The sequence below is a fragment of the Diadema antillarum genome, unplaced genomic scaffold (assembly GCF_040938485.1).
Source record: "Diadema antillarum isolate AM-2024a unplaced genomic scaffold, OU_Dant_1.0 scf00000045, whole genome shotgun sequence".
In the NCBI taxonomy this organism is placed as follows: Eukaryota; Metazoa; Echinodermata; class Echinoidea; order Diadematoida; family Diadematidae; genus Diadema; species Diadema antillarum.
Window position 1 is genome coordinate 3,120,853 of NW_027270934.1, and position 144,179 is coordinate 3,265,031.

At 37.2% G+C, this 144,179-nt stretch overlaps 2 protein-coding genes and 1 pseudogene across 2 annotated transcripts; 1 reads left to right on the forward strand and 2 right to left on the reverse strand.

Annotated features, from left to right (window-relative positions):
• The first annotated feature begins 24,701 nt into the window (after positions 1-24,701).
• Positions 24,702-36,628, forward strand: LOC139714282 (monocarboxylate transporter 13-like; annotated as a pseudogene).
• A 15,829-nt stretch (positions 36,629-52,457) lies between these two features.
• LOC139714292 (O-acyltransferase like protein-like) lies at positions 52,458-73,894 on the reverse strand. Its single transcript, XM_071626012.1, has 16 exons — positions 73,783-73,894; positions 70,492-70,640; positions 67,297-67,516; positions 65,572-65,732; positions 64,841-64,913; positions 63,896-63,989; positions 63,023-63,288; positions 61,518-61,685; positions 60,911-61,004; positions 59,998-60,271; positions 58,930-59,009; positions 58,137-58,244; positions 56,497-56,641; positions 54,830-55,016; positions 53,392-53,534; positions 52,458-52,583 (listed from the first exon to the last, which is right to left on the reverse strand). Exons 1-16 carry the CDS (start codon positions 73,892-73,894, stop codon positions 52,470-52,472), a joined length of 2,388 nt encoding a protein of 795 aa, XP_071482113.1. The 3' UTR covers positions 52,458-52,469.
• A 4,567-nt stretch (positions 73,895-78,461) lies between these two features.
• Positions 78,462-104,685, reverse strand: LOC139714303 (O-acyltransferase like protein-like). Its single transcript, XM_071626021.1, has 16 exons — positions 104,580-104,685; positions 90,573-90,682; positions 89,884-90,091; positions 89,299-89,459; positions 88,034-88,106; positions 87,125-87,221; positions 86,198-86,472; positions 85,293-85,460; positions 84,793-84,886; positions 84,011-84,284; positions 83,110-83,189; positions 81,715-81,822; positions 80,955-81,099; positions 79,859-80,045; positions 79,204-79,346; positions 78,462-78,612 (listed from the first exon to the last, which is right to left on the reverse strand). Exons 1-16 carry the CDS (start codon positions 104,683-104,685, stop codon positions 78,493-78,495), a joined length of 2,349 nt encoding a protein of 782 aa, XP_071482122.1. The 3' UTR covers positions 78,462-78,492.
• Positions 104,686-144,179: the final 39,494 nt, after the last annotated feature.

Consider the following 144,179-nt stretch of genomic DNA (forward strand, 5'->3'; position numbering starts at 1 on the left):
TGACACTGTCATCAGCACAACGCAAACGGACCAGGGTACCATGGCGAAGCGGTTCCAGAGGGTGAGACAGGAGCGGCGGAAGGCTCTCTTCTTCTGCTTCCTCATGATCTTCTTCTTCTTCACCTGGTGCCCCATCTTTACCATGGATACGCTGGTGGCCTTTGGCGTCTTTTCATCGATCAATCAGCACGTCCTTAACCTGGCCGTGCTGCTCAGTCACTTCAACAGCGCCTTTAACCCCGTCATCTACTCTCGCAAGAGGGAATTCCGTCGGGTCTTCAGACGATGGTTGGCCAAGCTTCCCGGCGTAAATAACAGTGTCCACCCGGAGAACAGTCGCATGCGTTCCTTACTGACCGTCAGCGATTCTTATTATGCCAGATGAACTGAACTGTGGATTGCAGATGATCCCGCGCGTGCAATGTAAAACGCTACTATAGTATTCGCCTGTAATCCAATGAGCTGGCTGTAAATTAGCTGGTGCTTCATGAACCAAGGGATGTACCCTGACCATATTTTCGAGCAATGCAAAAAATCATGAGCTTGCGATATTTTTGTACATACTTTTTTAACCTGCCTTTCCCATTCTCTGCATGTATCATTACATTTGTCTTGAAATTATCATCCTCTTGGTGTTCGTTGATACGTAAGCTAGAAATATGTTTCTATATTTCTGTGGAAATGTCTGAAATTGTGAATCCTCACTTGGGAATGACTCGACTTTCTAGTTCTACTATCTAATCACGCAATCATCTTGGGAACATGGCGAATTTTGTGTAACAAATTGCCGAAATGTTCATTGGCAGCAGTTCATTTTCTTACTTGTAGCTCGTGAAATATGACAAACTTTCTTACACAACTGATCGAAGACTTTAATTTGGACAAAACAGAGGTAATGTGACTCATTTCTGGATACTAATTGTAAATCTTTATATGATATGATTTTTTTATTTCACTTTAATTTCTTTAATCAATTAAACACTTGTAAATTGTAAAAAAAGCATATCTTACTTTTTCTCTCTGCGCTTTGTCAAATACTCATGGAAGCGAAATGAAGTTTGAACATTTTCATATTGAAAGAATAAATTAATCAATAAAAGGCATTATTGATGCATTCACGTATTACTTCACTACTTTGTGAAAGATTCAATTTCTATGTAATACTCATTTCTCTTTCCCGTTGGTTTTTACACTGCAAAAAGTCCGGCGTTAAATAGTGAACACCGAGCTGGTGTTAAATTTTCGGTGCTCATTTATGGTGTTAAATTAACACCTACGGGTGTCATTTCCAAATTTTAAACTGTTCTTTGAAGAGTTTCTTAGTAACTGCACTTCTTGTTGATTTTTAATTTAAATCAAGAATTTTACATTAAAATACTAGATTTTTGAAAAAATGTGAAAATGAATTTACACCAAAGTAACACCAGGTGGTGTGGTCCCTTATTGAAGCTGGACGGGTGTTAAACTATTGATATTAACACCAGCAAATATCAAATCAACACCATGTGGTGTCATTTTTGAATTAACACCAGTACAGTGTCAAAATAACACCAGGTACAGTGTCAAATTAACACCACGAAGTGTCAGGTGAACACTTTTCAACACCATCACAGTGCATTCTTAACACCTGTGGGTGTGGTCCTTTATTGAAGTTTGATCGGTGTTAGATTTAATACCCGTGGTGTTAAATCTAACACCGATGTTTTTACAGTGTACATGTTCCTACTGACATAAAAGGGATGGTATTGTACTGGTGGAGAAGAGGATTGGGCGTTTAACTTTTTGCGAGATACCAAGAAACCAATTATGAAATAGTACAGAGCATACCATTCTAAGGGAAATTCAAAGTTTATTTGGTGAAAATCGGTTTTGGAATGGCTGTGGCCTCCAAAAACAAAAGTAAAACTACGCGATCATAATAATAGGTGGGTCCCGCCTTTTATTAGGATCGCTCTGTTTTGGATATCTCCGCCATTTCAAAACCATTTTTTATCAAATAAATGTTGAATTCCTCTTGGAATTACATAAAAAATGTTCTTTCATATTTCATAAGAGGTTTCTCATTATCTTACCCAAAAATGTTAGAAACCTGAAGTTAGGTCTCAACCAAAACTATACGATCCTTTTAAAGGTATCCGGCGTCGTTGACACTGGCTCTTCAATGAATCTTGAATGGACGGCTCTTCGTGAATGCATGACATTCTGTGTCGTTGAGAGCAGGTGACTTGTTTTAGTTGACAAAGTCTGCCATCTTCATGACACGTATAGGACCATCTTTACCCCTTTCTGTGTCAATGAAGCAAAGGCGCATAGATTCACACACGTGTATTATGGACAGAAAATTGATGTGGTATACGCAAAGGGTATGTGTTCCTGATGACGCTGTATACTTACAGGACTTAGCAGCCAAATATCTCTGAAGGGGTAGGCATGAAGGTCGGTGACATCTTCCAGTGCCTCGTGTGATGGTGAGAGAGGTCTAGTTTTGTTTTGTTTTGTTTTGTTTTGTTTTGTTTGTTGTTTTTTTTTTTTGGGGGGGGGAATGTCAAATTAAAGGGTTGGTACAGTTTCCGTTGAGATTCTGAGATGGGTCATCGGGCTTCCAACGTTTGTTTATTTGTTTGTTTTTCTTTATTTATGATTTTTTTTGGAGATAGTATCTAAGAAACATGAAAGAGTATAAATTCTAAGAGGAATTCAAAGTTTATTTGATGAAAATTGGTTTTGAAATGGCTGAGATATCCCAAACAAAACTATCCTAATAAAAGATTGGACCCACCTTCCAATTTATAGGATCACTTTATTGTCCCCGCCGAACGAGTTCGAGCAGGGGACTATGAAACGGGCTCCGTACGTGTGTGTGTCCGTGTGTCCGTGTGTCCGTGTGTCCGTGTGTCCGTGTGTGTGTCCGTCCGTCCGTGAGTGCGTCCGTGTGTGATCAAAATGTTTAATTTGCTACTTCTCTGTCATTTAGGAGCCAATTTTGATTCTGTTTGCTTTATATGATAGCACTACATTGAGCTTTGAAACTTCTACACAGAATTTCAGTTGTGACCTTTGACCTTGACCTTTGACCTATATTGTACATTTTGCTTCAAAATGCTACTCCTTCGCCATTTCTAACCCGATTTCGATTCCGTTTGCTTTATGTGATGGCACTAGGTGAGGGCTTCAAAACTTCTACACAGAATTTTGACCTTTGACTTCTTTGACCTTTGACCTTCATTTTTGACCTATATTGTACATTGGCTACAAATTGCTACTCCTTCGCCATTTCTAACCCGATTTCGATTCCGTTTGCTTTATGTGATGGCATTAGGTGAGGGCTTCAAAACTTCTGCACAGAATTTTGACCTTTGACTTCTTTGACCTTTGTCCTTGATTTTTTACCTATATTGTACATTTTGCTACAAAATGCTACTTCCGGCGGGGACATATATTACGCACCGCGTAATTTCTATTTTTCCTTGTATTACTTTGATTTTGGATATCTCGGTCATTTCAACACCGATTTTTATCAAATAAACTTTGAATCCCTCTTAGAATTGTACGCTCTTTAGCATTTCATAAAGGGATTTCTAAGTATCATAAAAAGTTAAAAGCTGGATCCTCACCTCAACCAATACTATACCCTCCCTTTAAGAGACTGGAATGAGAATAATCAAGAAAGAAAATGTACTCTCGTCATAACGAACACGGTTAAAACGTAATTATCGTATACTAACGATGTAAAAATTAGATTACAAAATTCATCGGTAATTTACACTTAGTGTACTTTACTGTTTGGCTGTATCGAAATATCGATGTAACAAAAAACAAACAAACAAACAAACAAATAAACAAACAAACAAACAAACCCGCCGGTTCTGAGGATTTCGTTATAACGGGAGTGCGCTGTATCTCTGTAGGGATCTATTTATAAATGACACTGTAGAATATGACGGTATAGATGAGGGAACGAACTGGCCAGTATATTTCAGCATTGCAAGTCTTCTAAAAAGATTGACACAGCAGTTTAACATACATGTACCAGCTACTTTCCAAAGTTTATGTATGGTATGTACGCTGAGATAAATGTAATTCGTACTGCAATAAAATGAGCCTCACATTATTGCGTGCCAGAACTGACTACTCGCCGGGCGTTTGCTAGACCTATCGGTTATATAGGCGGCGTGGATTACTAACATCGTTTGAGTGAGTGAACCAATATTCAAGTTGATTTCTTTTGAATATGTACAAGCACGCTCACAAAACACCCTTCCCAAGCGCTGGAAATAATGCAAATATACAAACCTTTTTACACACATTGGACGAAGCCGCTATTTGGTGCACGGAGAGAACACCGCCACATTTCAAAAATACCATTTACAAAGTATTCCTTTTATTTTCCTTTCAGGGAGGATAAATTATCGTAATTCTTTCAGATATAAAAAAAAGACGTCAGTCAGCAAAATTGCAATTGTAGAATGTCAAAGCTCTATAGCAACTGTAAAGATGACGTCGTAGTGTTTATTTGAATGGTGTGTGTAAGTCATTGGTGGCTGTCATTATTATCGCCAAATTCATCGTGATTGTCATTACATAATTTAGATGTGTGAGCGAAGGGAACATAGAACGAAATGATAACAATTGAATTGTTTTGTAATCATCACCCATGTTTCAATTAACAAACTGTGTACTGTTTTGTGGGTACTACCATTATGCATATAGTCCATGATATTATTCTTTTGTCCTATAGCTAAATATTTCGTCATTTGTTATCTTTATTTTTGTCACATTACATACATAACGTTTATTTCTTTATTTTCACCTGTCTGTACAGACAAATAAATCAGAAGACGTTAATGACGACAGCTCATTCCAAAAACCCTTACCTCATTCAACATCTTCTGTCATCACCTATTACACCTATTGTATAATACCTACCAAAAAAAGACAAGAGCTAACGGTAAACTATTTTTATTTTTCAATTTCAATTTCAATTTTAATTTCATTTACTTTCCATACTTTCAACTAAAGTACATAAAAACAATACAAAGTATGCAATACAATAACAATGAATAACAATAAAGATTTCAACTAATCAATCAATCAATCAATTATGCAAATGAATAATACATACTGTGGTAATAAAGAACTGAAGTAATGCACAGTGCATCTATTTGAATGTACGTTAAAATCAAAACGGATAACAGGCATAAATCATCTTCATTCGGTCTTTTATTCTATATATTTACGACAAACTCTAGAAAACAAAGTGAAGATATGGAGGAACTTAATAAAAAGTGAAACTTGTAGTTTGTAGCTCCCAGGATCACAACACTATATTAAGATATGTTTTTTTTTAATCCACTGTATTATAGTCACTATCGCTCAGTGGTATATTGTCAATGACAGCATCTCGCCCCCGCCATTTTATTTGTCAGGAATACGGAAGGTAGAAAGTGAGTAAATGCTAGCAGCATTGCCTTCTAGACAACTTATAATGAGGTATCGATTTTCATGCTTTGCTCTCCGATCGAGACTCCAAATAAAATGCAGCTGAACAAACTCAACAATGTGACCTACCGGCAAGATGAACTGCAAATCTGCTAAATGGAAATATTGCGTTCTAAACACTCAAAAGATTATTATTACTGCCACTCAGCAGGCATCTTTCAATGGAAGCAAAATGATGTGACTTGAAGCACATGGATTGTAATCTCTGCATCTTCCAACACATAATATTATGTTCATGTTCTAAAGGCAAGAACAAACCAAGTCAAACACGAGGAAGCAAACAAACAATGATAGTTTGGTGATGTCCATTTCCAATTCAAACCTTTTTCTTCAATTCTATCGTTATGAATATAATTTTACAACGCATTAGTGAATGACACCCCCCTCCACACACACGCACACACACACACACACACACACACACACACACACACAAACACAGAGGGCATAATGGAAACTCCCACCGCGAAAATAGGACTTGATACGCCTGAGAGGTCCGTGCATGTGCATTTACTGGAATTTGTACATCTCTTATCTAATCTCCCCTCTACGTTTTCAATTGCGATCATACTCCCTAATTTCACCCTAGTGAAAATAGCGAAGATCATGACCAATAATTATTGATGATAATACGCTAGAATCCACCTACAATAATATAGGTCTATCATGAAGAACAGTGTAAGATGAATGGTGCTATCATAAGGCATTAGACGGAGAAGGAGATGGAAACGGAGATAACAAAACAACAAAAAAACAAAACAAAATAGAATGATTACAAAGATATTGAAATAGACAAAATAATATACAGAAATTCAAATTCTTATGAAAGAAAGAAAAGGATGACGAAGAGAGAGAGAGAGAGAGAACGAAAGAAATATAAACACAAACACTCACACGCACACGCACAGCCCACACACACACACACACAAACAAAAAGAAAAACAAGTAAACAAACGTGGATCAGCCTGCACTTTGCGGCTAATGATTATACACCCCCTGCCAGGAGTCAGGCATGCTAAATGAATATTTTTGCACTTTTTTTTTGTTTTGGTCTGTGTGTAGCCGTACCGTTGTATAGGATTTATTCTTCAAATGGTGTTTTACAGGGTAGTACAGTGCTTTAAGCTGAGAAACCCATAGCCTGACATGTTCTCTCCTCTGAACGTATTTATACTTCAGGAGAATGGCTGTTATTGCTTAGCAACAGAGATATTTGCACGCTCAATAGTGAACCTCACGAATTATCTTTGCTTGCATGCGTACATGGTTTGTAACGCAAGATAATTAGGCTTCTCTTTATTTTTCTCGAAATGCTGTTATCTCGTAATTTTTAAATGGGACCCTAACCTGTGATAACTGGAATTATTGTTGCTGCTACTTTTGCCAAGATTCTAAGATATTTATGCTGTTCTTGTTCATTGTTTTTCTTCCCCATTCATTTCTCTTTCTTCTGTTCTATCTGTGTGCTATCACTCTATGACTGATTCTAAAATTGGTATCCATTCATCCAGGAATCTTGTACCTGAACTTATCAATTATTAACCGATATGTTGATCTCCAGTGAATCGTACGTCTTCGTCGTACATGGCACATTATTTTGCTTCACTCACCCGACATGAAGTTACCCAACCACCCTCCTACAAACAACTAAATGAAAAATCTACAAAAAACCAAAAACAAAACAAAACAACACCAAGGAATCATCTGCCGATGTATAAATCCCACCAAGCCTCTTCATTATGACCGTATTCAAAATAACTATGGTAATGATCAATGATTACATTTGCACTTCGGATCAAAATTTTATCCTTTTTCGATCGGTCGTTTTGTTTGTTTATTTTGTTTTTATCTCCATCTGAGTAGATTGCTGGATATTCAGCTGCAATAGCTGATCTTCTATATGGGGCCCAATTGGATGTAGTTAAGGCGATGAGTTGGCTCAGTCGGTAGCGCGTCTGCCTCACGATCCTAATGCCCCAGTCACACAGTGCTTTACGATGGCCTACGTCCGCCGCGGATAGATACGGATGAGTGGACGTAGGGGGACGCAGCGTGGACGCAGGCATCCGCAGGGACGTATGTAGACGTAACTGTCCGTAACTCATTCGTTAAAAAAGCCCCGAAAAACCACGGCGCCAATCCTGCGAAATTTTGATGGTCTGCGCAGAAAATTTCGCAGAGGGACTCCACGGATGCAACTTACGCAAGTAACCGTAACCAAACGTAACTATCCGTAACTGAACGTAACTACCAGTAGCTTAGACGCAGACCATCCGCAAAAAATTACCTGCCGTCCGTTTGCGTTCGTTTACGTCCACCGTAAGTATCCCAAATTAATCGCAAGTTAACGTATCACAACATTTTCGTCCGCTTACGGATATTTGCCAACAGTTACGGATGCTGCGGACGATTACGTCCTTCGACGTTTTCCGTTTTACACTCGCATGGGAACACAGACACTCAAGGGAAGCCACACAACTCGTGTATAAATTGCCAAGCTGCAGCGCATTTACCTGATGGAATGCAACAACACAGTCGGAGCGGTGGAGAGGCAGAACCGCATGGTCAAATTATGAAATTTCTCCCACAAATGGTCACTTTAGGTGACACCCATATACTCATGACATCGGTTGATCCTTTGTGTTGAACTTTTTTTCTTGCACTGTTTGAATGTATATTTTTCGAAAGAGGCAATATTTTGGGTAGGGGATGGGGTGACAGCATTTTATTCACTCGGGGAGAGGTCTGGGACAGCGATAACTATATAATAATGAGAACGAATTTAGTATTTTTCTATAGTCTTACCCACTTTACGCTCCATGGAATGTGTATTACATTATATATATATATATATATATATATATATATATATATATATATAATACTTGGGTGTGGGAGGGGTGTTTGAAAGTCTTGATGTCTTTTTTTTTCTGGAGATTTAAAAAGCATTGCTTTATTATAAAAATTTCCTTAACATAACCCAATAAGTCATGCGTGGATCGCTGCACAACGACAGCGTAACCACAGTTTGTCTATTCCATGACTGTAATATTTTCTTACTCCAATGTTTAACTTATCTATTTATATTGTATTTTATTTGTGGTATAATTATGTTATGTATTCTTTACATTTAGGACGTTTATTCATATTTGAGTTGCACAAATAAAATATAAACTTCAAGTTCAAAATTTCATATATCTTTTATTACTGTAAAGCAAATTAAAGGATTACGAAATATGTTCACAACTTGTACGTAATTAAATTTCAGTTTTCCCCAGTGCATAATGTAAGACAGTCCAATATGTGATAACCTTGCTGTCATAATATACTGACTTAGCAGGGATCGTCACAGAAAACCATATTGTCCACAATTATTTATAACAGTCTGTAACTATCCGTAACTATCCGAAAATATCCGCAAATCTCTGCAAGTGTTCAGAACTATCATGTGCCAATTCGTAAGAATATCCGCAAGTGGGCGTAAGTATTTGCATCTGGTCGTATTTGTCCGTGTCGCCCGCATTTTTTCCCCGTATGTTTTGTACAAATTTTCTGGTGACGGCAAAGGATCCGCGGGAGTCCGCAGAAAAAAAAAAATACTTTTTTGGACGTAACGCCGGACGCAGAGCATTATGTGACTGGGGCCTAAGGACCCGGGTTCAAACCTGAGTCTGGACTGAGCAATGTTGTGTGTAATCAGGGAGGAGGCAAGAGTCTCTTCCCATCTCCCTGAGTTCCCACCTGGTCCCCTCTAGCAAAGAGGCAAAACACTCTGTCCCTCGGATAGGACATAAATGGAGATCCCGTGTATGAGAGAGTCACAACTCATGCACGTAAAGATCCCTCTTCATTTATTCATCGCAAAGAGCAGGGTATTTAACCCGGTGAAGTGGTCCCACCTCAAAATCCAAGTGAACCTTATGGAAGACCAGCTTGGAGTAGCTGAATATGGGCTATCAAGCCATCTTCTCAGATGGAAATGAACAAACAAATAAAGCACTTCACAGGGTTAAACACCCTGCTCTTTGCGATGCATAAATGAAGCGGGATCTTTAACGTGTAGGAGTTGTGACTCTTCATTTTATGATAGTGTTTTACCTCTTACTAGAGGGGACGGTATGATTACACACAACTTTGTTCAGTGGGACCCGGGAAACGAACCGGGGTCCTTTGGATCGTGAGGCAGACGCGCTACCAACTGAGATAAGTCACCGTTAACGATCTTTACGTGATCATGCGTATCTTTAATTGTTTCAGTTTGTTGGTATGATTGACACTCCATGGTTTGCTGTGTTGAGAGCGACGTCAGTATCTAGAATACTTTTTCCCATTTAGTACAATATTAGTGAAATAATGTCACAAAGCAGTTAAGATGTCATCGCACACTGCTTTGTACACGGTCACTGTAGGCCTACAGGATCCCGCCACAACAACACATCCACCACATCACGACTTCTCCCTTTCTTCACTGAAAATTTTGATTCAAACAAAAACAAATAGTACCCTGCCTATTTCGAACTTCTAGTCAAAATTCTCAGCCAAAGAGATTGTGCAATAAAGACAATAAAAGTTTTAAAAAACGTATAAAATGGGAGGAAGTAATAAAAAACAAGAAAATAATCCTGTTGATTAAACCCCATATCCCTTCAGTAAAAGCCTATATCTCTGAAACACACACACACACACACACACACACACACACACACACACACACACACACACATCGATTATAATGACGAGTTTGTAGATAGTGAACTTTACATTCAAGAATATGTGCTTTTCAAAAACAAGTTATGAAAGTAAATATGTATGTATACACACAGACACAACTTATATAAACAGAGAGTTAAAGAAAAAACGGCAGATGTTCATTACTTCAAATTCTATTTCAATATATCACAAACAAATACAAAGATTTTTAAATCATAACATATCTTTTCAAAACGCGAGTTGTTTTAAATTGTTATCTTCTGTCTTGGCCGTTGTAGTGACGTTTGTAGCTTACTCAAGGAAAAAAGTTATATTTACTATTATAAAGTATCAAACTGTTCGAATAAATAAATCGAAAATGTAGACTTGGCAAAACAAGGAAATGCAGCCGCTTCACAAACTAATTTGTAAATGTCTGAAATGGGTTTTTTCAACATCCAGAATTGTTGCAGTATTCTCTGCGGCAAATTAAGCATTCCACCACCCGCTGTTTGCGGTATCATTTCCTCCTAATTGCACTCTTAGGTTCAACACCAAGTCGGTTAAGTCTGATAACATTCCTTCTGATTTGTTTGTATTGATTGCCAATACATTTCGTCTTGCCTCAATTGCAAGATCCTCCCCTTGGGGCGAATTCGAACCACAACAGCATTACTGTCAATCACGAGACGTTCCCGCATCTGCCATCAGTCTTTCTATAAAGACTTAATGTTGGCCAACAACATCAGTCATTACGCAGCATTACATGGACGCTTCAAAAGACACTTTGAATAATTGATTCGACGGAAAAGAAAGCTACGTCTACAAGGACATGACTTGGGGCTGCAGAAACATGGTTCTTAAAGGGTACCTCCGGATGATTTTCAGACTTTTACATTTGAACAACTATAAATTACTTATACTGAGTACAGAGTTTCAGAATTCATAGCGATTGGGGTGAGCAATAAGAATGTTTTCAAAATTTATAACAAATTGTAGTGAACGAGGATGAATAACATGGTAGCCTTACCATAAGAATAAGGAAACACAACAAGAGAAGAAGGCATGCAACCTACACAGCTAAACTTGTTTCAGAATAATGCACAAGTCAATACAAACATAAAACAATTGCAATTATAGTTAAATTTACATCAAATGAAAATTCTGTTTGTAACGGATGTTATCGATAACACGAATACCTCTTTTTTTTTTGGCAATATCATCACAATACAACAGGAACTCATATTTGAATGATTTTACAATAAATGTTGCAGTTGATGAAACGCTGATTTCTGTGTTCTTCCATGTGATATACCTTATAATTTGGGTATTCCATGCAATTTACTATTGAGTTAATAAACAAATAATCCTTACAAATTTTAAACCCGATTACTGTAATTTTCTCACCTATGATAATTCTTTTTCTTGAACATTCAAAAATAAGGTCACTTACTCTTTCCCAGATGTTTCTTATTTTCGGACATTACAACAAATTATGTATTGTGCATTTGTTGTTATTTTCCATTTCAGTAAATCATCTTTAAAAGGTAAAATATTATTTATCACTAACTGTCTTTTTTTTCTTGTTGAATTTCAGGTTCGACAGTTCAAAATTAAATATTGACACCCAATCCAATGATGATCATATGATTATTCGGTTTTGAAACCTTCATTTCTGTTAAAAAAGTATAGTACATTTTGTTTTGTTTTGTTTTGTCTTTTGCCGAGCATCTGTTGACTATTCATTTCATTTTCACTTTTTTATTTCGTAATTCATGCAGCCAAAAACGAGGGAAAGCGTGTTTCAATTTCTGATACTGGAAACAACGAAGCATATCATCAGACTGCAGCTATTATTAACTTGGGTTTGATCAAGCCAAGATCCATTTACTATTACATCAGACACTATATTATGTGACCATGCATCACAAAACGAACAAAAAGTCGCACCCCTTGATTTTATGAGAGGACTCAAAAAAGGTGAAAATTGTCAGCCAAGTCAATCTTGAGTTTTTCATATTATCTGAAAGAGCTATTCTTCTTCTACATTATCTTTAAGTTTGGGATCATAAAATGAATGGGAAAGTGTGTTTATAGCGGTTTTTCTACAGTCCTTTTTTGTAAAGTAATAGTGTGATCAGTTATGTCTAATAGAGGTTGCTGTTCATATCCTTTGCTTACTCTTCACTTTCTACTCTAATAACTTTTGAAAGAATAAATGCTATTGCTTTGAAAGTTGGTATTAATCATGGACAGAATGTGTTAATACAGCATGCTCAATTTCAGTTTAATCTGATAATCCCTTCATTGTTGCTGCTCCAGGGGTTTACATCCCGTTTTTGTTCCATTCATTCCGCAACTAGCACAGCTTGGATAGACCCTGTACTTCAGAGCCTCTATTCTCGGTTAACACTTTTCAGAGTGTGTGCTTTCTTCCCATCATTTAGATGGGTTAGGAGAGTCCATTTGAATTAACCCTATAAAGCCCAAGCTATTTTGACCCCTTCCAGGCCCAAGGGGGGGGGGGGGGCACATTGTGCTCCCCCCATAGATCTTCTTTATTTTATGATGCATGACCGTCATATTTGGCGCATGGGTAGAGCAGCTCGTGCTCTACATGACCCAACACTTGAAATTTCTCATGGTCATCCACTGAGGGCGCTATTTACGAAAATATAAACAAATACATAGGAAATACGCTAAAGTCATGTTTTTTTCTGTTTATTTCTTTATCCCCAGTATATATCTTTTTATCTTATATCAATCATTTTCATATTTACCACAAAGGAAAAGCATGCAAGTCAACCTTCACTATTTGTTATGGTTCAACTTTTTCAAGGTCAACACACGGGAGCGCTTTACATTACAATATAAAGAAATATATAAAACCTATGATGTATTGCTTGGAATGGATACATATATTGGTATCGCATTTCGTATTTCCAAAATATTGTCATTTTGACTTTACAGATTGATGATATTGTAAACAAATGATATAACAGGCAAAGCTTGCGTGAAGATAACACAAAAATAAAAGGGTAGTCTTTGGAAAATGCTGTATTTTCGATTATTTTTATTATATCTATTGTTTGATGCCTATATCATATAGAAAATAAAGAAAATAATAAGAAAACCATTTCAGGGTAATTCACAACCATAATTCCTTCACCCTTTGGTCCTTCAGCAAATTACAGCAAAGAAAACCCCCATATCATCCATTATTATACTGTTAACTGAAATTGGAACAGAAAATCATGCAAAATCTGACGAACATGGTTGGCAGTTTATTGTTGCCATGGCAAACAGCAATATTGGACAGAGCTAAATTATACATCAAAATGTGCGCAACAAGATTTCAGGAAAAGTCACCAAATTTGGTTGAAATCGGGTAAAGGGTGTAGGAGCGGCAAACAAAGATATGGTGTGGGCTTTATAGGGTTAAGCTACACATCATTTTAAAGCTAAGAATCTGTTCTTTCAGAATCTGCCCTTAACTAAAAATTCTTAAACGTAAAATACATTTTCGGAATTATGATGTATAATCGAGGAAAACCTGGAATGAATGAATATACATATGTCATGTAACCACCATCTTGGTAAAAGACTGATACCATTCTTTTCAAAGCACACTTTCACTGTTTTGATATACTGCAAGCACTAATGTATAGTCAAGTTTGCATTAAGGCTAAGGTTATAAATCTTAGCTCCCATAAACTTACACTTTCATGCTGATGCCTTTACATCCGATCTTTTTTTTTTCTGAAACGCCGACGCCACAGTTCGTTCTGCCGCGAAATGGAACGATCCCATCCCCTACCATCCAACCTTGAACTTATCCGGAGTTCTCTCGAAAGTGCTTGTCATATCTGATGTTTTCTGGGGTATCATATTTCGTGACGACCAGTTACCATAATTTATCCTGTGCATACCCCAAACTCATTACCGGTTTGAAGATGTCATTGGAAGTTCATTCTACACAGATAATATTTTTCATTTCTGTAGTTTTTTCTTTTTTTGAGCTTTGAACTCATTACAGATTTTTACGTTCCGATGTCGTACTTCGCTTATACAGTACTGTAATTGTTTTCCTACTTAAATTTTCAGATACGTATCATGGTAAATGAATGAATGAAAGAATGAATGAACGAGGGAATGATAATTTTGACCGGATCAATATCACCGCAGCCCTGCGAGCATCGGACATGTTTTTTTTTTTTTTTTTTTTTTTTTGGGGGGGGGGGGAAGGGTTGGCTTTAATGCTTAAAGGAAGTCTTTGGTTCATATTTAATAAATTGGCTTATCGAAATCATTGCAAGTTGATTAGAGAATTATTGTAGGCTTATGTAGCTAAGATACCTTTGTAGTAAGTGTTCGTTTCGATGGCTTTCGGACTGTAACTTTGACTATAAAACAGTGAAGTGCACTGACAGAAAATTACAAAACATTACAGCATCGATATGGATGAATGGGAGGGTTTAATTAGAAAGGGTGATAGGTTGTATATACAATGTACTACTCACTTTGAGTTTATGCGAAAGGTGCATCTCATTTGTATTGATTGTAAAACAAACCCCCCTAAAACAACAACAACAACAACAACAACAACAAACAAAAACAGGAAATTCCCACTGTATGTCTGTGTACCAATTCAGCAGGAAACGGGGATAACGACTTGATCACCTCCGACACGTACATGTATAGGTCCATGTTGTACGTAATTAACAGTTTCAACTTGAGTTACTGATTCATGAAAACATAACATAAAAATGTACAAACCCCAACTGTCGTGTATCAATGTTCCGCATTTCATGACGCCCCACATTTATAACATATCTGCCTATACTATTACAGATTTTATTTGTCCAACATAAACACTGTGTAGAATTGCAAATTCAATGATATGATCTAATCTTGGAGGTTCGCTTAATCTCTTTCCTCGTTCATCTCTCCACACTTTTATAATTATTATTGGGAGTAGACAATTCAACAGCATTGAGACCACTGCTCTGTGGTCACACAAGAGATTAGTTTGTATGGGGAAAATGCCGTATACAATTGTAAGGGCGTGAACGTGGCGTGCAATCGTGTTCTATTTTTTGTTTGTTGTTTGTTTTGTAAGGGGCCTGATTTGCATGACAATCAGAAACATTGGCGGTTTCCATGAGGAAATGGGAAGTATTGATAATCGAACGCCCAGGTTAAGCGAGTCCCCTGACATATAAAAGATAAAAACACTCGCACTCGCTATTGTGTTCATATTATTATGTTAACACACCGCGTATTTTATGCCTATATAAGCATGTATTACAATAGGGAGTACTATAGTAGTTTATTTACGGGTCAAGGTACTATAAGTCGCATCGATGGCATTGTGCTTGTGAGAGTTGCATTAACTCTGAGAACTTCATTAATCACCTTCCACGTACTCTTGGTATCATTTTTTGTAAAGGTCAAACTGCCTCGTGAAATAACTCCTCTTAGCAAGTCTCAAATTAGTAGTAAGAATATTACGATAACGAGCATACAGTGTATTTGCCTTTAGTATTTTCATTCGGATTCCGTTTGTATTTACAAAACAATGATTGATAATCTTAAGAAGGGATTTGGTTATCCAAGGAACGTTGATTTTTGGTGCTTTTTTATAGGTAGAACAAGTAGATTGTCGTTTAAGGAATAATTTCATCATAAAGCATAGAAAATATTTCAAAAAAATATCAAATGCAGTTTCTACATCATCACCAATAGCAAAAACTTCTTCCCAGTTAGCAGTCGACAATCTCTCCCTGAGTCCATCGATGTTGCGTTCAGAAAAATCACAAAAAATACATCTTCATAAGTCTTAAGACAACAGCTTTTCACGAGAGGAACCTTGGCGTATATCGGGAAATGATCAGATATATCAGATACTATGACACCAGATGATACACACGAAATATTGTTAGAAAGGATTATAATATTGTCTATCAACGTGGATGATGTATCAGTCACACGGATAGGTTTTCTGATTAGCGGTATAGGATATTTGGATAACATCAAATCTAAAAAAATTCTTGGCAGTGGACATTTTCGTTGTAACGAAGCAAATTCAAATTAAAGTCCCCATAATAAAGATATTCTTTTGATTTAGAGAAGGCGCTAACAACAAATCGGAAAACGTTTAAAAAAACATTCTGGAAATTGGAAGACGGTGGCTTATAAACTTCACCAACTACAGTATTCTTTTGTTTTGATATTTCAATTTCAATCAAAATACATTCGAAACTATCACACATTATATTCAAATCCTTCAATATATTTATTTTCAAATTATTCGTAACAAAAAAACCTACACCACCCCCTCTCCTATTAAGCATATTATTTGAATGAAAGGTATACCCGAGAATAGAAAAAAAAAGAAGAAGAGGACGGCAAGTTTTTTTTTTTTTATCCAAGTCTCTGAGACACTAGTGACCATTGATGACGGAACAATCAGATTTCACCTGATTCTTTCTTTGCCAAGTCGTCAAAGTGATCTTGATAATAAAATTAAGAACATTTTTGTTTCTAATTTTAATCTTACTTTCTTTATTATTCTATAGTCTTCACAGGGATGGCTCCGCCAGTGAGTTGAACACCGTGGAAGGGATTGTTCGTGTCAGAAAAAGTATTGTATTGAGAATATTCTTACCTCAGCCTTATCAATTGCATTTGAGCGTCGTAAATGCTTTTCTTATTGAAGAAACCTCACATACCTGCAACCCTTAAACGAGATTAGAATCGCAGTTATAAGACGGAAAATGAGTGATTTTATTTTATTGGTGATAGTTAATTGGCTTTAAATGGTATAACTACAAATCTATGATAAATTATGGTTCAAAGTAAAGTTCTCATTTACGTGATCAACAATTAATTGCAAGTAGCAATTGCAAGTTGTAAGTGTCAGAAAACAACAAAAACAACTCGGTGTCTGCTCGCGTTAGATACTAAAGGGGAAATCCAGTCCAAAAATAAGTAAGTCTGATAAAAAAAGACTAAAATCTTACGAGTTCAAAGGTAAACATTTGACTGGAACCGGATGAAAAATAAGGAAGTTATGAGGAAGTTTTGCTAATTTCTGCAAAACAGTTCTTGTAGAGTGGATATGGATATTCAAATGAGTGAGCTTATCATTTCCTCTCAATTTCCATTGATCGTGTACAAAAAATGACGAAAATTCAATGTTTCTGTCATTGAAGTCTGAAACATGATGTTATTCCTTGTTGAATAACTTCAGAATAGTGATCAGTTAGATACCTGTATATCAGGATTTGAGCCTCGGGCATAATTGCATTTGAATGAAAAACTGGAAATTCATACACCTTAACCCTAAAGCCCCCTTCCCACATACAGGTATAGTACGGCGTATCGACGGCGGATGCCCATCCCTGCTCATCCGGGAGACATCGTATCCCCAGTACACCCCTGGGCATCTCTAGTAGCTGTGGCGGATACGGCGAAGCCGTGGCCACGCCGCGAAAATTTCAAACATGTTTGAAATTTCCGGGAGTCTGCTCCCGGTAAGACACACCCGTAGAACAGCCGGCGGACATCCGACGGACATACGCCTACACCCGGCGGCTAATCCGGCGCATACGTGAACAGCCGTGGCAGACACGTGACGTGTGAAGTCGTCGGATCCACCACGGCTCCATGCCGGGTGTGCACGGATGCGTCACGGATGGGTTCACGGCTGTGACGGGTGTACCAGATATGAGGTACGTATGCGACGGATAGCGCCGGCTGATTGTCGGATACCACGTATGATCCGACGAGTATCACCCGCCTGACAGCCGCCGGGCAGTCGGCGGACATCCTGCACACCCGGCGACTCACCCGTGCACTGTATTTTTCCCGTCGCATCCGCCAGCAATCCGCTAAATTACGTTCCACCCCGCATCCGCCGTATTATACCTGTATGTGGGAAGGCCGCTTAAAGGCCCTCAATCGTGGCGAGTGGTTTGTGCGGCACGGAGACGAACGCAACACGCTGCCTCCCCCATTCTGTATCAAATGTGGTGACCCCGAATGAGAATAGCGCTGGCTCAATGGGTCAGCGAACAACACGCTAACCTACAAGACCGCTATGCTACAAATCTCCTAACCCAAAATGGCTGTTCGAGCGAGCCACGAGAGCTTCCGCATGGACGCACACTCTCAGTGCACATGCGCATGAAGAGAAGTCAAAAGAGCCACGCGTCTTCTGGCCTCTCTCCTCCAATCACCGCAGCTCGCGGTGACAATGTTTGTGTATGATGCGTACACAGACACGCACACACACACACATGTCTCAGTGGCAGCATTGTCACACACGTTTATGGATATAGCACCGAGTCTGGCATTGCGCAATTGCATGCACAAACTTCGGTCGTTCGGAGTTTTCGTACCATAAGGGGTGGCGATCGGCTGCCTTTAAACGTAATAACAACCTTAAATGTAATACATTTTAACACGAAATGTAATAACCGGAGACAACCCTACATGTAACACGTGTCAGCCCTAAATGTAATAACAACCCTAAATGTAATATCGACCCTAAATGTAATACTTTTTAACCCTAAATGTAACATCGACCCTAAATGTAATACATCTTAACCCTTACTGTAATAACGACCCTAAATGTAATACATTTTAATGCTAAATGTAATAACGACGCTAAATGTAATACCCCTTAATCCTGAATGTAATAACAACCCTCAATGTAATACATTTTAACGCTAAATGTAATAACCTCAAACAACCCTTAATGTAATACATTTTAACCCTAAATGTAATACATGTCAACCCTAAATGTAATGATTTTTAACCCTAAATGTAATATCGACTCTAAATGAAATACATCTTAACGCTAAATGTAATAACGTCCCGAAATGTAATGTACCTTAACCCTAAATGTAATAACAACCCTACATGTAATACATTTCAACCCTAAATGTAATATCGACCCTAAATATAGTACATCTTAACGCTAAATGTAATAACAATCCTAAATGTACTACATTCTAACGCTAAATGTAATAACAATCCTAAATGTTATTCATGTCAACCCGATTTAATGTAATACATTTTAACGCTAATGTAATTACTGCCCCAAATTTAATACACCTCATTATAGAGAGTGTAACCAACGCAGAATATCGGGCAAAAGGTCAGGGGGTACGGGATATGACGCAACCTTCTATAGCATTCAAGACCAGCAATAGTTGCTTAGATTTGTTTTGTTCTTTACCCAGATAAAAATCACACAGTCTTATTAGTTCCTTCTTCACTGCAAAGTTAATTAGGTCCATGTGACATAGTTTTTGAATCTATTGCCTTACCGATAACACAAACATTTTTTATTCCAATCTTCATTCAGTTCAATGTTCTTTCTCGGGAGACAGTGGGAGAGGGGACTGAAAAGTTTGTATGATATCGCTTTTAGATATTACTGTAGAACAGGACAGGTAATTGGGAATTTCATTTGTGTCATCATCTAGGATTCAGCCTTTTAATTCAGTAAATCAGCGTGAACATTATGATGTTGAACATCTCAAGGCAAGCAAGTATCAAATTGTTTATGACTAATAATTCCTTATAAACGATCTTGATGTTGGCGTCAATTCAAGCTTTGGTGGGTTTATCCAAATTTCTTGGGAAAAATTCAGATTGAAATGAGTAGCAAATTTGGATGTTTGCATCAAAGAATAAAACAGCTTATTTTGTTAGTAACAATCCTCTGATTTATAATCAGCACACAAATTGATAAACAGTGTACCTGGGTGACAGAAAAAAAAAATGTTTTTTTTTCCATGTGCACTTTGCCGTTCATATTGTACAGGGGTATATGAGTGGCATCCATTTTGTAGTTTTGTATTAAGAAGAATAATATAATAAGCCTAAAAACAATACATTTCCTGTTTGTTTGCTTGTTTTTTTGTTTGTTTTGCTAGTGACACTCATCGGATTTGCATGGCACATGCAAAATTTGATAAAAGCGTAGGTATGTGACTGAAAATTCGTCTTCTATTTCTATGCATATTGTTTGCCATTCATATAGTACATGAGTATAGGAGTGGCGGCCATTTTGAATTGAAAATAAGCTTAAAATACAAAATGTACCTCTTCAAATGACAAATGTCTTGCATGTGCAAGTAGAATTACTCAAGGAACAATATTTAAAAAAAAACTTTGATGGAATAATTGGTCATAAAATTGACATAACTGGGATTATCATGGCCAAATTAGCATATCTGGCGGCCATTTTGGATTTTTGCATTTTGCCGAAAATGCTCAAGGTTACGCGAGTGGCATCAATCGGATTTGGAATCAGCACCCTCGAATTGACAAGACACCATCAAAAAACATTGTATATATGAAAAAACAAGGTTAGGTGCACTTTCTATGGAGCCTAGCCTGGACTAACAGTGCTCATTGTACAGTGCTTGTTTCTGTCTGTGTGTGCGTTTTGTGTGCGTACTCGTTTTATGTTCTGTTTCCCAAGGACTATATCAAATTGTCTTGTTGCTATCATTTTATTTATTTATTACTATCATTTTCACGACTCACGAGGGGACTGCATTCTACAAGCATGGCTTTTTAGCAGTCCCCTCCATTTCCGACCTTTTCTTTCTTATGATTCAGTCACATTTTGCACATGTATTTCTTCAACTATCATGTTTATTGATTCATGCAAACAAATGACGTGTATCTAAATTTCATTTAGAAATGTGATAGTTAGATTGTACTAATTTGTTTATATGAAATTTTCATATTATATGCTTTGGCCGGAAATGAAATAAAAATGAAATGAAATGAAATAAAATGAAAAGGGGTGGATATTAAATTGAGGGCGTCAAGAAGTATTACATTTAGGGTTGACATGCTTTACATTTTGATAAGGTTGTCTCCGGTTATTACAGTTTGGGTTCACTCGATTATTACACTTAGTGTTAAAGTGTATTACATTTAGGGGGTGTTACATTTTAAAAGGGTTAAGGTGTATTAAATTTAGCGTCGTAATTACATTTAAATAGCGTTAAAATTCACTACATTTAATAGGGTTAACATGAATTACATTAGGATGGCTATTACATTTCGCGGTAAATTGTATTTCATTCAGGGTTGTTATTGCATTTAGGGTTAAGGTATATTACATTTAGGGTCGTTATCACATTTAGCATTAGGATGTATTATATTCAGGGTTGATATTACATTTAGGGTTAAAACTTATTACATTTAGGTTGTTATTGCATGTAGGGTTGACGTGTATCACATTTAGGGGTTGTCTCCGGTTATTACATTTAGGGTTAAGATGTAATAAATTTAGGGTTGTTTCAGGTTATTACATTTAGCGTTAAAGTGTATTACATTTAGAGTTAAAGTGTATTACATTTAGGGTTGTTATTACATCTAATGTTGACATTTATTACATTTAGGGTCATTACATACGGACAATTAAAAAAGAATTGAATTGAGTTATTACATTTAGGGTTAAAATTACATTTAGGTCGATATTACATTTAGGGTTAAAAAGTATTACATTTAGGATCGATATTACATTTAGGGTAAACATGTATTGCATTTACGGTTGTTATTGCATTTAGGGCTGACATGTATTACATTTAGGGTTGTTATTACATTTAGGGTTAAAATGTATTTAGGGTCGATATTACATTTAGGGTTAAAAAGTATTACATTTAGGGTCGATATTACATTTAGGGTTAAAAAGTATTACATTTAGGGTCGATATTACATTTAGGGTTAAAAAGTATTACATTTAGGGTCGATATTACATTCTAGGTTAAAAAGTATTGCATTTAGGGTCAATATTACATTTAGGGTTGACATAGATTACTTTTGGGGTTGTTATTACATTTAGGGTAAAGGTGTATTACATTGAGGGTCGTTATCACATTTACCGTTAAGATGTATAACATTTAGGGTTGATATTACATTTATTGTTTGAAGTTATTACATTTAGGTTGTTATTGCATTTAGGTTGTTATTGCATTTAGGGTTGACATGTATCACATTTAGAGTTGTCTCCGGTTGTTACATTTTGGGTTGAAATGTATTAAATTTAGGGTTGTTTCAGGTTATTACATTTACCTTTAAAATGTATTACATTTAGGGTTGTTATTACATGTAGGGTTACAGTGTATCACATTTAGGGTCGTTATTACATTTAGGGTTACAGTGTATTACATTTAGGGTTAAAATGTATTACATTTAGGGTTGTTATTACATTTAGTGTTGACATTTATTACATTTAGGGTCGTTGTTACAGTAAGGGTTAAAATGTATTACATTTAGGGTCGATATTACATTTAGGGTTAAAAAGTATTACATTTAGGGTCGATACAAAAAGTCATAACTTCCTTATTTTTCACCCGAATTCGATCAAAATTTTACCGTTGAACTCGTAATATTATACTCTTTTGTTTGATATCAGACAAACTTATATTTGGACTGGATTTTCCCCTTTATAATGTGTATCTGTATGGAGGAATATATGTGACCCGCTACAACAAAAAGGTCCTAAAGTCGCGCACGGTCGAAGCCGTGAAAATTGAGTTTGAAGTCAGAGCATTAAAATTGGTCAAAACTTACGATTTTCTGATTTTGATATATTATTGGAGTCTAACATGTCTTCTAACATCTGTCGAAACTTTGAAGCAAAATAATCAAAGAAAAGACCAAAAAATAGCGTTTTTCTGAGCCATGTTTTTTGGCGTTTCAACGAAGCAGAAACTGGTTCGAAAATTTGGATTGAGCGCCACAGATAGGTTCCGCCCCTAACAACAACCAGAGTGATCTCATTGGTCAGTTTGCTGCTTGCTGCTAACCGAAGCGTGAAGCTCACACACTGCCCAGTCGACTGGTGCGTGCGGGCGGGGTGCGCTATGCTCAGCCGCTTCTCACATCCTGGTCACTGATTGGTTGGTGAGGAGACCGCCGACGCTGATGTGCTTGAATGAACTCTTCGGGGGTTGCTAGGGCTTACCTTCTATTGTCCAGAGGTAAAAACTGACTTGCGTGTCCCTTGATTGCGATTGCGTCGTAAGGAAGACTTTTAGGGTACTTTTCTCGAAACAGTGATTTTCCAGATGTCTCGACATGCTCTCTTTTAAACATCGATATCTCCGCAGCCGATTATTTTTATAAAATGTGTTATATATCAATTTAAAGCAGAAAGATTAGGGGATTATATCATACAATTTTCAAATAATCGACCTCGCCCGACTTTAGGATCATTTTGTTGTAGCGGGTCACATATTGTGCGCATGTTACAGAATGATAAATAGCATAACGGGAGAGGTATAAAAAGAAACACACAAAACAAACCAAGAAAAGAACTGCTGGGACTATAGCCATATGGAAAATGAACACACACACACACACAAACACACACATACACACACACACACACACACACATAAACACACACACACCCACACACACACACACACACACACAACAAACAAACAAACAAACAAACTTTGAGTCCGAAATCATGGAAGCTTCTTGAATTCGGATGGTTAACTTTTGCGTTGCTTGCATACATAAACATTGAAAGAATTTGACTCACTGAAATTTTACAAAAATCGCACAAATTCATCCAAACTTTAAAAAGTCTGTATGATATAGATTTACTTAGAAAAATGTATGAGTAAATTTATGGGTTATAAGAAGGTTAAGATAATTTGAGATGACACAACAGTGGAATGACTCAAAGGGAACGAAATGATTATTCTACATAATTGTGCTTTTTTCAGCAAAACGAAGAGGATCCGAATTACATCCCAGAAAGCAGTTGTATGAGCATATTCGGACACGAGCCTACAAGTGTATATACAATGATCATGTGCGGGTCTACGTTTCACTACAGAAGAAAAAAAAATTGTGAGTTCAATAGTTCGTGTCAGAGCAATCTGTTTCCCATTGACCATACTGTAACAATTGTAATATTGTCACAAAGCTGTACTTCAGACTGTTTCTTCAACCCAAACATTGAACCCGCACATGTCCGCACATTTACAGAAAGACAGAGAGGGAGAGAGAGAGAGAGAGAGAGGGGGGGGGGGGTGCAGAAGCTCGTTGTAGTTAACTCTCCCAGGGCCGGCGCAGCCGTGGGGGCCGTGGGGGCTCGGGCCCCCACACTTTTTGTGCACCATAAAAAGGAATACATAAGGTGTCATCACTTTGTTAGCTCATGAAACCCGGAAGTGGGCCCCCACACTTTTGAAAACACTGCGCCGTTCCTGTCTCCATTGCTAATCGCATCGTCACAGGCATGGTGCCTGTGACCTTGCGATTTATTTCGTTTTTGCTTTGTGGTTTAGGGGTAGTAGATAAGTTGGTCAAATATTATAGAGATCGTAATCTACAGCATGCATTCGAGATGCATCCGAGCAGGGTGGCTATGCGTACAGGCATCGAGGTACCTGGCTCTACCTATAGCTTTGTAGGGTATTGGTAAGTCGGCCCACACAATGGTATTCAAGTTGCAAGCAATCATGACCTGCAAGGAGGGCTGTAGGGCTGGTCTGAGAGAGCGGCTCGACCGGTTCTGGGGCTGGCTCGTTGTCCTTGCGACATGGTCCAGTTTATTTGTCTCGTTCGGTTTTTCGTACGCCTTCGGGCTCTTCTTCATAGAGTTCCAGAGGGAGTTCAAGAGCAGCGCAACCGTGACAGGTAAGGAAAGCGCTAGGGATTACAATCTATTATTTTTTTAAACAAAATACGATGAGGAGATCAACGCATAATACAGGTGGGAAATCAACGGGAGCTTGAAATTTGAGCCTGAAAGTCATACAGGTCGTGTAAGATAAAATGTTGGACACATTCGGTTCGGCAGGTGATTCTAATTGGAATTCAATGGACCTGAGAAGTAAGTTGCTGTCTTCTCTTGTGGTTGAGTATAGGGATGAAGATTCCACTCGCAAGACGTATAAAAAATCAAGCTAGAGCAAACTAGAATCCAAGGAATGGTGATCATTCAAAATACACAATTAATGCCTTCTTTTACAGAAAAAGAAAAAGAATTATTACATAGCTTTACATTGGCCAAGAGCATTAGGTCAATTAAAATACAGGCTTAAACCTTGAATTTTGGCAAGAAGTTGTTTTTTATTTTTTTTCTTTCTCGTTTTCGGGATAGATTCGGAAATGTGTCTCGAAGGACATACTGATCAAGTGCTAATAAATCCTCCTTGGTCTAAAATGACGTCCAAAATGGCCTTCATTTCTTGTTTTATTCATGTCTAGCTTTGCAAGTCGCTATCACCAACACACACTTTCAATACTTATTCAGATACAGTGTATTTTGAAATACAAAATTACCAATAAAACACTTGGGATCTTCCTGAATTCCAAAATGACCACCATGTCAGAATTTCTCATTTTTTTTTTTCAACTAGGACCCCTAATACATAAGTGTATATATATGGGCAATTCCGCAGTTAGTAACGTTACATTTGAACAAATTCAGATATTTGTTTTTACTACTAAATTACCATTTATTCATTTCAAGTCAAAATTATGTCAAAAACATGTTCATCCTTCCCAGGTTTATGATACAGAAAAGAATTAATACAATCCATGAAATATTAGAATTGCTATGGCAGCTTAAAGGGCAGGTTAGTAACGTTACGAAAAAAGTACATGACAAAAAAATCAATGTCTTGTAACAAAAAGTGTGCAAAAATTCAAGTTACTTCAAACAAAGTGTTGCATTAATTTTAATTATTGCATCATGACAAATGTTCACACAAAGTTTTTGAGCAGTTCGACCAATTATTTTTTAGCTAGACCCCCAAAAGCATGGTTAGTAACGTTACGGTTAGTAACGTTACATTTGTCCGGAGTAATTCCGCAGGTCATTTCACCCTTTTGTAATTGACAAAATGTCACATGACTTCTGGAGTATTTAAATGTATTCATCTTTTACCCATTAGCAAAACTTTGAGGAAAAAATTTCAAAGAAACCCACTGTAATTTGCATTTAAGTGAATTTCAGCATCCCCAGTCCCACATGTACATTTTAAATGATGGTTTTAGATCTCGCGAAATCAATAAATACGAAAAATAAAATCTACTGAATTTGAAAGACCTTAATGATTGGTGAACATCCATGGCATTAGTTGGTACCTAAATTAAAGAGTAAGATAAAGAGGCACATTTCTTTTATCCATGTTATGTCCACCTAACTGCGGAATTGCCCATATGTATGTAGATACACCATATGTTTTTAGACACCAGGCAGCTATTTAAAAACGAATAAGAGATTTTAAAACATAGTATCAGTGAAACGCTCGAGGTTTTTCCTATAAAAAATGGTGCCCAAATTTCCCATTATTTTCTGTTTTCACATCATTTTGCAACTATAAAGCATCACAAACACAGTTTTCCTGTTGATATGTTTTGAGATACGAGGGTATGATATGTTTTGAGATACGAGGGTACCCAATAAAAGACACTTTGAAACACATAAGGACCAGTAATACACTTCAGCTCTTCCTAAAATCCAAAATGGTGAGCAAAATGACCGCCATTTCTTGTGTTTCTCGTAACATTGCAAGTAGGCAGCCCCTGTATCTGAATGTCTAAATGTTTTTTGAAGCACATATAATATAGTCAACAAAATGTGTATTGACATTTCGAAAAACATAAGTAATAAAAACCCTTTTGACAACTCCACACCATGTGTGTAATGTATCTAGAGGCATTTTGTTAAACAAGTATCAAAATGAAACATTTTTGATAAATCAGTATAAAATGAATCTTTCATCCATAGAATATTCCACAAACTTTTCATTGCAAAAAAAAAAAAAAAAATCTTCATACATGAAGTACACAAGATATCACATCTAAATGCGTAAATCCAGGGGGTGTTTCATAAAGCTGTTCGTAAAGTTACGAACGACTTACGAGCGACTGGTGATCAGTTCTTGTGCTGAATTATGGAAATTCTGGTAAGTATATCACATAAAACTGATCACCAGTCGCTCGTAAGTTGTTCGTAACTTTACGAACAGCTTTATGAAACACCCCCTGGAGTAGACTTTACCATGGAATCATTTCACCATTATTGGATTGGCTAAATAGAGAAGACGGCGTTTTGTACCACATTGTCGATTTTAATTCTTTACCTCAAAGAATTGAGATAAAATTCAGCACTATCCTCGTTTTTGACCGACAAGATGTAGTTGATACTGTCAAGTGAGTTTTATTTCCACTTTTATTTAATTTCTGCATATTGGAGGCACAACAATTATTTTTGGTATCCATAATACACCTGGTCGATTTTTTTTTTCTGCGCAATCTTTTTTTAAAGGTAAATATTCAGTTGGTATACATACTTAAAAATATTTAAGCATTTAATTTGTGTTTTTTTAAATGTCATTGTATCGCTAAGAATGCTTAAAATTTAATTTGCATAACTATTGATTTCAAACATAATCGTGTTGATAGTGTATAATCTCATTTGGTACACCATTTTGATTTTGAGAAGAACTTGGGGAAGGGCCGGGGCACGTGCCCCTGGCGCCACTCCTTGGGGGAGCCAAAAATGAAAAAAAAAATGTTAATAATTAGTTGAATTACCAACCACATATTGAAGAGAATCCCGTAAAGCAGGTTACCCACTTTTCGACCGCCTAAATTGCGGAAGCAAAATAACGTGCATGATTCGAACGCCTGTACTGGGATCATCGTTCGAACGCCTGTGCTCATTGTTCGACCCCATATGTCCGTGCTTCGACATTCGACGTGCCGCGCCGTGCGCTCGCATGGATTAGCGCGCGCGCTACGCGCGGGCGAAACTGTATACATCGCACTATAAGTGCGCGGTACTCCATGTACTCCAAGCTGTGCGAGAGATTCAACGCATTCTTAACACGTTGCGATCGAACCATGGCGATACCGCAAATACTGGTACGGGTGGTATGCAAAATATCAATATCGCGTAAACGCTCGAGTTATCTAAGAAACTGCTGCCATCGTGGCTGTAGGTGTAACACGCTGTACAGATTCAATGCAGATAAACGGACTTGTAACTTCATTGTTCGAAACTTGGAATGAAACAAGTCTATATGTGTTGCTATGGTGTTGCTATGCAACTTTACTTTCCCGTTACTTACCCGTTAAACTGCTTATGAGAGCTGACCCGGGAGGGTCGCGACAATGATTTCGGGGGTCCGGCGACGCGGCCCACTGTTGTGCTCTTCGGAACACGTGTGGAAGTAGTTGCATAGTTTGATACTTTTCTCACTTGATTTGCGCCATTTTTTATTCATGAATTTCAGGGAATTTTTATTCGTAAGAGTGGTCTATTCATGGAAACGGCCGAATAATTTGCTTTACTTCCTATATACGAACATGTTCAGAAAATGCTTTTGGATTCAATTGTCGCATGATGTGTTATTATAACAGTGTGCCAGCTTTGTATGATTTACAAGTACAACGAACTATGAGATAAGTGCAATGTTTCCTACACAGAAATATACAAATTTCGATTCACTCGCTCGTACTAACACGACTAATTCAGAATATCATTTCAAGTCCTCAGTTTGTTGGTATAAATCCTTATCTGTAAGGCCGTCACTATATCTTGATTAGAATTGTAAGATTTGATAACCAAAATATGACAAGAATTCCATGTTTTGTAAGCTGATATACAAATATTTTCTAAATCACCCTCAAAAGACCCCTTTTAAGTGCTTGAAAAAGCATATCATGTGGACTTTTTTTTAAAGTCCCTACCGGGATGGGGTTGGGGTTGAACACTTTTTCAGAAATTAGGGGCGCAATTTTCGCGCTTGCCCCGGGCGCCGTTTTCCCTAGATACGCCACTGATCTCTTGATAAGTGTTTGATTTGGTTCCTTGTGTCTCAAAACATAATTATTTAAACATATAAAGTGTATATCGGGGTCACCTACAATGTATATACTCGCAAAGTTATGAGGAAAATACTAAATGGAGGCCAATTTTTCGGCAATTTTGCATTTCATCAGTAGCCCAAGTGTTTTTTTCGGTACTCGTGTGGTATAGGTAAATGGACATTCCAGATGAGATTCTTGACCATCCTTCTTCTAGGTTGGGTTGGTAGTGCCTCGCTCTCCCTCTCCCTGCTCGCCGCTCTCCCCGTGAAACTCGTCATCGAACGCGTCGGCTACCGGCTCGTAGGCGTGGTCAGCGTCATCTTGATGACCTCTGGCCTCCTGCTCACCTCCTTCATGCCCGGCATCGCCCCGATGTTCGTCAGCTATAGCCTTCTCTTTGGTCTCGGTCAAGGGGCTTTCCACGTGGCCTCGCTTTCGCTCACCAGCAGGTATTTCCCCACGAAAAACTGCGTTCGGGCGACAAGTCTAGGTCTCTCTGGTTCAAATGTGGGTAAGTCGTTTATAGTGTCATACTTGACGGTGCGAACTATCAGTATCGGACATAGAGTATTCAGACAGCTAATAGTATTTTGATACATCAGACCAATAATTGTCATAATTATGTACACTTTAAGAGGGAAAGGATTCTTATACTCGCCCTATCCCTATACAGATCATAACAGGAATGTGGTTTTTCTACTTAATTTGTCTGCAGATTCTTCAAATATGAATTGTATCAAGATTCTTTTCAGGAGAAACATTGTTTAGATACACAATGTTTTATTTACACCATGTTATCATTTTTCTTCCAACACAATTTAGTGTATGCTACCTAGAGATCCCAAACGATTTTGATAAAATGATGCTCTCCCATAGCGCGCCCAAGCATTTATTATTGGAAAATAGGAAATGTCTGTAACCAGACTTTTCTCGTACATTTACTTTGCATCTACGCGTAATAACAAATAAGATTTTTTTAGAGAGACAAAAGATGTACTTACTTGATAACATGTGTCTGGTATAGATGAAGAATTCAGTACGTAAGTTGAAAAAAAATATATAATTATGGACAATTATATGTTCATCATTCATAGATAATGTCATTGTAACAATGTTTAACGTAAGACTATAATATTATACATCTTTGTAATCTCTTTGCAAACAGCTGCAAATTAAATGAATATGTAAACGTATTTTCTATCTTTATCAAGTAATTGTCCTGCTGTTAGATCAGTCATGAAGGAATCATACTCATGTGGATTGATCGAGTGAATGCAGCAATAGTGGTACAATGCATCAGTGGGAGTTTGAGGAAAATCGGACAATCCGTTCAAAAGTTATGATATTTTGAAGTTTCTGCTCAGTCACTGCTGGATGAGAAGACTACTACAGCTTGTGATGTCACATGGATTGTGTAGAACGATATAAAAAAAATATAAAGAAATTTCAAAATATTCTTACTTTTTTTTGGGGGGGGGGGGGGCAGGGGAGATAATAATATCCTGAACATACGTCAGTAACAAGTCGAGGAAATGTAAATTTTTTTTTTAGAATACATTTTTGTTAGATTCTCTTTGTAATTTCCTTGTATCGTTCTACGCATGTGGCATAAATTTAGTAGTCTTCTCTTCCAGCAGTGGCTGCGCAGATGCTTTAAAAATCCATAACTATTGAACAGATTGTCCGATTTTCCCCAAACTTTCACTGATGCGTTCTACTAATATTATCGTATTCACTTAATTCACATATAAGTATGTTAAGGTGCTCATGTCCCAGCCTTGCAGTGACACTATCTCATGCGCAGACGTCCATTTTTGAGAATTACAAATGAAACACAAAGTGCGAGAAACAAGCTGCAGTGTTTTATTCGTTTAATAAATGGATGGTATAGTATTGGTGGAGATGTGGATCGGGCTTTTAACTTTTTGCGAGATACCAAGAAACAGAGCTACCATGTCTCACGCATTCTGAGTGAAACTCAAGCATTAAGGGGTCGTCTCACGATCTTACGCATGGCACCCATTTTTCTCACGCATCGGGCAAAGTCTGCAATTTGGGCCCATAATAAGGAGCATAGCTCAAAGGATTGAAGTGATAGTTACAATTGAATGTATATTTTCCTTTTGTCTTTCAAAATAAGTAAAAAAATAATATAGTCACTTTAAGTATGCACCTGATCGCACCATTAAGAGCTAAAAATTTAAAAAGCTCCCTACTGTGGGAGGCCACAGGGGGAAAAACCCCTCCCACACCATCGCTCGCGCGCACATTTGTATGCCGAGATGCCGAGTCATGAATTTCTCACTCATAATTTTTTTTTTTTTTTAACTTGGCATCCCTGAAGAAACCGCTTATGAAATAAATACAGAGTATTCCATTCTATGGTGAATTCAAAGTTTATGAGATGAGAATCGGTTTTGGATAGTTCTGTTTTGGATATCTAAGCCATTTCAAAACTAATTTCCATCAAGTAAACGTTAAATCCCTCTGGAAATGCTCTTTCATATTTCATCAAATGTTTTTCATTATCTCATCAAGAAATGTTAGAAACCTAAAGTTAGGTCTCAACCAATACTATACGATCTCTGTAACATCGGTAGGTAGCTGCTCTCTCTCTGTGAACGTAAGTTTGCAAAACATCGTGATCTCATTTCAACTGCTGGCTGATGTCAGCGCAAAAAACAAAACAAAAACACGATTCTCACCTTCATTGTATCAAAAGTTTGATCCTGTTAAAAAAGAAAAAGAAAAAAAAAACACACACCAAAAAAAAAAAAAAAGAAAAGAAAAAAATCGCCAGACGAGGATATTTAGTTAAGGATAGATTATCAAAGAGCAGACTATTAGCTTTGGAATGACACACATAACCAACACAAATGGACCCTCCGATAAGAAAGTACATTCTCTCGAAAGTGTCTACCGAGGAAGAAGGTTTTGAAGGTTAGACTCTATTTAAAAACAAACAAACAAACAAACAAACAAACAAACAAACAAACAAATCTCACCCAGGGCTCTGTGCATTGAATAAAAAACAAAACAAAAACCAACACACACACACACACACACACACACACACCAACCTGTCGAAATATTATTGTAAGAAAGTACATTCTCTCGAAATTGTCTACCGAGGAAGGAGATTTTGAAGGTTAGGCTCTATTAAAAAAAAATCAAATCTCAACCTGTGCATTCATAAAGAAGAAAAAAACACACACACATACACACCCACACACACCATATAAATCTTCTCAGATGGAGTGGATACTTTCTGTAATCATTACGCATTTTATATTCATGATGACTATCATCAACTGTGAAAATATTAATACTTAAAAGGTTATTTAAGGTTACAAGAAAAGCGGCTTTAAAAAGGGAGAAGGGACTTCTATGATATTTGTAATCATGCTATTCAAGAAAAAAAAAATTCTATAGCCAAACAGAAAAAAAGAATTATGTTTCAAATATTTTTCCAAACTGAAGAATTATATAAAAGAGTTGTTCTTACAAAAAATAGGAAATTAAAATTAAAGATTGACTACTATGACTAATTTAACCTATTTTGAATCTCGTCGTAAAATCGGATTGTGCCATTGTCCTCTTTTGATATGAGACCTTCTATAGCTCATCATAATCGTATATATACAGCAAACATCGTGTAAAAACTCCTAATGAGTCATATTTCAGGGGACTGTGTTGACTTTCCATGTGTGTAGTTACAAGTGTGTGTGCACACAGATATGATAAATTTATACCTTGGTGGACTCTACCATATTATTCTTCAACTTTGCAGGAATGCTTACCAATGCCCCTCTTGTAGCTTATCTCATTGGTCGGTTTAGGGTGGCGTTGGACAATGCGCATCTTCTCTTGTGTGGCGTTCGTCGTATGTAGTCTTTGCGTGCTGACCTTTGTCACGCCTTCTTCATCAGGAGATGCGGAGCCACCAGGTGAGGAGACAAAGAATTATAAGGTGTTCGAAGGCAAAAACGACTGAAAGACAAGACTACAAATCATATCATCAAGTTTACTTCTACCGTCCATGAAGATTCCTGTAAGCGTCACCACGCTAAACAGCAGGAAAAAAGGCTGAAGAAAGTGGTCTAACTTACTTAGAATCTGATGTGAAAACATAGTATAATCTACGAAAGCTTCAAATAGCAAGGAGGCTTTCATCCCGGACATGCCGAATGTATGCGACAACAATGATGCAGTTGATTCAGGACTGAGGAGTGGAAAAAGCAGCGGAGGACATTAAACGACGACAGGCCGAAACTATGGCGACAAAATCCTGCAGGCCCTCAGGTATCCAGAGCTGTGGACGATCGGCCTGGCTGTAACGATTAATGGACTGGGAGATTGTTTTTTTACTACATTAACCTGGTAGGTATCTATAGCCCGTTTTTACACTTGTGTTTTCTTAGCCCCGTACTTTTCTCTGACCCAGGGACTATCGTTAATCCCCGTACCAACTTTCTCAGCTTTTTTACACTCTCCAAAAAAATCCCGTACTAAGCTCTTCTCCTGGGCTAAAGAGAATACTGACCTTTTTACACTCGTATTTCTTAGTCCCCGTACATTCCAAACCACATAAATATTCATGATTACACTGTGCGCTGTACAAGTACACGCACGCACCGGCAGCACTTGATTATCTCGTTTCTGATTGGTCAGTGGGGGTCGGACTTCGTCTCCGTCGCGTAGCCTCGGATTATTTCTTCGTTCTGTTAACACTCGCTTGCTTGGCACCGCAATTGCTGTGCTAACCCTGCTTTTTTGCAGGGCCAGATACTGCGGGATTATTGGTGGGGCTAGCCCACTTTGGCAAAAACAAGTGTAAACAGAAAGTGGGCAAAGGAAAGTCCTGTACCAACGGTGGAGCTAAGGCCCCCCTTAGCCCGACCGTTGGTGCGGGACTTAGCAAAAATTTGCATGTGTAAAAAGCCCTAAAGACGCAGCTTGGGGAAAGAAAGACGCAGACAGGACAACCTACAAGACACAATGGGTAGGGACTGTCAGACTGAAGGAAAAGGAATTCAAGGAGGGAGAACACAGAAGGACTATTGATATTACCTTGAAGATTGTCAATATCAGGAAAGTACTTTAGGCGTCAGGTTCTCCATTTATCTTCAGTTAAGTTTTTTTTTTTAGTTCATTTTCTTCTCCATTACAACATAATAACATAAATATGCACAGTGTACGTGAAAGTAAAGAATTTCAACATTTCAACAGTAATCAATGAAAAAGGAGGTACATTTTACTCTAAGCAGAAGATGATCATAATTATGAATGAGCACTAAAGTGATAGATCATCAGAGGATGGAGATAGGGGAACCAACTGAAAAGCGAAGTAAAAAAACAACAAAGTAAAACAAGGCGATAGATAAGATAAATAAAGAAATAAAGAAATAAAGAAATAAAAGATGGGTCCCACCTTTTATCATAATCGCTTTGCTTTGGATATCTCAACCATTCCAAAACCTATTTTCATCAAATAAACTTTGAATTCCTCTTACAGTGATATGCTCTTTCATAATTATTTCATAAGAGGTTTCTAATTGTCTAAAGGAGATTGAAGTCGAATGAATTATGCAAATTAGCTAATCACCTTGCACTCGTCAGGTTAGCTACATGGTATCCGTCGGCTTCACGGAGACACAGGGCTCAAGTGTGATCTCCGTCATGGGCGTGACGTGTTTCGTGGGGAAAATCCTTCTCGTGATAGGGGGTGAGTGGGTCCCTTTCCCGACTCTCTACCTGCTGGTCATCAATATCGCGATCAGTGCCGGTGTCATGGCCGCACTCCTCGTGGTCGAGACGATGGTACCGATGCTCATCATAGGTGGAGGTGAGCTTTTCGTTATATTTCTGTTCGCTCATCGTGACGAGTACCCTGCAACTAGTACATGGAATGGAGGCAAGGGGGTGATACCCATAGGTTCTGTTCCATTGCTTTTTTCATTGATTAATTGATTGATTGATTGATTGATTGATTGATTGATTGATTCATTCATTCATTCATTTATTCAGAATGTGATTTGTTTTGTTGCTTTGTTGTTTTTAGAAGGATGAGTTGCTTTAGAAGACAAGATATAAACAATATGAAAGATTTCATGTGCTAACCAAGGGAAAGAAAAAAAGTTTTTATTACATTCATGTAGACAATTATCATTGTTTTATTATTACATAGATGAACCGTGTTGTTGAGTCATTATATCAATAAATCATTTTTCTGGCAAAAATACATGCATAATGAATGAACCTGCTGCTTCTCTGTCAGGCTAATAAATTTTATTATAAATGTCTTCTTCATAAAAAAAAGGTGCATTAATCATGGTTGCGATAATTGTTGCATGACAGTTGTTGGTTGCACTCTTGGAATGTCTTCGACACTGGTTTACACACTACCTCAAAAATTCTTCGGGCCAGCCAAAGCGGATTCGACATGGGCCATCATCATTTGGTGCAACGGTCTCGGCTACCTACTCAGCTCCGTCATTGGTAAGTATTCAAATTCCTTGCCATATTTTTTTTTCTCTCTCTCTATAGCTGAAACTCTTGAGAACATTCATTGTTCATTGGCCGAACTCCCTTCCTACTGCCTATTATAGACGAACTGTCGCAGTCCAATGGTACTATGGTGTTAATCAGGGGCCCGTTTCAAAAAACTTGTCATCAGTGTCAAGTTGTCATAGTTGTGATAAGCTACAGAAATCCTTGCATCTGACTGGCTGAGAGCAAATTTGTCATAGAAATGTGGCAGTTGTCACTGATAACAAGTTTTATGAAACGGGCTCCTGGTCTTTCAAAATACCGTGTACAGTAGCCTCCAACATTTACAAGGAAAATTTGTAACCTTTGATTTGGTAGATGGCACACTTCACTGGTTACAAGCGGCCCACTATGAGTGTCGTCTAGGCCTATGTAGGTACAATTGTACAAGACAAATTGTATGTTCTCCTGATAAATAGCTATCCTACATTCAGCGTTTAGTCACCGACCTTTGCCGAATTACTATAATTCGTTGATATAATGATATACTGGTGTCCGTGTGTTAACTTGGGTAGGCCATGCTTCAGCTTCAAGCCACGCACAGACCGCCACTTATCTGCTTTTCGAAGCCATGTGTGCTCGTTTCCATAGTATTCTGAAACCAGAAAAGACCAAGGTTCTGAAGCTCACACTATAGACTCGTAGGAATTTATGATTACATAAAGACAGATTTTCTAAAAAAATACATTCGCAACAAAATATCTTTTACTGTGTATTTCCTCCGTATGTGTTATTATAAAGACTCTTTTCTTTGGCAGGACAAAGCATCGACCGCCATGGTTCTTACGTCAGCGGAATCTGGGGCTTTATTGGAATGTATGTCGTCGCAGGCGCTCTGTATGTGATTAGTCCTGTCTATCAAAAGATCTCGGCCCCAGAACGATATATCTTGATGGAGCTACATCGACAGAGAAATGAGGATAAACCGTCCCAAAGCTCGAGAAATGAGCCGCTTCTTGCCAAGGATCCAGATGCGCGCAATGTCATAGTTGAACGATTGTCTTCAGTCTAGCCTTGTATATGTCAAAGTCTATGTTTTATGTGACAAAATGAATGACCTTGTTGGCAGGTACATCGATGTAGGCTAAAAATGCAAATTCATGTCATAAGCATTTTTTTTTGTTTGTTTGTGTATTTTCATTTTCCATCTAACATGATGGCTGGAAAGCCCATATTCACCAGCATTAGCTAGTCCTCCATGGGTCAAATCATATGTGTGTGTGTGGGGGGGGGGGGGGGGAACCACTTCATGCGTTATGTTTGATATGCGTCCGGCTCTTCGCGATGAATGAATAAATTGGGATTTTTACTTCTGCAGGTTGTGACTCTCTCACACACAAAACCTCTAGTTTGTGTCCTATTTGAGGGACAGAGTGTTTTGACTCAAAAGTATATTACCAGTGAGAGGACGGCATGATAACACACAACATTGTTCGGCAACACTCAGGATTCGACCACGTGCCCGAACCCTCTATTGCAAGGCTGTACGCTACCGATTAAATCACCCTCGCCGTCCTATTGGACATTAATTGTTGAATACAGATTTATCTTTTGGATAAGAAAGACAGATGTCCAATTGGAGTCAGACATAAACTAGAAGTTGTGTTTAAATGTTACTAATGTAGAACTGCAATGGCATTGGTGGGAACCGCAGAGAAGCAGCACAAATTTTGATGATGCCATCACCGTCCAGCCATACCAGCATTTGTGTGTGTGTGTGTGTGTGTGTGTGTGTGTGTGTGTGTTTGTGTGTGTGTGCACCAAAAAAAAAACACGCATTGTAAGAATCATGTTGCTGTAGTCAATGATTGTTACTCTAACAGTGTCTGACGGAAATGTGGTTGTTTGCTTGATCCTACAAAACTACAATAATGATATTATATACACTCTTAAAACATCCGAGTCAGAACTGACCCGGAACTGGGTCCGTTGGGGTCACACACCGTTCCGGGTCAGAAATGACAAGGAATGGGGTCAGATATGACCCATTCAGAGTCATGAATTGGGTCAGGGTGACCCCATTCGGGGTCTTCATGACCAAATTCCAAGTCATTTCTGACCCGGAACGGTGTGTGACCCCAACGGACCCAGTTCTGGGTCAGTTCTGAGTCGGTTTTTTTTTTTAAGAGTGTATTATATATATATATAGACACTGGCAACTTCCAACCGTACAGGAAACCAAACGACACCCCCCTCTACGTCAACAGGGACTCCAACCACCCGCCCTCTACACTAACACAAATACCCTTAGCAGTTGAAAAACGCATATCGACATTATCTTCAAACGAAGACATATTCCACAACGCAGCGCCACTGTACGACGAAGCCCTGAAAAAAAGCGGTTACGAGGAAAATATCAAGTACTCCAAACCGAGTGAAGAGGGAAAGAGAAGAAAAAGGAAAAACAGGAGCAGGAATATCACGTGGTTCAACCCACCCTACAATGCAGCGACTAAGACAAATGTGGGGGGTAGATTTCTAAAGCTCATCAACAAACACTTTCCCAAAGGGCACAAGCTGAACCCAATATTCAATAAGAACACGGTAAAAGTGAGCTACAGCTGCATGAAAAACATGGATGCAGTCATAAAATCCCACAACCAAAGAGTTATCGGAAAATCCAAGTCACATGACACCGATCCCAAACCCAAATGCAACTGCCGCCAAAAAGATCAATGCCCGTTGAGAGGAAGATGCATGGAAACGGCTCTTGTGTATAAAGCAACCGTCAAGCATGACAATGAGGAAAAGTGCTACTACGGACTGGCGGGGGGTACCTTCAAGGACAGATATAGGAACCATGTGAAATCCATCAAGAACGAGAAATACAAAAACGAAACCCAACTCTCAAAATACATCTGGAGCCTGAAAGACAAACGCGCAAACTTCACACTGACATGGGACATCCAAAAAAAGTCAAACTTAACTCTAAGAAGGAGTGGCATATGCAACCTCTGCCTCGATGAGAAGGCCATCATCATCCGAAACAAAAATGCACTCAACAAAAGGTCCGAACTTATATCCAAATGCAGACACCGGAAAAGAAAAACCATCCATGCGTCAAACCGATCCACCGCGCCACATGAGCACAGAAACACACCACTTTGTCAGTCTGCCTGAAGATCGCGACAGCGTGAAACCGCCGGTAGCAGACAAGGCACCAAAACACAGGTACGCCTATATATATATATATATATATATATATATATATATACATACATGTAGTTATTATTATTATTATCATATGAAACTTTAAACTACAAGAGTGAATGATCAAGGCTCCTTAATGGGTTTTCTCTTCCAACTTTATTGACGAAATGATATGCATTTTCAATTCATTTTTTCAATTCATTTTATTTTCATACTTCTCATTTATGAACATTACAACAGAAACCAGACAAGTTCTTTTACCTTGTGAACAATGTGCAGAAAACAAAAAATATACATGGTGATTACACAGTAATTACATGTAATGATAACTGGTCAAAATCGAAATCGAAATGGGGTTGATCAAAGAGAAGTATGACGGGACCTACATGAAAGCTAGCTTGTTTGGCTGTAAGCCCCGAGTAATCAGTGTTTGTGAAAAAGAAACGGAGAACGGATAGAAGATAAGACCAGAATGATGATGTAAGGTTGCCAAATTTTATGTAATAAAGAAGAAGAAGAAGAAGAAGAAGAAGAAGAAGAAGAAGAAGAAAAACAAACAAACTATACATTGATATGAACTTACTGTGACCGAGCCATCATTATTATACAGCCTACTTTGGTATATATACTATAAACTATTGTTGCATTAAAACTTTCACCAGGATATGATCAGTAAGACACAAAAAGTAACATGTACAACTATTAAGCCATTTGGTGCCTGCCGTCAAGCTCTGCATAGAAGGTTAGAGAGGGGTAGAGGGAAAGAGGAAGAGAGGGAAACGAAGTAGAATGTGGAATTGCTAATGATGAATTCAGAGAGCCCGATGGCAAGACCCTAAATGGAATCTGCAACGTGTTGACAAAATGTTTGATTGGACAATAACATACCACAGTATTACATAAGACATTACGACTGTTCAGTGTCTGCAAAATATGCACTCAATAAAACTCTTTTAATTTACGTTTAAAGGAATATAAAGACGAGCAGCTTGTTATTTCGGGGGAGAGGTCATTCCAGTATCTAGGGCCCGTATACATTATCGTTTTTTTAGCGAAAATTGTTCGAGTACGTGGAAGGTGAAATGCGTCACTTTGGCGGGTAGGATAATTATGAATCAAATAGTTTTTTCTGAACATGCTAGTAAAAACATCCGGTAACTCGTTGGCAGAAAATTTATACATAAATATGCCGACGTTGTAACTGAACAGATCTGATATTTTCAGTATTTTATTTTTCAAAAATAAATCATTCGTGTGGGACAAATATCCGACATGGTTGATATTTCTGATGGCACGTTTTTGAATACGGAACAGTATATCAAGAAGATTTCTAGTTGCATTCCCCCACACAAGAATACCATAATTAAGGTACGGAGTAATCAAAGTAGAATAAAGATTAAGCAGAATTTGACTTGGAAAAACACTCTTAAGTTTATTAAGAACACCCGTATTTTTAGAAAGAATATTACTTAAATAACTAACGTGGGATTTCCAAGATAAATCACTATCAATAAAAAGCCCTAAAAATTTTATACTACTGACTTGATTTAATTCAGTTTCATTAAACTTAATATGAAAAGGAAGGGTTTTAAGACTATTGCTAAAAAGCATACAATGAGTTTTATCAATATTAAGTGACAATTTGTTGGCGTATATCCAAGATTGCACAGATTTAAGTTCTTTATTCACTGTGTTAACAAGAGTATAAGGATCTCTGTGTGTAAAAAACAGATTGGAGTCGTCAGCAAAACATATAAAGGAAAGAACTGGCGAGGAACTAGGAAGATCGTTAATGTACAAAATGAACAATAGTGGGCCTAGTAAGGAGCCCTGTGGAACACCACATGAAATTAACTTTAACTGAGAATCACGGCCATTTATACTCACAAATTGTTTTCTGTTTGATAAATAATCTCGAAACCAGTCCAAAGCCTTCCCACGTATACCATAATGTCGTAGCTTGTAAATCAAAATATCGTGGTCAATTGTGTCGAAGGCCTTCGAAAAATCAAGAAAAACTCCAATAGTGTGGGAGACATCATCTATAGCATGAGCAACTTTATGGATAAAAGTGAGTAAGGCATGGGTCGTACTGTGGTTTTTCCTAAAACCAAACTTGGAGTTACAAAAAACTTCACACTTTTCGAGAAATTTGTGTGTGCGCGTATATACCAACCTTTCAAGAAGTTTTGAAAATGAAGTTAACAAAGATATAGGGCGATAATTTGTCACAGATTCTCTTTGTCCTTTTTTAAAAATTGGTACTACTTTAGCTATTTTCATTTTTTGTGGAACTATGCCAGTAGATAACGATAAATTAAAAATGTGTGTTAATGGTATAACTATTTCATTAATGATGTTTTTAAGGAGAAAATTGGTGATTCCATCACATCCAGAGCTTTTCTTTCTTAGTGTTCAAGTTTTGCGCGATATCTTTGATTTCTTCTTCAATGACAGGTTCAAAAAAAAGAGACTGCTGATTCTGGTCTTTTAGAAAGTAATAAAAATCAGTATTTGAATGCGGAATACTGCTGGCAAGATTAGGTCCTATGCTTACAAAGTATTCATTGAATACTTCTGCCACATCGCGATATGCGATACAACCATTGCTCAATCGCTCTCTTAGTGAAAAAGCAATTATTGTTGAAATGAATATACCCTTCTACTAGAACAATTCAGTCGCTCCTCCATATTGAGACAGTATACAGATTAGTGATACACGCATAGTCTTGTTTGTAACAGTGTGCAACGTGTGCCATCAAAGTCATTCTTAAGTTTTATCATCAATCAAGGTATACCTCTGCACAATATCATTGTGCACTTTTTGTTTTCAGATGATACAATGTATTATCTTTTTGCCTGTAAGTAGGTCCTATGTGAACATTGACAAAATTTTAAACAGCAGAAGAAAAGGACCATCAAAGAATGGAACGCATTGTCATCAGAAATCAAAGACATTACAAAATGCGATACGTGTACTTTCAAAACAGCAGTCGTCCACTATACATTCAAGAGCACAACAAGTAGCTTCTAACTTCTCTCTCCGCGCCACCTGTTAGCGCACTGCCTGCCATGGTTGTTCCCGCTTAGGGGTGTTGGACAGTAGGCTTATCCCTGATGAAGATGGAGAAGAAAAGAGAAGGTCATTTCTTTTTTATATATTCCACGCATATCTTTATAAGACATGCTACCTCTGTACCCTGATGAAATTGTAACTTGATAATCTGTCTCATCTAGCTCAAGAAACTTTAGAATCAGGTGATTCTGCAGAGAAATAAATCATTTGATATTTTGTTGCAAAATGTCATGTTTCCTCTATACTTTTTCCTCGGATTTCATCGCAGGAATAGTTCAATAGTTTTCAGTTTTCTCAGAGCACGATGTTCTATGGTCTTCTGATTTCTATACTGCTTGTGAACTGGTATGATTATGAAATCCTCATCTCGCATCACCTTTCCGCTTCGATTTGCCCTTTTCTACATTTTGTGATGAGGCTCTCTGCTTTCATGCAGAGAGCATGCATGAAGAAAAGGACATACCAGACTACAATTTTCGACAGCTAAAAGAATGAAATAACGCCGAAAGCTGCATGTCAGGTGTATTCGCAAATGCCTCCACACCGAAATAATGCCACCACCACTGTGTAATATCCCTATGATATTCATACTGTGTTGGCTCTCATATCGATTTTTAAAGAGGCTCTATCGAACTCGGGCAGCGCATTCCCCAGTAGGGCTTGAATTAATTCACGAACGTGATCAAAATGTCTCCTCGCGAATGACCGTGACTGCTGTGCGTTTCAAATTTGGATGTGCGGTGATTTTGTTCCGTTTTGTCTTTTTTGTCTTCTTTTTTTTTTAATTCGTAAGAAACAATCCTGAGAGAGTTAACGCAACACGATACTTGAAAACAATATTTACGACAGAATGTTCCACCCAATTCATTTCGATGGTGGCTAAAGGATTTTTTTTTAAAGGGGGAAAAGGATAAAGGAAAAGAGCGAGCATTACTATATATTCCATCTTCCTATCTTCCCCTTGACCCCTCTATTTCTCCCCACTTTTCCCTTCCTTCTTTTCAATCTATACCGATTTCTCTCTCCCTCCCTCCATCACCTTGTCTCCTTCTATAATTATATCTCCTTCTCTTTCTGCCTCTCTTTCTCTTCAATTTCCTCTAATTCTCACCGAGCCATGACCCGTGCATCATTAATATACTGAAAAGCATAATAACGTTTCTTAGAGGAATTAAAACTTGCTTTGATGACAATCAATTATGAAATGGCATAGATATCCAAAAACAAACAGGTCCTAATAAAACGTGGGACCTGCATTTTTATTAGGACTACTTTGTTTTTGTTTGTTTTGATATCTCGGCCATTTTAAAGCCGATTTACCTCAAATAAACTTTTGCCCCCTGAATCGTATGCTCTTTATTAAAAGGACAAGTCCATCTTCATAGACATGTGGATTCAGTGAATGCAGCAATATTTGTAGAACACATCAGTGAAAGTTTGGGGGAAATCGGACTCAATCCACATGTCTACGAAGGTGGACTTGTCCTTTTATTTCATGTTACAAGCGGTTTCTAATTATCATGCAAAAATGTTTAAAACTGAATCCTCGTCTTAACAAGAACACCCTCCCTTTAAAGATCAATTACTTAGATTATTTCACGAGAACAGGTTTAACGAAAAATGCTCTCTGTAGAAAAATTAATATTTGTAAATTTCTGTGTACAAACTGTTTGTTTGTTTGTTTGTTTGTTTGTTTTATTTATTAGTACGTATATATCAATATACATGGTATAAAACAACAAAAGTAAAATACAAAACAAAAATAGCATTCACAAACACGACAAAAAACATATTGACAAAACAAAAATACAGTAACAAAGTTTGATAAGGGTGTAAAAAAAATATAGATACAAAAAAGGGAAAAAAGTAATCTAGACAACAAAAAAAAAAAAAAAAAATGAATGGAGAGCCTGCTCAAGACCTAGATAGATTACAAAGAATTTGTCACTTTGTCTTACTCTCTAAAAGTTCACAGTCGATATACATTTTTCTGTGTTTGACTTCTTTTTGCATTATCTTTACTCATCTACTTCTCTGAAATTTCTGTTTTTCATACATCAGACATAATATTGGGAAGGAATTTTCTTTTACAGTAGAGTTGAAAATCACAACACAAACATAGTAACAAACACACACGGAAACACACATACAAACAAACAAACAATAATTACAGTGGACTACTGTTATAACGAAGTCCTTGGGACTGACAGTTTTCTTCGTTAATGGACATTTCTTTGTAACCGAACATATAGACATAGCTTATAGCATACATTTTGAATATTCAACAATACTTTACATTACTTATGTACACTGATTTACGTTTTTTTTTGTTTTTTTTTACGTTGGTTGTTTTTACCCCAAACTCATATTTCCGAACTTTTTTGAAGCACTTAAGCTATTTTATTTTTTCATCTGCAAACAATATAGGTAGTGGGTTTAAGACATTTTTTATACATTTTGACATGAGTTGTAAATGGAAATATCCATCCAAGTTATGAGATGAAGAGGGACTTGTCATTTTTTAAATCTATGAAAGTCAATCATAGACGCTAATATAGAAGCTCAACAATATGCAACAAGTATCTCGATATACTAACTGCTTGACTCCTCAACTTTTCATGGCGATACGGATTTACACATAACAAGATCTTTCTTTTTCCTTTTCTTGTCTGTTCAGTCTTGTTCAATCCTGATAATGGATTGTCACCCCTTCCTTTTCTTTTTTAAGCAATCTTTTCTTTTATAGTTTAATCGGAAATAACTATAAAGTCCCGCTCTGCTCTGTACAGTAAGGGTGCAGTAACTTCGTATGAATGTGTAAAGATTCTGCGTCCATAAACATGTGTTTATAGTGACTGAAACTATTTTGACTATATATCGGTCATTTTACAGGAGTTGACAAAGCGATAGAAGACACAAAACAAGGCAAATTAGAATCAGATGTGGGGGTAAAAGCCTTCATTATTATTTTGGACTGTGATTCTCTATACGAAAAAAAAAAACCCGAAACACAATTCATGCTCGTTGAGGCAGTAATTTTTATAACTGATATATTCAAACTCTGGATGCGTGTTATTATACCTTTCAGGCAATTTTCCCGCTTCCTTCAGACTAACAATGTGTAACTGTAATCTTGAAACTTCTTTATGTGCGTATTTTCGATCATGTCTATATGTGTATGCTGCATATAGGCATCTTAAAAGATTACACGAAATCCTTTACAGTCAGACCGCAGCACCCAGGGTGGGATTTCACGGAGCACGCGAACGATTTGCGAAGGACGCGAAGGACAAAATCCAACATTCGGAAAAGTTTTTCTCCGAATGTTTTCCGACAATGAACCCGAAAACTATTCTTGCGCAATTTGTGCGAAGTTTCCACGACGTATGTGCGAATGTCGTGTGTATCATTGCTAAAGTACAGCATGTTACGAACACGAAGAACACTCGACGGAAATGCGAACAACGAAAATTTTTCAATAATCATGGGAGAAAATGTACCCAAGGAGAGGTGGAAGCTGTCTTGAGTAGAATTTTTTTCTTTCCTCTCTTTCTCCTTTCTTTTTCTCTCATTTCTCTATCGTGTGCTTGCCTACATTTTTTTTCCTAGGACGTATCTCCACTAGTAAAGCATTTGATCGTTTTTTTTTTTTGCAGTTCCTCCAACACATAATCTCTATAGTTCAAATGAAATTTTACATACTTTAGATTAATTTCAAGTGTATTCTGCGATTTTTTTTTTTTGGTATATCAAACATTTATTTCTCTTTGCTAGTCTTTAATTTCTTTTGTTACTATTGCTTGATGTTTAGATGTATGCTACGATTTTTATTTGTAGAAAACGTATAGGTCATACATCCCCCAACGTGCGCTAAACGTTCGCGAGAATGTCTCAAAAGGCACGCGAACAGTTTGCGATTACGTCGTAAAATGATCGGAAAAACTTCGCAGATTTCGCGTAACATACGCGAGACATTCTCAAAAGTTTCGGAGTCTGTTTGGGGTTTCACGAACATTTTGAGAACATCGCGCGTGTCTTGCGAAGGTCTTGCGCATAGACCGAGGCTTTAAAGACACTTTCGAGAACAATTCACGAGCAAATCACGACCAAGTGTGCGGAAAAGGTTCGCAACAAATTTCAAACTTTCTTGAAATTCTCGCCGAAGTAAAAACGACATTCGCGAACAATTGACGACGCTTCCGAACCCTCACGTTTGTTTGGCGATCGTTTGCAGACTAAAATGCGAATGCTGGATCTTGCCATTCGCGTCCTTCGCAAATCGTTCGCGTGCCCCGTGAAATCCTACCCTAATGCGCTCGTATTTATTCAACTCGTATGCAAGCCCGCTCGAGGCTTGCATACGTAATGAGCTGCGTAAGGGGATTTTGTCCTTGGGCTTTCGGCAACAAAAATACACCTTATTCACAAATTTGGTATCAAATTCAAGGAAAATATGTAAGCTATCGTCACATGTTACTCAAATTATTTTAAATGAAAAATACCATAGCGTAATTTGAGCCTGAAAAATGATGAAGAAAGTAATTCGTGTAGTACACGTTCAAGACGTCAAAAGAATACCAAATTCACCTTGCGTCTCAGTGAAAATGCGATACTTGGTAGTCCATCTCTTAATCTTTGTATCTGTGAAAATATCTTGACAATTTGTTGCTTAATCCGGTCAAGAACCAGTAAAATATACATATAAATTGTGTGGAGCATACTTCCGGCTTAAGAGTGAATTTTACAGACATTTCAAAACGGAAAAACTAGTATAAATCATGCTTGCGTCTCCTTGACTCCAATATATGATGAGCATCTAAGTTTCCTTTCTACGAAAAATCCAAAATCAGAAACAACAACAATTTCTTAATCCGGTCAGGAACCAAAAACGAACTTTAGACGACAAAATCTTCCGTGAAAAGCAGGTAGAATTTACACATATTCAACTGATTATATCGTCATGAAAAGAAACGATATTATACGCAAATTGGGTATCAACATAAAGATCAAAGATTGGAGAACAATTTACCGTGCCTTGTAGCCATGATAAATGTATGTACAAGTCGCTACACTGTGACAACCATAGCCCTGTCAAACTCTCGCAAAATCTCGCACGTACTAGACACCTTTCGAACGCAAAGATCGTCAACGAGAGTGCTGAAAGGATGTGTACAATTCTGATCGAGGTGAAGATTTAGCTTTTAACGTTTTGTGAGATATTCAGAAACCACTCTATGAGATGTCAAAGAGCATGCAGTTCTAAGGGGTATCAAAAGTTTATTCGATGAAAATCGGTTTTGAAATGGCTGAGATATCCCAAAAAACAAGGTGAAACAAAGAGATACTAATAAAGTTGGGGCTTGTCGCCTTTTATTATTAGCACTTTTTTGAATATCTCAGTCATTTGAAAACCAATTTTCATCAAGTAAACGTTGAATCCTTCTTAAAATTACATGCTCTTTTATATTTCATAAGAGGCTTTTCATTATCTCACTTAGGAATGTTCAAAACATGAATCCCTACCTCACCCAGTACTGTACAGTCCCTTAAATAAATCTTGCCGGATCGGCTCATTAGCATACGTGCTGCGGACTGACTGTTTACATGAATTCGTACGAGAATCATTAATTGTGAATGCCAAGTACATGGCGTGCATTGACGTACTATATCTCATTCGGAGGAAAAATGCCCTCCCCCACGAAATAAAATAAAAAAGATAAAAATCCGCAAATTGTCGTGATTTATGAATCTCGGCTAGCGATTATACATGTACGTTTATTTCTCTTTTGGGATGTGACCCTTTTTTATCATTAAACCCTAGCACCTTAAATGTGTAACGTAAAATTGTTGTTTTTGTTGTTGTTTTTTTTGCACATGATTATCTTCGGCATTGGGCGATGTGTTTTTTTCAAGAAATGCGATGTTATTCAAATGTGTGTAGTTTCATCTTTTAGATTCGATGCCATGATTTTTTTTTTCGTGTCTTATAGAACGTAGAATCTCAGAAATCAGTATATTCAGAATACATTTTCTAATGAAACGGAGCCTACAACCTTGTAATTCACGTGTCTCGATGTTTTGAGAAGCGTTTTAAATACTCGCTTCGTCGGTAAAGGTCAATGACAAAGCAATAATGTCCATGAAAACGCTCGCAGGAGGCAGCGTGTGTAAAGTAGGGCCCAATATACAAAATGCATGATTTCACTGCGCCTATAAAGTGTGTTTTCTGTGTCAGTACTTGTTCACATCAAATTGCATGACGGATATGCCCTTGTAATTATTCTGTATGATTATCTAAACTATCGTGACAATCTTGAATTTGAACTTTCAAGATGCATCGGCCATTTGTCTGTCTTCTCTGGAGCTTCCCAAGAAACTTCTTAGAACTACATTTTCCCCTCAGTAATAGTCAACATTAATAGCTACATATCATTTACCTTTCACACTCATAATAATGTGTGCGTTTTCGGTATCAACATTTCCTATTAAAAGCAGCATATAAAAGTGGGCAAAAATTCGCCTCTGACACTGGAAGACTAATCATCAGAAGAGGCAACACACTCTACCATCTCTCCCTCTCTCTCTCTCTCTCTCTTTCTCTATCTCTCTGTCTGTCTGTCTGTCTGTCTGTCTGTCTGTCTCTCTCTGTCTCTCTCTCTCTCTCTCTCTCTGGTAGTCTCTTTCCTTTCCTGGTCCCTTCTCCATCTTCACAATCTTCAGCTTTTGATTTTGCAATGTCATTTTGGCTCAGGAAACTCGAGGCGAGTTGAAGGCAGTAAGATATGACGTCCGAAATCAATATTAACGAAGTGAATATATTATTCCTGGCTTTCGAGCGGCAGAAATTTCATAGGTTAAGCTATAAAACGATGAATAATGATCGATTTGAATTCTCGTTTCTGCGTCACATTCCGTACGGCAAGAATTTTGCGCGTGGTGTTTTGGAGAGTTTCATTCAACAGTTACTCCCTGCCTCCAAACATCAGGATCAATATTTTGCACGACATAAATTAATGTACCCTTACATGCATGACGTCACGATGACTCGTTGAATAGTATCTAGTGATTGCACTGATACTAGTAATAAGATTTCGAAGTGTTCTCGTTTCAGACTTTAGCTATAGCTATTATGACGTTTGTGTCGAACCTGGCTAAGTGTTGTGTGAGCGTGGCCAATGAATCAGTCAAGAGTTATGCGATTATGAAGCAACCTGCGGAAACATGGAATCACTCTTACATCACATATCACAGGACTGGTTACATCACACGTTAAATATTTATGGTATGAGGTTGAAAAACATGGTAGTTGTGATCACGTTTACTTCCATGACTGGTGATAGATAGATGAGAAAATCATTCATCTCTCTCTCTCTCTCTATTTGTATATATATATATTATACACACACACACACACACACATATATATATATATATATATATATATACAAATATAATGTATGTGTTTGTGTGTGTGTGTGCATGTGTGTGTGCGCGCGCGTCAGCATCTTCTGACAGTCTGTGTGTGCTTATGTGTATAAACACACATACCTGATAAAGCAACAATTCTAATGGTACAAAAATACATAAAAAGAGACATTAGACACCTGAATCTTTATAGCACCTATCCAATATTGATTTACAGCGCAGACAACACTTTTAACATGTTTACGAACTAGGAAAATACAAGTAGTTAACCCCCTTTGACGAGCGCAATGTCGAGGGCCAAACATGAATAAAAGACGTTACGTACATTTCTGAACCTCTAATCTCATTATTCTCGGAGGAAAACAGACTAATTAAACAACTATCATGATCAAAAATAGTCAGCCTTGTCACTGATTCTAATTTCTGCTAGGCAGTATCTGTCATTCATGTAACTGCTGAAGCACAACTGTTTAAATACAAGTGTGTATTTTATGACCTCACTAGGAGCAGGATGCATGGTGACAAAGGTATCAGAAATAGAGAGAAAGTGATAAATTCAAAGACTGATGTAAAATCTTAAATGTTCTTTTGGCAGAAACTTAAATCTCAGAATGTCCCTTATTACATATGACATAAATGATAGCTTTATGGTTGATGGACTAGAGACAACATATAATGAAGACGTATTTGATGTCTTTAGTTATTTTGGTTATACATATTTGTTCATTTATTTTTTTCTTACAGACATCAGCCATCATTTTCATCAAGTACGCATTATCAAGAAAAATATGAAGAATGCATAGTGTTGCTGGAAAGACTAGACAGGAGATACCGAGAGTCGCAATCCAGTAAATTAATTTACAAGCTTAAAGGTCATGTTTACCCTTTGTAGCAGTGATTTACATAATGTTCCAGATATCGCTTTTGATGCATATGTGTAGGTCAGTTGTATCACATAACATCCTACCATATAACATATTTGCAATGATGCCTAAAATATAAGGAGATATATCATTTTTCTCATTAAACCGAAACATTTTTATTATAACTATTGTTCACATTTTGTATATCTATATTTGATGATACTGGTTCAAATTTTTACCTTGGCTGTTTCTATCCTCTCATATTTTCATCTTGCACAAAAAAGATGTCAAAAATTTTATTTTCTGCAAGAAAAGTGAAAGACACGTATTGTTATTCCAGTCCGAACTCTCCTATCCGGACATGTCGAGACCGGCGCTCAACCAGATAAGCAATTAATTTTAGCCGGATATGGGAGGCTCAATTTTTAATACACGCAGCTGTCTGGAGCTACAAATGTTCCTGATTACATGTATAGCGTAAATTGAAACTCTTTCTTTGCTAGGATGTCTGAATGCATGCTATTTTAAATGAAAATTTTATATGAATGTATGTATTTTGATTATGTTGGAACTAAGACATTGATAATACATTACGTAATTCATGGGGGTTTGTGCAGGAGTTTTATTTGAGTTTGAAACCCCCCTTTTCTCCGTAAATAATAGATTAAACAAACAAATATGATAATCAGGGAGAGATCGCGTCTGGATAATAGAGAGATGTGGATGTAGGGAGGCCGGATAGGAGAGGTCGGACTGTAATTTTGTACAAGAACTACCTACATTGAAGTTGCGAGTGATGACATCAACTCACTCATTTGCATATTCCAGTAGACTTTGTGAGATTAGCGAAAATTCATAATTTCCTATAACTTCCCTAATTCCTATCTGATTAAATCTCCACTGTATAGTGCTAATAAAGTGTTGCTCTTTCTTTTTAACGTAACTTTTAACTGTACCGGAATCGTTCTTTGACGCATTTTTTTTTTCTGCACTAAAATGGAAAAAAATGATTGTGTAATGTTTGCACAATGAAAAGTTTCGCTTGTGCCACAATTGCAAGGGCATCTAAACTATCTATTATTCATAGTACGTGTTAAACAAACTTATTCCTGGCTATTATCACTTCATATTGGAAGACATCAAAAAGACACTTTAAATCGAAACACGCAACATTACATTCAGAATTTATTGATATACAGAGTATCAGCATGAGAACTGTATCAACAGCGTATTCTTTCGGAAATCTATAACAAAAAATACCTAATAATAGTGATAACGGCAATTATTAACATGTTGCTTCTGCTGAAAATGGTGGTTACAATGAAAATAATAACAATGAGAACGTTTACTGAAAGGAATAATGATAATGATAAGAATACGAATTATTCGTCTTCATGTCAGCCCATGCTTTAGCATTGAATATCATAAACATTTTGAAACAAACTCGAAATAGTGCGCTCGCTATCATGTTATGCTTATAACAGAGTTTAAAGGAGAAGAAACGGTATAAATTTGATCGAAATCGGATCGAATTATGACATTTTGAAGTTTTGCTATTTTGAGGGGAAACAGTCCTTGAGCAGTCAGTATGAATAATGATGCAAATGGCAAAGTGAGCATGTCATTCAATCACAACTTACCATATAGTTTGTACATAAAATTTTGAAATTTCCAGTTTGTCAGTCAAACGCAATAATGCCCGAGGCTCAAATCCTCGTATATCTAACTGATCACTATTCTGAAGATATTCAACCCGGAATAACGTCATGTTTCAGACTTCAATGACAGAAACATTGAGTTTTCGTCATTTCTTTTTTCTTTTCTTTTTTTTTTTTTGTACACGATCAATGGAAAATTGTGAGGGTATTACATGGTTAGCTCATTCATTTGCATATTCAGATCCACTGTACACGAACTGCATAGCAGAAATGAGCAAAATTTCATTAACTTCCTTATTTTTCATCCGATTTCAATCAAATTTTTACCATTGATCGCGTAAGATTTCACTCTTTTTTTTTTAGACTAACGTTTATTCGGACTGGACTTCCTCTTAAATATAATGGTTATTATGTGTTATCAATCGATTCCATTATCGTAGTACAGTCATGGAAATGATCCTAAGAATGATAAAAACATGGTAATCACTATAAAAACATGGTAACCCGTATAAAATCATGGTAATCAATGTAAAAAAGATGATAATTAGGATACAAATGTTATAAAAAGGTATAAAATAGTGTGTTTAAAGTACAAATAGTCATTCATGTTCGTTGTTTTATACTGAGTTTCTTACGCTGCATGCCTTGGGTGACCGAGATGGTAAGGGGCGGACTCTATTTCTACTTTTGCCGCAAGAGGGCCTTCTCCAGCCCCATCAATGGCCCCTCCACCAGCAAAGACAGTATCAGCGCTGCCGTGTACGACAAGACGAGGTTCCCGAGGAAGAAATACGCCTATAATGGATGAGACGAAATACAACCGATAACGAATATATTGAAACAGGTAAATAACAAAACGAAGAAGAAGAAGAAAAAGAAGAAGAAGAAGAAGAAGAAGAAGAAGAAGAAGAAGAAAAAGACGTATATGTCTTACATCATATTAAACAGATATGTTTTAAGAGTTGTTTTAAGTGATTCCACTGATGACTGATGAACAGTGACAGCGATATCTATCCCAATTTTTGGGAGAATTCCAGGAAAATCGGACAATCCGTTAAAACTTAATGAATTTTTGAAGTTTCAGCTCAGTCACTGCTGGATAATAAGACTACTGCAGCTTTAATTGTGATGTCACATGTGTACAACGACATAATGCATAAAGAAAATTTAACATATTTTGCACTTCCTCACATAATTAATGGATACTTGACTTGCCTTTTTCAGAAGGCAGGGAGAGTAATATTATTCTTATACAATAAACGTCATCAGTGACAAGTCGAAGAAATGTGCACTTTTTTAAAACAAAAAAAATCAAACTTTGCGAAATTCTCTTTATATTTTCCTTCTTATTGTTCTACCTATCAATATGTGCCATCATACACTGTAGTGGTCTTCTTTTTCAGCAGTGACTGCACAGATACTTGAAAAAATCGTAACTTTTGAACTATTGTCCGATGTTCCGCAAACATTCACCGATGTGTTCTACTAATGTTGCTGCATTCACTCAATCCACACGTAAATGATGGTGTATAAAATATTTGTCCTATAATGAAACTATATGCCTTCTGAGAGCAAACGGAAGTAGATTCAGCCCTTGTCTTACTATGAACTCGTCGCTGAGGTGGAAAAGAGTGTCAGCATTCAGCACGGCATTGAAGATGACGATGGGGTGAACGAGATAGGCACAGTAGGTCAGTCGGCCGAGCGGGATCCAGAAACTCCACCCCAAGAGGACGTTAAAAAAGCCTAAACGGAGAAAGATCGGCGGGAAAAGAGCCAAGGGCCCTGTTTCATAAAGCTGTTCATAAAGTTACGAACAACTTACGAACGACTGGTGATCAGTTCTGATGTGCTATACCTATCAGATATTGTATTTTAAAGATAATCAACTCTCACACGCTCTAAGACCAAACTGGGGGGGGGGGACCATATTTGATTATAACATTCAGCTAGAAAATAAAAATAATGATAAAGCAAGCGGACAGTCGTTATAGACCCTCCTCCTACAGTATCCTTGTTTTAACCCCCAAAAGACTGGGCTATTTTGGTAGCTCGAAGGACTGGGGGGGGGGGGGGGGGGCCCCCCCCCCCCCCCCCCAGGATCTCGGCCGTGGATCGCGCGATCGCCGCGGAAATTTGCACACTGGTAGTGTGCGATGTAATCTGCAACATTGTATATTTAAATTTTCCAAAATAGTCTTCTTTTATTCTATTTTGATTAATTGTGCTAATTTATGCAAGAAATCAGACTCTTTGATCTAAATCAGTAAATAAAGCTCCAAAAGTGCTCATTTTTGGTCTAATTATTCTTTGTGGCATTCTTAGCAAATGTACTTGAAAAAAAAAATTTGGTATCAAAATCAATTTCCTATTTATTTTATGTTTTATGAAATTCTCATGTATTTCCTTGTTTTTTGACCTTCTGTTTTTGTTGTTTTTTAAACAAAATTTGTGGCAGACAATTTTTTTAAGCATAATACTCCTAAAACATTGAGAGTAAAAATAATCATATTTATATGAACCATGTGAAAAAACTCAATTTGCATTGACTTTGTACACAATATCACATTTTTGAGCCATTTTCGGTCTCACGTGCATGTACACAAAGCTATGTAACTTCAGAACCGTACCCCCGGGCGTCACAAATTTGGTGTCAAAATGTGCGGGAAACTTGAAAGAAAAAAGTCATAGAGCATCGCAGCGAGAGCATTGCGTGTTGCAGAGTAATCGCGCGAAACGTCGAGGGGGGGGGGCCTTTTAGCCCCCCCCCCCAGTCTTCTGAGGGTTAAGAATTCAAAAAAGTATGCAACAGTGTTATTGTAATCAAGCGTAAAAGCGTGAGGTTGTAGATACCGTTTTTCATAAATTTCAAGATTATTTTGTTATTCTGCATCAAAATCATTCAGATTATCATACACTTCCTTTTTTCAAAGAAAATAAATCCCCTCTTATCTGACGCCGCACTATACACGTATAGCTTCATGTCACACAAGTCTAATTCTCAAGTCTCAGGAAAATGCTCTGTCTCTCCCAGACATTACCTCCGTATCCCCTGATGCAAGCGAAGATGATCCAGGCCACAGCAATGCTCCACGCCAATCGATGGAAGGAGAGGTAGAGAACGGACTCGATCTGCGGGACGTACCGCTCATATCCGTTGGCCCACGTCCCGTAGACCACTGCGAAGAGAGTGAACAGGGCGACCATCCAGCCGGTTATCACCGCAAACTAATCAAACAAAAGACAAAATAAAACAGGCAATCAAAAGATACACACGAATGATAAAAGAACCATGCGGATACAATCAAGGGATTCTTGATTTATTCATGTATTTTGCCTCAGCGGCAAAGCGCGCTGTATAGGTCTACATCAGTAGAGTACGTCGTTCAAAACCATTCATTCCTCATGTAAAATAGCAATGGACCTGGTTGCAATAGAGTCTTACTTCTAGTAGGATCCTATACTAGCATGGGATGCTTTGAAACGTTAGCATTAATTAGCACACTTTGCGGCATCGTACAGTTTTCATGGTAATCGACTGTTTTTGCTAGTTTCCATTGCATAGTGTGTACAACAATAAACACATTATGCAACAACATTGCTTTCCTCTGTTCTTGACAGGTATTCGTTCATCTTATCACAGCCACACCGTTACAAAATAAAATACAGAATCAAAACATCTCCTCTCCTTCCCTCCCAAAGGTTTGAAAGCTTTCATACAGCTACTCACGGAATTTTATAAACTCGTATGTCATGTATGTTCTTCCGATCTATTAGTCTTTAAATATATTACGCATAAGAGCTTTGTGAACGTTGGTCAATCATCTACGTCTAGAAATGATTAGAAAAAGAAGTTCGAAGAGTTACACTCCACAATCACATCTGGGCACCGTTTCATGAAACTTGGCAGCCCTGACAAGTTGTCAGTTTCTGATAATCACCATGGTAACAGTCAGACACCAGAGCTTCTCCGCCAATCAAAACTGAGCATTTTACTGATGTTGTCAGAGACTGACATGTCAGAGACTGACAACTTGTCAGGGCTGACAAATTCATGAAACGGTGCCCAGCTCCCTGACAGTCTGATCGCAATTAAATGTTTCAACCGCTTCTATTTCGCCTTCCAATTACTAGTACACCTTACCCGCCCTTCAATTTCCCACTTTCCTCTTTTTACTCAACTCACACATAACAACTTTCCGCCGATTTTGCGCCATTTTCATCGAAATGACCAAAGATCCTATAAGCAAACAGCAAAGTAAGCTTGATAAAACACACAACTCCATCCATTTCGCGAGACGTAGTGTTTGACTCAAAGACTCGTTACTTCACTAATAGTTGACCTTGCCCCCATTTCATAAAAAGTTGATATGATAGCAACTCTTCTTAAAGTGGCAATTGTCATGGTAACAACAAGAAGAATCCAGCTTCCTGATTGGCTGTTGCCATTTGAAGTTACAATTCCAGCAAAAGTTGCTATCCTAACATCTTTTATGAAATGCGGCCCTGGTGACTAAACAAGTCAAGCTGTATAAGAATACTTCGCGGTAGGAACTTCATCGCCGATACTTTCTCACTGAGTAGACTCTATACCCCAGCCTCTGATTAGGGCGGACAAAGCCCCCCCCCCCCCCCCCCCCCCCCAAAAAAAAAAAAAAAAAAAAAATTGCGTTGAATTATGGTACACATGATCTTAATGTATACTCACGAGTGGCAACTTGATTTCCTTGTCCTTCGTTTGAAACATGAAGTAGCCAAGCAGCATGCCAACCAAGTAGGTGTGGATCCTGCTGTACGGCTTGGTGTAGTAGTAGTCGGCACCCGGATCGGCGGCCGTCCGGTTGTTATAAGGCCTGAAAGGCAGGAATATCATGTAGCTCTCCTTATATCTGATTTCGTTCGTCTGGTCTTATCAAACCATTATAGTCTATCGCCTTACTGATAGCCGCCAGGTCGACATACGTGAGTAAGATTGTGCAACTCTATGCTACGTTTACACCATGTTCCCGGCGGTCTCGGCAATTATGTTCAATGTCAAGTTCAAGTTCATATTTATTCGTTTTTTCCACAATATAAAAACATACATCTCATTTTCTTAAGTGACAAAAACAATGCGTACAATTGTACAGAGAAAACAACAATAATAGGGGAACAAAACTAACAGTATAGCGATACATTGCAATAGTTGCTAAGATAACGAAAGTGAAATAGTTTTCAATACAGGGCATATGCACTGTGTGAAAAAAATATTTCAGGCCACCGTGGACAAAACAAGATGGACGCGAGACAACGTGGGGGAACGGGATGGGCAAATGTGATAGGCCGTGATTGCCGTGGATGCCGTGTCAGATTTTGAAGCTGTCAAAAAAATTAGTCACAGCAGTCACGAAGCTGATGAGGAAAACTACATAGATAATAGGCCGGAATAAAACAGGGTGAACGCAACAAAACGTGCCAACACGTAAACATTATGTCATAAAAAGAAAAGAAAGAAACTGAAGCAAACAAACAAACACGCAAACAAACTTGGATGAGCGGGAAAGGGCGTAGTGGGTCGCGGCAAAAAAGAAAGGAAAACCAAAAAGAATGTGTATCGTCTAGCCTGACCAGACGCCCCGAGAACGTTATCTGGTAGGTACATTTTTCACTGGCCGAGGGCTGGAGCAAACAAGACTAAAGAAAATAATACACAAGAGAGAGAGAGAGAGAGAGAGAGAGAGAGAGAGAGAGAGAGAAAAAAGGGGGGAGGGGATATCCCATCTACCCATGGCGTACTACTTTTTAATAGTTTAAACGGGACTAGCTGCCGTGACCGCCGGGAACATGCATAAACGTAGCATATGTATACTTGTACCCAACAAGATGTTTCGATGTTATTCCTTTCTGTATATCCACATTGAATAAAAATAAACTGTACACTTACTGATATAATACGAGACATGATCACATTCTGATTTACCGTGAAATGTAATATATGAGTACTACCTAAGGTAGTCCAAAATAACACAATCATGTTAGGATTATTCATGAATAACATTCAGCTTTAAACATGATTGCCGTGTGAATTCACATAAGGTAGGAGACGTAAAAAATACTTCAGCCTTGATTATCATTATTTCAATTTAAATAAAATTTTTATCAGAAATCATTAAAAACAACACCTTTTTTTTGGGGGGGGGGGGCGGACGCATATTATTGTTCAAAACTCTTTTCCAAGAGAACTCTTTTCCAAGAGTTCCATTTTCAGAGTTTGCAGATTGCAGAATTAGTTTGGACTGGAAAATTCTGTCCCGTCTAATAGATGGTAAGACGCAGCACATAACAGTCACGAATGTTCACAAAACTTACCCGTACACGGTGTTAATAGTGAGACCGAAATATGCCACGACGATTATCAAAGAAATGACCGACAAGATAATTCCAACAATCAGACTGCAGATACCGAGTCGGCTGCGTCTGATGGATGAAGGAAGAAAACAAAAACAAAAACAAACAAACAAACATGTACAATGTAATATCTGTTTTGGGATTTCCAGATATTCCATTTATCAGCTATGATTCCATTTATGTTGTGATCATTCCCTGTAATTTCTGTATCCTTTTTAAAATTGTACTCAATCTTTTTTTTTTTACATTCTCAGAATTGACTCATGTTATTTGCTTATGTGTGTCTTTCTTCAATTTGACTACTAGGATATTATCATGCGCAATTAAGAACATTCCTATAGAAACTTCGTAATAAATAGGTTAACGATTATCATTGCTATTATTACTATTATAATTATTATTATTATCATCATCACCATCATCATTACCATTATCATAATTATCACGTCATCATCATTATTACTATTATTGTTACCATCATCATCATCATCTTCATCAAAATTATTACTATCAATAATCTTATAATTAGAATCATAAATGTCGGTATCATTTTTGCGAGATATCAACTGTTCCTATAGTATAGATGTAACAATTATTACCTATACAGTAACTTTGTAAGAGGAAGAAGATGGAATATTAATGTGGAAAAAAAAAGGGGGAGGATGGGACGGGTCAGGGAAAGGAAGGGGATTTTAAAAAAAAAGGGAATCGGACATTTATATGGAGACATAGGGAGATTTTTGCGTGAACATACTTGTAGAGCATGACAATGAAGATTGGACTTAGGAGGTAGAACTGCATGTCGCACGCCAGATACCATCCCCAGCCGAAGCACTGCAAATAAAACAATAACAATAACACTGCAGGTAATAGGGATCGATTTCAAAGGATCTCATAAAGATTTCGCTATTTTTCCCATGTCAGAGCGTCAATCAAACAAATTCATCATGTTTGTTACTCACCTAACATAGCCGCTTTAAGGTGACTGTTGATTCTGTTTATTTCGAATGTTTTGAACTAACAGAATATAACTGCTAGTGGAAAAATGAGTAAAGGAAATGGGATTCCATTGGGATTCGAACCCGAGACCTACGGGTTGCTAGCCCGGTGCTCTACCGACTGAGCTATGGAAAGCCCTAGTTCAGTGTTTGTCCCAGAAACCCTAAATTCTCAATGCTCAGATGGTCAGAAGCTATAGCTGTGTGTTTGTGTGTGACACACACGCACACATTTAAACCTGACATTAACGCGAAGGATAATTCACTTGGGGATAAATGCAAGAGATCACCGAAGTGATGCAGCTTTTTGAGTATGTAACAAACGCACACAGAAGAAAACTGACCAGAAATGAATATAATTCATAAGTGGAAAAATGAGCAAAGAAAAAGGCATTCCATCGGAACATAATTACACTACATCTTGTTTATAGTCAGCATATAAGCGCATATTCATAAATCTAGAAATTAAAGGCAATCACATCGAAAAAAAAGAATAACCCCACTGACTTGTAAATAATCAACAAATTAACTTCTCTAATAGAATATAGCATTACGTTGACTCTATTGGCTCGGCACTATTGGATAAGCAGTTTTCAGCAGCTTTTCTTGTTTGCTACACTTAGAATACAGCATTGATAGACGGAAAGTTTCATACACCCATTTTATAGGTTGAGATAGATATCGTGTGAATTCATTAACGACCAAAAAAGTGCAAACCAACGCAAGCAGATCGGGAGTGAATAGATAGATAGGAGAGATAAAATCTATAGGTAAGGCTAAAATTCGTACAGGGTGAGAGGGGGGAACAAAATACATGTACTCACAGTGGTAGTCAAAGTGTGCTTGAACGGGTGCACGTTGTTGACGTAGAAGAGATGAGTCCACCACAGTGAATTACACGTGTCTCTGACTCCGTTGAAAAACCCCGTCTTGCCGATCCCTGTTCCAAAGTGAACGGCGAGGGCAGCCCATATCCCCATGGCAACCATGTACACGGGAGTGAGACGCAAGTAGCGGTGGAGGTAGAACATTCCCCAGCTCAGTTTTCCGTTGCTTTTGGCCAATGCCTTCAGCGTCAGAAATGTAACCAGGAATCCACTGCAAGAAAAGACGAATATCACAAAGGAGAGCTATTGTAAAAAGTCATAGAACACTGTTAAAGATCTATATACCTCCCAATCTATCTGTCTCTGTATGCATATAAGTCTATGTATATGTGTGTGTGTGTATGTGTGTGTGCGTGTGTGTGTGTGTGTGTATGTGTATGTGCGTATGCATGTATGCATGCATGTATGTCTCTACCATTTATCGATCTATCTGTGTTTCTATTTATTCATTTATTCATGTATCTATTTATTCATTTATTTATCTGTCTATCTATCTGTATTTCTCTATCTATCTATTTATTTATCAATCTTTCTGTTTATCTATCAGTCTATCTATCTATCTATTCAATCCAGCTACAATGTATCTGTCTTGAGTCTCTATTATACGTATACTACATGAGAAAAAAAGAAAGAAAAGAAAAGAAGCTGTCGTAACGGTGCAAAAACAAAAATTCCACACTGAAATTCACTCTCCAAAAACATGAAAAAAGTGTACAAATTATTTCCTTTTGATAAGCAAACACGGGCTGAGCTAAGCTGCATTTTGACTGGAGGAGGTAAAAACAAACAAACAAACAAAAGCAACAACAACAAACTCTATAATCTTATGCGGGGAGGGAAAACTCTTTACCTCATTACAAAGAACGTGTCGACCGAGACCGTTGCGTTGATAATGGCAAGAGCCGAGAACGCGCCTGCCTTCTCCAGAGATTCTAACGGGTTGGCTGTTTCAATACGAGGAAGAAGAGGATACCTTAAAAGGCATACCATTTACCATTTGCAGATGAAACAAAACCCAGCTTTAGTGCTTCAAAATAGTTCTAAAGTGTGATGTACACATGGAATCTTTCGAGAGATGAGCTGAGCGATTTGAACTAAATGTCATCGCAGCTTTATAATAGTGTCTTTTATTGGTGACAACATAATCTATTTTATTTTCTATAAATTGGTGAAGTTTCTTTGTTCTTACTTGCCATGTAAGTTGATGTCTACAGTCGTGCATTGGATATGACATATCATCGTATTAGTTATCATTGCCATTCACAGACTGTATATTGATATAGCAGCTAGACAGTCTGTGGACAGTGCATTCATACAGGCTCAAACGAAACGAAAAATCTTTAACGAACAATTTGCGTCACATCAAGTCCAGAGCAAAAAGGCAATTGTGGAAAGAAAGACAGAGTCATGAAGACTCAAGTCACACGTATCAGTAAGCGCGTTATAGAACAACTTACCGATATTGCCCAGCATAAACTGGATGGAATGACCAAGAATAATCCAAAACATACTAATCACGCGAAGTCCGTTCAACACATCCATCGTAGAGGGCGTTTTCTTTGCGCTGAGAATCTTCCTGCAGTTGTTGACAGCGGAGAATGCCATCAACACGGCATCTAATTTCTCTGTATTATAGGAAAACGAATCCGACAAGAATAATCCATGAAATACCAGTAATAATAATAATAATAATAATGATAATAATGATAGTAAAATAATACGAATAATGATAAGTTAATGAAAGTATACGTAAAAATGATAAATGAATGAGGAAAAGGTCATGGTTATTATCCAGAAAGTTTCACTTGGTATGACATTGGTGTTGAGTAATGAAAAGTTCTAAACTTAGATATCTACACTGTGTGTGTTTGTATTTTCCTACAAATAAGGGCCTTGGTCCATCATACATGAATTATCTTAACCCTAGTCAGGCTGGGGGGGGGGGGGGGGATTCCGCCCCCCCCCCCCTCGACGTTTCGCGCAATATTTTCGCAGCGCGATAAGCTCTCGCCGCGATGTTTCATGACTTTTTTCTTTCAAGTATCGCGCAACTTTTGAGACCAAAATTGTTGCCCCCGCGCGTACCGTTTTGACGCGACGCCCGTTCGAAAAAAATTTGTCAACCCCAAAATTGCTCCAAAACATGATTTTGTGTACAAATCCAATGCAAATTGTGTTTTTTTCAGTTAATTCACATAAAAATTCATATCTTGACTTAGAAAGGACGAAATTAATTTATTTCAGCATAATAAAGCTTCGAAAAATGTCTGTGACAAATTTTGGCCAAAAAACAAACAAAAACAAAAGGTCGAAAAACAGGGAAATACATAAGAAATTCAAAAAACAATCAAATACATAAGAATTTAATTTCGATACAGATTTTTTTTATCCTATGTCTCAGGAGAATGATACAAGAAACATTTTAAAAAAGAAATTAGCTTAATTAGAGCATTAATAAGTGATTTAGAGCCCAAAACTGATTTTATGCATAAATTACAATGATTAATTAATATAAAATATAAGAAAAATTTTTCGGAGAAAGCAACCATACATTTTGATAGTATACGTCGCAGGCGTCGCGTGTGCTGATTTTCGGCGCGATCACGCGTTCCATAGGCGAGATCTGAAGGGGGGGGGGGGGGCAGAATCCGCCCCCCCCCCCCCAAGATATAGCATAGCCAAAAAACCCCAGCCTGATTAGGGTCAAGGGTTTTTCAAGCCGATTCTGATTTATAGTGCATGGACTAAAGTTCAACTGTAAAATAATAGTTGTTGTGTTTGAATTAATTTTTCGAATCTATGACAATGTTGAAGCATATTTTGATACAATTACACACTGACAAATATAAGCCCAACTTTTTCTGCCTCGCACAATAAAACAGTGTTGCTGATTATCACAATGCGTTGATAAACTTATATAAAAAAGAGAATTTGAATGTGTACGTCACTCCGTAGACCTCACCTAAGGTGGTGGGGCTCTGAGACTCCTTCTGGGGATCAGCTATTTCCAATTTCTGACCATCCATTTCGCCGTTCTTTACGTTTTCGTCGGCGGCCTCGGCAGCTTTCGTCTTGCCGCCATCAACGTCCGGGTCACCCTCCTTCGCACTAGTCTTGTCTGCAGCCATTGTCGAGTGCACAGTGAGAACGTCAGTGATGCGTTGGTGGTAGATGACATCGTAGACGCTTCCCACGACGACCAAGACCCCAAAGATGCAGAGCAAGAAACTACAAGAGTTTGGAAGAAGCAAGAACTTTGCCGATGCGAGACCGTAAGGACGAGAAACTATCTTTTACATACACTGTACTGACTCATCGCGGTAGAATCTGTCCGTTTGCCTGTTCGTCTGTCTAGTGGAGGTTTAGTCACGTCCTGTGAATAAGTGTCTGTCTTGTCTTTTTGTCTGTCTCTCCTATTTTCTCTTACTCAGCCCCTTTTAATTCATAACAACAAAAATAATCGCTAAAGGAATTAAAATACAAAAAGTACAGGGAAGCGAAGAAAAAAATAAAATAAAAATGGTGTCCATTTCAATGACATTTTTTAAAGCGCATCTCGTCATAAGAGCATACTATGAAAAGCATAAATTGGTAGATAATGATATGCAATAGATATAGATAGATTGACAGAGAGAAAGAGAGATAGAGATAGAGAGAGAGAAAAAAAAGAGGGATACAGATATACGCAGATGGATAGATGAATAGAGGGGAGAAAATGAATATGCGATATGAGACATAGATTGAAAAGAAAAGAAATATTCTGGCTCAATGTTCATCAAAGCAGAAACCTACAGGACGATGCAGTTTGAGAATGTTGAAGACATCATGAACTTACACCATGAAAATATCGGGAGCTCTCCATGGCGCCGGGTGCAGGCATTCGAAGTTGAGGGGAGGATATTCGAGGGGTATTCCCATGACCGTCAATACTAGACGAACAAATAGAAAATAAATACATAAGTTAATAAATTCATAAACGAAGGAACACATCACACATTGACCTCTCTAATGTGCTACTCTTTAAAATCGTACATACCATCCTGGAGGTTAACCCATTCCCTACAAGAACCTGGTGGCTATTGTATTAAGTTTATGGGGATTTCAGAATTTAGTATGGAACAGGTCAATCTGCACTTCTGGATATTTGCTGCAATATGCTGTAGCCGGAAATGTAAACTTGGCCTTAATTTCAATATGTCCTCCTTCAGTCATCCTCCTATACACTCTTTACATTTTTCCGTTTTCTATTCTTTTCTTAGTCTTCTTCTTCTCCTCCTCCTACTCATCCTCCACATCCACTTCCTTCCTTGTATTCTTCCTCTGTTTCACTTTTCTCCTTTAGTTTCATTCTTCTTCTTCATCCCCTCCTTTCGTTTTATTCCTCTACAAATTTCATATCGTTGTCATTTTCATGTCACTTCAAGTGGTGTTAGCAATTCTATGCTCTAATTATGCTAACTAAAAGAGATCAATGGATGTATTCCTAACTAGCTCCATATTCTTTACCAGCAAGGGCTATGATTTCAATTCAACATGACTTCACGAAGTTTAAATCATGTATATTCCGTGTATACATAATACGTGCTTGTAGGTGCAACTGTTCATAGTATACAATGCACTTTTGTTATACAATTGTTTTGTATTATCTTATATTTGTTTTGTGGTATTTTCATCTTATTGTTCAAATCGTTCATGCCTCTTTGCATTTTTTTTTTGCATATGGAAACAAATAAATGAAATTAGATGAAATGACGGAAGAATTAAAAGCGAGGTCAGATACCTTGGTTTGCCATCGTCGTGAGTTCTTCTTGACTACACGTATTTGGGAAGCATGTACCCATCTCAAAATTGATCTGAGAGTAGAAAAAATAAATCAGCAATGATAATCATAACATTATAACAATAGCAGCAGCAACAACAACAACAGCAACAAAATAATTGCAACTGATTAACAAACTGCCCTATATCAACGCAAATAAGCAGTGACTTGGTCAGAGCTCCAGTAGTAGCCATGACAAGAGAAATTATGGACATGCATACTCAGTGCAGGATTCGAACCTACGACCTCCAGATCACCGCACAATCGTCTCACCCACTATTGGGATTCCACCCGACAGTCAGCGCTGTTCAAATCCTGACAGCATGCAGTGAGTACTGCCTAATTATTCAAATCGATGGATATCTTGCTTGGAGTTGTTTGACGCAACAGATTTGCAAATTCTCCCATATATTTGGACGTTATTTTGTTTTTTCATTCTTGAAATTCTCTCTCGTGGACTTTTGTCTTTAATTTTGCCATACTATGTTCATCTGCAAAGAACACTGAATTATAATGTTATGTCAGGGCAGAAACAGAAGCAAATGCTTTTGAAATTTCATGCTTATAACATAAAAATAATTTTTTGAAGAGTGAACGGTGTCTGTGCATTATTATTATCGTTATCAATATTATTATTGCCATTATCACTATCATTATTATAATCACTAGGCTTAAGATATTATTATTATTACCTCCTCGGAGAAATGTGCCCTCAACAGGCAGTACTGACTGTCGAAAGAGGGCGTTCCATTTGTTTTGATCAAGCTCTGGCACTGCCACACGTTGCCAAAGTCTTTGTTGAGGCCGGTGTATATTGCATTAGAGGAAGGAAGACCTCCGAAGGATCCCATCACTGCGTGGAAAAGAGGACCGAATAAAAATTAATGATAGTGAAGGTACCTTTGATTGGAATTTGTCTTTGAACTAATGTGGCCACTAGGGAAGAGCGCCTATTTTAGCACACTCTTGGTGTGAGTGCAAATGGAGCAAAATGTCACGGATCCAAGATTGAACGGTAAAAGGAACCGCAACTGCCTGAATGATGACGTAATAGTAAAATGGGACAACAGTATCGAGCAAGCAATCAAATGACAAGGATCTATTCAGGTGTTATATAATACGATAAAGGATACAATACGATACATTAGGATGAAAAGACGGCAATATACAATAACTAGACACGCTCTGTGAACGCAGTCTCTATAATAACCTAGTGTGAGAAAGTATGAGCAGTAACTATTGCTGATCAAACTTTGGTTTGAAAGTGAAGTCCTGTAGGACCAATTACCAGTGATAAGAACTGTTCAGCTCGCCGCCCCCCCCCCCCCCATCCATCACCGTGAATTCAATGCTTCTTTTTGGTTCCTACTGCGACTTGCTTGAACACACTTAGGGTATGCTTATTACAGTATGTATGTATGTATGTATGTATGTACAGTGTATGTTATACTATGTATGTATGTACGTATAATTATGTATATCATATAATGTATATAAAAAAATCGGAGGCATAGTCACGAAGGCAAAGTATAGAAGTATACCCAATTAATGTAGATACCTATAAGTTTTAAGGGATGATACAGTTTTGGTTGAGATGGGGCTGTAAGTTTCCAGTATTCTAATGATTTTTTAGATATTGCGAAACATCTTTTTAATATGAAAAGCATGTAATTCTAAGAGGAATTTACATTTTATCTGATGAAAATTGATTTTGAAATGGCTGAGATATCCACGACAAAGCAATCCTGATAGGCCTACGATGTAAAGGTGTGACCCATATTTTATCAGGATTACTTTATTTTGCTTGGTTTTTGGATATATCAGCCATTTAAAAAAAATCATCTAATAAAATTTGAATTCCTCTTCAAATTGCATGCTCTTAAACATTTAATAAAGTAGTTTCTAAGTATCTTGCAAAAAAAGTTTAAAGCTGAATCCTCACTTCAACCAATAAAATACCATCCCTTTAAAAAGTTACAGAGAAATTCTTCAACGGTATTGTTTTTCAACAAGGTAAGTCTAAAATAGAAAGAAAAAAAATCATATCGTTCAAACCGACTTTTGGCAGTTTAGTATCTCCCTGGCCCACTGGTACGGAGGTTGCTTACAGCAACTTCCGTCGAAAACAAACCCACAACAACAACAAAACTAGAATGTCCAAAAAACCTACATTTTTTTTTTTTTTTTTTTTGGTGGCGGTGTATACATAATTGTAATGCTCCCAATACCAACCTACTGCTACAACACGTAGACTGATGTAAGCGATTTTGAAGTTGGTGGTAATGATAACGGAGTTTATGTACCACCATATTTGGTTCCCCCCTCCCCCCCCCCCCCCAATTCTCCATCCCTCTCTCACTGCCTTGCTCTTCTTTGCGTGGTTAGCCTCCCTTCAATGAAGCAGCAGAGTCTCTTACTCTTTGTTGCGTACGGAATGCCTTCGCTCATGTCGTTCATGTAGGTGAAAAAATCCCGCAGACAGCCTTCGCTCACGGCAACATCAGCAAACAGCGAGTACAAGACTTGATCGAAATCAAAGTCGTCCGGTATAAAGCCTGCAGCCGAGTTGTTGCCGAATCCGGGAAAGAAATCCGTGCCGTTGCCTTGGGGAAGAGCTGACAGTATTTGTTGCAGAATCTGTGAGATGACAAAGGGAAGGTAAAGAAGATAAACAAACGCAAGAACATCTGTGTAATCTGCCATCTTTCTTTTGTGTCAGAGACTTTGTACAGTGTGAACATTTCTATGGGGTTTGCGGTGCAAATTGGTACTGTAGGCACACAATAGAAACGTTTAAGAAAAATAACAGGGGATGAATTCAAAGCCTATGTGTTAATTCGTGCTCAAGCGCTAATGTATGATTGTTCATTTTTCGATTGTTGTGTGACAGACGTTTACTTAATTAGGTGGTTTTGAGAATTATCATTTTCACTGTGAAGCATAATGCATGGTACACTTTTTTCTATTTTATTTTTGGTTCACAAAAACAGAATTCAAAAGCATAAATGGAGGATCAAGGGATGGAAGAGAATCGAAGGACGTTAAGTGACTGGCTACGAAATGGAGTATAGGAAAAGTGAAAAGACTAGCATGATTATGGTGTTGTAGCTTTCAATTATATGTAAAACTCTTGTACGTCACATATACCATGTATGAGCAAAAAAAGAAAGAAAAATAAATAAATAAATAGATAAATAAACAACACCATGAACCAGGTTCATGTAAAAGTGCATATACCAATTCGCATTTAGATGGTTTGATAAATATCGGCCATAAGATGTTTCAATCTTTACAGAAAACCGTAAATTTTGACTTATTTTCACGAAATTTGGGAAGAACTACTTGCAGCATTGGGGTGGTGTGATGATGGTGTAATCACCTCATAATTCTCCCATCGATCTGCTCGTATATCTCCACTAACTTGCTTTTGACAAATTAAATATCGTACAAATATTCTACCACTTAAGCTTTAGTAATAGCTTTGAAAAGAAAATATTAGGGGGAGAGAGGTTGCTGCTTGTGAGACCAAACCCTGTCTATTGATAATTATTTCGTGTTAACCCCAATGGCAGAGCTGTAGGGCGATGATGAAACTTTACCGACTTTAACTCTGGCTGAAAGTGGAAAGTGCATCACGGCTATAATGAGCAGTATACCCGTCAACGTCAGGACAACCATGTTTTATCATCGCGATAAAGAGCAACACTTTTAGCCTAAGTGCAGTCCTACCTCTCCTATCCGGCCTCTCTTAATCCGGATCTGTCTATTATCCGAAGGCGATCTTGAGGTGATTTTTTCCCCCTTCAATCTGATAATTACAGTTAGAATGGGGACTTTAAACTCCAACGAAATTCCTGTACACAAACTCATATTAATTACATATTATTCCCAACATTATTTAACATACATTCACATCAAATGTTCATCTAAATAACACGTATTCAGACATTATACCCACAAATTTGGGCTAATTGCGAAGAGTTTCAGCATACGCTACCTGCCAGTGGCGGATCCAGAGGGGCCCCTTCTCTATTTCGTGTAAAAAAAAAAAAAGAGATAAAAAGAAAAATGGGGGGGGGGGGTGCGTGTGCGCCCCTTTAATTTTGCAAAGGCGCCTCCCCTTCACGGTATTTCGGGATCCGCCCCTGTCTGTAATAGGTTACATGTACAGAGTACAATTAGGTAGTCAGCTGCTTGTAACATTGAGTCTCCCGTATCATCCGGCCAAATCCCTTATCCGGATGAGCGACGGTCCTGCGACATGTCCGGATAGGAGAGGTGGGACTGTATCATGGAGTCACATAATGTTTGATCGCAAAAACAAGTTAACTCCATTCTTGGTAATTTGAGATATTTGCGCGATTAGAGCTTCGAAAGGAAGACAACGAAAAAAATATGAAAGAAAATTTTGATGTGAAATATTTTTTCATCATAACTTGAAGGGCATTCCTTGTTTTATGAAAATTGAACGAGAAAATCTCTCCTACCCACAGCGCACTACGTTTCGGACAAACGGGCGGGCTGCCGTGGCCGCCGGGAACATTGTGTAAATCTAGCATTAACGATCGTATTCAAATTTTTGTTTGCTTTGGTCGTATATTTACCCATGGTTCTGCCCCATGAATGCGATATCACAATATGACCATCCTTGGAGAATTCTCTCATCAAACACTTGTCATTGTATAGGGCAGTGAGAGAGTTCCCACACCATCCTGACTACACCTGCTTGGGGAGGGGGGCGATCTTTTGTATGACATGGCATTTTTTCCTGCGGACAATTGCTCCCATGTAATATCTGCACGCTAAGTCAAACATAAATTCTACCCGCACACATAACTCTAACCCTAATCCTGATCCTTACATTAAACTAAACCTAAAACCCTAGCACAATCCTAATCCTATAACTCAAAGTCCTTGGAGAAAATAAGACCCTAGCAATTGTCGCAGTAGCCGAGCAAATGCTGTGTCACCCTTTTGCACATATACATACGGGACAACACTACATGCATGCATACTCCCTGTACACATGACAAAGGGTCAATCACTGGTCACTTTCAATTAGATGTAAAGTCAGTTGTTCAAATCCTCACTTGAATAGATAACTCTGTTGTTGTTGTTTTTTGTTTACTTTCGATTACTTCCTTCGTTGAAAGTTTGCTTTTGTGATCAGAGACCTCTATCAGGTATTGTGACTCGTCATCTGTTACACATAAGCGTTATTGTATTAACAAGCACAACGACAGAACATATACAGTTATCAGTCATAAAATGCTCAACTGTCAAAAGATAAATCAGGACATAATAATATGATTTTGGTTGGTTTTTTTTTTCGAGTAATCTGCATTTTACAAGCTCCGCTTTTTAATAAATTATCTAGGTTTTCCATCGCGATATACTTGAGTTATCATTGCAAAGCGTGTATTGTTTCTATTCATTCAGGTCATTAATTATTATATCTCGTAAAAAAAAAATATATGATTTTTTTATTGTTTTCAAATTGCTGACAATACGATTTATCAAATATATACTTTGTGTTAATTTGTACTACTAATAATGTTAATTTGTTCTGTTATGGAAATATGATGGTTATTTCGACACTTTGTGTATCTTACCGAATTGAAATCCCCACCGCCTTGCAGGAGGCCTAGGATATCAGAGAAGTCCCCACCGCCTTGCAACAGACCTAGGATATCAGTGAAGTTTCCAAGGCCGAGGGATCCCAGAATACCCGCGAGACCATCGAAAGCGTCCATCTGCACATCTAGGTTACACGTTTACATGATTTAAAAAATGATTTCGATAATAAGAATGACAATCTATTGCAAACTAGAATGACGGTTATCATAAACACTGATAAAAAATGTTGATAACAGCAATGATCAAAATAATGATAAGAATAGTATTAACAATGACAACAAAAATAATCATACCCATAATCATTTAATCATAATCATGATAATTGTAATGTGACATTTGCAGTACGAGGAATGATAAAGAAAATAGTATCGCTCTTACAACTGAGTATCATCATATTTTCGCCATCTATTTTGTGCAAAATAATCATGAAATAGTGAGACATGTAATCTGGCATAATATCTATAGGACATCATACATTATTCTTTCAAATTGAGAAACTTCCGGACATCAGTGTTTTGTGCATATAAACAATGACGATTTTTAACGTGATACTCGCAAAGCACGATGGAGCTCTACTTACAGTGCCGTAAATATCCCAGCGTAACAAAAAAACACACGACAAAAAAACAAAAACAAAAAACAAAACAAAACCAAAATAACAAGAACAAAACACACACACAACGAAACAAAACATGATTAAAAAAGAACGCATTGTAATGTAAGGAATATTGTTTAGGGCTTAACTATCAGGGCTATATCACTAGTATTTTCTGGTTTTATTTGTTTATTAATTAATTTATTTATCTTTAGCTATTTGAGATCAGAGCTGAAAAGTTTGAAATCATACCCGGTAACTACCTTTTCCCACGAGATATTGCCATTATGTTAATTCTAAAAAGGAATACAGTGGACATTGATGTTTATTCTCATGAAAACTGAGATTGTAACGAAATCGAACGTTCAGGGTTGTGACTACAACCTTTTCCGAAATCTAACACACGCGTGACTGCATCCCGAAGTGCAAAAAAAGAAAGAAAAAAAAAGAAGAAAAAAAAAGGAGTTTGTAATGTGATTGTCCGAGTTATGGAAGATTGGTTCCGGTAATCAAAAAAAGAAAAACACACACACACACACACACACAAAAAACCGTGTCATTCTTTCACCTTCTGCTGCTGTTCCTGCGTTAAAGCTGGAATCTGATGTTTATTGTTCTGCATGCATCATTAGCTTTTGTCCGGTAGAGGACAAGGTCTATCATGGTTGCTCGTTGTCAAGGAAATGTCTTTTCAAAGTGTCAGATTGTGCACATCCTTAGGTCAGTGATATAGTTGAAACTCCCGTACGCTTATGAAATCCACCTTGTCTAAGTTGACAATTCTTTGCAAACAGAATGGTAGATTTTCATCAAAAGGCTTTTTAAATCGTTTCCAAGAATGTTCGATGTCTTTGTATAAAATACTTCTCCTCTTTTGTTTTCGGTGGGGGTGGGAGTATAATATTCAATTACTTGACAGCCAAGTTTGGAACAAATAATACTATAGTACTGGAGGACTGAAGTTTGATATCAGAATCAGGATAACATGTAGAAACAAAAAAACTGTCTGCATTTCTCTCTGTATGTGCCCTTTCATGTGTTTTATCTCTTACTAGATGCCTGTGCATTCGCAGCAGAGGTGCAGCATTTTTTTTTTTGTTCAAACATACCGCTACTGTTTTGGCGGCAATCTCGCGAACTCCTTGCAGTCTGGTTTATACTTCTCCCTTCGCTCCCCCTCCCCCATCAAACAAACGAAAAAAGAATAAAAGAACAAAGAACGAACAAACAAACACGTTAACAAACAAATAGAAAAATAGATATACTTTGAGTGCATCAGATTGTGTAGGCCCTACTACCTTAATTTTTTTTTTCAATAATTAACATATAGCGTTATCTCTTACGCGCGCTTGTAAAGTCATGTAATGAGTGAACATTTTCTCCAACCAATGAAAAGTCTTATCTCATACAAATGGAAATTGGAATACCAATACTTTTAAACGTCAGTTATATCTTGTGGGCCACAAAAACGCGAACAAACATAATGCTGAACAATCTCGCTGATATAGTAGAGGATTTTCTGTCCTTGAGTGAGGAAACCGGATGATCACATTTCAGTAATCAGGTCGCACTGCCAATATCGTTAGCAGCGTTTTGTCGTAGTCTAATTAGTGGTAGTGTGATTAGTGCCCACGCTCAGGAAGACCGCAAACTTTTTCACACAAATAAACATCCGCAAAAGCGGCAGTTCGCCTATAGTTGCACTTCTAGTATGAGCACAAAAAAAAAACAGTTTGTAAATACGTTTAATGAATGAAACTATCAGACTTCAATAAGTGTTACTTGACGGGTCATTCTGGTCAACTAGTTCCCGCAAGTTGATTCTTCTTTTTTTTCTTTTTTTAAAACCGAAGTTCATAAATTGTCGGGCAAACGTATGATTACACTTAACATTTTAAAGTGAGAGAAGCGCTTAATCATCTCATTGAAAAAAAAAAAACGTAAAAAATATCGAAACAGGTAATTTTGGAAATGTGCACATCTGGACCGTTCCTGATGTATTAATGCACTGAAATTCAGCCATGATTTTCCTACACCCATATCCATGAACTATAGGCCTACCTCCTGAGTCCAGTTATAATAGCAACACTGAAGAGCCTTATATTCACTTACATTGTAGTTTCTTAATTTGCAACACAACTTCTTTGGAACGAGTTCAAGTACAGATTGTGGATATCCTCAATATAGTTAGGCCGATTAATCAATTATTTTGAAGTATACAAAAGTTCGTCAGAAAAACAAACAAATAAAAGTAAAAACAAAAACAAAACTAAAACCAAAACAAAGCAAAACAAAACAGACATATTGATTTGACTGCATGACAGAAGCACACTGAGCAGTTCCGTACGAAGTGGATGAATGTCTATAGAGAGCTGTGGTCAATTATGATGAATAAAGTTGATCGCTGTAAAGCCCTTGCATTCAATTCCGTATCATTGTACAGCATAATCCAAGATGTAAAACTCAACTATTGATGTTCATAGTGAATATACAATTCTAGCTCCCAATGAAATCTGTGCATACATACATGTATTCCCTTTTCTTACTAACGCCCTGGGATGTGTGGGAACACCCTCCCCCCCCCCCCCCCCCCTCCCCTGCCTCCGCCCCCGACGCGTCGGCCATTCACGGACTATCCTCGGGACTATACGCCCACCCACCCATAGCTTACCATCCGCGATCATGCCCTGGTAGTCGGCCTGCCCAGATACACCGTGCAGCAGGAGTAAGAGTGTACTCAGCAGGACCAAGCCCACGCCCGAGGTCCCCGAGCCCACGGCCATGTCGTTGCTGTAGAAAGTGGGTCACTACAAATTCCCCGAAGCCAGCAGCTGCTGTTGATGAGCAGTGCGTGTCGCAGGTGACGTTTTTTGGTACTTCTGAAGATTTCGAAGACCAACGCGGAATATGAAGAGTTTTATGTCGTTGACTGGCAGGGAAAAATCTGACCTTACCGACGTTGAGGCGCAGTACTCGGTTCCGTTACCGCGCAGCATTAGGAGTAGGCCTACTACACGTATCGTCCAATCATTCAAAACAAACAAGGCGAGAAATTACTTTGCATAGAGAGAGAGAGTGGCAGCGATTATCATGAAGCTTTTGACTGTTGGCACGGAAGCTACTCAAGCGCGAATCCGATAGTCTTTGTCGCAGACATCGAGGTTTCGTTAATCCGTCAAAAGTGATCGTGTTTTATGAAACAAAAAACGACATAAAAAAAAACCCAACAAAGCTAAAGGATCATCCTACAGTACATGTATTGTTGATGATAGTTAGTGAAAAATTGAGCAAAGAAAATGGGATACCGTCGGGATTCCTAGGGAATCCCATTTTCTTTGCTCAATTTTCCACTAATGAATAATATTAGTTCTGGTCAGTTTTTCTCCTTACGTTTGATGATAATAACTATGAGCTCCCATGACAGGATACTGGATTAACCGTTTTCCACTGTGATAGATCAGTGAGGTGGGAGCCCACCTCCCTTGATAGATCATACCGGAAGGTTCTAGTAGCTATACCTCCTTGGTGACACCATCGATTAAGGATTTCCTCTAAAGTATGTTCCCCCACCCCCTGCCCCCCCCCCCAAAAAAAAATACAATCAGATTTACGAATTGAGAACTTTCACTATGATCTAATATTGTCTAAATGGTATACTTCAGGGTCTTGTTAACATCTATTATTTTGCAGAAAACTCCATTTGATTTAGTGGTCACAGAGAAATGTGGATCTTGTTATTGTTATAGCATGTCATGGGAATGATTCTTTCATGTTTTGCACTTGGATGCTCTTGGAACTGCATAATGTGTGAACAGAATGGACAAAACTTGGAGGGAAGGGATTCCTGACATGCTCTACAAATCTCCACATTTCTCTTTGACCACTAAAACAAATCAAATGGAATTTTGTGTAAGATGTGGGTAATGAGTTATAGTTTCATAATATACCCTGAAATTGTATTTGGATTGATTCACATAATTATAATTATTGATATTGCTGAGGGTCCCGTTGTGATTCTTTTTTTTTTTCTTTTTTGCACATACGGTATATACCCATTGTAGTATACTACTTAGAGGGCAGTGTATATACCTTAGTTAGTGTTATAAATAGAGCGCTCCTCAGGACTAATAGAGAGGGCGGAGGTCATGTTTGTGGAGGGCGGGGGGGGGGGGCATTGGGGGAGTGGACATCCGTGTGTTATTTACATGTAGCATACACTTGTACTGGTATAGATATTAATTAACATGTCTGTTGGGTAGTCACAGTGTTAAACTAGATTGATAAACATAAGCAGAGATACATCACGGTCTTCTTATTCCCACCTCCTTCAGGTGAGGACCTCATGAATATCAGATCTGCTGAAAACCCCAGCCATCCCCTCCGTTGTGTTAAGGCTTTTATGATACAGTATATGGGTTATACTGCACTTCCCACCTCCCTGTTCATAATGTAAATTTGCCTACATGCTAGAAACGTGTTATACTAAATAAATCGGCTGTTGAACTTCAAATGAATGTGTAATGCTTTATTACTGAAATTCTGCTGTTAACATGCTACATGTACCACCTCCAAATTATTGAGTGTTAGACATGTATAATATTTAACAATGCAGCATCTATCTAAAGTTTGGCTTCGAACATGTAGGCTTTTTACGTGTATGAGTGAATAGCGAGTTCAGCGACCTAGGGAACATACTTGCCCTTTATTTCATCGTTTACAAATGCTATAGATGTTTACAGACTATACCAATTTGTAATTGGAACTGTAATGTTTGACCTAATCCATCATACTTTACCGCACGATATCTCTGATTATTGTTTTGAAATTGACCATAGTTATGATACAAGGTTTAAAAATAATATGAATTATAAATCAATAAGAATCAGATCTGAAACAAGTAAACACGCCTTGTCATAATACATGCAGGCAGTATAATTTGGAGAGGATTTCCTCATTATGTCAAAAAGATAAACACCCGTAATGTTTTTCGGATATCATTGCGAAAGTATCTGTTACAAATATAATAATGATCCCCTATATGAGAGCATGTAAATACAAATGTAATTATGTACATATAACAATTCTTCTGTGAATATTGTAAATACGTTATATTGTAATCTATATCATTGAAAGGACTGGCCTCGACTAGCCTGCACGCTATTGCCAGTTCTCTTTTGCCAAACTATATCTTAACTATTAATTGTTGTGACTTTGTTGACGATGTTTGTTTGTTTGGTAAATAAAAATCTCATTTCATTTTTATACAAAGAAATCTTGGCAACGCATTTTTTCGCATTTCACTCTCTCCAAACGGTTCCAGCTCGTTATTCCGAAGGTTCGTTATTCCGAAGGCTCTTTAGTCCGAAGATTCGTTATTCCGAAGGTTCGTAATTCCGAATTTCATTTTTCGAATTAACGAATCTCCGGAATAACGAACCTTCGGAATAACGCCACGAATGTTCGGATTAACGAACCCTTTTTCATTTTCGGATTAACGAACCTCTATAGGTATAGGAAATTTGTGTGTTTCGGATTGACGAACCTTCGGAATAACGAACAGCACCCCTCCCAACACGCGAGGCAATGAAGGAAGGAAAACCTATTGGATGTCTTCGTTTGTTTCTAGTTGTATTTATTTTTACAAAGATCAGCCATCATTTTCACCAAGTGCACCTTTACAAGTTCAATATGAATTATGAAGAGTTGCTATAGTAAGAGCAGACAAAAAAAAAGATGTCTATGAAATTGATATTATTCATATCAAAATAATTAACTGGCATAAAATATAACAAAATTCAAATGGGATGAAAAGTTATTGGATTATGCGACACGTTAAAGATTAACTATTTCTTTTCTTTCCACAATTGGTAATATGATTATGCAAATAAGTGAGCTGATGCTGTCATTTTCTTATCTCGATTTTCCATTAATGGTCTAAACAACAACATTACAACAACAACAACAACAACAACAAACAAACAAACAACTCTAATTTCTATTATGTTCAGGGAAAAAATGAACCAGACGACTTGATTTCTATCAATATAAGAATATAATGTATAGTGTTATGTACGTACAGTGGAAACTCGATATAAAGAGATCTGATTTAACATAGTACCTGATACAGTACAACAAACTATTTTCCTTCGTTTTACATTGTTTATTGACTATTGATATAACAAATATCTAATATTGTCTTGGTCACACACTTTAAGGACCTCGTTTTTGATACTAAGCTTCCACTGAACAATTGCTTGTAATTTTGTTTGGTTTTTATTCATACAGACATTGGTGATCTAATTAACATGTACACATTATGAAGCTGCAAAGGAAAACGAATATTTAGAGCTGCTTGAAAGAGAAGATACGTAGAAGGCACCAAGAACCCCAATAACGGTAAGTAACATTACTTTTAGCCGATGAAAGACTTAAAATTATTACAAAACATTTTACCTTTAAATCATACAATGCTACATGTACAAATCTTGACAAGATTTTTCGCATGAACAGTGTTGCAGCATGTGTATAGTACCAACAGTGTCTTCTTTCGGAAACGCAGAACAATATAAGATGAAGTGACAATAATTCACGGTCATAACCACTTTGCTACAACCGCTGAAGAGTTGATTTGATGATAATAATGAGAAGATTTATTGCGAAGAATGATAACAATGATAACGAGATGAATTGCTGGTCTTGATATCATGATGTTCAAAGTCAGCAAACGCTTTAGCTTTGAAAAAATAATGTACATTTAAAACAGAAGTCAAATATAATGCACCTGCTTTCCTGTTAAAGGGATTGTACAGTTCTGATTGAGACCTAATTTCAGGTTTCTAACATTTTTAGGTGAGATAATGACAAACCTCTTATGAAATATGAAAGAGCATGTAATTCCACGGAGAATTCAACGTTTATTTGACGAAAATTGGTTTTGAAATGGCCGAGATATCCAAAAAAGAGCGATTCTAATAAAGTGTGGGACCCACACTTTGTAACGATCACTTTGTCTTACCTTGTTTTTGGATGTTTCAGTTATTCCAAACCCGATTTTCATCTTTGTAATAAACTTTGAATTCCTCTTAAAATGGTATGCCCGGTACTATATCATAGGTGTTTTCTTGGTATCTCGCAAAAAGTTGAAGGCCAATTCTCATCTCCATCAATACTGTACCATCCTTTTAAGCTCATATAATTTCTCATTGGTATCAATTTATTCCATTCTAGTAGTGTAAGCAATGATAATGATCATAACGATGATACAAAGATGGTACAAAAATGGTAAGAAAATGTGTGTTTAGTATACACCGTTTAGCAGAAATCGCTTTGGTGTTCGTTTTTATTTCAGTTTTCTACACTGGGTGACCAAGATGGGGACACCCTATTTCGACTTTCGCCGCAAGAGGGCTTTCTCCAGCCCCATGGTTGGCCCTTCTACCAGCACAGACAGTATCAGCGCTGCTGCGTATGACAAGACGAGGTTTCCCAGAAAGAAATACGCCTGTGATGGATGAAACGGAATACAACCGATTTATTATAACGAATATGTGGAAACAGGAAAAAACAACAACAAAACCAAGCACAGGACATGAGTACACAGATGAGTGGGCAACAGGATACACGTGGATTTGTACAGTCTGGCCTGTTTATTTGACCACTTTCATCGACAGATCTCATCCATGCAGTGAGACATTCATTGTGTTCCTTCACGATAACACTCAAACTTGGAAAAAAGTACAATTTGTCATTGTTGTCTTTATAGTTCATGTGCTCAGTCATGCATCACAATCGTCAGCATAATCAGATATCAACGGAAAGAGGAAGAGTTTCTCTTTCCTCACAATAAACATTAGTACGCTCTCCATAGCTGGCACCTATGAAATAGTACCCCTCCAAATTTGTATTACCTCCTTTTTTCTTCTTTTTAAACGCACTGTTATAAATTGGGTGTAAAGCCTGAGTAACTGCAGCAGATTTCGGTAAATGAACGTTCGTAATGCCCTTCAAAAATAAGGGGCTTGACAAAACTTTGTATTTTGAAAAAAAAAACAAACAAACAAACACTAATTTAAATGAAGTGAGAATTTCTTACAATGGATTCGTTACTGAGGTAGACAAGAGTGTTGGAATTCAGCACGGTAGTGATGATCACGATGGGGTGGACGAGATAGGCGCCGTAGGTCAGTCGGCCGAGCGGGATCCAGAAACTCCAACCCAGGAGGACGTTAAAAAAGCCTATACGGAGAAAGATCGGAGGGGAAATGAGTCCAGACAGTCTTTTACAATACGGAACCTGTAGATAAAAACTCTGAAAATATTATTCAGCTTTAGAGAATCTAATACATTGTACAGGTAGGTTATCAGTGTTTTCAGATTTGAGTACAATTATGTAACAGCATTGGTGTGAAACAAGGGGAAAACACGAAAAGTCAATTTTACAATTTCCCCCTCAGTCGTTCAGTTACATATCAAAATTGTTGATATTGTTGCCGTGTTTTTGTTTTTCTTAATCCCCCTCCTTATCTGGACGTACCTTCAATTCACACGAGTCCCGATGATAATCATGCAATAAGTGCTAATGACACTACTGTCCAAGTCAGATTAATAATCATTTAGGGATAACATCTCTACCTCTCTTTCTTTCTATCTATCTCTCTGTCTTGCTGTCTTTCTTCTTCAAACTCCCTTCTTCTGATTCTCCGTTTGTCCTTTTCTCAGTTAAGTAGTCTTCTCCTCCCAGACCTTACCTCCGTATCCCCTGACGCAAGCGAAGATGATCCAGGCCACAGCAATGCTCCACGCCAATCGATGGAAGGAGAGGTAGAGAACGGACTCGATCTGCGGGACGTACCGCTCATATCCGTTGGCCCACGTCCCGTAGACCACTGCGAAGAGAGTGAGCAGGGCGACCACCCAGCCGATTATCACCGCAAACTAATGAAAAAAAAAAAACCCCACAAAACAGAGAACAAAATAAGGAAACGAAAGACATAAAAAGTGTGTTAACTAACTAGGCTAAAAGATAAATCATGAAACACTTCTGGACACGCCAACTATGAATTTCTGTAATGACTTCATGTATTTCACCTCAGTCACTGTAAGGCGCAGGTAATGTATGATACATGACTGTACTTTAATACACTCTCTTCTTCCTGTTTTAAAGAAAGCACTCCTTCGCTCGACATCAATATAGCGTTAGATCAATAATTGTAGATAGTAGCATGGGCTGCTGTGAAACTTAAGCAGCTATCATCGATCATATCTAATGTTTCAAGGTTTCATACGGTAGGACAAGAACGGCGATTTTGATACCATAACAACTGTTGTTACGGTATCAAAATCGCCGTTCTTTGTCTAGAAAATTGCGATTACATAGTGTACACTAACACGCACGTTATACAAATTGTCTCTTAATCTCACCTTACCCGGTCTAAATTTCCCACTTTCTTCTTTAACTCAACTTAAATTCTCTGTAAGCACGAGCGCCAACCTCCTCGTCGCCCATAATATTATGATATTAGGCCTTGCACTTTTACGCAAACTTTATTCATTGAAATAATCAATAATCATAAAAGCAAAAGCGCTGATAAAGCTTGATAAACTGCTATCATTCTGTTCATTTTGGGATGAGCAGTGTTTGACTTTAAGGGTCATTACTTTACCAATAAAATCTGCTGCTACAACAAGCAACATTTATACATGTTATAGTAACATGTCGTGGTCGGGACTTTATAGTGGGTGTAGGGCCTACTTAATCAATGGGTGGACTACTACTGTAACCTTGAGTAGGGAGGCTATGTTCCCCCGATATTGGTAATATATGTATTATGCTGATATACTCACGAGCGGTAGCTTAATTTCCTTGTCCTTCGTTTTGAACATGGCGTAGCCAAGCAACATGCCAACCAAGTAGGTGTGGATCCTACTGTACGGTTTGGTGTAGTAGTAATCTGCGTCCGGTTGGGCGGCTGTGCGGTTGTTGTAATTTCTGGAAGCGATATCACGCAGAAAACATTTTTATCTGATATTATTTGCCTCGTCTTATCATGAACAAATGAAATCATACGGCGCATTGCTCAACTGAGTATGCAACCGCTGTATAGGTCGAGCTATTTGTAGTTGACTTGTACAACAATCTAATTTTGCATTAGACAAATCTTCAATTAAGTGTTTTATACCATACCCTTACACTTATGTATAATGACATCGAGCACAATCTTAATACGGGTATTCAATTATACGTCACAAGGCTGCTACAGACTTATTTGTGCGACGGGATTTAGAACAATCGTGAAATATGCATAGTCTATTTTCCGAGACAGAAGAAAAACAACACATTACTAGTGCTATGTTTTTAGAATAAAAGCAAAATGATAAAATTAAATAATGCTGTCATATTACATTTCTGTTTACGTATAAACTTGTCTTTAGTTTCACCAAATATCACACGGATAGTGAAAATGTATAGTCGAGAACTGTTCTTAAGATAGTTCGTAGCTACCGTAACAGCAGAGATCGGGGGTTGCAGAGTTCTTATTTCGAACATTCAATTTCATCTTGTAAATGGTTAGGGTTAATCGCAGTAACGATTGTTCAAACTTACCCATAAACGGCGTTAACTGTATGACCGAAATATGTTACGACAATTATCACAGTAGTGACCGATAAAATGATCCCCACAATCAAACTGCAGATACCGAGTCTGCTGCGTCTGATGAAAGAAAAAGGAAAAGAGAACAAAGCACATCATAAACACTTATGATGAAAATAATTTTAATATGAATATCATGTTTTGCAAAGTGCTCATTATTGAATGAGAATGAAACCAAAATATAATATCATGTAGATTGAGTGCTTGCAGCGATATTAGTAGAACACATGGGATGAGTGAAACTTTAAGGGAAATTGGACTATCCGTTAATAGGGTTCAAAGAGCTTTTAAAGTTTCGGTGTCGCCACAGCTGATCGAGAAGACTTAAAAAGGACAACAGCACGACGGAAATGTAACATCATTTTCATTTTTAAGCACAATGAAAGAGTACTAATGACTAATCTCCTTCAGCTTACGGGAGAATTATGATTATTATCCCTTTTATCATAACATGCCAGTTAGAGGAGGGAATGTTTACTTTTCATTAAAAACGGTCTCAACATTATCTTTTTATCGATGTCCATGCGCGACGCCACATGTTGTCGACTTCTGATCCAGCGATGTCAGCACCGAGACTTCCTAACTTTTGAACTGGCTGTCCTATTTGCCTCAAACTTCACGAACATTGTTTAGGCCCTAAGGCATGCTTTTAGTCCACATCATGTGTTTCATATCTCTTTAAGTAATAATCATGTGATTAATCCTTATCTCTAATCTCTACAGCACCTTTGTAAAGGTATTGGGTAGGGAAAGAGTAATTGAAGGGGAAGGCGGAGGGGGGGGGAAAAGGAGATGGGAGGGTGGGGAGGGGCAGAGGAAGGAGAAAGGGGAAGAAGGGAAAGGGCATGGGAAGGGAAAGGGAAGTGGAAGGGGAATGGGGAGAGGGAAGGTGAAGGGGTATAGGGAAGGAGATAGGGGACGAGGAATGGAAGGAAGGGAATGGGAAAGGAGAAGGGATGGAAGGGGTATGGGGCATGGATGAGGAGTTGAAGTTGAAATTGAAGATGAAGTTGAAGTGGAAGTGGAAGCTGGGGTGAAGTTTATTTTACCCATATTAACACACGTTTACATGATATAATACGTAACAAAAGACATATGCATGAATACAGGATAAAGGTACCAGAATAGTATGAATACTAATTAAGTCTGATACCTGTCTATAAATACTAAGGCTCCAAGAAAATAAATAAGTACGGTAAAATGAATAGGTCCAGATTAAAAATACATGAAACCTGAACATATTTACAACTTTTTACATCAAAATACATTTGAATCAAGGAAGGGAAGGGAAAGTGTGGAAGGCGGGTATGGGCCATCGGGAGGCATGAGGTTTATTTCTGAACGTACTTGTACAGCAGAGTAATGAAGAGTGGGCTCAGGAGGTAGAACTGCATGTCACAGGCTAGATACCACGCCCAGCTCATGCACTGCAAAACAAACCAATAATTTAGGTGATAGAGATCAGCTTCGAAGGAGCTCATAAAGATTTTGGTCTTTATTTGTTTCTTTTTTTTTCTTTCGTAACATTTATTCAACAACGTTTGTTCCCAATGTGTTCACATTCTTGACAAAACTGCTGGAATGTAACAGTGATTTCACTCTGTGGTGTGGTTTTTCACAGAGAGATCACAAAACAACGTTCTGTTTCGCTTTGTAATTTGATAATTCACAATGCGTTCACATTGTTTAAACTCTTCAATTTAACAGTATCGAGATTCCATGCTTTGTAGGACCCATTTACACTGTGTCAGCATTATGTTCAACGTTGTGTTTCTTTCCGTGGGACACTGTGTTGATGCAAGCAAGGCCAATTTGTTATTCACTGAACAAAACCGAGTCATGGACATTATTATTCCTCTACATTTAGATTGTTTTGAAAAAAAAGAGAGAAGAAATGGAGTTAGTATTTTCATCAACCATTGTCAACAGAATGGAATTACTGGGTGGAGTTCAAGAAAGGAAACGAAGTCCATGGAAGCGTATTCTTCAAAAGTCTAGCAATAGCAGGGTATAATCACATCGAAATATATATAAAAACAAAACTTAATTATTGTGAATAAGTAGCAATAAAGTAGAATACAGCATTGATAGACAAATACGAACTTAAGTTTGATAAACCAATACTTGAAAATCGACAACATAATAGTTTGTATGAGCCAGTATAGGCAGGATAGGCCTATGATTGAGAATATACGTATAAGTATGTTTAAGACTCAGAAAACCTGAAAGAGCGAAAATTGATACTCACAGAGATAGTCAGAGTTTCTTGGAATGGGTAAAAGTTGTTGACGTAGAAGAGATGTGTCCACCACAGTGAATTACATGTGTATCTGATTCCGGTGAAGAACGCCGTTTTGCCGATCCCTGTTCCAAAGTGAACGACGAGGGCAGCCCATATCCCCATGGCAACCATGTAGACGGGCGTGAGGCGCAAGTAGCGATGGAGGTAGAACATTCCCCAGTTAACTTTACCGTTGGTTTTCGTCAGCGCCTTTAGCGTCAGGAATGTTACAAGGAATCCACTGCGAGCAAGACGTGTAATATACATGGTAACGATTGTCTGGCTGACTGAACACTGTTAAACATCGAAACATCTCTCACTCTATCAAGCAATCTATCTATCTATCTATCTATCTATCTATCTATCTATCTATCAATCCCTCTACTCACCTGCCTACTTATCAACTTATGTATAATTGTCTGTCTATGCAACAGCCACACAAACAATCCACAATCAGTTCAATGATTTAATTGTGCGTCTTTTTTATAACAAATGTGGGAAAAATGGAACAAGTGTGAAGTGCAAAGTCATGTGACATTCCACATGGAGGGTACACTGTTTAATGTTAAAAAAAATAAGGAAATAAGAAATCTAATTCACTGACTTTCATTTTTGGAAAAAAAAAAGAAACTTTTGAATTCAACAGCAATCACTGGTCTGATTTAGCTGCATTTTCAGAGGCGGGAATCCAAACCTATATTAATAACGTCATGTATCAAAAAGAAAACCTTATTGATGAAATACTTTACCTCATTACAAAGAACGTGTCGACGGAGACGTCTGCGTTGACAATGGCAAGAGCCGAGAACGATTGAGCCTTCTTCAGAGACTCTGTCGGGTTTTCTGTTCCAACGAGAAGCAGCAGAAGACAACGTAACCCTTTGTGGCTTTGAGTACCGATTGCCCCCCCCCCCACAAAAAAAAATCAACAACAACAACGAAGCATTGTAGGCCTACACACTCTCCAAAGTCCCTGCATGATTCGAAAAAAAAAAACGAAAGCTACAAGGACAGACCGACTTATTCAAACTGACATAACGACTTACGATTCGTGATAATCTATGTACACATTAAGATGAGAAGAACTTGCTGAAGACATTTTTTTTTTCTTCTCAAATTTACTAAGTTTCTTTGTTCTTGCTGTTCGTGCTATAAATGCCCACTGCTGTTGTGTTATACATCTCACGTATGTACTTATGATACATAGTCACCACTGTCATATACAGACAGGCATCGTAGAAAAACTTACCGAGTTTCCACTGCATAAACTGAACGGAATGACCTAGAATGATCCAGAACATACTGATCACTCGCAGTCCGTTTAACACGGCCATCGTAGAGGGCGTTTTCTTTGCGCTGAGAATCTTCCTGCAGTTGTTGACAGCGGAGAATGCCATCAACACGCCATCTAACTTCTCTGTAGGGAAAATGAATCAGAACAGACACACACACACACACACACACACACACACACGAGAAAACAAACAAAAAGGTCATTTCAATAAAGACTTTCATTGTACTGTAATGTTGATATAAAAAAGGGTTATTTTCTTTTAAAAAAACACTATTCCTTCCACAGGATTGATACATAATGCATAAACGAAACTTAATTACTTAACGTAACTTCCGAGCTTTCAACCCGATTTTAACTCGAGCCAGACTAAAGCTATTCATCATGATGATGTTCTGTTTGAATAAGTATTTACGTATACATCTATCAGAATTTTGAAACATATTTCACTGCACCGTCAAAACTGTTTAGATCTAATTGCAAATACCGAATTAAAGGCACTGTTTACCAATGGGAGCAGTCGGTGATTTAAAACATGTCCGAAATTATTTTGATTACACATGATCACATGTCAGATCAGTTGCATAACAAGACATCCCTCCAAGAAAACATTTTGCAATAAAGTGTAAAATATAAAGAGATATCACTATTTTTCTCAGTAAACCATAACTGTACACGGTTTACTCTAGAAACATTGTTCGCATTTCGTATATGTAACAATACTTATAATTAATTATACTGGTTCAAATTTTAAACCGGATGTTTCTATACCTAACTCACATTTAACAACTATTTTGAAGCACTGAAGTTGGGTTTTTGTTTCATCTACAAAATGGTAAATTATGTCTATCCTAAAATCTCACCTAGGGTGGTAGTGCTCCGAGTCTCCTTTTGCGGCTCCTCAATCTCCAAATTGTTGCCAGTCTTATCGCTGTCCACCGCCTCTTCGCTGACCTCCGCCGCAGCAGCTGCTGCCGTCTTGGCTTCGTCATCTACGTCTGGGTCATTCTCTTTCGGGCTGGCTTCATCAGCAGCGATGGTCGAATGCACAGTGAGGACGTCAGTGATGCGTTGATGGTAGACGACATCGTAGACGCTTCCCACGATGACCAAGACTCCAAAGATGCAGAGCAAGAAGCTAAAAGAGTTTTGAAAAAAAGAAGAAATTTATATACCAATGTGAGGGCCGTAAGGATGAGGAGAAATAGTATCTTACACATACTGACCCATCACTGCAGTGAATCTCTGTCTAATTGTCTGTCTGTTTGTAGTGATCATACAAGTCTGTCATTTGTATTGAATTATGTCTGTCTTTTCCGTTTGTCTGTTCCCCATCCTGTCTTATCTAAACCCTTTCACTTCACGATAATACAATGGCTATCAGTAAGTAAACACAAAGATTGAAAATGCACACAGTCTTAACTTAGAGGAGGAAAAAGAACAAAATTTTGCCCAAACCTAAAGTGCAAAAAAGAGTACCCCGTCACAAGCGCAAATGTTTCGCATAGATCCCATGAACAAAATTAAACGATTCGCAGGTCAGTTGATTCAATGATAAATAAATAGAGAGATAGAAAGATTGAAAGATGAATATTATTGGGGGAGAAAGAATAAGAGAAAGGGGGAGAGGGATGGGAGAGGAGAGGGAGATAGAAGAAGAAAAACAGAGGACGGAAGAGATTGGCCTACAGATAAAGAAAGAAAATATTACGTCCATCAAAATAAAACAATTCACACAATGCTTGCAAAATTTCACTCCATTAAAAAATGCTAGAGAGTACGCCACTTACACCACGAAAATATCAACAGCCCCCCACGGAGCCGGGTACACGCATTCGAAGTACATGGGAGGAGGAAATCCGACAGGTATTCCGACGACCGTCAAGACTAGGTGGGGGAAAAAAAAATCAACGGAGAAACACCAAACAGACTTGAAGACGTTTCAAGTGAATTGAAAGTTCTGTTAGGAATTTGCACTTCGTTTTTTAGTTCTGTTCATACTTCTGGGGGCATTTCAAATGTAATGTTTTATTTTCATTTATTTGTGCAGTCTTATTTCAACAGAGTAGCCTCATCATTAGGCAGGAAATGATCTTCCATCGGGCCCTCAGGATGAATATTAATATAGTTCACATAAAGCAATTACATTTACACAAATTACGCATACGTTGGCAGGTAGGAGTATTCACTGAATATGAATACAATTGTCATATACAACCACACAATAACTATACAATGACATTAATATTGTAAACCCCTCGGATACGACTTATATAAAATGGAGTTGTGACAGAGTCACAACTAATGCACGTAAAATATCCCACTTCATTTATTCATCGCAAAGAGCAAGGTGTTTAACCCGGTGAAGTGGACAGGTGAAGCCTTACATCCATCTGGTCCCCATGGAAGACCAGCTATTGCAGCTGAATATGGGCTATCCAGCCATCTTCTCAGATGGAAAATGAAACAAACAGACAAACAAAGAAACAAACAAACGAACGAACAAACAAACAAACGAACGAACGAAACAACAAGCAAACAAATAAACAAAAACTAATCATTCTCATTTTCATGTTTGGAATAGTTACTGCCATTATCATAACTTCATCGGGTGTTATCAATTCTATGTTCTATGCTATTCTGAAGGAGGCCATTGAATGCATGACGTGTTAATAAAGGAAAGGCGAAGTTATAGATACCGTGCACTGCCATGGTCGTAAGCTCCTCTTGACTACATGTATTCGGGAAACATGTACCCAATTCAAAATTGATCTGAAAAAGAACAAATAAACCAACATGACAGTATAAAACAGCCCAGGAAGCTGAAACAGCGAAACAACAACAAAAACAACATCATTATTATCATCATCATCATCATCATCATCAACAACAACCACACAAGCTAAAACGATGACTTTGAACGATGATAGGGATTTAGATGGAGTTCATTTCTGTGACTCGTTTTCAAGTCATTGTGCTTATTAAAGTCACTGGCATTAAATGAGCCCATAAGAGTACAGACTTAGATGATTTGGCGAAAAATAGAAGAGAAATTTCTGACGTTCGTATCTGTCTGAATTCAAACACAAAGTAGTACAGATGATAATGAGTATGATGGGATCACCATCATATAGTCTGACATAGATCTGGTCCATAAATGTTGCAACAAATCACGCTTTTAATCTATATCTTATGAATCACCAAATCCTGTGAAACCCTGTTTTCTAGCCTGGTAGACGCCATTACTTGTTTATTCAAAGACTGTAATGATTTGATACTCTCCCTGATTTTATCTAAAAAGAAGAATAAAAGAAACACTTAATGAAATGTTATAATCTTATGCAGATCAACGGGATATTTTGTTGTACAGATAATGTAGTCGCCTCTCTCAATTTGAGTGTGCAAATGCTTCAAATATCACCGTTACTTTTAAACATATTGAACACGAAAATTCCATGACTTTCTTGATAATTTCTGTGGGCTTTCACATTGATCAATGTCATTATTACTACTGTTATTTTACTGCTAGTATAATTATCAAACAATAATAACAATCAAGAAGTCAATGTTATCATTATATTTTAGAAGTACTATAGATAATTTATACGATCGTTGTTATCATCACCATCATCGCAGTTATCTGGATGTAGGAACGACCGAAATCCAAATGTGGTTATAATTTTTGAAGACCCTTTGCAAAGTGACGCAAATAAATAGAATCGTTTACATGACTGTCTTACATTTCATATTGTTTCCAAATATTCTCATAACTCAAAATCACAATCTTTTTAGTATCAATCATTGGGATGCTATTTGTTTGTTATTTTTTCCCTCAAAATTCCACTGAACTTGCTCCTTTCATATCACACTGTTCAAGGGCACATCTAATGGTAGGAAAAAAAACAAATTACAATGTCATGACGATAATTATGACGAACTAACAGTGTAAATGAAATAATTTTACCTCCTCGGAGAAAGAGGCCTTCATCAGGCAGTACTGACTGTCAAAAGAGGGCGTCCCATTTGTTTTGATCAAGGTCTGACACTGCCACACGTTGCCGTAGTCTTTGTTCAGGCCGGTGTACATTGCGTTGGAGGAAGGAAGACCTCCGAAGGATCCCATCACTGCGTGGGAAAAGAGGGTCGAATAAAATAATAGTGTGGATGCCTTTGTTTGGAATTTGTCTTTGAACTTGTAATCTTGTCCACTAAGAATGAACGCCGATATGAGCAACCTACCTACACGGAACCGAACACTTTAAAGGGGATGGCTAGTAACTGATCAGTGGTAATCAGTGGGAATGCTGGGGGTGATTGTTCCAATTCTTTTGGGATTCATTTAAGAGTACATCATATATGTACTGTTATGTGAAAATTATTTGCTTCAGAATGGTCTCATAATCAAATAATGTGCAGTTTAATGTTTCCATGTTAGCATGCCTATGGTGAAGGGGTCTCTTTCTCTCTCTCTCTCTCTATCTTGGTCTCCCTCTCTGCGGGGAAAGCCCCCCCCCCCTTTTTTTTTTAAATAGAATTATCAGAGTCTTACTCTTTCTTGCGTATGGAATGCCTTCGCTTATATCGTTCACGTAGGAAACAAAATCCTGCAGACAGCTCTCGCTCACGGCAACATCAGCAAACAGGGTGTGCACGACCTGATCGAAGTCAAGATCGTCTGCTGTCGAGTTGTTGCCGACCCCGGGAAAGAGATCAGTGCCGTTGCCTTTGAGGACAATTGACAGGATTTGTTGCAGAATCTGTGAGGTGACAAAGGGAAGGTGAAGAAGATAAACAAACGCAAGAACACCTGTGTATCAACTCTGCCAAATTTCCTCTGTGACACGGACTTTCGACAATGTGTAAAAGTCATTTTTATGAGATTTTCCTGTGAATATCGGTACTGTAAGCACACACGTTTAATAATCGACACTCAGAGATGTATTGATAAGAGTATTAATAACAACAACAACAATAAAACAGCAATAATAACAACAACAACACCACCACCAACAATAACAATAATACTAACAACAAAAAATTCCCCGAATATCACGTGCAATCTAGTACCCGCGGGTTATCACATGGCGTAATAATCTATGATCTTTTCGTAAGTACAATGAGCACACCTTGTTTTCATTTGATAATTACGTATAAAGCAATCCTTGCTTTGTACATTAGTATGTGTTATTCGTTCAATTTTAAAGAAATGGTTGGTCACTTTGACTGTTTTTATCTTACCGAACTGAAATCCTCACCGCCTTGCAGGATATCTTGGAAATCAGTGAAGTTTCCAAGGCCAAGGGAACTCAGAAGACCCGCGAGACTATCAAACGTGCCCATCTGTGTATCTGGGTTACCATGGTTACACAAGAATTTACATGATTTTAATGTTGTTCACAAAAAACAAAGATAGACTGTTATGAAATTGAAATGATGGAAATTATAACAGTGGTATTTAAACACAATTGATTACAACATAATGATCTAGGATTCATTTATTCATTCACTTATTTATTTATTTATTTATTTATTTATCTATTTATTTATTAATTTGTTTATTTATTCATCTATTCATTTATCTATCTATTTATTTATTTATGTCTTGAGTACATAAAAATGAGGACGATTTCTAAGGAGAGATTTACAAATCACGAGAGAGCTTTATTCTAGTATGTAACGCTAGATCCCAGTGTAAAAACACAACAACAAACAAAGAAACAAAAACAAAGCAAAAACAAAATAAACAATTAATTATATTGTAATAAATAAAGGCTAATTTACAAACCTATCTACATACTCAAATAGCTTTAAGAAATCAGGGTCTGCATTTTTTTTAAATATACCCCTTTGCCACCTTTCCTCACAAGATATTGCCATGATCAAGTTTATTATAACTTGGAGTTCAGTGCATATTAAGGTTGGTTATCATGAAAACTGAGATTGTATAACGGAATCGAACGTTTAGGATTTTGACTATCAACTTTTTTTCTAACTCTAATAATCTCGTTTGACTGTAGCTCGAAGGGGAAAAATAAGTTCGTGATACAGTATACAGCAGGTACTCTCTGAGTTATGGATGATTGGTTCAGGGTGATTATTGGTTGCAGCCACTCACCTTTTTTTTGTGTGTTTTTTTTTTTTGTTCCTGCGTCATAACGTGAAACCGAACCGTTCTGCTCCATTAGTTCTTGCTCGGAATAGGTCAAGGTCTGACATGAGGAAGTAATGACTTTTGAAAAGTCTGAGATTTTATGGGCAATTCCATGGGAATGTGGACATGGCACTAAAATTTCAACTTTATCATATTGCAAAAGAATTACTCATTATGTATTACCCATATATTGAAGTTAAAGAAACTCAAAGAATTATATCAATCGGTCAAATATTTCCCGAGAAACAGCTACAAATGTTGAAGACAATTTTTCAGTCATCCAAATTGCTAAAATGCATGCTTAACTTGATATAATTTTTTTTAATAGAAAAATTCTGCTAGCACTTCAATTAATTTATTTTAAAGAAGCAAATTGGTTCTACTTCAGTCTCCCATGAGGAAATTTTTATGCCACCTTCAAAAAATTCTAATCACCACATGGAAGTTCAGCCCTTGAGCCATGTAACGCGAGTTACCGAAACAAGAAATATTTTTCATTCTGAAGGAAGCAGTGGAGGTAATTTGTTGGGAATCATAATTTTCTAAATTCATCACACCCTGATACTGTACACAGGATGTTGACTTGAATAAACACTGTTATCACATTAAAAAATGTCAATGAAAAGTGTAACGCGAGTTACCATGTAACGCGAGTTACCGGCATGTAACGCGAGTTACCAACTATAAACACAAGTTTCCCCCAACATAAGCAAATTTTAGCACTTAATTGAGCTAGATTGTGGTGAAAACAATCAAATGCAGTGCTATACACACTATGCTGGACTGAAACAAAGGAGGGCAGCCTAATAAACTGTGATTAGCATCAAGGCCACTGATCACATGCCACATTGAAGAGTCTAGCCTGGCTTTCACTGCATACTGTACATGTATCCAGCAGTGAATGAGACCATTAGATTTATCTTTTGAATTTCCTGCATCAGTATTACAGAATTTTTATTACAGAATGCTATAAAGCACAGCAAGTGTTGGTTCTAATCCTTGTTCGGTGATCTACTGAAGATGACACCTGTCCGGAGATCAGGAGGTTGTGGGTTCGAATCCTGCTCAAGTATATGCCCATGATCATGATCATGGCTACTAATTTTTTTTTCAAGTAGTTCAATCATAGTTTATTTCCATTCAACGAAAATCAAGAAACATAGTACAAATTTCCAATCAACAGAAATCAAAACATAGTACAAAGTATACATATCATGAAATTATATTGTTCGAACATTTGCAAAAGATTCATGTAATATCCGAGATAAATTACATGTATATAACAACATATGTTTATATATAAATATACAATAATACAAATATACTTCGTGGACGTGCGAAAAATGAATTCGATTATGGAAAATAGTGATCCACTGAAAAGCAAAGCTTGTGGGACGTGGATCGCTAGATAAATAATGAGTAAATAATATATTATTTCAAGGGTTTTTATAGCTATTATATTTGATATAGATTATTTAAATCATTTGTAAAAAATATATGTGTAGTTATATTGAGATACGCAGGTCGGGAGAAAAGTGTATAAAATATCAATGTTAATGCCTGGACACTGTTCACTGAACCACGTGTACCGAGAAAATATGACAAGGACAACACACTCGTACGCACATTACTCACACACATATAAGACGCGAGACAGTACCGAGAGGAGAGAAGACGGTAACAATGCAAGTCTGCGAAGAACAAAAGACAGGAAAGGAAGAAGAGAGAAGAAAGAAGAGAGGTCCGCATGCAGAACACGCAAAGTGCTGCGACATCAGGACAGGTGAAAGCTCTCAAACATGAATTAAAACAATTTAAATTATCTAAAATTATAGGTAGAGAGTAAATATTTTCTGAATTTGTATTTAAATGTGACGAATTTAGGGGAATCTTTTAAACTATTGTCTAGATTATTCCAAAGTTTGGGTCCGGTATAAAGAAATGTACTTTGGGCATGTGCGGTTCTCATTAATGGAAGATGATATTCATCGGATCGTCGCGTGGGATAATTATGTACATGACTGTTTCGATGAAATAAGTCATGACATATTTTAGGTAAAAAATTACTGTTATAATTAAACATAAACTGACCAAGTTGAAACACATACAAATCTTTTATTTTTAGTATTTTATGGTCAAAAAACAAAGCATCTGTGTGTTCTCGGGTATGTAGATTAAAAACAATTCTGAGCGCTTTCTTTTGTAATAAAAGAAGTTTATCTAGTAATATCTGATATGTATTACCCCAAGCAAGAATTCCATAATTTAAATAAGGTAATATCAAGCTAGAATAAAGAGTTAATAATGCAGAAGAAGGAAGATAATATTTTCATCTGTTCATGACGCCAATATTACGTGAAATGATTTTACATATGTTATTGATATGATTCCTCCATGAAAGCTTGTTATCAACACAAACACCAAGAAATTTAAAAGACGAAACTTCTTCTAGGGGAGTAGTATCAAATGTTATATTACCTGGGAGGCTGTCTAAAGAGTTACTAAAAAGCATAAATTTTGTTTTTTGAATATTTAGTGACAATTTGTTTGCGTATATCCATTGTATAACCTTTTTCAATTCATCATTTACTGTGCTTGTTAAGATATTTGGGTCTGGGTGGGAAAAGAAAAGGTTAGAGTCATCCGCGAATGATATGAGAGATAGTTTATCCGAGGATCTATGAAAATCATTGATATAAATAATGAATAACAGTGGGCCTAGTAAGCTCCCTTGAGGAACACCACATGCAATTGTTTTATTTTGAGAGTCAAAGCCGTTGACATGTACAAATTGGGATCTTTTTGATAGGTAACTCGTGAACCACTCCAAGGCCTTTCCACGTATGCCATAATGAGATAATTTGGCGAGAAGTATTCCATGGTTAATCGTGTCAAAGGCCTTGGAGAAGTCCAAGAAGATACCTATTGTGTGTGAAAATGTTTCGAGTGCGTGTGTGACTTTGTCGATGAGGGCGAGTAATGCGTGTGTTGTGCTGTGATTTTCTCTAAATCCAAATTGAGAATTTGAAAATATGTCACAGGTTTTAAGAAAACGTGCTGTCCTGATATAAACTATTCTTTCGAGAATCTTAGAAATAGAAGATAATAAAGATATAGGTCTATAATTATTGACATCATCCTTCTCCCCTTTCTTATAAATAGGAATTACTTTCGCAATTTTCATACTATTTGGTACTTGGCCGGTTGTAAGCGATGAGTTGATAATGTGTACTAAGGGATCCACTATTTGGGGAATTATGTTTTTTATCAAATGGTTGTCAATTCCGTCATGGCCAGGACTTTTTCCTTCTTTCAAATTGGCCACGATCTTTGTTACTTCTTCTCTATATGTTGGGTCGAAAAATATAGTTTTGGAGTTAGGTGAATCCAAAAAATCACTAAAAGATTTACTAGAAGGAGGAATATTTTGAGAAAGATTTTTTCCAATTGAGGAGAAAAAGTCATTGAATATTTCAGCCATGCCAGCGGGAGTGTTGCTGGAGGCATTGCCCCATCGAGCTTCAGAAATATCGCATGAATTGTTAGGTGTGTTCATAGAATTTTTTAATGTTTTCCATGTGTTTTTTATATCATTTTTATATTTGCTTATCTGATGGACATAAATTTTTTTCTTCTGCGTTCGTAATAATTTAGTGAGTGTGTTTTTGTATGAAACATATTTTTTCTTATTTTTTTTTCAGTGGGGTTGCATCTGTATTTATAAAACAAATTATTTTTCCTATTTATGGATCGTAATATAGACTGAGTTATCCATGGGAGTCTTGGAATTTGCTTATATCTATTTTTTATGTTGCGCAGGGGAATGTGGTTATCAATTTCGGAGGTAATAATAGATATGAGATAGTCATAAGAAAAGTTGACATCGGTAGTGTTGTATACAGAAGACCAATCAACTTCTTTTAAACTGTTTTGGAGACTTGTAAGATTATCTGCAGTAATCTTACGTCGCTTATAATAATTATTTTGTTTAGTCAATTTGATTGGAACCTGGGCAAATATAGGATAATGGTCAGTGATGTCTGAGAGGACGATACCAGACTCAGGAAGTGGAAGAACATTACAAAAAATGTTGTCTATGAGGGTAGCCGATTGGCTGGCGACGCGGGTAGGCTTGGAGATTAATGGTAAAAACGAAGCAGACATTAATATTTCTATAAATTCTTGTGGGCTATTTTGGGAGTTACATTTCATGAGATCGATATTAAAATCGCCCATCAGAAATGTATCTTTATTGAGTATAATGGGATTTTGTACTAAATCCTGCAAAACTGTCAGAAAATCATTCAAATTCGACCGAGGGGGTCTGTAAATTACGCCAATCACAGTATTTTTTCCATGTGGATTTATCAATTCAATAAATAGGGATTCGAGTACATCGCTCATAACACTTATCTCCTCATGCATAATATATGTAAATTTTTTCGAAATATACAAACCAACTCCACCACCAACTCTCTCGTTTCTATTTCTAAATACAAATTCGAATCCGGGTAAAGAAAATGAATTACTGATATTGGAATTCAACCATGTTTCTGTAAGCCCTATAATGGAGCAAGATTTTTGATCTGGATTTTCTAAAAATAAACGCAACTTGTCGAAGTTTCTATTAATACTGTGTATGTTTAAGTGAGTTAGCAAAAATGTTTCATCATCTGTCTTCGTAATTCGATTTTTATACTGATTTTCAGTCAAATAAACACATGATGGTTTCTGAATCGGGTCATTTGAGTCAAAATTATATTCAAATTCTTGTGCTGAGGTATTGTATTTATTGGATATATAATCTTCATACGAACTGGAAATAATGTTTACATGATCAGATTCAGAGTGCCTTACTGTATCATAAAATTCATCACTATTCAAAGAATTAAAAACAAAATTTGTTATATTAGTCATGGGTTAAAATGTAACATATTCGGGGGTTAATAACTGGCCTCCCGCCCGGACCTAACTCAGCAGCTACGTGGGGGTATGCGGACCTGGAAGAAGAAGGGGAACCGAAATGCGTACAGAGCAACATGAAACACACACAAAACAATGGAACGAACATGAACACAGATAACACAGAAACAACATCGTTGCGGATAGTACATGTACACAAGGCCATGGCCTTGTGTAGAATACCTAACATGGGTATATCCATGGCGGAGCTCCCGGCGTGCTTAGATTGTCTGGATTCTAATGAGATGATGAATGATTATCTTACTACAGAAAAAAAGGAGGGGGAAATTAATGCACATTATAGGTTATATGTCTGCGTGATCAGCAAAAGTAAAGAAAAGGGATACAAATTAACAGCATAATTCGAATGTGCATCTAGAAATCTCAGCATTAAATATTGATATACCTTCCCCGGAATCAAATCAGATGGACCGTTTCCGTTGCATACAGGAACATAACGTTGTTCTCAAGATAGTCATTCGAAATGAGTGCTAGGCAAATTATTGTACGATTTTAAATGCAGTTGCGTATTTGTGAAACAAAGAAATAATAAACATATAGAGGTACACAAATACTTGCGACAATAATGACTCAACGCAGAAAAAATAGCATATCAATGGACCCAGTACAAAGCGAATCGATGTGTCACTGGGAGAACACTACACAATGTACCTCCAAACATACACTTTAATCACACCAGTTTTGGGGTGACAATTATTTTGACCCCAAAGATACAATATACAATTTTCAAATGAAATGTACTTTTGCGATTTACTGCGTGGCTGGCTACCAGCAAATGAAAATACCCAAGGGCGACTCACAACACAAGGAAAAGAAGAATGAAAGCAGCACGATTCATTAACAGAATAGTTTGTCGTTATTGAATCTCAGTTACTGAATGTACTGCAACACATGTGACAAGAGAAGAAGCAAAATATACGGATCGTTTATCTTTATGATCAACCAATATCAAATCTCAGTTTTGTATACCATATATCACATGTAACAGAGGAGGAAAAAAAGTTAATAGAAGGAGGGGAAGTCAGGGAAGACCTCAAATTTCGTGAGTTTAAGGAAAAAAAAATGTGTAAAAAGAGAGAGAGGGAGGGAGGGGGATGAGACCTACGAAGCACACACAAACATAAAGTCTAGAACAATGATCGGTTTTATAAAATGGGTTCAAGAATGTAGCCAATAGGAAGCGCTGAAATGAGACACACCTCCTTCCTTTACTTCAGTACAACTGCACTGCCTGTAATCCTATGGTAGATTGCCGATCGTCTGTGCGCGCGGCGGCTCCTTTGATGAATTGCATGCATACGCGTACGCGCTGTCAATCCTGTAAACAACTTCTAGTTCGGGCTGCCGGCCGGCCGGCCTGTCTTCCCTTGTGCATAACATATGTGGCGTACGTACGTATACTGTACTATACGTACACTTTGTACAGTACAGTAGACCAAGCGTTATGGGACCGGACGCGTACATGGAGTCACTTTGAAGAGCAAATCCAACGATTTAGCAGGTTAATTCTCACGCCGTTTTCAGAGTATGTTGTCTAGTAGGCCTATATGAGGAGTCTATATCAAGTCTTTAAGGTAAAGGGTGCATATTCTATGTAAAATAAGTAAGTTTTCATGCGGGTGTCCGGAAACGAAACCCAACCCCCCATTATACTTATACTGTATGTGCGGGACTTCCGCGAGTGCGACGTGCGTAAAAGTTTGGGACGAACATCTTCGGACGTCTTGACCCACAAAGGTACGTGAAAAACGCTGAAAAATGATGTTAGTTTTCGAAAATTCGACCCATTTTATAAAACAAATGATGCACAGGATTATTTCGTGGCGTTAGTGTAGGCGTAGCTCACTCTCGGGTATTTACAATGTAGTGCAACATGCACTCGGCTTCGCCTCGTGCATGTTTCACAATTGTAAATACCCTCGAGTGCACTACGCCTACACTAACGCACTCTATCCTGTGCATCATTTGTATAATAACACCCGGGCCAGCGACCAATCCTCAGCACCTGGCAATCAGTAGTTACAAAGAATACAACCATTGGCGAGTCGTACGCCCGTAAAAGACACTCCCCCCCCCCCCCCCCCCCCCCCCTCCAGGGTTGCTGCCCGATCTAGAAGAAGAAGAATTGAGGGATGCTACGACCTCTTGGTCATTACGTCAGCATTTCTTCATTGGTTACTGTGGCGAACAATAAGAAAGGGGTCGAGAAATACCGGCACGCGGAATGTCCCTATCACGCCACTACCTTCATTGTAAATCACCCAAAGCAGTCAAATTATTTCAATTTACATTCATCGCACAATGTGAACACAGATGTGATTGTTTACTTGAAATGAATTGTATAATGACAGACATTGCCGAAATAACATGCAGATTGGGAAAACGGAGAGAGAAAAGCCGTGAATAGGCAAAAGAACAAGGCCTTGGTTTACTGAACTAAAGCTTATCGCAATAATTCCTCTCTTGTTGAGTAAACCATACACATGGATTGTCTGACACACACTGATACGGACTTCTCGTCACACCCACACAAAATAAACTAAGTACCTGCATACGCCTTAGACGCATGTGGGTCTATGTTCATAATAAGTCAAATAAAAAAGAAACATAAGAGAAAAATGTATCATATTTATAACTTTACAGCTTTATTCCTTGTTAATTCATATATTAAAATAATACTATTAATACACATTATATATTATCAAGAGATGAATCAAAATTCAACTCGTATATAAAACACTGATCAATTCAGTGAGCTTATTAACATTGATGTAGGGCAATTTGTCAATCAGTTGCAATGAAAACATCTCAACGGAAGAATTTCATGAATTTGAATAATTACGCAGTACCCACTGCATGTTATAAGGATTAGAACCAGCACTTGCTGTCGGGCGAAAGCACGGTGGTCTAGTGGAGATGACACCTGTCCGGTGATCAGAAGGTCGTAAGTTTGAATACTGCTTGAGTATGTACGCCCATGACTTTTTTATCATGGCTACTACTAAAACACTGATCAATTCAGTGCTTATTTACGTCGATGTAGGGTAATAAGCTAGTTCGTATACACTGTACACAGTTTTGTACTAGGTGTTTCAAAAAACATTTCCCACTTTTGATTCTTAATAATTCATAAACTATATATCAGATAACACTGTCATTGATATGAGTAATAGCTGAATAGTGTACAATTTGGTTGAAGGTGGTTTGAATATGAAAACATAAATCAGTTTCATGAAATTCATGCTTAATTTCACAGTTACGTTCCAGATTTTGCTCTATTTTCAACCTTCTGTACAAAATTTCACTTTTCACAGGGGTCAATGGGTGTGTATGGGAGTGTGTGGTTAACACCCTGACAATGGTCCTAAACAATGGTTAGGGTTTGAATGCTTCATTATTTATTCATGAAAAATTCCACTATCACAACTAGTCTTCATTTAGCCTCTGGCAGTATCTGTGTAAACTCAAACGCCTGCCGATACTGTCGTTGGGTCTCGACAGTGCTCTCCCTACTTCTGAAACATGAAATTACAATGAATACCTTCTGTTCTATCGTAAACATGGTGACAGGAAGCAAAGAAAATCAATGAGAGTATACACTTGTGTAAATGGAGCCTTAAATAAATCTACTGTGAAACATATCGCCCCAATGATAAATGCTGCTGAACTCTTAACCAAGAATGATTTCTTTTTATCAAAAAGCGAAAAATTTGTCAGACTATTTAATTAGTAGACAGTTGTATTAAGATGAGGAACTTTAGATCATCTATGCTTATTTATATCCAAATTTAGTGATATGTGAAGCAAAAATTGAAAATGATTGCCAGCTGGAATGGAATGTGGTGTTTGCAAGCACATGGAAACGTGTGCTTCCTTTTTCCATGTGCATGCAGTTTACCTTTACCGTGCATGAATCCAGACTAGCAGTGCCCAGGGCAATCCACATGAATTATTGATTAAGCATTCATGTGCCTGGGAGCGCGAGACTGACGCCTAGTCAACAGGTGGTTCAGGCATGTCCATTGTTCAGGGCCATTGTCAGCACACACTCACATACACATCATTGGTTCCTGTGCAAGGTTCAATTTTTGTACAGAGGGTTAAAAATTGACCAAAATCTGAAACCTCACTTCAAAATCAATCTTAGATTTAATGAAACTGATTTATGCTTTCACATTCAAATTACCTCCAACCAAATTTTACACTATTCAGCTATTATTTATATCAATGACAATTTTATCGAATGAATATTGTTTGAACTATTAATGATCAAAAGTGGGAAATGTTTTTTGAAACACCTAGTAGCTCATGTACACATTGGTACAAATGACCTTTCTTTTTTCTCAGTTGGTTCGGCACTTCACTTGTTTTCAAAGCAGCATAATGCATAAGCTTGCATGACATAACAATTTATGGAACTTCTGTTCAAAAAAAGAATGAACTTGCATTTAGATCAGGGGATCAGAATACTCCCATCAGTTTATAATTTAGCCGGCATCCATTTCATTGTTTTGTATTGAATGCAGTAACAGCTTATTTCCGTTTATATTGCAAAATACCATTCTTGCTGTCAGGTGGATGTGCTGGCAAGCATCATTTAGATAAGGATCGCATGAATAATCATCGCATCACAGATGCTTATGTCAGTGAATTTACAAACCAAAATGCCTGTTCGCACAAATGATCTTTTTTTGTTCATGCACAAAGTGGAATTACGAACTGGTCTTTTTGTCAATCAGTTGCAAAGAAATGTACTAGTTTTTACTCCTCACAAAGATAGGATTTGAATTTTTGAAAGATTGTAAGCTGTTTCGTAAACTTGTATATAGGGTTTGATACTTTTATGTTTTGTTTTAAAAAGACTTTCAACATTTTTCATCTTTACACTCTGAAACTTACAATGTAATAATACACCTATATCATCTAGTATATATTCAAACATATTCAAGGTCTCTATGAGGAGTGAAGCTCTTATTAGTCTTAAACACACTCTTCTATTGGGTTTAGTAGTAAAATATTTGTTTAACATTTATTCGTTTTACTATCTACACAAATAAGCATCTCTCAGATTGCTCAACACAGGATTCAGTGCCATCAGAACAATTGTATGTCATCAATTTGTGTCACCCTGTGTTAGTGGACATAATGTAACGCGAGTTACCGTAACGCGAGTTACCGACATAAAGGCTCCCTACATTTTTCCAGGTCATTGTTACTCAACTTTGATATTGTTAATTTATGAGTCCTAACCCACTATCAATTCAAGGTAGGAAAACTTTTATCAAGATTGTCTAGTATGAGGAGACTTTCCAAAAAGAGGTCTTCATAGAATTGACCATGTCCTTTTTGTGTAACGCGAGTTACCGAAATCAAATGATTCAAGAATCCCAACATGTTTGTCCTTTACTTTTCTTTTTGGATTTATTTAGTTGGTGTATGTCTACTTAACCCATGATGAAAAAAGTAACTTGTAGATCCTACCAATTACAAAGATATTGGCACATTATCCCAAAAAATGTACCCATTATTTGTAACGCGAGTTACCGTGGAATTGCCCTTATGCATCCTTTAGACTATTTGGGAATCCCTATGCTTTAATAATCCAACATGCTTAAGTTGACAATTCGTTGCACATAAAATGGTTCAACTTCTTCAAAAAGCCTTGGAATCGTTTGTAAAAGTTTCGATCTTTTCTATTTTGTATTTATTCGTTTTTCTTTGAAGGGGGGGGGGGGGGGGGGGGGGGATAGCCCGGCCGCGGCGGAAAGGGCAACGTGTAGAACTGCAGGTCTGAAGATATTATCAATAAATAATGCATACTCAACATACTTGCGCCAAATAAATGTTCTCTTTGCGTGCGCCCTTTCATAATGATATGTGTCTATTTTGATGCCCCTTTCGCACAGTGACTGCAAACACATCGTGATTGCAATCACACGGACTCGTTGTCTTTCTTTGCCCCTTCGCCGCCACCCCCCCCCCCCCCCCATCAAGCAAACAAACTAACAAAGTAACAACTAAACAAAACATAAATATTTGGTGCCATTTATGATTTACAGGGTAGATGGTTCGAATATTTCTAAATTAAAGGACAAGTTCACCTTCATAGACATGTGGATTGTATGAATGCAGCAATATTAATAGAACACATCAGCAAGAGTTTGAGAAAAATCGGACAATCCGTTTGAAAGTTATAAAGTTTTGAAGTTTCTGCTAAGTCACTGCTGGATGAGAAGACTACTACAGCTTGTGATGTCACATGTGTACAACGTTATAAAGAAAGTATAAAGAAAATTCAACATATTTTCACTTTTCTCGCATAAAAAAGAACACTTGACTTCCCTTTTCAGGAGGCAAGGGGGAATAATATTGCCCTTAACATACGTCGCTGACGAGTCGAGGAAATGTGCACTTTTTTCAAAAAGTAAGATTTTGTGAAATTCTCTTTATATTTTCCTTATAGCGTTGCACGCATGTGACATCATACACTGTCGTCTTCTCATCCAGCAGTGACTGTGCAGATACTTAAAAAAAAATCATAACTTTTGAATGGATTGTCCGATTTCCCCCAAATTTTCATTGATGTGTTCTACTAATATCGTTGCATTCGCTCAATCCACATGTATATGAAGGTGAACTTGTCCTTTAAAAACCCGATAGCGTGCGGATACATGGAGCGGGAATGAAGCTGGCCGGTTCGGATATATCCGGGATTCTCCGAAACGACAAACGAACTGTGCACAGCTTCGCAATCGATCTCTATTATGAAATGACACACACAGTCGATTAATCTCATCCGGTGTTTTGATATACACATTTTTTTTTTTTTTTTTTTTTGACGTCACCAACTGTTGTTGTCTTCTCACCCAGCAATGGCGGCACCGGAACTTCTTTAAAAATTCATAAAGTTATTTCAAAAGGATTCTCCGATTTTTCTCAAAATTGTGTTTTACTACTATTACTGCTTTCACTTAATTTACATGTGTTTATTTCGGGAACCCCTTCCCCCTTTAAAATCTCTCTCACGAGCTTGTAAAGTCATGCATGAGTCAATATTTCTCCATTAAATTAGACGATATATTTCACATCACTTATACCTGAAGTATAAGACCACAAAAGTACGACTAAAGTAGGCAATGCTGAACTATCTCGTCGATCGTAGACGACACCCTAGCATTGGGTTTAAAACGGAAACCAGATGATGAGAAGAAAACAACAGTCCGGTCGTATACTGTTAATATTATATCGTAATAGCTGTCACCGTCGAAATAGTGGTATACTTACTAGTGTGATTAGTGTGCGTTCAGAAGACCGCAAACTTTAAATGCAAATATTCGCCAAATATAAATGCAGCGACACTTTGCATAGTTCCACTTTGCGCATGAGAAAAAAAAATCCAAGTTTGTAAATACGAATTTCAATGCCAATATTTGCATTGGATACTTCCAACATAGGAATGGACGAGTTACTCTGGTGATGTGGTCTTTGTAAGTTCATTGTTTGTTTGAAAGTGAATTCCATAAATTGTATGGGAAACGTAGTGCATTTTGACGCATTGAAAGCTTGTGAAGTGTTGAATGTGATAGTATAGTTTTGGTGAGATGTTCTTACCCTTTTGCGATATAATTGCAAACCACAGTATGAAATTCATGGATGTTCTTTTTTACGTCTTTATAGCAACGCTGAGATTAACCCGTTTCAGGCGACTTAATTTTTTACGCAGGAATTCAAGTACAGTAGGACCTTTTTGTACATCTTTTTGTACATCTTAATGGACGTATTAATCGGCTGTCACTACAGGCCGACGGTAGGTCTCCAGTAAGCTCCGTGATTCTTGCAGGCAAACTTTCGCAAACATTAACAGCTAGACCACTTGACTGCATGACAGAAGCGGCCTCTAACAAACTGGCTTAAAAGTTACAGTATGGGGGTGGAACCCTCTTCAGGAAATTGAATATCATGATGAATACAAGCTCTAGTCTCTTAGTAAAATCCAAAATGCTCTTTCCTTCGTCTAAGGAGGTTAGCGACCATCCCTGCCCCCGCCCTCCCCTCATGCCCTCACTGACGGGCCAAAGCTGCGCGAGAGATCACACTTGCCCATAGCTTACCGTCTGCGATCATGCCGTCCGCCTGCCCAGATACACCGTGTAGCAGGAGTGAGAGTGCACTCAGCAGGACCAAGCCCATGCTCGAGGATCCGGAGCTATTGACCATGTCGTCGCCGCAGAAGGTAATGCAGGCTCCTAAAAATTCCCTGGATCACCTGTTGATGAGCGAAAAGTCTTGCAAGTGTCCTTTCCTGACACTTCTAAATTGCAGAATAATTACCGCCGCTGAGATTTAACGTGAACAATCTGACGTTGCCGACAATATTGAGGCACAATGCAGCAGTTCCTATATCCTGTTGCCGCAGCGTTCCTATATCCTGTTGCCGCAGCGTTGTAAGTACACGGTACAGTCATTCAAAACAAACGAGGCGAGGGCATTTACCGGGTATATCTTTCACGTTTGAGTGGAAGCGATCATATACGGCTTTCGACTTTATGTCACGGACGCTGCTCAAGCGGGAGTCTGATAGTCTTTGTCCAAGACAATCGACATTTCATAAAGCAATAATGTCATTTAGTGAGCGTGTTTCATATGGTATCACAGAGTTGCTCCTGCGAAGATTGATCCGGTCTTATATCATCCAAGGTCTAAGCACTTGGAGCTGCGACGGGGTTTCATGTTCAGTTTGATGTGAGGATAAGAATTAGGGTTAGAGTTATTTTTGTGGGAATTAATATTTTGTTAGTGGCTTCGCGTGCAGATAGTTCATGGGAGCAATTGTCGCAGGAGCAAATGTACGTCATGGAAATATTTTATACAACCGGAAGCCAGGAAGACAGGGAAAAAAAAATCTTCCGACAATGTATCGATGATAATAACTAAATCCCGTGAAAGAATGCAGAATTTGCCATTCCGCAGAGGTGAAAACCCTGTGTGATAGAACATACCGTTGATTTCCCATGCATTGTGTTAATGTATGAATATACAGCGATTCATAACTGGAGTTGAATGAAGTTGAAAGAAGTGGTATAAAACCTTTGAATTGAATTGAATTAGAAGAGAGTTATGAAGGTCATGATTGCGTGTGTGTATGGGGCGGGGGGGAGGGGGAGGGGGAGGGAGGGGAAGGAGAGGAGGTAGGGTGGACGTAAACGACTACTTCAATCTAAGGAGTTGTCCGAACCATATATGAAATCGAGCACAGGGAGTGTTTCACATTGTTTTCAAGAAAAAGTGACTATTTAGCAAACAACATTTTTTCATGACATAAAGCGTGGATGACGTCATCAGCTCGAATCATCATGGCTCTAAATAGATCTTGACTAGATTTCATCCTAAACAATATAGCGATGGGACTATCTACTGGGAAAGAGGTGTGGTTGCTAATCCATGAAAAGAAAAAGAAATAGGTAATACACCTCATAAATCAGGTGATTTTTTTTCCAGAATCAACTATGTTGCCATCTGTATGCCATCACCTCTTTTAACCTCGTTTCTTGTTATATTAAAGTAGATGTTGTGGTTGCGACCAGTAAGCCTACCCTATATACTGCAAAGAACACAGTGTCTCACAGTGTGAGAATCACAGTGTGAACACAGTGTGAAATCAGCTCCACACTGTTAAACCGAGTCGAGCGTTTTCACAAAGTCGACTATGAACACACTGTGTTCTTTCCAGTAGGGTATATTCAAGCCAGGAGGATTAGTTTGGGTGAGGAATGTAGGTTTTAACTTTTTTTCAGAAATGATAAGAAACAACTTATGAAGTATGAAAGAGCATACAATTCCAGGAGGAATACAAAGTCTATTTGATGAAAATCGGTTTTGGAATGGCTAAGATATCAAACAAAACAAAACAAAAAAGAAGAAGAAAAAGAAGAAAAAGAAGAAGAAGAAGAAGAAGAAGAAGAAGAAGAAGAAGAAGAAAGAGAAGTAAAACAAGTATGCTGGTCCTACAGATAATAAAAAATGGTCTACACCTTTTATTCTCACGTCTGTTTCTGGATATCTCAGCCATTTCAAAACCAATTCAATCAAATAAATTTAGAATTTCTTTAAAAACTGTGTGGTCTTTCGTATTTCATATAAAGTTTCTCATTATCTCACAACACAAGTTTGAAACCAGAAGCCCCATCACAGCCAAAACAATATTGTCCCTTTAAAAGCCGTTGGAATGATAGTCTTTTTAATTCTAATACGCAGAATTATCTAGCGTAGTCTCTCTGAAAACTTACATTCATCATCCAGCTATTGCTATTGTGTTTTGATTATTGCAGTCAGTTTACCCACTGATGACCAAAAATTGTAAATCTGATAAAACATTAGCAATTCGATCTGACATCTCGTGTCAGACTCTGCCAGTCATTTCATATTATTTCTCCTTCCCCTGGCTCGCTCCCTCCTCTTTCTCTCTCTCTCTCTCTCTATTATTTGGTGCATGTATATCTGCAATAATGTATGTACAATGTAAGCATTTTAGGTATACATATATAATACATACACACACTACATATATAATACATATATATATATATACATATACATATATATGTGTATATATATATATAATACATATATACATATATATGTGTATATATATATACATACATTTATATATATATATAGATGTGATACCCAAAGAAAATAGACCCCCCCCCCATTTTTTAGAAGTTTTGGACAATTGCATTGATTTAAAAGAAAGAACATACCCTCACAAACTTGATCCATCCACCCCTAAAGCCCGGAGTGGAGTTAACCAAACTGCTTGAAATTCAGAGAAAAATGACATCACTCAGATGGATGTGGTTTTGAGCACACTTTCATCCCTGCATCCATCTCGACTGGACGTGTGTTATCTTTCTCTGCATACAGGTAAGAAACCTTGCTTTTACCCCTTTTCAATTATTCAAAATCATTTCTTCCGATTGGTAAATCTGGTGATTCTATGATATTTAGTGTTTTGTAGTTGAATGTAGTAATTATTCCTTCAGAAAAAAGGAATTCTGAACACCAATGGTGTTCTCAGTGAAGTTATTAAGTATATGTATTTGTACAAATCTATTGTCACTTACAGCGAGACTAATGCTAGTGTTGGTGAATAATAGAAATTGTGTTACTGTTATATTTGTGTAGTGATTTTAGTAGTTTTCATGATGTAAGAGTTGAAATTACAACTTAAGCTGATTTAATTCCGGATTAAGTGCTGCTTGTGCGAGTGTGAACAAGCCATAGGCTGTACTGTCCTGTGGAAGAGACAGAGTAGAATGGTCAGTGTAAACACTCTCCTAGGCGGTGCGCCGTGTAAGAGTCCGTTGACCTTTAGGCTATCTTGGGAATGACTGTGAAGTGACTGACATACATTGTAAATGTTATTCTGACTGAAAGCCCAAATGCCTTAACGAGTGTGCTAATTGTAAATACATGGATATTTGGCATGATGCTTATGGAATAGTAGTGTAGCATTGTGCAGAATGGAAACAGTGACGGATGATGATAATAGTGTACATTTGTAGATACAGGTAGAATAGAGATAGAGACGGAGGGCCGGCGTGAACACAGTTTGGATGACTCACGCCAACCTCCGCACCTTATCAGCCAGAGCTCTGACCACCAGCTCTCTGGACGGAGTGTTTATAGTTGTGGTCAGTGTCTCTCTCAAGGGCTTTTTACACTTGTGTTTCTTAACCCCGGACTTTCTCTGACCCAGGACTATCGTTAGTCCCGTACCAATTTTTTCAGCTTTTTACACTCGCCAATTAGTCCCGTACTATCTCTTGTCCGGGGCTAAGGAGAAAACTGATCTTTTTACACTCGTATTTCATAGCCCCGGACTTTCCAAACCACACGAATATTCATAATTACGCTGTGTACTGTACACGTACACGCACGCACCGGCAGCACTTGATTACCTCGTTTCTGATTGGTCAGTGAGGGTCGGACTTCGTCTCCGTCGCTTAGCCCAGGATTATTTTTTCGTTCTGTTTACACTCACTTGCTTGGCACCGCAATTGCGGTGCTAGCACCGCAATTGCGGTGCTAACCCCTGCTATTTTGCAGGGCCAGATAGTACCGTACTATCGGTGGGGCTAGCCCACTTTGGCAAAAACGAGTGTAAACAGAAACAGTGGGCTAAGGATAGTCCCGTACCAACGGTGGGGCTAAGGCCCCCCCTTAGCCCCACCGTTGGTCCGGGGCTAAGCAAAATTTTACAAGTGTAAAAAGCCCTTCACTTTCCCAGCTCCTCAGTTCCTCACTGTGGCCAGTTCCTCACTTGGTATAAAGAAATTAAAAAGGATTTTACAGAAGCGTTTTATTTTATATGAGAGGAATAAAATACAGAAGCGAGCAGGAAAGAGAGAGAAAACCTGGCTTTTAGAGAAATAAAGGAAAACTAAAGAAGTTAGATTTGTTTTGCAGTGTATAAAGACTGCCGGTTTTCCTTCTTGCTTTTAAACAATTCTTGCCAAAGAAATGAATGCATTCCAGGTTTAGGTGTAGTCAATCACTTGCGTTTCAATTCATCGATACAAACATAGATTAATCAAATGATAAGTAGTTGCGTTTATTTGATTAAATCATTAATATTTTAAATGATTGGTTAAGGTTGCTTTTGTTAAAAGAGAATTTTACAGTTAATTATGCTTAGTACAAAGGAATATTAAGATTGATTGTTACGAGTAAGTGTCGTAATTAACCTTTGATTTTAGAGACTCTTTGAGGTATAAATCAAGCATCATAATATTGAGCAAGGTGAATCATCAATTACACTGAAGAAGAATTAGATATTCATATCACCAATTTGCATGTGTCATTCACGTTGTGTTGATGAAAAGAAGTATTGATAATTATTTTGATTGCGATTTATATGATCATTATTGAAACTCGGTATGATTTATACCAGAATAAAGAGAAACACTTTCATCCCTGCATCCATCTTGACTGGACTTGTGTTATCTTTCTCTGCATACAGATCAAGAGTGATATTGGAGTGTAAATTCAACCCAGTTACCCGAGGCCCGGGTAACACACACACACATATATATATATATATATATATATATATATATATATATATATATATATATATATATATATATACGTGTGTGTATATAATGTGTGTGTGTGTGTGTGTGTGTGTACATTTACATAATACATTTTCCTATGCCATGGTGACCTCCCTGTCAAGTTTAAAACCTGTCATGCACACGAATGTCATGCAAACTAATGATCTCAGAAGTCTATAATCAAATTGTAAAATCAAATGAGATGAAAGGACATCACGAAGAACAAATAAGCATCACATTCATGTTGCCCCTCCCACCCCTACCATCTCTTTCTCTCTCTCTCTCTCTCTCTCTCTCTCTCTGCAACAATACGTACACCGTGTGATTATATTCACAATGGGCGTTTTTGTTTTTTTTAGTTTATTCAGCAAACGAATTGATTATAGGCAAGGACTGCTTAGGCGCTTAGAAACGTCAGTATGAAGCGCCATACAAATGCAATTATTATCATTATTATCATTAAGCAAAGATTCTGAATTGTTAATATTTATCCAGTTGCATGGAGCTACATCATGTACATGATTTACGTACGCACCCACATAAGAGAGGGAGGGAGAGAGTGGGAGAGAGAAAGAGGCTTCCAAACCTGTTTTTAAACCTTTTTTTTTTCCTGTGCATCAACTTGTTTTTCTATTGACGTTGTTTACCTGAGGGTGCAACCTTTTACAAGCTTTGTCTTTTTAGTGGGTCTCTTTATTTTTCGCAGTTTGCATATGAATAAGCCAGTTCGTAATTAGCTCATGTGCACGTTGGTACACATGACCTTTCTATTTTCTTAGGCACTTCACGCATATTCAAAGCAATATAACGCGTACCGGTAAATTTGCCCGGCGTAACAATCTATGGAATTCGTGTTCAACGAAAAATGATCTTGCATAGCAAGACCAGGTGACCAGAATGGTCTGTCATACAACCCTCGGTGGAAGCATCCATTTCTTTGTTTTGTATTGAATGCATTAAAGCATGTTATATTCGTATTGCCAAATAACAGATTTTCAGTCAGTGGATGTAATGGCAAGTATCATGTACATGATGAATAATAATTATATCACAGAACAATATGTATGCTTATCTCCGTGAATTTAAAAACCATCATACGTTTTGATACCAGTGACCTTTTTCTGCTCATGCGCAAAGCAGAACTACGAACTGGCTTATTAATCATTGTTAAACTAAATTTAATCTTCATCGCTATGTTCTGCTTATGAAGCTTTATTATCTATCACTATAGAAAGTGAAATGTCTATGTTCTCTGTCTATGAATCGAATTGAATTAAATTGAGAATTGGAGATTTTTCTTTTTCGCAAAAAACCCCAAGAACAAACAAACCACCAAACAAACTGTAGACGTTTGCCATGTACATGCATTTCCAAATATGTTTAGTGCCTAAAGTGCAATCAGGAATGAAAACATCGTAATATATGGGATCTACACTGTACTTGATTTACCTGAAACCAAGGCTGAGAACCACCGCGACATAACTACCACCTCCCCTTCTTTGTAATTTGGATGTTGTTTCCCCTCCCCCGAATTAACCCTGGTTCCCATAAACTAACAGTCCGTAACATCCGCAATGGCCATGTCCTTCGAGCTGATGATAACGTTCGCATGCGGTTTTCATTGCGGTTTTAATCGGGCATAATAAGGGATAATGATTATGTTCATTATTCAATAATCATGACGAATCGGATATCAAATACGGCAAAAAAAAGCACATAGATACAAAAAACACTCAAGCTGTTTATACAAACACGTAACCATGTCACGGTGTGGCAATGACGTGCTAGGTTTATGTGGGATTTGATGAACCGAACGAAGGGAAAACTCTATACCTTAAGTTCAAATGGACTTTGGGCCCGTTAGTGCTGATTTTATTGCCTAATTATACACATTGTCATTGTTTGACCAAAAAAAAAAAGCGAAACAAAACAAAACACACACTTATACACACACACACGCACACACACACAACTCACACAACAAATCTTATAAACATGAAATAAGATATCATTATTTGCCAATAATCAAAAACTTATGTCAACTGTCGGCGGGGGAACAACATCAATTTCACTAAATCCCATTTTCTGTTTCATATCTGTCTCCAAATCTTACAATGACATGACACAAAAGTTACATTATTTCTTAAAGTGTATCTTTGGCCTAAAAAAAAAAAAAAATATTTTGGATATGCGAAAGAGACACATTTCAGTAATCCATTGCTCCATCGTTCAGAAAAAATGGGTCATTAATTTATAGTGAAATAATGCATCTCAAAGTTTCCAAACACACTGTGTCTGGGAGATTCAGGAACCTTTGTGGTTCCGTAACCCACTGCAAACAATAGGGTTTGCTGAAGTCTTGCCTCCCAGACCCATTGTGTTTAGAAACTTTCAGATGCATTATTTCACTAATTAATGACCCCTTTTCTCTGAAAGTTGGTTCAATGGACTACTGAAATGTGTCTCTTTCACATATCAAAAATATTTTTTGGGCAAAGATACACTTTAATGTAATCATGTTTTGATGTATGGCCTATCTGGAAAGAAGCTGACATCATGATGTAATGTCAAATGAAAAAAAAAAAGTATTTTGCCCTCTATTCTATGTGAAGAAAATAATTATTCAGCTTTAACTTTGTTTGGTACAACCATATTTGTAAAGTCAACTAAAAGAGGTGTCAGTGGATATCTGTTCATTGCAGTGTTATGAAACTTGCTATTTTAAAGAGAATATAAAAGAGAGTTGATGACATCTAAAAGGAATTTATGGGGAAAACACAGAAATCAACACATTTGCCAATTGTATTATATAAACCATAACCTGTCGGTCATAAAAAAAAAAAAAAAAACGTATTCAATTTCTTCACTAAGCAGAGGTATAGGGCTATTGTGTATTGTTGCTGTGAATGAGTTGCCTTATTTTGACTCACCAGTGTAAAACACTCAAATCAATCCAAATTATTAGAAGTACACGTTCTCACCCAAATCGGCGTCATGAGAAACTGAATGAAGTCTAATTTATTTGCCCTGATCATTATAACAAAAGACGAATAATTGGGCACATCCACATATGTTTGCATTAGAGAAGCTCCAACACTTCGGACTTTGCTCGGGGGATAATGTGGCATGTAGCAGAACAATCGTGCCTTTCAGCAAGGGCGGATGAGTTTAACCTTTTTTTTTTGGGGGGGGGGGTGGGCATGAAAATGGGAAAGCATACACAATTACACTTTGATACACTAAAACAGGGAGGTTCCATTCAATTCAATTCAATTTATTTCTGAATGCCGTTGTCAATTGCAATTGCAGTTGTCAATGCATAACAACATTTAACAAATATGTCCGAGATTTAAATCTATAATGTTTCCTATAAGCAGTAATGCAAATCATGGAATATAAGGGGAAAAAAGGAGCCAAATTTCATTTTTACTTGTGTTTTCTATAACAGTTTTCTGTACATAGGAAGAGAAGACATGTCATTATACGTTCTCTAAATATATATATGTATATATGTATATATATATATATATATATATATATATATATGTATATATATATATATATATATATATATATATATGTATATATATATATATATATATATATGTATATATATATATATATATATATATATATATATATATATACATATATTGGCACGGGGGGGGGGCAATGCTTAAAAATAAAAAAAAAAACGAAGGAAAAAGCTGAATGGCCTTGTAGGGCAGCAAATAAAAAAAAGCGAGGAAGGTCAGTTTTTTGCCACCCCTATGTGGACACTAAAAGAAATTAATGAAGAGCAAACTGCACTATCTTGACTCAAAAGTTAAAACAGCTATGATTTTTTTTTTTTTGTGATGAGTGGAGCCAGCGCAAACCCCATCCTCCCCCGTTTAGTTGAGAGACAGGGATTAACTTTTTACATAGCAGCTCCATTCAATTATAAGATTCCTGTCTTAACATTCTGACTCATGCATGTACCAAGAGAAAGAGACTTTTTCGAGATTTTGGAATCTGACGTTGTGGGACGGGGAACTATTATCCCTTTGTGCTAAGTTTATGCCCCTTGACATGTCAATCGAATGGGGGGGGGGGGGGATTTTACCAACACTCTGGAATTCTCTTCCTCCCAAATTTCGAGATGCATCAACTGTCAACAGCTTCAAGAACTTAATAAAAACTTACCTATTTTCGCATTGTTATATACTCTGTAATTTTTTGTAGATTGAGTTTTGTTTGTTTGCTTTTTCTGTTTATGCATTTTTATGAATGTAAATCGCATAGAGACATGCTTGTATCATGCGCTATAATAGGATGTTATTATAATTATAACTGTGAATCCGAAATAACTCTAAGTCAAAAAGAGTAACATGATTGGTCGTCATCATCAATGATACAATTCTTGATATCGCAAATACCTGGTGTCATGCGCAGAGCAGCGTTTTAGACGCATTATGGGATAGCTCACTGGACAAACTTGCCCCGTTTTTTTGCTGCACTTGCACACAGATCACGCTTTCTCTTCATCCAGAGGTATTTTTGTTGAAGATTTCTTCGCTTTCCATCATTATAGTGACCAGCAGATTTAAGCCTCGCAGAAGTGAAGCATGACTCTAGCAGTGTGTAGTGAACGCAAAGCAGTAAAACTTAGAAGCTTTCAACTCTTTTAAGCTGAATTATAGCCAAGAAGAAAAACAAAAACAAAAAATGGGGTAACAACGGAAAAGCAGACAAATAACTCCATTGAATCGTATGGGAACTGCGACTCGCGTGAGACAACCGGAAGCGAACAAGGGCACCGAGGAATCCTATGTTGCACTACAGTGCGTCTGTGCCAGAGCTCTTCAGCATGCGCAGACATTTTCTTCGCATTGGTGATACCGAGAATTGGCCTGACAAAGCAAACAACAAAAAACAAAAAAACAAAACAAAAAACAAAACAAAAACCAGCCAAGCAAATAAAAGTCAACCAAACAAACTGACAAAAAACAAACGAACGAACAAACAAACAAACAAACAAAAAACAAAACAAAACAAAACAAAACAAACAAACAAACAAACAACAATCAAATCCGTTTTTCGTCATGCCAGTTTGATATGAATGCTACTTTGCTGTTTGCAAAGCCACATGCTTAAAAAATTATTGTCCAGCTATCCTCCAATGTTTGTCAAAAGTTAAGGGAAAATAACTGCTAGACTACCAAAACTATAACTCTGTAGTTATTGATAACCTTTCAAATATAAATCATGTTTCCCCCTTTACTCCACAACCGACTGAATGGTATAACCCAAACCACTCCACGAAAGTTTTCCCAAATTCATGCTATTCTCTTTTCCGATATTAACCCCCCTTTTTTGTGCCGCGGTTATTTCCTATTCATACGTTTCTGTGAGAAATTTGTGCACATTCGATTCATTGGCACGTACAGGATTAAGCAGGTTGGCACTGGAGTCCAATTTTTGTCCCTCGAGGGATTTCCAACATAGTGATCTCTTTGGCCCGAATTCACGAAGGTGGTACAAATAAAACCATGGTTTAAACCATGGACAAAAACCATGGAGCGCCAAGTGTCGCATGGAATATTTCGTTACAAAATTAGTCATTTCGTCGATGAAATTATTATTTTGTAATGAATTGACAACATTTTGTAACTAATGAACATTTCGTCCCCGAATTGATAATTTCGTTTACGAAACTGTCATTTTATCGACGAAATGACCAATTTCGTAACAAAATATTCTGTGCGGCACTTGGCGCTCCATGTTTTTTTCCATGGTTGAAACCATGGTTGAAACCATGGTTCCATTTGTACCACCTTCGTGAATTCGGGCCATTGTGTGCAAAGACAGGGAAAAGTGTAGGAGTATTGACTTATTCTTTGAATAAGGCAGTCGTGGGTCGACATATTATATTGAAAGCAATAAAGGCTTTCATTCAACATGAAAGTTATTGAAACAGGGGTGCCACATGGTAGCATACTGGCAAAGGTATTATCCCTGTTGCAAACTACTAGTATAGTAAATACATGTAGCTTTCTACTCTATGTAGTAGACCTATCGTTGTGTCATTATTTTAATCGTTAACAGACAAAATAATATCAATGTTAAATCCAGAAATACTTATGAATGATACCAAAATAACAACACACATTCACATATATATATATATATATATATATATATATATATATACTTGAAGAGTTTGTTCGCAAAAACCGATAAGTCCATTTTTGAAGATTTTGAAGTACGGTCTCTGTCATAAGGTACAAAATAATACCTTTTGAATGATCGCAAATATCTCCATTTGGCAAATATGGACTTATCGGTTTTTGCAAACAAACTCTTCATATATATATATATATATATATATATATATATATATATATATAAGCACACACTGTGGAAAAGCTGGAACCGAGAAAAGAGAAGAGAAGTACAGGGTCTATTATTGTCTATTCAAGTGTTTATTTTTTACCAAGCCGTGCTAGCTGTGCGATGAATGGGACAAAAATCAGGATGTAAACCACTGGAGCAACAACAATGAAGAGATTATCAGATTAGATTAAAGTTATCATACTTGAAAGAAAAGAGTGTGCAAGTGGCTGTCCAGAAATGAAAAGGGGCCTCTAAGACATACCTGATCACATTACTCTACAAAAAAGGGTTGTAGAAAATTGGCTGAAAATGCACATTTGCATTCATTTTATGATCCCAAACTTAAGAATAATGCAGAAGAAGGGTAGCTCTTTCAGCACTTTTTCAGAAAACATGAAAAACGGAATATTGACTTGGTTGACCCGTTTCACCTTTTTTTTTTTTTTTTTTTTTTTTGGTCCTCACGTAAAATCAAGAGGTGCGACTTTTTGTTCGTTTTGTGATGCACGGTCACATAATACATAACTTTTTGCTTTTAAAGCACATAATGATTTTTATCATGCACTTTCTCAGAAGAGTGGACAGTGGAAAAAAAAAAACCAAAACAAACGAACAATATCATTCGACCTTAATTGAACTTATGGACCTACTACACATGGATACACACCAATCGTTAATCACTCCAAATACCCTCTTTGTCCACATCAGTAATCAGGAATTTTGTGATACAAAATTATGTCATGATATGAGGTTTGCAGCTCCCCACCATGTTTATTCATAGGTAGTTGAGTCTGAAAAGGCACCTCAGCCAAATATTAGACCGAAATGAGGGGGATTTTTTTTTTTTGCGTCAATACATGATTACTCAATCGTCCAGACATTTGAAAGGTCCTCATCAAAAGGCACGTAGTCAGGTGACGTCGATGATGATTGGATCAAAGAAAGACCTCCGTTCAAATAGTCCATAGATATGTGTAGTAGGTCCATGATTGAACCGTAGCGGACCCGACCTTCTTATAATCATAATAGGGCCTGAATGTCAGGATGTCAAAAGATGGCGCTATTCTCTGTGATGTCGATCCTCAAGATTTCAACCACAAACAAAGATGAATTTTGTCCTCGTAGGAAACGACGATAGGTGCTCAGAGTAACCACTGTAATAACTTAAAAGGCGTTACCGTTTTACATATGAGAGAAAAACCCAGCGGCTGCAGCATTAGTGCTTCAAAATAGCTTTAAAATGTGAGTTAGAGATAGAAACAATCTTTGTAAAAATTTGAATCAGTAAAAGCCATGTTAACTATTGTTAAATATAATGTAAACAATAGTTATTACACTGTATTAGAATGTTTGTAGACTGAACCGTCTACAGTTATGGTTTATTGAGAAAAATTGTGACATCTCCTTTTATTTTAGGCTTTGTTGCATTATTCCAAATTTCTTGTATATGGTAGGATGTTTGTGATACAACTGACCTACGTAATTATGTGCAATTGTGATATCCGAAACAGTTTTAAAATCACTGCTTACAATGTTAAACAGTACCTTTAAATTCCATGACATTATTTCCTGCTACATTATTAATCCCATGCTCATAAAACAAACAAACAAACAAACAAACACACAAACAAACAAACAAACAAGCAAGCAAACAAAGAAACAAAGAAACTACAAAACTACAAAACAGCAAAACAAAACAAAACCAAAGCAAAATCAACCCACCTGAAACATAGCCCACTCTAATCGTAATCTTCCCATCAAACTAATTCTAAAACCCTATCATAACCCTTAACCTAAATCGAAGGTCCTTACTCGCAACAATTGTCGCCAATGAAAAATGTTCTGTCAAGCAGTTAGCTTTGTCCTTTTGGATATGAAGCGCACCTTGCTTGGCATTCTTCTTTTTTTTGACAGCTCAATTTGGCCATGCGTTCATAAGGCAATAATTGCAATGGTCTGTCATGTTTACCTTAACTAAGGTACAATGATCATCTATAAAAAAAAAAAAATAAAAAAAAAATTGCCGCTCTTTTTTTTTGTTACAAAAATAATCGAAAGGTATAATATAGGCCTTATACACTTGCAACAAGGGGTAAATAAGAAATAAGTAGTATATTCATAAAGACCAAAGTGGATGGGGTGAGGACCAAAAATCAAAAGCACAGCATGTGATCTCCATATTCATTGAAATAATAATGATGCTGAAATGAAATATAAACCGCGAAGACCTATTTTGTATTTTTTCTACTTTTGTTAACATAAAATATATTCTGGTTAGTGTGTAGAAAGATTTTTTTTTTCTATTTTATTTGAACATTTTGTTTTTATTTAACTGATGTCCACCGTCGAGTTAAGCAAAAGTTATTTTCGTAAAGAGTTTATAATGTTTGTTGTCATTATGTACACACATTTACATTGTGCATGGATGTTAGTCCTTTAGTTTCTGCGTCTTCTCTCTCTATCCTTCTCTCTCTCTCTCTCTCTGTCTCCTTGCTGTTAAGATGAGTATCTTTATTCTGTTGTCGGATTTTTTATGCCAACCAAATATAATACATTTTCTGACTTTTTTTCTTGCTCATTTTTTTTTTTTATAAATCCGAATGATATCGAATTGAAATTACCATACGATACTGCACGCATACGAACAAAAACAGAAAAAAACAGATTGATTAATGAAATTGAGGGAAATCTAAATTAGTCGTAGTTTAGTGGAGATTTCGTCAGCCGTTCAGTAATACTGCATTAAAAGTTAACGTATTTCAACTATTGAAACAGACTGCTGGGCAGAGAAGCTTGATCTAGATTGCGCCATCTATTACCGAAAATGCTCTAATGCACACTACCCAGCTCGCACTGACCGTCTGTTCGTAGAAATCTGAAGTATAAATGTCACTGGGAAGTGGACTATTTTCAAAGATGCAGTATATAGTAATGTTCGACATAAGGGACATAATGATTCATACCTCTTGTCTTCGGAAACACTATTATAGATAAAAGCAACAACAACAATGATAACAATAATAATGATAATAAAAATAATAATAATAATAATAATAATAATAATGATAGTAATAATAATAATAATAATAATAATAATAATAATAATAATGATAATAATAATAATAATAATAATAATAATAATTATTATTATTATTATAATGATAAAAATTATCATTATAATAATGAAAACTTCTCAGGGGCGGATCCAGGAATTCCGTAAAGGGAAGGCGCCTTTACAGAGTGGGCGCACACGCCCCTCCCCCATGTTTCTTTTTATTTCTTTTGTTTTAACAAAAAAATGAAAAATAAAGAGGGGTCGCGCGCTTGCTGCGCCCCCTCTGGATCCGCCACTGTTTTAGAAATTAGTTTTTTAGATTGATCTGTTGATGTGGGCTCCCTACAAGTAACTTTTAATTATTTTCAATATTATTGCTTGATGAAAGACTCAGTCACAATTTGTTTGCAGCGGGAGGCGTACGTGTCAGGACCTATTATGCTTTTCATCGTAAGTATCCCCGGTCTCCGGTTTATCTCTCGAAATCGATTTCGCCTTTCTGTTTTTTCTTAACATCTTCACAGATTTAACAGACATGTTGTACAGAACATGAGTCATCCAACGCACCCATTACCTAGCGACCAACCAGAGCAACGCAGTAGGCTGTAAAACCCTAGCCCTCCGCACCCCAAATCACCCCCCCCCCCGCAAAAAAAAAGAATGAAATACAAATGCTAGATAACATCATTTGTAATGAGAGAAGTCATAAAACGCTAATGCATGGGTATTCTTGATCAAGAAATTTCACATCGTGCAACCATGGAGGTGTAAAGAAAGACTGTTGCAACGTACGAGGGGGAATCCCCGCTTTATTAACAATTGCAAGCTGAATGCATGATAGCGCTCGCTTGCATGCATGGGATGACACCTTCTATGATTGTGTGCATGGTGGGATTCACTCAGACTTGAAATTTGCTACAATAGGAGTCAAATTAAGGATCAAATGCACATCCAAGGGTTAATCGCAAGTACGTAGGCGTATGAAATAAGCATTGGAAGATGTCACGTTTCGTGGTGGGAGTGCCGCACGTTATGGCAGCCATTTTGCTGGGCGTTGCATACGGATCAGGTAAGCCCATCTCACCATCATGTGTACACTCCATCGCATTATGACAAACACGTACTCTCGAATCTTGTGTCTTTATGAGACGCATCTACGTTGAGCAAGAGAAAGGCCACAAAACATGACCATTGCTCGGATTGCCTTGTAATACGTGTTCCACGGTTCTCATGCACTATGCTCACTGTGTCTAATATTTTTAATAACAGGTGGAAGGAAAGCACAACGTGCATGCTATAGTATAGACCCTATAATACTCTAAACATGCTATAAAAGGGGATGCTGTACGGAACCTCTATTTTAGGGTACTAGCAGGCCCAACAACGTTCAGTAAAGGAATAACCTGTATATGATTCCCGTGTGGCTATTGTATCCTTCAACGCTCGACTCTGCTAAGAGGCAAGGAACAGCGAATACAGTAACACTTAATTGTTGATCTGATCAATACCCTAGCTTCATGGATCATCTTCATCTTTCAAAATTGTAGTATCTGTCAATGGGGTATTATAGGAATGGTAAATGTTTTAGTTTATGTTGATATCCACATCTTTATTCTTTTTTTCAAAATAGTCCGTGAAGAAACGTAAATAGCAATAAAGCATGAGATAGATTTACCTGAAAAACACACTCATATTCTGATATGTGTTGAAACTACTTAAATCATTTCAGTTTAAAGAAATGGGATGGAGTTGTTGCTCTTATTGAAGAGATGTACAGCTGTACGTACCCAAATAGAATTGATACGGTACGTACAGTAGTTTTCACATGAAACTTTCATAAGGTTATGAATATTTTGCAGGGCGATTTCACTAAGAAGCAAGAAGCAGCAAATGCATATGGCACCTGTTGATCCGATCAATACCCTTGCTTCATGGCTCATTCATTCTTCATCCATCAAATTTGTTACTTACTTCATGGAGTACTATAGGAAATGATAATTGTTTAGGTTTATCTTGATATCCACATCTTTATTTTAATTTTCAAACTCGTCCTTTGAAAAAATAATGTATATAGCAATTAAACATGCTAGATTTATCTGAACAATACAAATGTAGGGGCTATACAATTAACCTCACTTTCGATAATGAGTAATCTTAATGACAAAATGTGACCCTGCACCTCAAAACAAACAAAAAGTCGCCGGACATGAATTTTTAGTTAAGACCATATTCTGAAAGAGCAGACTTTAAGCTTTAAAATGATGTATAACTCAAATCAAATGGACTCTCCTAACCTATCTAAATATTGGAAAGAAAGCACAAACTCTGAAAAAGTGTGAACTGAGAAAAGAGGCTCTGAAGTACAGTGTCTATTCAAGCGCTTAATCTTACTAAACCGTGCTGGCTGTGCGATGAATGGGACAAAAAACAGGAAGTAAACCACCAGAGTAACAACAATGAAGAGATTATCAGATTACACTGAAATTAAGCATGCCTCATTAACACATTCTGTCCATAATTAATGCCAACTTTGAAAGCAGTAGCACTATCCTTTCAAAAGTTATTAGAGTTGAAAGTGAAGAGTGTGGACAAGGTTTTTCAGAAATGAAAAAGGGATTGTAAAGACACACCTAATCACACTATTCTACCGAAAAATGTTGGAGATAAACTGCTAAAAAAACACACTTTCCTGCCCGTTTTATGATACCAAATTTTAGCATAATGTAAAAGAAGACCCGCTCTTTCAGAAAATATGAAAAAGTCAAGTTCGGCAGGGTTGACCCATTTCACTTATTTTCAGTCCTCATGCAAAATCAGTGTGTGCGACTTTATGTTCGTTTTGAGGTGCACTGTCACAAATGATAAAACATCGCATTTTCATTATATTCCTCCGATAATCAAGAATCTGAAATCTCACATCTGAATTCAGCAGAAACTGATCACTGTAAATGTTATGGGGGAGGGGGATGGAGGTACATGTAAGTCTTTAGTTGTACCATTTATCACTGTAAGTGCATGAAGCAGCTGCCTACTGGTCATAAAAAGTCGTAGTACAACTTTCCCGTTTCAGTCTTCGTGCTTGCTTACGTTATGATAGAATACTCCCCTCTCAGATTTCGATGATGTCATACATCAGTCAGGGAAGATTTACTTTCTGTAGGGAAGCCTAGGGCACCTTGTATCATGCACCGGGGAACAATGCACCTTTGCGCAACACTCATGTGGGTTTTTTTTTTATGGCCAAAAGCTGGAACGGGAAACGGGAAAGAAGAGGAGCGGAAAAGATATCACACATTCGGGGAATTTTTTTTCAATTTTTTTTTTTTAATTTAAACAGTAATACTGTTGAATAATGGATAATCTGGTTCAACAGATCAAGAGAGAGAATCGAGATAATTGACTAGGACTTTAATTGCAGTTGAATGAGTAATTTTAAAACTGTAAATTTAGTAAACTTTATGGTATAGGCCTAATTTCAATACTATCTAATTGGAAATAATATGTGTATTTTCAATGATAATTCGTTACCATGGCAACGGGAGAAGACCTCAGTCAATAACTAGGACTTTAATGGCAATCAATTGCAAAATTTAAACTTGTAGTCACTTTTCTTACTTTTTACTATGGTTTAATAGAAAAAAAGTCGATATACTATGGTAACGGGAGAAGATATGAGAGTTACAAAGGGATCAATATTCAGCTGGGCTTAGAATATGTTAGTCTTCATGTGTACCAAATTTAGTACTTTTTGACAAATTTTGATACTTGTGGCACTATGATAATCACGTCGCTAGACTATAAAAGATGTTGGAAGCGGTTAGGATAAAGATGATACTATTTTTCACATTAACGAGGAGACCGCGAAAAAACTTTGCGTTTTTTGTTTGTTTGTTTGTTTGATTTATTCACTTAAAACATTCTTTGATCGCGATACTTCTTACTTGGACATTCATGTCTTGCTAGCAGCACCCGTGGAAATCCACGGGTCTGAGGGGTTTTATTTTTTTTTCTCATAATACGATTTTGCACATTTTTAGTGAAGAAATAAAAAGAAAAGTCTTCTCATTCTTTCGTCAATTGTGCTGTCTTCTAAATGACCACCCTTCCCAGAAATTTAATAACACATTTTTGTAGTATGTGCCCGGCGATCCGGTCCATTGGTAGGGATCATTCCCGCCACTACTTGCTTTTATTATAGAACTTGAGTTTCGAGGGGTTATTTCCACCCGTTGAAGTCCAACAGTTGTCTTGTTGCCCCTCACCCCTCCCCCCCCCCCCTCACGCACACACGCATTTCCACTTCCGCAGGGCAAAAAACGAAAACATTCAGGGAAAATTACCAAAAACGCAAATGAGATTCCCCGAAAGTTCTGCCCACAGATTGTTCCCGTCGAAACGGGAAGAGTTAACACTATGACTTTGATTACGGCCTGCTCTTGCATCCACGCAGGCACCCGCGGGAATCCACGGCTGTGGTCTCAAAGCCTCGGCTTTTTTTTTTCATATTTCTTTTCCCCACGTTATGAGAGAAAAATAAAATATTTTCGTCTTCATTTGCTCCCTCCTTTTTGTTTTCAATCACCAAAACTTGGCTTGATTTTATCATAGAACCATCATCTGCTTCAGACTGTACATTATCATGATTAATATTAGGCCTACAATTATTGCTCCTATTATTGTTATTATTGTTATTATTATTATTATCATTATCATCATTGTTATTATTTGGGGAGGGGGAGATCATAGTCATCAGGTTTAATAGTTACCCGTGGGAGTAACCCCGGGACGCTCCGTGTACACACACACACACACTGCGTGTTGGGGCTGGTCGCAGTTACCGTGGGAGTAGGGTCGCACGACAAGAAGTATATTCGTCTTCATATGCTCCCTCTTTTTTTTTTGTTACCAAAACTTGGTTTGATAGACCATAGAACCACACATTCTATTTCCACTTGTAATTTTAAAAATAGGCGGTCGGCAAAGCGAGGTTTTCCCCTACGTCCGCTTATCTTATGAATATGTATGATTATACAGCAGCTCTGCAGTAAACGAATGGACACAGCTGCGCGTGTAATCTGATACGGAAGGGTAAGATCGGCAAATATATTTAGCCGTCCTAAATAGTCCGCGTACAATGACATCGGACTTGAGAGCAAACGGTGAGCAAACTAATTGACGTACCTGAGCTGCATAGTAATCTGCAGTTGTGCAAAATACAATTAAATAACAACGTTCGTTGTTTTTATTTGGGGACGCCAATGGCGAACTGCACGTAAATGCCCTCCATATCACGCTCACGCAGATATAGTGCTTCGTGTAACCATCGTCAATACATTACGCACTGGCGGAGGCAAAGGTACATCACAGAACTATACACACAGTGAAGAGTGTGTAGAGTTCTGCACATTGTGTGTGTGCGTGCGCGTCCGCCGGAAGATGTCAGAGATTTCGCTGCATCCATCATCTTTAGTATCCCGCTGTCTCTGCAAGCTAAAAGATGAACGGTCGAGAAAGCAGGAGTCCAGCGCAGGTTCGGTGAATATTAAAACGCTCGGCTCTTTCGTCACGCACAAAAATGCATTATGCATCTATCTAATTAATTTTTCTTTTTCGTCCTCGACGTCGACACGGAGGCGGAGCGGGGACGAAACCCGCGCCATTCGATGCAGGATACTCTCCTGCGGCCGACGGCACCGGTCGCAGCTGCCCGGAGCCGACGGTTCGGGGGGAGATAGAAAAACCAGCAACGCCGGAATAAAACAGGAAATACATAAGGCCGCGACAACAACAACAACTTCGAGTATTATAGTAGTAGACTAGCAGCACCCGTGGAAATCCACGGGTCTGAGGGGTTTTACTCTTTTTTTCCCTCTCATATATACGATTTTACACATTTTTATTGATGAAATAAAAAGAACAGTTACTTGTGCTCTCTTCTACTCATGACCACCATCCCCTCACACACATTTTCACCCTCGCAGAACAAACAAACAAACAAACATTCAGGGAAAAATCACCAAAAAACGCTTGATGAGATTCTCCGAAAGTTCTGCCCACAGATTCTTCCCGTCTGAACGGGGAGATGCTATTGACACTGCATGACTTTGATATTAATTATACCCCCTGTTCTTGCATCCATGCAGGCACCCGAGCGAATCCGCGGCTGGTCTCAAGGCATCGCATTTTTTTTTTCATTCTTATTTCTTTTCCCACGTTATGAGAGAAAAAAATAATATTTTCGTCTTCAATCGCTCCCTCCTTTTTGTTTTTAATCACCAAAACTTGGTTCGATGTATCAGAGAACCATCCGTGTATATACTTCAGACTAAACACCATCATTATTATTATCATATTGTTATCATTATTATGCTCCTACTGTTATATTATTATTGTGATCATATAGTCATTAGGCTTTATAAGTATAAGAAACCCGTGGAAATCTACGGGTCTCAGGGCTTCGTATTCTTTCTTTAATATTTCTTCAACCACGTTATGACAGAAGAAATACACAAAGATTATTTTTGTCTTCATTTGCTCCCTCATTTCTGTTTTCATAATCAAAACTTGGGTTGATGGATCTAGAACCGCCTGTTTATCTCATTGATACTGTTTATTGTTTTTACTATCATTATAATCATTGATTATGATTATGATTATTACCATTATTATTATTTTCAGGGAGGGGAGATCATAGTCATTCGGTTTCATTGCTATTTTATATAATTCATTGACATGGGGATGACTCAAGGGAATTCAGAAAAAAAGTTTATCGGTCAAGGATTGTGAATCTTTTTGTCCGTCATGTCAAGGTTACTCTCAAGGTTACTTATTTCAAATAGCTTCGTTATCATTGATATTTATTTTTAAACATTAAAACAATCCAGTACCTGTTTGCGTCTCCTCCGCCCACTCTTAGTTATGGATTATAGCACCCCTCCCCATTAATTTGTATTGGCCTATTCTCTTATTACAGTGTAATATTGTTATTGTTATTATCATTTTTATTATTACTAACATTTTTATAATTATTATTTTTTTTAATCATGTTCCAAATTTCACATTTCATATTCAGGTTACATATTCCATTTGATTTTGAAGTAAAATATGTTTAACACAACAGTCAATTTTAGACATAATTTCACAAATGTATAAGGACATGTAATACAATGATGTGTAAATATGAGGAACCTACTAAAAAGCAATGCTTATAGGATGTAGGTTCCAAAGAAATAATGTAAGCGTTTAGTGCAACATGCTAATTACGAAAGATGACGAAACACATGCGAAATTCAGTATGTCGAGATTATAATAAAATCTATGGAATGAACAAAATAGTTTATAATTTTCAAGGTAAAAACTCAAGGATTTAATGCTACATAAAATTGCAATATTGGTCAAACAAATGTAGTCAAATGTAGTCACCCGAGCGAGGCATCATTAGGGGAGAGGAGAGAGTAGAGTCATAATATAGGGATGATCAACATAGGGAGGCAGAAATGTTAATTTGTTAAGAATTGTAAAAATCTCTTTCCCCCATTTTTCTGCTCTTGATAAAAAGCTTTTCTGAAGACAGTCCTGCGCAAACTGTCCAAAACTGCTTCACTGCACTAACATACTCAATCTTGTGCTGAGCAGGACTACCCCAGTTGTGTTTTTGTTGCTGTTGTGCTGAGAGAAATACAATATTTTCGTCTTCACTATACTGCTCTCTTCTTTTAGTTTTTATCACCAAACCTTGGTTTGATAGATCATAGAACCACCCGTTTATCTGCTTCAGACACAGGTACATTTTATCATCATTATTATCATTATTGTTATTATTATTATTATTATTATTATTATTATTATTATCGTTATTATATTACCACTATAATCTCCACTATTATTTGTGGAGGGGGAGATCATATTATAGTCATTAGGTTTAATAAGTAGGCACCTGTTGGAATCCATGCATCTCAGGGCCTCGTATTTTTTCTTTAACTCTTTTCCCTCGTTATGGGAGAAAGAAGAATATTTTTGTCTTCATTTGCTCCCTCTTTTTTATTCTTATCAACAAAACTTGGTGTGATGGACCATAGAATTACCCATTTTATTTCCACTTGGAAATTCAAAAAAAAAGCGGTCGGCAAAGCGAGGGTTTCCTCTACGTCCGCTCATCTTATGAATATTCATGTTTACAGCAGCCCTACAGTAAATGAATGGACAGCGGCGCGTGTAATCTGATATGGAAGGATACGATCGGCAAGGACAAAATTTAAGTGGATATTTAGCCGTCCTAAACAGTCTGAGTACAATGATACCCGCTTGAGAGTAAACTAAATGATGTACCTGAGCTGCATATGTATAGTATCCTGCAGTTGTGCAAAATACAATAAAATAACAGCATTCGTTGTTTTCATTAGGGCACGCCAATGCCAATGGCGAACGTCACTGTACGTAAATGCCCTTGTATGACCGCGCGCGCCGTGTATTATACGATATGAGAGTCCATCACGCGAAAGCAGATAGTGTTTCATGTAACCATCATCAATACGTACACACAGGCGCAGGCCACACACTGGCGTACCGTGCCCACCCGAGAGTACATTGTGTGCGTGCCTGCGTGTCCGCCGGAAGATGTCAAAGATTTCGCTGCACCCATCATCTTTAGTATCCCACTGTCTCTGCCAGATAAATGATGCACTATCGAGAAAGTAGGGGTCCAGCGCAGGATTGGTGAATATTAAAACGATCGGCTCTTTCGTCACGCACAAAAATGCATTATGCATGTAGCTAATTAATTTTTCTTTTTCGTCCTCGACGTCGACACGGAGGCGGAGAGGGGACGAAACCCGCGCCATTCGATGCAGGATACTCTCCTGCGGCTGACGGCACCGGTCGCAGCTGCCCGGAGCCGACGGCTCGGGAGGAGATAGACAATCCAGCAACGCCGGAATAAAACAGGAAATACATAAGGCCGCGACAACAACAACAACTTCGAGTATTATAGTATAGGATTATAGATTTGTAACATTTTGTGATATTGGTAAAATGTAGCCCTCGACTGTAATAAGCATTCATCAACAATTTGTTGCTTTTCAGTATAGGTGTGCTTTTATAGGCATGCATAGGCATACATCAAACGTTGGTATGCCTGTAATCGAAAAAGAAAAAGAAAACAAGATGAATCGTCAGGTTTTGATATGTTGCAATGCACAATCCTTTGGGATGTGCTTGGTGAACACGTCAAAGGTCTGGTTATATTATGTAGCGACAGGCAAAATTACTGTTTCCGCTCTTAGTTATATTTATCTGTATTTCATTCAAATCATTATGTGTAAACATCATACATATCGAACTTCACACAGAGACATGTTTTCAACTTTATGAAAATCCATAGATACAAATCACTATGTGCTTGAAAACTACACTGTGGATGAAAACAACATCAACAACACATACATACATATATAATTGAATTGAATGGAATTGAATTGAATGCTCAGATATATTTTGTTTTCTCTATTGTCATTAAAATACTTATTTACTTATCGTAAATTAACTACAATATTAGCAAGTTCTAACATAAGTGATTTTTATGAAAATTTGAATCTTTTTATTCTCTTAAATACCACTCATCCTGTCTTAAAAGAAAACCAAAATCCAAAGAGAAATGTGGATTGAGTACAAGCAGCAGCATTAGTAGAAGTCATCAGTGAAAGTGTGAGCAATATATCGGACAAGCGATGCAAAAGTATTGGTACCGCTGGTTGAAGAGACTGTAATATAGAGGTTATGATGTCTGTAGTATGTGTGGACATCAATATGAAGAAAACATAAACGCAATTCCACAAAAATTCACTTTTCTAGCCTGATAAGAGAGCACTTGTCTTACCATTTTCAGAAAGCAAGGAGAATGATTGATATTCTTAACATATGTCAGTATCAAGTTGATGGAATGTGTAAATTGTCATGAAAAATGGATTTTTGTGAAATTCCCTTTATATTTTCTTTATATTTATTATTGTTGTCCACACATACATCGTAACCTCTAGTAGTCTCCTCATCTAGCGGTTCAAATACCAAAACTTTAAAAATTCATAACTTTTGCATCAATTATCCGATTTTCCTCAAACTTGTGTTTTACTCATGTTGCTACTTTCACTCAATCCACATTTCTCTTTGGGTTTGGTTTCCTTTAAGGCTCACACACAAATGTATGTGTATGCACCCATAGACTTACACACACACAACTGTTGTACACACATGCAAACAAAACACCCACGCTTCCAGGGCCTCCAGTTTCAGTTTCTATTACTAATCTTGCCGTATTACGCAAGTGCGCTGTGTTGAAATTGCACAATAAAATACAAATTCAACCCCAATTAAAAAAAAAAAAAGTATTCACATTTACTTCCACATGACACTGTACAGCATGCTACACACTGAAAACATACATGTATGGAACACTTTACATTTGATAATAAATGAAGAGCTTGCTTCCAAAAGGCGCTAAATCCATCATTTTTCAATAGATTTAGCGCCTTTTGGAAGCAAGCTCTTCAAATGGTGACAATGAACGTGCTAACAGTTGGAACCAAATGAGTAGCAAACATTATCAAGTAGAGAGTGCCAGTCGTAGAGTAAGCAGTGCTATAACTATGCACTTTGCAAAGTAGGTACATGAAATAAACCTGCTGCAGCCGCTGAAAAGCTAGTTTAGTTACTGTAGATCGCGTGGGGTAAAGAGAGAGAGAAATATATATATATATATATATATATATATATATATATAATATATATATACATATATCATGGTCAGAGAGAGAAAGAGAGAGGGGATACAAGTTGGAGAGACAGAGAGAGAAAAAAAATTAAAAAGTTTAAGAGGAAAGACACGTGTATACAAAAAATTCACACACAGAAAGTCTAAACGTGAGCATATCAGGACGCATGTCATACGCAGATATGTGGTAGTACGTCTTTCAACTTTACTTTAATGTTCGAAGAATTATACATTAATTTTACTATAAATCTCATGCAGACGTGGAGGTATACAAGTCTAGTAGGAGAGAAGCAGAAATAGAAGGATCGCTGGTACGAGGTAAACATGCTCAGCTATGCATTGATGATGTCCATCAGATAGCTGGAGCTGTTTGGAGAAACGCAAACACTCACACACACATTATATATATATATACATATATCTATATATGTATATATAATATATTTATACTAGTATATGAATGTTTATATACTATTTGCCCTTATCTTCCAGGGAACGGCAATATTCTCGAGAATGAAATATAACTGTTTGTTTTTATCTTTTTCTTTATACCCTTTTTGCTTGTACCTAATATCCTTTTCATAATAGCCCATTGCTACTTATACAAATGTGATGTTCTGTAAAAAGAATTCTTAATGAATATATTTGAAGCAGTTTTGTTTTGTTTTATTTAGTTTTTTGTTTGTTTGGTATTTTTTACTATAAACAAGGAATCACAAAATGCAGTCGTCCTAATTTTCGGTTTCCAAATTCATGTTTTTATACCCAGTTGATAAAACATATTTAACTTAACTTTACATCAAAGTTAGTAAAGGCTTTGAATTACTTTTAATTTGTTTCAGAATTGGACTTAGATAATTATATATATATATATATATATTGGCAGCACCGCCTGGCCATGTTCTGGTTAAGTCCTTTGCTGTCACTATATATATATATATACATATATATATATATATATATATTTTTTTTTTTTTTTTGGGGGGGGGGGGGGGCTTTGCAAGAGTATTCGACCTAATCTCGATGTAGGAAATAGAGGTAAACATTTCATTACCTTTTTGAGTAGGCGAATATTTTGTGATTTCTTTGAGATGAAATTTCTTCACAATACAAACGATATGTCAGTCCTATCAAATTTACACTACGTCAGTTACAGTTTCAGTTTGATTTTCTTTGCCTACTTATATTACAAGACTACACACAAATGCACAATGAAAGTAACAAAATCAGAAACGTCTAATCCTACTCGTAACATAGTTGTTACATGATCACGTGTATTTTGTTGATTTACGTTTTTGAAATTATTACAAGTATGTTCTGTTAATTCATTGTATAATCTTCATGGTTTTATAGACATACAAAAATTAGGTTAAATTGAATTAAATAGAATTGAATGATATAGGATATACAGGTACATAAAATGAAGTAATGTATGTGTTAAAAATTATATATTGCGAAGTTCAAGTGAAGGAGGCCGTCCTCGATATTAAAGCAATGTGCTGACGGCCTCGTATAAGATGATACCTTCAAAGAAAATTGAAGCTTTTGGAAACGTCTTTTCAAACGTTTAGCGTCAAAAGACAACACATTTCAACGTCAGCAAACTATTTCAATCTGCAATATCCAGTGAAATAGGTCTTGGCCATTGAATTATTACTTTTTACTCACTTGATCAAAAACAACTTCATTCATGGCATGCTTTTTTTTTCTATAAGTTCAACTCGGCTGCGCCTCGTTGAGTGAATCATTTCATATTTTGTCTCATAGAATATTCTGCCCATTGCACTCAAAACAAATATGTATATATGTATATATATATATATATATATATGTGACCGTGCACCTCAAAACGCACATAAAGTCGCACACACTGATTTTGCGTGAAGACTGAAAATGAGTGAAATGGGTCAACCTAGCCGAACTTGACTTTTTCATATTTTCTGAAAGAGCGGGTTTTCTTTTACATTATGCTAAAATTTGGTATCATAAAAGAAAAGTGTGCTTTTTTAGCAGTTTATCTCGACCATTTTTGGTAGAATAGTGTGATTAGTTGTGTCTTTAGAATCCATTTTTCATTTTTGAAAAACCTTGTCCACACTCTTCACTTTCTACTCTAATAACTTTTGAAAGAATAGTGCTACTGCTTTAAAAATTGGCATTAATTATGGACAGAATATGCTAATGAGGCATGGTTAATTTCAGTTTAATTTGATAATCCCTTCATTGTTGTTACTCTGGTGGTTTACTTCCTGTTGTTTGTCCCATTCATCGCACAGCCAGCACGGTTTGGTAAAGATTAAGCGCTTGAATAGACACTGCACTTCAGAGCCTCTTTTCTCAGTTCACACTTTTCCTGAGTTTGTGCTTTCTTTCCAATATTTAGATAGGTTAGGAGAGTCCATTTGATTTGAGTTATACATCATTTTAAAGCTTAAAGTCTGCTCTTTCAGAATATGGTCTTAACTAAAAATTCATGTCTAGCGACTATTTGTTTGTTTTGAGGTACAGGATCACATATAATGTATATATATATATATATGTATATATAGATATATATGTATATATATATATATATATATATGAAGAGTTTGTTTGCAAAAACCGATAAGTCCATTTTTGAAGATTTTTCAGTAAGATCTCTGTCATAAAGTACAGAATAATACCTTTTAAATGATATATTGGTCACTACATATAAAGGTACATTTTCGAAGTTATGGTCTAAAGAAGCAAAACATTTCTTATTTTTCTCTTTATTTTTCTTGACCTTTAATCGCAAATATCTCCATTTGGCAAATATGGACTTATCGGTTTTTGCAAACAAACTCTTCATTTATACATGTGTGTGTATAATAGCTGAGGTATCTCATCTCTTTTCCTTTCATAGTTTTCGTTACTAGTTTGTTTAAGAAGACCAACATTTTCATCTATACAGGGACCTATACATTACAAGCTCTGCTTTTGAGTAGGTCCCCCACATTTCATGTTTGTAAAATTGTCTTCTCTTGTATTCTTTGTAATTACGACCCTACGTCCAGTCTTATGTTCAGTCGATTATATCATGTTTTTTTTTGTGTTTGAGATGTGAAACAATAGAATCAATAAAATCAATCACAAAAATCAATGTCATTTTCTCTGGGCAGATATTATCCATTAAAAACATTCATTTATGGACTCGGTGAACCGCAAACACGAGATACAACAGTCTAAATTGCCGTCACTTAAAGGGGATGGCTAGTAACTGATCAGTGGGAATCAGTGGGAATGCTGGAGGATGATTGTTCCGATCCTTGTGTGGTTCATTTAAGAGTACATTATATATCTATTGTTGTGTGAAAATTATTTGCTTCAGAATGGTCTCATATTCAAGTAATGTGCAGATTAATGTTTCCAGGTTAGCGTGCCTGGTCAGTGACGGGGCATTGGTCTGCACATTACTTGAATATGAGACCGTTCTGAAGCAAATAATTTTCACACAACAGTAGATATATAATGTACTCTTAAATGAATCCCACAAGGATTGGAACAATCATCCCTCAGCATTCCCACTGATTCCCACTGATCGGTTACTAGCCATCCCCTTTAAGCAGGAAGCTCGCTGTTGATATATAAGGCACAACGGAAGTCGAACCTTCACCTACATACATGGCGTTAAAGGGGAAATCCAGTCCAAATGTTTAGTCTGATGAGAAAGAGTAAAATATTGTGAGTTCCACGGATGAATTTGATTGAAATCGAATGAAAAATAAGGAGGTTATAATATTTTGCAGTTTCGCTATTTATTTTTTTTTGAGGGGGGAGGGGCAGTTCTTGAACTGTCAAAATATATAATTACTGCAAAGTGAGCATATAATTCCCTCCCAACTTACCATATAGTTTGTGCATAAAATTTCCAACTTTCCTATTTTTTATTCAAACGCAATTACGCCCGAGGCTCAAATTCGCATATAATAATAATAATATGAGGTTTTGAGCCTCAAATCCGAATAACTTCGAAATAATGATCAGTTAGATATTATCTAACTGATCATTATTCTGAAGTTATTCAACCACACTGTTTAATTCGAGCGTATTAACAGTGTGCACACAATGTGAGTCATCAATTCATAGTGTGAAACAAAGCATTACTATGTGAACACTCAATGAAAACCATGATACAGTGTGAAATAATCTCCACACTGTTAAAGCACTGTGGAGATGGTTTTGGTTTTGAAGTGGAGATTTGGTTTCTTCTGCAGAAGAAACCAAAACCGAGCATTAGTGCTTTGAAATAGTTCTAGATGTGAGTTTTAGGGATAGAAACATCCACTGTAAAAATTAAAAAAAAAAAAAAATTGAATCCGTATAATCGATGTTCAGTAATTTTGAATATACGAACTTGAACAATAGTTATAATAAAAATGTTTCCAGACTAAGCCGTCTCAGTTATGGTTTGATTAAAAAAAAACAGTGATATCTCCTTATATTTTAGGCTTTATTGCAAAAATTTTATAAGATAGGATGTTTTGTGATACAAAAGACCTACACATACGCCTCAAATGTGATATCTTGAACATTTTTAAAATCATTGCTCCCGAAGGTAAACAGGATCTTTAAAATCGAGGGTTTTCACATAGTCAACTATGTGAACACATTGTGAACATACTGTCGGACACTTTTCCATAGGGATGAATCACAAACGTGTGAATATTCAACCAACACACCGCTGTCCTCGTTTGTCTTGTTTGCATCATAATGACGTGATTCTGGGGAGGTATATGTGACTGTGCATCACAAAACGAACAAAACGTCGCAGCCCTTGATTTTACATGAGGACTCATAAAAGGTGAAATTGGTCTACAGAGGCAGTCTTTAGTTTTTCATATTTTCTGACAGAACTATCCTAAGTTATTCTTCAGTTTGGGGTCACAGCATGAATGGAAAAGTGTGTTTTGAGCAGTTTTTTTTTCTACAACTCTTTCGGGGGGGGGGGTAGAATAATGAGCTTTGTCTCAGAGGCCCCTTTTCAATTCATGAAATCTTTTGCATACTCTTCACTTTCAAGTCTAATAACTTTTGAAAGGATAATGCTACTGCTTTGAAAGTAGCCAGAATGTGTTGACAGAGCTTAATCTGATAATCTCTTCATTGCAGCTGTTGCTCCGGTGGTTTACATCCTGTGTTTTGTCCTTGGTAAAGATTTAAAAGCGCTTGAATAGACCCTGTCCTTCAGAGCCTCTTTTCTCAGTTAACACTTTTCCAGATTGTGTGCTTTCTTTCCAGTATTTAGATTTATTTGTATTGAGTTATACATCATTTTATAGTAGAGTCTGTTCTTTCAGAAACGGCTCTTAACCCGTTGAGGACGGACTGATTTTGCTACACCACGCATTTCCCATAGATGCCTGCCCGAGTATACTCGGGACTCGTTCTCAACGGGTTAAAGGACAAGTTCACCTTCATAAACATAAGGATTGAGAGAATGCAACAATATTAGTAGAACACATCAGTGAAAGTTAGAGGAAAATTGGACAATCGATGCAAAAGTTATGAATTTTCAAAACTTTTGTGTTGGAACCGCTGGGTGAGGAGACTACTACAGCTTGTGAGTCATATGCGTACAACAGTATAAAGAAAATGTAAAAGAAAATTCAACATATTTTCACTTTCTTCGCATAATAAAAGAGCACTTGACTTGCCTCTTTCTAAAGGCAGGGGGAATAATATTACCCATAACATTTGTCGGTAACGAGTAAGGGGAATGTGTACTTTTTTCAAAAGATGGAATTTTGTGAAATTCTCTTTATATTTTCCTTATATTGTTGTACGCATGTGACATCTAAGTTATTCATACACTGCAGTAGTCTTCTCATCCAGTGGTTACTGCACAAAAACTTCAAAAATTCATAACTTTTGAACGGATTGCCTGATTTTCCTCAAACTTTCAATGATGTGTTCTACTAATATTGCTACATTTTCTCAATCCTTATGTTTATGAGGGTGAACTTGTCCTTTAACTAAAAATCCATGTCTTGCGACTTTTTTGTGGTTTTGTGATGCAGGGTCACATAATAGTATATATTGTTATGCATGAATAGTATTTAGGCCTACAAACAGGACAAGGAGTTGAATTTGCCTTTTTTTTTGCATATCTTATAATTGACGTACTTGTGTTATTTTACGCATCCTTTCTTCGTGTTATTTCAAAGTACTGTCTCTATCATAGACGCTGGTTGTCTATTGCATAAACTTGTATACAAATATCATTATCATATCTAGGTGACCCGACATTTGCTACTACGACAATTGCTCCAGTCTTAATTTGCTATAGAGACTTGGGGTTTAGGGGGTTAGAATTATGTTTTGGTGTATAATTTATGTTTGACTCTAGCGTGCAGGTATTCATTTCATGGGAGCAATTGTCTCAAGGAAGAAGTGTCTTGCAACCTTTTTTTCCCACCTATGCTTGCCATCACATTATGCGCTTTTGAATTCATTATATTTTCCCCAGGAGATATCCGAACAGTTCCAGCTATAAGTGCTTTGCGGGGGTCCACAGTAGAGCTGCCATGCGAAGTCGACAGGCCATTTATAGCCGTCTACTGGTATCGCCACAACTCCACGGGAGATCCGGACTACAAGATTGTGATACAAAACTATCAAAACAAGATCCACAACAATGGGGGTCCGAGATTCAACATGACGCCGACACACACCCTAGTGTTGCGGAACGTGTCCGTGGCGGATGAAACTACGTACTCGTGTCACGCGGCTCTAAGAAATGGCGACTGGCCTCGTGGATCCACCAACTTGTCAGTAATCGGTGAATGGCAATCTCAGTACACTTTAGAAGCATAGAGGAGAGGAAATGAATATCAAAAGAAAAAAAAAGAGCACGTGTGTTAATTTCTATCACATATAATACCTTCACCAGTAAATATGACGTTTACGTATAGTATAATATAGAAATGCATTAATTAATCAATGTGGAAGTGCACAGGATAAATTACTAGTATCATCGAGCTTACATCAAATACTGAAACGACATTGGGGACGTTTCTGACTTTATTGGGGCATTTAGCCTGTTAACTGATCAGATACATGTAAATTATACTGATGTAATTACACACTATGCATAACTTCTTGTGAAATATGCGAAGGCAGTGAAGTGTTTGACTCAGCTTTATTATGATTATTGTAAACGGGACAAAAGCCACCAAAGAAAAAAAAAACACTCACTTAAAGCAATTAAGGAGATTATTAGATTTACTGCAACATGAGGAAGCATGAGATAAATTCTATTCATGATGATTTTACAGAACTAATGAAAGTTGAGCTAAGATTTTGGGGGTTTCCAGGACCATTCTGTGCATTACATTGAAAGAAAAAAGAAACCAATGTCACATCACTTTACTACTTGCCTACCAGTTCGTGCCGAACCACTGCACCCGACAGTGGACCACTGCAAAACGACCAGTGAGGGAGAATGTACCTACACGGTGGGTAAGTTGATGGAAGAGTTCGAATTGTTCCCCATCGTTTGCCGAGTGAACATGATTCGTCCAGCAGTGAGCTTGTCTTGGATCAGCGTAAAGGGTGACACTCACTCCGAGGAGTACGCCTGGAAGGAAACACCAGCTGAAGGCGGTCTTTGGAATGTGTCCCTAGGACTCAAGGTGAGACACGCGTATTCATGTGCAAGATGTGTATCAGACACTAACAAATACAACAAAACGTGAGGAACATTCAAATAATCCACGTATTACCGAATCTCATACTGGCCGTCCTATACAGGATAAAATAACGGCAATAGTAATAGTTATACATGTGTTATAGTAATAATAATAACAATAATAATAATAATAATAATAATCATATGATAATAATAATTATAATAGTGATACTAGCCTTCTTAGTAATTTCATGTAACAGTTGTAGACCGTACCATTCATACAAAGCGATTTACTTCTTTAACCTAACAGTGGACCCTGGTGGAAAAAAAAAAAAAAGTACGCTCATGATTACCATGGCGAGTAGAACCCAGCTGACTTAATGTATATCATTATGAGCAAGCGAATAAAGGACATCTATATATATATATATATATATATATATATATGAAGGGTTTGTTTGTAAAAACCGATAATGAAGATTTTGAAGTACGATCTCTGTCATAATGTACAAAATAATACCTTTTAAATGATATACTGTATTGGTCACTACATATAAAGGTATATTTTTGAGGTTATGGTCCAAAAAAGCAAATTTTTTTTTTATTATTCTCTTTATTTTTCTTGACCTTTAATCGCCAATATCTCCATTTGGCAAATATGGACTTATCGGTTTTTGCAGACAAACTCTTCATATATATATATATATATATATATATATATATATAAGTCACCTTGAATAAAAGCACAACCCCTCCAAAACAAAACAAAACAAAACAAAAACAGTCAAACAAGTCGCTCCCACTGATTTTCTGTGAGGAAGTTTTCTTCTACATTACGATAAAGTTTGGGATCATAGAACGAAAAAGAAATCTTGTTTTCAGCATAGTTTTTCTCAAACACTTTTCTTTTTTTTTTGTAGAATGGTGTGGTAAGGTGAGTCCGCCAGAGTCCCTACTTTATTTCTTAAAGCTCTGCTCATGTACTCTTCACTTTCGACTATAATAGCTTAGGAAGAATGAGGCTACTGCATTAAAAGTTGGCATTAATCATGGACGGAATGTGTTGATAAAGCATGTTCATTTTTTTCTTCTTTCTTTTGTCCCAGTTCACCGCACAGCTAGTACGACTTGGTAAAGATTAGGCGCTTGTATAGCCTCTTTTGTCATCTACATTTTATCCGGAGAATGTGCTTTCTTTCCAAAATTACAAATGAGTTTTTCAGCTAAACGTCTGGTCTTTCAGAATATGCTCTTAAAATCCATATGATGCATGGTCACATTCTCACACACACGTGTATATATATATATATATATATATATATATATATATGTATACAGGGTGGCCCAAAAAGAACGGAACGCCTAAGATCTTTAATTTCAGCAATGTTGTTGCAAATATGTCATTATTTTGCATACTATTGGAAAGGCCATTCTTTTTCTAATAGAATGACACCAAGTTCTTTAATTTTGGTTGATGTGTTATGATTTTAGGACCAGTTTTGTCAACCCCTGCAATTTTCAAAATGTGATCATTTTGCACTGTCAGAGATACCGAAAGCAGCGACAATTCGGCTTGTCATAGAACCAGTAGCGTTCACAATGTGTGGAATGTGAGGCGGACAATGACAATCACACCGTCCGCTCCACATTCCCCACACACTGTGAACGCTACTGGTTCTATGACAAGCCGAATTGTCGCTGGTTTCAATATCTCTGAGAGTGCAAAATGATCACATTTTGAAAATTGCAAGGGTTTACAAAAGTGGTCCTAAAATCATAACACATAGCAAAAATTAAAGAACTTGGTGTCATTCTATTAGAAAAAGAATGGCCTTTCCAATAGTATGCAAAATAATGACATATTTGCAACAATATTGCTGTAACTAAAAATCTTAGGCGTTCCGTTCTTTTTGGGCCACCCTGTATATATATATATATATATATATATATATATATATGTGACCCTGCACCTCAAAACAAACAAAAAGTCGCCAGACATGAATTTTTAGTTAAGACCATATTCTGAAAGAGCAGACTTTAAGCTTTAAAATGATGTATAACTCAAATCAAATGGACTCTCCTAACCTATCTAAATATCGGAAAGAAAGCACAAACTCAGGAAAAGTGTGAATTGAGAAAAGAGGCTCTGAAGTACGGTGTCTATTCAAGTGCTTAATCTTTACCAAACCGTGCTGGCTGTGCGATGAATGAGACAAAAAACAGGAAGTTAACCACCAGATTAACAACAATGAAGGGATTATCAGATTAAACTGAAATTGAGCATGCCTCATTAACACATTCTGTCCATAATTAATGCCAACTTTCAAAGCAGTAGCACTATCTTTTCAAAAGTTATTAGAGTTGAAAGTGAAGAGTGTGGACAAGGTTTTTCAGAAATGAAAAAAGGATTCTAAAGACACACCTAATCACACTATTCTACCAAAGACGTTCTAAAAAAACACACTTTCCTGCCCTTTTTATGATACCAAATTTTAGCATAATGGAATAGAAGACCCGCTCTTTCAGAAAATATGAAAAAGTCAAGTTCGGCTAGGTTGACCCATTTCACTTATTTTCAGTCCTCACGCAAAATCACTGTGTGCGACTTTATGTTCGTTTTGAGGTGCACGGTCACATATAAACAAGACTCCCTATTGGGAAGGGCTTTAGTCATTTTTGTTTTTGCTTTCTTGATGTGGCTGCCTAAACCGTTTGTCGATAATACTCGCTATGTGGGATACGAATGAAATTCATTTCAAATTTCCTTTCATTTCTAATGGTTAAAACGAAAACAATTGATTTTTAGTAAACCTAATACCATTCAAGGCATTTGGAATGAACTAGTATTGTACGCCTGTTTGATTTTGATACTTCATTCCATGAGTGTATGTATATATAATTAAAATTATATATTTCAATTTAAACAAAGAAAGGGAATACTGACCAAAAACAAATGAAGAATAGCGGAAGCTTTGAGCAAAGAAAACGGGTTTTCATCAGGATTATCCTGATGAAACCCCATTTTATTTGCTCAAAGTTTTCACTATTTTAGTTTTCTCTTTCTTGTTTCAATATATGTATATATAAGTGTATATATATATATATATATATATATAATTATATATGATAAGCAATAACATGTAATATACTTGCATGCATATACACGTCCATGTAATCATATTTCACATACATTATTCCAGGTTTCGAGGTTTGACGTAGAGCGCAAATTCAGGTGTCTAGCAGAAGGTATTTCGGTAAAGGGGTTGACTGAAATGGTTGTGCATCTGAAAAGAGAGCCAGGTAATTGACAAGAGTAATATTAACGTTACAGCAAAAACGACTGCTCATCTAAACAAAATTTGTGAATGAATGTATTGTAGTAATGTATATACCTCATGTGAGGGAAGTGTATTAAACATGTCATCTGAGTTTGTTTTGTAGCACCCCCTTAATCTTCATTTCCAGTCTTCAATGAAATGCTTGTATGTGGTACTTTATTTCCTAAAATATTTTATTCTCTTAAAATTGGTAATAGGGTTTTGCGTTTGTTTAGAAATGAGCGAGTAATAAATAAAAAAAACAACAACACGCAGTAATTTAGTGCCCAAAACAATGATATTGCATACAAAGGACGACTTTTCTTTTTAATAATAAACCCTTTTTTCTTAAATGCCTTTTGTTGGTTTTAAGGGGAAAACATATAATTCCTTTATCTCTCTCTCTCTCTCTCTCTCTCTCTGTTATAATATATATATATATATACATACATATATACATGCATATATATACAGTGACATATATCTTCATTCGTAGATTTTATTTTCTTTTTTATTCCTTTCTTTAAACAGCCATTCCTCAGGACACTGGGGCAGGCACATCCCAACGCGAATGCCAGTCGGTGAACGTTTTCATTGCTATTATCGTAGTGCTCGTTCTCATTCTTGGGTTCCTCGCCTGTGGTTTGCTATATCTTATGTACAGGCTTAAAGGTATGAAAATAATGCTCTATCATGGTTTCTTTAAGGAATGTCACAAAACAATGCATTACTAAATCCAATACTTAAAATGTTTTGCCATCCAAGTCTCCAACATTTTTTGCTATTTTTGTAAGAGGATACAGAATGAAGAAAGTTCTTGCAAAAGGGTCTAAATCCACTTAACAGCTAATTCTTGGTTGACAAATTGGGTACACTCTTCAAACAGAGTATTCTTCGCAGCTGTTCGTGTGCTGATTTCTGATTAGTCAGCAAAGCCAATGACGACTTCGCTCTTACCAATTAGCATACAGGGTAGCTACCTAGTGGATAAAGGCTGTTTTGCTAGAAAAAAAGTGTTTTGTATTTAAGGCCCTTCGGAAAAAATTGATTCCATTCCATTCAATTCGTTTATTGCAATTCAATTCAATTCAGTTCAAAATGATTTTATTTCCATATAAAGTAATACAAAGTAATATACATAACGCTTACATGAATACATAACATCAAAAAGAACTTTCAATCACGTGATTTTTTTAACAAAACATGAAAACAAGTATCATAATGATATTAACGCTGGTTTGGATAAATAAATAAGCAGGCAATACAATCTCAATTTATAACTTTACATGGAAAAGAGGAATTCACAAGGAAAGCATAGCTTGTAAAATTTGTGAATTACTCCAGAAGGTGTTGGGGGCATCTCAAGATTTGTCAAGGACTCCATGTGTAAGATTTTGATATCCTGATGTCAGGCGAAATAATCAGAAAAAAGAAGTCTATGACAAGGACAAGAACAAAAATGTGGACTGAAAAGAAAAATCAATTTGATGCACAAGATAAATATCTATCTTAGGCATGTGAAAAATTACCAAACGATTAAAAGAAAAATTTTAATGTCTGCAAATCTGCATCTGAGCTTTTCAAATGGCCATTTTTTTTTTCTTGAGGGGGGCTGACTCAGGGAAGTGATCATGGTGGCATTATACAAACTTTCTCAATATTTCCTTTTCTGAAAGTACCGGTAGTTCTGTTCATACATTTACAGGTTCGAGGTACAGTCTGTTGAAATGAGAATGAAGCCCAAATAGTGGTGATTGAGTGAATGCAACAATATTTGTAGAAAACATCACTGAAGTTTGAGGAAAATGGGAAAACCTCTTCAAAAGTTGGAGTTAGAAGCTCCGCTCTCGGTGCATAAGTAGACTACAACATTTAGTGCAAGCGCATGGACAACGATGTGAATTAATTATAGGCCTATTTAAGGAAAACTCATCACATTTTTGCATATTATTTGCTAGCATAATGAAAAGACACTTGGCTTACCTCTTTCAGAAAAAACAGGTTAATCATTACCCTAGTAATCTATCCCTTCATGTGTGACGTCAAGAAAAAATAAAGTCTTATCATCCAGCGATGATGCTAACGAAATTTTAAAAATTATAACTTTTATACGAATCGTCCGATACCCCGTACTTCACCTGACGTGTTCTATCGTGATTGCCGCATTTGTTCAATCCAAGTATTTATCTTATTGCCTTCTCCTTTCAGGTCGTATGATTGTAAATGTGTAGCCATTAGTTTCTTATTCCCATAACGACTGCATTTTCTGTCATAGTAATCTGGTTACCTTAATTATTTTGAAGTTTATATAAAAATATGTTTACATTAGCATGAAATTGATTTGTAATAACATCTTTCCTTCACTGATTAAATGTTTTGATTATTCATTTCAGTACGACGTCCTTTGACTGAGTTACAAGGTAGGATGAATTATTCAAACTATATTTGAGAAAGACTGCATTTACCATCATTTCATTTGACAAGATTTCAAACATGTATTCTCAATGTGATGTAATCAATCATTTATGATGGCTTTGCAGAAAATGATATATTCATAGTAAAAACAAACGAAAAAAAAAACCAAAACAAAACAGACGGAACAATCATAATACACTACATGTACTAGCACAATTTGAAGTCATTACTCTTATCCCTAGGCAATGTAATTACTATTCAAAGCCAATTTCAGTGTTCAAATATTAACAATTCGAAGATTGAGAGGAGCAAAGTTTTTGTTGGTTTTGTTTATAAAAAAAAAGTTGTCTGCAACACACTGTGCAGTTTTCAGCATGGAATACATCAAATCGTCATGGGTGTTTATCACATGCACATTATTTCCATGCAGAAAAACGGAAACGTGTATCGAAGTACAAACCAGGCAAGCGGGCTACGGTGGATCATACAAGTTTTGGTTTACCGAAGAAAACACGCCTGGCTGTGTACGGCCTAGCGGGTGCTGGGAGATCGTCGTTCATCAAGAGTCTCATGTACAGCGTGTCTGGTTAGTGCAGTGTTAAAAGGATGGTACAGATTCAGTTGAGATGGGGCTTTAGGTTTCCAACTTTTTTGATGATTATTTTTTGAGATAACGAGAAACATCTTTTGAAATATTAGAGGACATGTGTTCTTAAAAGAATTCAAAGTTTATTTTGGTGAGAATTACTTTTGAAAAGGCTGAGATATCCAAAACAAGTGATCATGATAAAAGGTAAGTCCCATCTTTTATCAGGATGGCTTTGTTTGATTTCGTTTTTTGGATATCGCAGCCATTTCAAAACCGATTTTCATCAAATACACTTTGAATTCGTCTGATAATTGTATGCTCTTTAACATTTCATTAAGTGGTTTTTTAGTAAGCTTATTTTGCAGAAATATGAAAATGTTAAAGGCTGAATTCTCATCTCAACCAGTACTAATAATTAATCCACGATTAGAT

Bases quoted from the DNA above. Each gene is read 5' to 3' on its own strand.
- LOC139714292 (XM_071626012.1), bottom strand. From the start codon at position 73,894: ATGGCCGTGGGCTCGGGGACCTCGGGCGTGGGCTTGGTCCTGCTGAGT. The intron at 63,289-63,895 runs GTAAGTTCATGA...AAACTCTTGTAG, and splicing joins GCTCCCGATATTTTCATGGT to TTTCTTGCTCTGCATCTTTG. The intron at 55,017-56,496 runs GTGAGTATACAT...TTGTTTGATTAG, and splicing joins AGGAAATCAAGTTGCCACTC to TTTGCGGTGATAACCGGCTG.
- LOC139714303 (XM_071626021.1), bottom strand. From the start codon at position 104,685: ATGGTCAATAGCTCCGGATCCTCGAGCATGGGCTTGGTCCTGCTGAGT. The intron at 90,092-90,572 runs GTAAGATAAAAA...GTCACCTCACAG, and splicing joins GCGGTGAGGATTTCAGTTCG to ATTCTGCAACAAATCCTGTC. The intron at 89,460-89,883 runs GTAAGACTCTGA...TTTCCCACGCAG, and splicing joins CATTCCATACGCAAGAAAGA to TGATGGGATCCTTCGGAGGT.